The sequence below is a fragment of the Cyanistes caeruleus genome, chromosome 3 (genome assembly GCF_971803275.1).
Source record: "Cyanistes caeruleus chromosome 3, bCyaCae1.hap1.1, whole genome shotgun sequence".
Lineage (NCBI taxonomy): Eukaryota > Metazoa > Chordata > Aves > Passeriformes > Paridae > Cyanistes > Cyanistes caeruleus.
Genome location: NC_141703.1, coordinates 96,997,659 through 97,141,837, shown reverse-complemented (window position 1 = coordinate 97,141,837; position 144,179 = coordinate 96,997,659). Strand labels below are relative to the sequence as shown.

At 39.1% G+C, this 144,179-nt stretch overlaps 2 long non-coding RNA genes across 2 annotated transcripts; one reads left to right on the top strand and one right to left on the bottom strand.

Annotated features, from left to right (window-relative positions):
• Window positions 1-41,023: 41,023 nt before the first annotated feature.
• On the top strand, window positions 41,024-56,869 carry LOC147654380 (uncharacterized). Its single transcript, XR_015285075.1, has 3 exons — window positions 41,024-41,208; window positions 44,689-53,391; window positions 56,182-56,869. It is a non-coding gene; the product is annotated as an uncharacterized LOC147654380 (long non-coding RNA).
• LOC147654379 (uncharacterized) lies at window positions 52,672-122,054 on the bottom strand. Its single transcript, XR_015285076.1, has 5 exons — window positions 121,997-122,054; window positions 119,274-119,338; window positions 87,938-88,032; window positions 57,153-57,216; window positions 52,672-52,707 (listed from the first exon to the last, which is right to left on the bottom strand). It is a non-coding gene; the product is annotated as an uncharacterized LOC147654379 (long non-coding RNA).
• Between the last annotated feature and the right edge of the window lie 22,125 nt (window positions 122,055-144,179).

The window sequence follows — 144,179 nt, the reverse complement described above, 5'->3', positions numbered from 1 at the left end:
AAATACGTCTACTGAAATGTCACGGCCGCTGCCCAGTGATCTGATGGACAGCTCTGGCTGGGGGATGCCCTTAAACAGCACAGACAAATTGCTGGGATGCTGTGGTCTCCACTGATGTCCCCTTGGTTCACAGGTGATGGAAAACTACCGAAGGCAAGGAGGGAGAGTGACTCTTATATAAATGATTAGTCTTGGTCTCTAATTGCTCTAATTGTCTCTAATATGGAGTGGTTTCACATAAACTTTCCCCACAACTCCTAATTTTTGGTACATTCTACTGTCTACACTTGTTTTTTTTTGCCCTGATTAAGCAATGCACATGGGTTCCTTTCAGCAAATGGCTGACAAATAACACTCTTGTCCTTGTCTCATTGTTTTAACTTGGATTTTATTTATTTAGTGAAGATACAGAAACCTGCTTGCTGACACTCAAAAAATCTCTTACTCTTTGAAGATGATAATAGGATTTCTTCCTTAACTTGAATTACACCTTGCATTGCTGCTCTGCCATGGGGAAGGCTGACATTAACTGGCCCAAGATTTCTAATAAGAATGTCCTACCAAATACCAGAAAGTACACAAAGCTCAATATTAATTTTGGGAAAAGTAGGTCATGAATCTCTCCTCTGGACATGCTGCAGATTTATCTTAAAAGTTAAAAACGGGAGGGAAAAAAAATGGACAGAAAAAGAACCCTTAGCTCTTACCCTGGCAAGAAATGTTCCAGGAAATTAAAATCTTATAACTGCTGCTGCTTGTCAAAGACCTCATGAAAAAGAAATGGAAGACAGTCACCAAAAGAAACTTGAGATGAATTGTGGAACCCCCTTCTCATTTTATTTTTCCTTTCCTCTTCAAGGGAATTGCTTTCACCAAGCAGTGGAAAATATTAGGGCACATGCAGACAACATTCTCCTGGAATTTGTGACAAACTGCTGCTAAGCAGTGTTAGATTCCAGTATTATGTGCAAGAACTGGTTTTGGAGATAGTTTCTAATATTGCAGGCCAATATTGTAAAAAAAGAATGAGCCATTTCAGCTGTCAGTCTCATTAATTATTACACTTTCTAGTATTACTGTTATTTGTTGAGGCTATCTCATTTTTTTTCCTAAGCTTTTATTTTTAAAAAATGTAACCTTTTGCCCAGACCCACAAACCTCGGGATGAAACATGTGCAGATTTTTCTTCCCTCAAAAGCAGTATGCTATTTAAGTTTTGATCTCCTGTAGTTCTGGGTGAAATATTCCATCTTTCATTTAAGAAAACCCAAAGGTGGAAGTGGAGTTCATCCCTACTTCCACTGTATGGCAGTGATTCTTAGGGTCTTCCCAGCCAAAATAAATGACCTTTTGTGACAGACATCATCAAACATATAACGAGACACTGCGTCTACCACAAAGTAATGTTAACTATATTTCATAAATAAGGAAATGAGACAGAAATATTAAAGCCTAAAACTCCTCAGATGCATTGGAATCACTGGGAGCATTGTGGATTATTGCTTGAATAAAGCAACATAACCTCTGTCACACAGGAAATCTTTGGCAAAGAACTGAACAGAGATATTGCAGAACGTGTGTTAGAGGTCAAGAGTCTAGCTTTCTTTCTGAGGAAGAAAAGATAAAGGAAGTAAAAATTTAAAAGTAAAAAGATAAGGGAAGTAAAAATTTCAGTCTGATACAGACCAGTAAGCAATTAGAAGCATGAAAGTATACAGTTATTCTAGAAAGTTACTTAGCAAAGTCTTTTTCTGCCAAGCTTTTGTGAGGCATCTGTCCAAGTAGGCAGGAAATTAATTTCTTATTTGTCTGGGAGTTTTTTAACCTGTCCTGGACCTTATAAGAGTCAGTGGTGCCATGGAAGAGCAGACTTGAAGAGTGCTGGTAGGTGTGCTTCCAAGCCCTTTCACAGGAGGGCTGAAGTTGGGAGGGACCTCCAGAACTCACCTGGTCCAACCAAGCTGCTGAAGCAAGGGTGACCTAACTCCAGGTTCCCTGAACCATGTCCAGAGGACTTTTGAATATCTCCAAGGAGAGAGATTCCACAGACTCTCTGGACAACCTGTTCCAGTGCTTGGTCACCCTAACAGGCAGAAAGTGTTTCCTGATGTTCAGAGAGAGCCTCCTGTGTTTCATTTTGTGCCAATCACCTCTGGTCCTGTCACTGGGCACCACTAAAAATAGCCTGGTTCTTCCTCTTTGCACTGTCCCTTCTGGTATTTATATACTTGAGGACCAATAGATTAAATGTTTGAAAATATTCAATATGTGTATCTTTACACAAATATACAGCTGTTTGGAAAAGCCCAGGCTTTCCTTTTTTTTTTTTTTTCTTTCTTTCATTTGTTTGTTTTGGGTTTATTAAATTATTTTGCAGTGTTATCATTTATTTCAGTGGGAAAGAGGCTTTCTGGGCCAGTCTCCCAAAGCACTTCACTACAATTTTAGGTAAACAAATAGATTAATCTTTAAATGCTACATTTTGTTAAAAATCTGGCTACAGTCCTGTTGTATGAAGCACTCATACAAATATATTCCAGACTGAGAGCAGATTAGAGCATGTAGTATGCAATGACATGCAAGTTATAGTGGAACATTTAAAACAGAAAATGCCAGTTTCTCAAACTTGAAGGAAAACAGACCCTTAAAAAATTATTCCATGAGATTATCCTGTGATCTGCCTCTCCTCTTTCAGTTTAATGTTCTCCTTTTAAATAGCTTTAGTAAATTTACATTTGATGAGTATCAGCTGTTCTGTTATTACCTTTAGCAGGATTTGATTATCTCCCACAACACTTTTCCAGTCCAGATGTTTCTTCTATTCCACTGTTAAAATGTCTTGGATGTCTGGAATAAAAACGGTATAAGAAACAGAAAACATACAAATAAAACACATCATCTCTGAAACTTTGAACTAGGGTTTATTTCACAGAGTTGATATTTTATTTTTTTTTAGTTTTTTTTTGTTAGGTGATAAAGGGGAAATGAAATCTGAAATACCGAGGAAATCCTGCATGGAAGAAATGAAAAAAGACATTTTCTTGAACAATATATAATTACAACTAGATCCAGTAAAACTAAATACAGTGTGTGTGAGTACAGTGACAAATCCAAGACGGAACATACCTTGCTGTATCAGTATCACTCTGGTTGATGCCCACTGCTGCCTTTTCACACAATTATAACCACTGACCATGAAGCAGGGTCTAAATGAAGTCTGACTCCTCCTCTGAGCACTACATTTATCTCCTGTAAGAGGCAATGAGTAAACCACAGGTTTACTGCATGTGAGGCTCTGTTTTGATCTTTAGATCTTTAAAGCAAGAATACAGAACTAGCAAATTAACTTAAGGGCTTGTTTATTACAAGCAGGTTGAATACCTTAACTCTTCCCAAAGGGTTGCCTAACTACAGATCCTAAAAAACAGAGATACACACTCAGACACAGACTCTTGAATAGACTACAACTTATAGCATAGTATAAAGAAAGGAATGGCCATAAAGCACAGCATGAATAAACCCTGTTTCATAATGACTGTGCCATTGACACATGGCTTATAGGTAAGCATAAATGGCCTTTACCTCTTTACCTCTTTTTTTTTCCCCTTTGGCTTTTATTACCTTTTCTGCTGATGTTATAGGAACATAACTTTGAACCACTGGTCTGTAACATAAATTACTCTTCCCTTAGTTACTCCAGACACAAGGGGCAGACTGAAGATAGACTGAAAACCATCTGTTTTGGGAAGGGTGCAGAAGATGATCTAGAGAATATGAGAACAGTAATAGAAATAGGAACTACAGATGTGTTAAGTGAGTGGAAATGAAATGGATATGTCCAAGGAACCATAAGGAATAAAGATAAATCCTTTTTTTTTTTTTTATAATGGGCCAAAATCTAGATCACAGCCAGTGCTAGTGCCACAGGCTGTGGAAGGGAAAAGGAAACTCAGCACCTCCAACATCCAACTTTCCTATCTAATCTTGATTTGTTCAGTGTTCATAGACCTAAGCTGCAAAATGTTTACAAAGATCGAAACAATTCTTCTTCATAAAATTATTGCACTGTAAATTCATAAAGGTTTTCTTATAGCTCACAGATGGAAATTTCAGCAGCAAGACAATATCCACATCATCCATACTCATCTACTAAGTGATATGTTGATTTGCAATCTTCTTACTCACTTTAGGTTATTTGGGTCATAGGTTCAGAGCATGTTATATAACAGAGAGCTTTTTTTTTATACACCTTTCTGCTCACCTTTAATTCCCAATAGGAAACGACTATCATCCCTGTGGCAAACTCAGTGAATTTTATATAGAAAAATAATATGAGAAAAGTTCTTTACACTTAGCTTCCTGCAAACCACTCCAGCAGCTGAATAAAAGAAGCCAACATCCCACAACCAGAGAGTTTTGCACAGATCACCTACAGGTGCTGACATAGGCTTCAGATTGGAAAAGAGAAAAGGCTTGCAAAGTTGCAAAATGTTGAGATCATTCAGGGAGAATCTACATATGTGATTTTGTGAGTCCCTGCAGGGTATCAACATTTAGGTAAAAGAGAATGTATTTAGGAGAATTAATTCTTTCTCATGAGGTGAAAGAAAGAATTTTAGATACCTCATAGGAAAGAGTGACTGGTACATGAGAGAAGGTGAGGAAGTTTGCAACAAGGCAGCTCAAGATAAGAGGACGAGGAACTAGGGAGCTCTAACCCACAATTTTTTGTGCTTCTAACATTGTATTGTTCCTTCCAAAACCCAAATTATGGTGGAGGAAGGAGCTCACTGTTGTGGCTTAAGTCTGAAAGCACAAGAGCATTTGGACATTGAAGAAAATACTGATGTTTTGGCTGCCCTTTGACTTCCTCTGAAAAAGAACAAGAACCATTCTTTCACTCAAAAGACAAGTCCTTGAGGTTTTTTCTGTGACATCAGAGATCAGAAATCACTATTGGATTCCTGTGCTTTCAGCACCTGTTTCTGTGTTTCAGCAAAGCTCAGCTAACCAATTCCTTTATCCATTTCTTTCTTTTTATTTGTAGCTGATGTTTCCTGTTGCCTGAAGTAGAGCTCTTACCCATCAATTCATCCCTTTGTTATTATTTGTGAACATAAGAAAGAATAATTGATAGCATTGGTGTATAATTCTACATGTAACAATTTCCTGAGGGTTAAAGGCTTTTCTCTCTGGTGTTCTAGAGATCAAAGAAAAAGAAAAATTCTGTAAGTTCAGGTCATAATTGAAAACACACTACTTTCAATATAGGTTTTAGCACAGAGAGGAATGAATGTCTTTAATTTAGGTAAACCCAGCCCTGCAGTCCCTTTTTTCACTGTTACTGTCCGTTAGCCACCAATTTGAAAACAGCAGAGAAATTATTTGATTTCATAACCAAATAGCTGAGCAGAAACCATTTCCTCCAGCACAGCTTTTACATTTATATTTAAATGAACTGCCTGTGGCTGGGAAATTTTGCCTCATTTAGAGACAGGAGTTAAAAAGACCTACTGTGAGACATGGGGCAAAGCAGAATTAAGAGATCTGGATGAATTTTGCACGTCTTAGAACTAAAAAAAAAACATACCACTTGTTCATGTGTGCTGAGGCTGAGTTCAGAGAAAGGGTGGACCAAGGTTAGTCTGGTGCTGTGCATGGAGCTTGGCCACCACAGAACTGCCTGCAGCTGGCCCAGGACTGAGGCTTTTATGAAACCTGGTGTGACCCTAAGAAATACCAGGTTGCACTCCCTGCAGCTCACACTGCAAACATGGTCTGTGGGAAATGATGGGAAGTAGCTGAGAGATCATCCAGCAAGTAAAAGATAAATGAAATAACTTTGGGATCAAAGTGATGGGCTGGAGACCTGTCCCTTCTACTTCCTCTTCAAAAATACAGTTAGAAAAGAGCTGATAGCTTAAACACCAAAGCATATTGTGCTTGGCTTTCTGAAGACATTTTCTTCTTTACAAGCTGCTTTACAAACATGGGCTAATTATTCTTTTTAACACACTTCTCAGTGGAGAGAACAACAATCTTTTCTCTCCTTACAGTAAAGGAAACTCAGGTATTGCAGTTATTTGCCCAGTACCTGTCAGAATACTAACTTGAGAGAAAGAAGATGAGCTAGCAGTGATCATGGCCCTACCAAGCTGTGAATGAAAGTGACCTCCTGCCAGGCAGGACCTGCTGTATAGCTCCAGACCTGCTCTTTTCCCACAGGGATGCTGGTGCTCTCAGTACATGACAAGGCACTGTCATTTCACAGGAGGCAGAATGACAGTATATAACTAAAGAGTAATGCAGGTGGGAAAAGTCAGGATGGGGCAGAACTCCTCTGGAGAATAACCCACTCTTCCTTTGTGTGTGCTCTGTCTCCAGGTTTTAAAACAAGGAGGTTTCTGCTCATACCTTGTATTCACTCCTTGCATCAGGTCTCTGGTTCCCCAGCCAATTTTCCCAGTCAAGTGTTAGGAAAAGTACCGAGTGCTGAGCACTCCTGCTGCAGACTAAATGCAGTTATTCTGCAGCAGCAGGCGGCTGCTCACGCTGAGCCCTGCAGGGGAAGGGGCTGCATGGGCACCGAGAGGTGCGGAGAAAGAAAATGCCAAGGGAAATTTAATTGAGTGGGGAAAACATTGCCTTCCCAGCTGCTTCTGAAAGTCTTCCTGCTCTATTTTATTGAAGAGAAAAAGTGAACTGTATGAGTGTGAAAGTTTTCAGGGAACTGTAACAAAAGGTAGGCAAAAACTGAGTGGCCACCAAGCTTTCTGCTATGAGTTGAAAGAGGAGTGAGGCAAAGGGATAGATTCCTCCAAGATAAAAATCTCTCTTTCTGCTAATTTTATGTGTTAAATGGACAGAAAACTTATGGCTCTGTGCAATTGGCTCCCTTAGAGAAGTAAAGCCTACTGCCAATCTAAGTGGGAGAGAAGGCGGGAGCAATGACAGAGTGTGTTGAGGGGGTTGCACACCTGCCACTGTATTTGTCAGCCCTCCAGGAAATCTTCACACCAGTGTTTCATACTTTTAAAAATTCTGAGATAGTGGTTATGGAAAGAGGAAGCTGGAGATACTATTTTCTTTACTGTTTTTCCCTTTTTCTGTTCAAAATCTTCATTAAAAATGAAAACCATATATATATGTGCTTTATTTATATGAATGTATTTCTAAACATACAAGATTTTAATTATATATATACATAGGAAGAAAAAAGATAAGGAAAAAGATAAAAAGCAGTTTAACAGAAAATGCATTGTGTTCTGTAAGATGTAATTCAGAATTTATAAATTGTTTATAGTTATCTTCTCCTCAGCTGCTCTCCTCACCTCTTCCTGAATTTCTATTAATTTCTGCCCATCACCAGTGACTAGCTATTATTGGCACTGCTATTTGCATTACCTACCTCCAGATAGCTCAGGGCAACATACATCTCTTTTTACTCATGCTGATGTAATACAACTTCAAAAGAATGCAATTACAACAGTTACCAATGGCTGAACTGCAGAAGATCAGAGACAAGTTTTCATTTTCTTCCATTAAAATGTCATTAAAGTTTGTTATTTTCTATGTAACACTCACCCTAGGCAAGGTCTAAGCAGAGAGCCTAAACTCTTATTTAAGAATTTTCCCCTTAGCCAGTAGAGTAGCTTTTACAGGATATATTTTTCCTGATGCTGGTGAAAATTTATTTTGGTGGAAGTTAACAACAGTGCCAATTGATAAACAAAATAGATAAGCAGCAAGGCCTTGCCCTTTGAAAATATATTTCAAACTTCAAACAAATCACTTGCCAATCTATTTGGAGCAAATTCCTTTCATGTCCTAGTGAGTCTGTCCCTTTAATTTTAGTCTGCAATCCCCTGGGGACAAACTTGAGCATGCATGTCATTACAACTATTCTTCTGCAGAATAGGTTGACTCCATTTAAAACCCCTCATCACTCTAATGGTGCTCCAGGAGAAGTGATGTGCAATGAAAGGCTTGTGAGAGTGTCCAGCAACTGAAAAGGCAAAAGGAAGTATATTCTGAAGACAGCGTATTTTGTCCTCAGCTTCATTCTTTCCCTGACTTTTGAACCCGAAAGGGAGATTAGTCCAAACAGTGCTGAGGATGTCCAAGGTGCCCATACTGAAAAGAGTGCCCCATTCATTTGTACAGTCTGTACAGAAGACTAATGCCATCACCATTCATTAGCCATCAGAAATTCAGCTGTGGGAGAAAAGGGACACTGCTACTGCCAAATCCAAGGAGTTGCTAGTCAGGGCTGAGGACACACTGTCTTTTACAGTCAGCATCAGTGTCATTTCTGTGGAAAGTTGATTAAATCTGGGATGCTAAAGCTAGCAATGTGTTTTTCAGATGGCATCTGGTGGCACAGTGTAATAGACTCTATTATTTGCTACATCATTGCTCATGAAATATTGTTAGCAGGGTGCAGATCATTCGTCCATTAACACCCTGTGAAGTCACCTTGAATCCCATGTTTCCAGAACAGTGGAAAAGACTTCTATTTCACAGCTGAAAAATAAGCCATTTGGATGCTTCTAAAGTGCCTAGTACAGAATTTAGCTATTTCAACAATGCTCTCTTACCTATCACATTTTTTCAGCTTTAGGATCTCATCTGGAAGAGATGCAAATATCACTCCAGTTGGTCTGAACAAGTGGGATGTCAGAAGTTAATATGACCCTTTGTCTCTTTGGTGATAGTTCTCTAAGCAGACATTTTAAAATTTATGCACCATACATGGATTATTATATATATTATATCAATCTATTCTCTATTTAATCATGCTGGGATGTGGAAGAAAATGTTTAATTCTTATTATTTGTTGCAGCTCCAAGACACCAATCACATGCTATCATATACTATCTATAGCAGAGAAACAAATCCTTGAAATTACTCAGTTGCTAAAGTAATCCATTCAGAGAATTCTCCTACCCATCCAGTATGGAAACTAGTGGCCAGGTAGACTGACAGCTTTGAACTCTGATGTCTGCTGTGAGAGTTCATGGACTAAATAATGATGATTTATTAGTCCAGATTTGTCTGGAATTTCAATACTGTTTCCTCCTGCTGTCCCTCTCTCCTACCCAGAGAACATTTACGCAGTCTTGCATTGAATTTTGACTTCCTCTTGCCAGAGGTGGGCAGAGTTAAACGAGGGTAGTTCTCATTTCTCTGAGCTACTCTGCATGTCTGCTGTAGATGCAGCAAGATGGTGCTGCTCTGGTTTAGAGAGGTTTCCTTTGCAATTAAAAACTCAATTTTTAGATTCTGAAAAATTAATGTTATCAGAAACTGATGGCCCTCTAGAGGTGAGCGCACTAGAAGTGAGTTGACAGTGACGTCTAATTTCCAGGAGAGAGAGAAGTAACCCTGCAATAATTTTACTTCTCTGCATTGCTCTATGTTTCACTAAGAACTAGAGACACTAGGTCAAATAAAGAGTCAAATATTGAACAGAGGAATGAAAAAGGAAGGGGTTTCTTTGAGCAGAACTACAGGAAACCTTGGAAGCTTTCCCTTCATACTGAAAAAAAGTTCACACCTTTTGAAGTTCAAATGATGTCAAGAATCAAATCTGAACTTTGATATTAACTGTGGGACATGAGTAAAAGAATGTCTATTACTCCTGATTTTTCTGTAGTTTCCACTCAGTTTTCATCAGCTGATCTTTTTTTGATCTTTTTTTGATCTTTTTTTGATCTCTTTCCTTGATGGTAATTACGAGGTGAAACCCTTGGGACAGCCAGCATAAGCCACACAACAAATTCCTGGCTGTTCTGATGCCACTCATTCACCTGATGGAGGCACTGAGGGCTAGGACCAGCCTCGTATCCTTTGCAAAGCATTCACTATGGAGTAAAAGGTGAGACTGAGAAGAGTCAGGGCTTCTGCAGTCAGATTGGCCACATGAAAGCACAGAGTGTTGTCAGCAGTCTAGAATACATGGTCTAGCAGCAGGGAAAAAAAAAAGCCAAAAAACCCTTAAAGAAAGAAAGTGGCCCAATTTAATTTATTACAACAGTGGGAAGATCTCACAGTGAGCCTTCATATATGTAAAAAGCTACTGCCAATGGGTCTATGACAAGATATAATGGGTTTAAACTACAGCAAGGGAGGTTAGTAAAGAAAATGAGAGCATTGGAATGTAAACAGCAGAGACACACTTGAATGACTTTCTTGGGAAAGCTGAGGACTCTTTCTGTGTAAAAGCTGTTTATAAAGGACAAGTTATGCCAACATCTGTTAGAAATTTGATCCAGGTGAGTCTGTGAGAAGGGCCAGATGACTGCTTTTAGATCTTGTTTATTGCCCTTTATTATGTCTTTATTGCCCTTGCACATTATATTCCTCACTAGATTATCCACTAAAGATTCCTTGAAGGCTTGGCTATGTAAGCTTAGCTTACTTTCCCCCCCTCTCTAGATGTTCTAGCTGAAGCAACATATGTGGAACCTGCCATTACCTTTAGTTCACACCTTTTTTTTGCTGAGGAGAGCTGATTGTATCCCCAGCCTCTTTAGTGCTACCAGGAAATGGGAAGCATAGAAAGATATTTGAGGGGAGGCTCAGGTGGCTAAATGAGAGTGTTTAGTCCCATTTTACACTGGGGATCTGTTTCTAGAGCAGCCTGCCTGGCCACAAGCTGCCACTCCAGTAGGGCACAGGTCATATCAGTGTCTCCTGCATCAGCACCAGATACTTAAGGGCACCCTGTGCCTCAGCATGGGAATTCCACACTTAGCTGCTTGGTAGCTGCAAGTTATATATACAGAAAAAATCTGTTTCTCTAGAGCAATGACTACTGTTCTACTCATGTACTGACATTGTGAATGGTGAGACAGCCCTGATTCAGCACACTGCACAATAATGTGCAGAGCAGGCAAAAAATAACACCTGACCAGGTCAAAAAAGGAACAGGGTGGATGTTTCTCTCTGTAGGTGCATAATAAAACCCCATAGGAAACCAGATCTAACATTTTTGCTATTCATATTCCCTCCTCTGGGCAGCACATTCCTTTGTTTGCACATATTAGCTACTGATCTGATAAATAATCCTGCTGAAATCAGTAAGATTATTACAATTAATTCATTTGGAGTCCTAATTACCGTGACTGAGTTAGACACACTCACTTTAGTAAGTGCAGGACAGAATTTCTCTCTGCCTTTGCACAGGTGCTCTGTCAGGAGGATTTTGCAGAAGCAGGGCTGATGCTTGCAGATTTTCTCATCAGAGTGAAATGTAGTGCTTCCATCTTCTGTGTCTTCATGATGTTATTCTCAGTAACATCCTAAATTAGCTATTAATTTGCTTTATCTATTTTTGATTTGAGGCTCTATTTGTCTAAATATTCCAAATAGAATGTGTCATGAGTACCTGAGTTTAATGCTTTCCATTGTATGAGCTGCAGATCTATGTCATTATTTAGTTATACAAGTAAAATAAATATTCTGCACTGTGTGTAGTGATGCAAAGCCGTCAAAGCGTTTTTGGTATTGCCTTCAATGGGAGCATGATTAAAATTCTTATAAGTGTTCATTAAAACCTCAAAATACCTGTTGAAGTCTGTGATAATTAGTTCAATTAAAATCGTATTCTGAAAACCAACTGCAGTAATGACAGCCTGGCATTTGGTGATTTTGTGTAGCAGTAGCTCCAAACTTTACTCAATTTGCATGCTGAAAGCAGAGGCTGTAGTCCTCTCCTCCTTAGGGATAATTGTGACTATAAGCTAATGAGCAATCCCCAACACTAGCAGGCTTCACAGCTCCAGTAAATATACTGAGCTAGATTTGTGAGATGGATTTATGAGCAGGTAGAGCTGGGGGAGCTGTGCCAGACACCTCCTTTTCTCACCCATCAGTCTCCCAGGCTCCAAAGGGAATCACTGAACTGCCAGGGAAGCAGCTCCTGGACAGCCAGGCTTTGGAGGGAGTGATGCTGCCAAACCCCAGCCCTGGCTGCAGTGTGTTGACACCCAGTTTAGCTCCTGCTGCTTAGAAAAAGAACAGAACCAACTCACCCAGCTCATGAGGAGGGACTTGCTTAAGGCAGAAAGCATTATTCCACCAGATTTCCCTGGCATTTCTGGCTCAGACAACACTGAGGTGGTGTTGCTGCTGTAGGAATCTCTGAAGGTGTCTGATTACTGCGAGCTGGGGATGCAGCAGAATAGAAATATATCATCTTTGCCACTGCTCTCAAAAAGGAGTGGGCTGAACAGAGCCAGAGCAGATTTTCAGCTGCCAAAGGCCAGGATTAACAGCAGCTAGGCTTTGCCTTTACAGGATGACTCTGTGCAATCCAGCCCTCCCCACTCCCCCAAAAAAGGATTTTTACCAGTAATAAAGTAACTGTCAATAGAAGCCATTGTTCCCTCATTTGTTCCAATGGATGTGGTATATTTTTCTTATTTTACTGTGCTTTTACTGTACTTTCTCCTGATAATCAACTTTAATGGATTGGTGACTAGCTTCAGAAAAATCCAGCCCAGTTTCAGTGAAGCTTTTTCCCTAAAAAGAACTTTCAAGTCTCACATGAAATCTGTGCAAAACTGAAACATCTTGTGTTAGAATCAGGGAAACTCAATCTGCCAAGTTTTGCTGTGCAAAATTGGATTATTCCATACCTAATGTGCAGTCAAAATTCACAGTAGGAACACACAGAAGCATAGCCAAAGCATGCAATAAAGAGAGCTGTGGTGGGTCTCCTATATGCTAAAATGAAACAATATTTTGGATACTCTAGACTAATATTGGAGCATTTAGTAATCATTGCACATAGTGGTCTGTGATACCTCATGTGGTTCATTTTCAAGGCACATAATTTAGGGCTTTTTTTCTTTTTTTTTTTTTTTTTAGCTTAGGAGCTTACATGACTTATAAATATTTTGTGTTTCTAGTTCATATTTCATTTTTCTTCTGGCTTCTATAAAACCTTACTTCTCAAAAATCTCTAAAATACAGAGTTTTCATTAGCTGATGCTCTTAGTGTTTGAAAGGGTTAATAAGTCATTTCCTGCTCAGTTAAGCTGTCTCATTTTCAGCTTGTTGCCAAAGCAAAAAGGAAGTTCAATTTTAGAGATGTTCAATCTAGGAAAGAATGAGTCTTAAAAATTAATTGAAAACATACACTTTTTGTCACTTCCAACTTAAAAAACTTCAAAAAGGAGTATAATTTAGCATGCTGGCACCAGAAAGATCAATCTCTTCCTAATGTGACCAAAAAAATATCTGAGAATAAACAAAAACAGAGGGACAAGAGTAAAGATTTTTGGGATGGCAGAGAAGTTGGATGCAGTCAGCTACAAGGACTTCTCTGACAATGTGTGATCATTGTAATGCTGAGAGGAGAGAAGAAAGTAAGCTCAGGAAAGATAAAGGTAGAATAAAGACTAGAAGGCTGAATGTGAAGAACATGCATCAGATTGTAAGTACAGACAAACCATCATAAATCCAAAGGTGGGCAGCTTTAAGGGAAACTGTTCTATCATTATTTTTTGATTTTCTTTCTGCAAAGTCCCGTTTGCTGAAAGTTCTTCAGCGGGACAAGCAGTAATATTGGTCCATTAATAACTCCTATGGCACTGAAATATGTCTTTGTTGCAGTGTCTGTAGATGATGGAGAAAACAGTTCAGTACTCCATGTGCATAAGTGTTTCTCTAACACCAAACCCTTGAGTTCAGGGAATGAAATGAACTTCCTTATCATGGATGACACTCGTTTTTCATTCAGTTTCTGTATTTTTTTTTCCTTCTCATCTTTTAAAAATTATGATATATTCTGGGTTCTGCAAGACCAAAATACAGATCTCTCTTTTTTAAATGATCTGCATTTTTCAACACCCTCACCTCAGCACTTTCAAATTTCAAAATAAAAATCACAGCTGATACTTCTCACAGTGCCTTATTAGGAGAATTATTGTCCATGTTTCTGGTCTCTGGTAACCTGCTGCTGATTGTTAATCACAACTAGTTTCTTTTGGTCTTCCAGAGGAACCTGCAGGTGTTATCTCCCTTCAGGTTCACTACTCACTTCCCCTTTGCTGGCTTCTTTCTGATCATCCACATTAAAATTCAAAGCATGCACAGGGCAAAGTCATGGAGCTTTAATCTTGGTCAGAAGTTAGTCCTGGATCCATCACAACTGACATTTGAGGTAATTTGACATTGAAAAAAGAGTTATCCTAGGCCCCAATTCTCATAGCACCGCTGAAGCTGAGCAGTAAATAATGAACTGCACCATCTAATTGAATTAGGCATTAGTGCTCCAGGAGCACTTCTTGAGAATAAGCATATGAAACCATCAGTGAACAGTGACGAACAACCCAGAATTGAGTTTCAAGCTGGACAGCATTGATGCTTTAGTTGGGCTCCCCAGGAAACACTTGGCCTTCTTGTAGATTTTGCTTGACCTAGACAGTGCTCAAACTTCTCTTAATTACTTCAGCTTACAGCCACTTAATATGTTTAATTACTAATCAGCTAGACACCTCCTGGATGCTGCTCCCTGTGACTTAAAAAAAATGAAATAAAGGAAGCATAATTCAATAACTGCTAAATAATCTCTTAAAATGTTACTACAACAGTTTCTTTGTAAGTTACTAATCACAATTATGCAAATGTTAATTAAGGTTATTACTGATCAATTTCCATTGACTGGGGAAAAACTAATTCCTAGGCAGAACCAGCTGTATCATGTTGCCTTAGAAAAAAATTAAGTCTCTACGCTCATGGAAATAAGAAACCAAGACCCTTATGGTGCATTTTAGTCATTGTACAGAGGACATACATTGTTCTGGAGAACTGTTCTTCCATACCATTTCCCTTCCCTGTTTATATCCTCTCATTTCACTTCCTAACAAGGAGTAGGATCTTTCCAAATAACAGTAATGCAGTAATGGGGTAGGGAGAATGAAGAGTGGGGGAGATGAGAGTTTCCATTTCCTAGACAGGGTAAGTTCAACCCTGCTTTAACAGCTTCCCTGCTTCAGGAGCCAGACAGGCTATAACAAGCTGAATAGCACATGCCCCTTTCATATTTCTGGGGGTGCCTCTCAAATCATTCTCTTACACTCAGTTGTTCCTCATTTTTGCTATGTTTGATACCCCTTTTAATGCTGAAAAAAGTGTAAAAGGGTTGTGCATAGTAGGGAGCTATGAATCCAAATAAGATCACCAAAAATATTGAGGGACTAATACATCACACAGTGTGCAGTATCCAGAGGTCAGAAAAAAAAGAGCAAAAAATGATGATGCTTTGCAAACAGTGGCATAGAAATATTTGTAGGAATAGTAAAGAAAAAAGGGTGGAGCAATGCAAGTGAAAGGGAAAAGGTACAAAAATGTCATTTAATTCCTTGCCTCAGTGGCACACAGTCATCTCATTGGAGACCTATGACTGCTCAAGTTGCCCAGCAGGTGGATAGAAAAATGTCTTAAAATTTCAGCAGCAGGTTGAGGAGGGTAAGATGAACTGTTAAGGTCCTGGAAAGTGCATGGCCATGCTCACTTACAAGCGTGAGCCATTTGTCAACATTACTGGAAGGTAAGCAGAAGCATCAAGCAAAGCCTACAATTAAGGGCAGAGAGAAATGCTGCAGCACGTGGCCCTCTTGAGAGAGACTGATTTCAGAGCCAGCAAGGGCAGGCACATCTTTGTGCTTCCTGGCATCACCCAGCTCCTCTCCGTGCTGCTGCAGAGGTTTCTCCTAGGAACCCCTCCTGCCCATCAGGGCACGTGTCAGTGTCAGCACAGGCACTGGAATCACCTCCTGTGCACAGAGCAGATGATGCCCAGGGTGAGCTGAACATGGGCAGCTTGAACTTAGGCTTTCTAATTTGAGCCTTTGGATGTGCTGCTGGGACAGTCATGCCAAAAAATAGGCAGCCACTGATGGAGGTTCAGCAGAACAACAGCTTGCTGTCAGGGATGATGGCAGCGGCCTTGAGGACTATGCGGAGTCAGACTGAGCTACAGGGCAGGTTCAGACAGGCAAAAAATGTGTGGGATGGGGTTTTCTCCTCTTTAAATCTGCGTTTGCCAGCTGAGTAAATACTCATCACTCGAGAGAGATCTTGTTTTCCATCACAGGCAGAGCTCATTGCAATGCCCATGTGTCACAGCAAAGGCCCCCCTTGTCTGGCATTGGGAAATGTGAGGCAGACATAGGACAAGTAACCTGTACCTCTCCCAGTCATGTGCTTCTGGACACATCTGACAATAACTCCCTCCCTCCCTCCCTCCCTCCCTGCCAGAGTTTTCACAACGATGTCAGAACATTACTGCGCTAACACAGAAAATAACCAAGCCTTACCCCATCTACTGAAAAATACCAAAGAGATCCCTGGCCTCAGTCTCTCAGTAGTGATTCAGTCCCTTAGTCAAGGGGTGTGCCCAGAGCTGCCAACTGCCCTAATTTAAATCAGGTCTGTTGCTACCGCTGTCCTTTAGATGAGACTGCCCTGCCCAGGAAAAAACGTGTCTTTTTCTCTGAGCTCCAGACATTCTTCCTTCTTGGCTTAGCTTGGATGTTATGTACATGGGCTCACATCTTTAATAAATATGTTTAATTTAACCTCAACTCAGTCAAGCCCATAAGTTTTGTGGTGTCTGCAGATTCTCTGTTAGCTACTGACTGTACTTTAAAAGCAAGCGGAAAGTATCAAAATCTCTCGATCCTTTAGAACATTCAATTTGCCTCAACTGTCAAAACAAAATGCACATATAAACACACCTCTTGAGGTGAAGAATATCTAGGAGAGTTGCAACCAGGCAAGCTCCAGTTTCTACAGAGTAAATGTTGTAATTTCTTTTGAAGAACCTGTTGATATGAAATAATGAACCACTAAGCTTTGCAGTAAATTGACCATCCATTTTTGTCTTGCTGGTTAATGTTGCATTCTGTGATTATCTAGTTTCATCCTCTCATTTTGGCCAAAGCAGAAAAATTTTAGCACAAACCACAGCATCTGTATTCATCAGATAGGCCAAGAGAGTTTAATTGTGGCTGGTCAGTGGCAAGCACTTAATTCTGAGAAGGGGAAGACCGGCTCCATGTGTGCTGCATCAAGGTTCTCCTCCAACATGTTAGCTGCAGTTCTAATTTCCCACTCAATCCATTCATAGAAAGATCTCTTAATCGTGTCTCCTGACCTTTTTAGTCACTCTTCTCCCCTTAGCCCTCAGTTTACACTAACTAGCAAGTGAGAAAGTGCCTTAGTCAGAGCCAATAAAGCCGCTGAAAGCAACTCTGTCCATCTCTCCAAAGTGAATGAAACAGCACTCAGTGGCGTTAGAGTGACAGCTCTGGCACAAGGCTGAGAGGGAGCACAGCACTCTTCTGCAAACCCACACCAATGTAACTCAGCTCTGAGTTGCAGTGACCATGACAGAAGTACAAGGACAGATTCTTTGGCTTGCTCGACACTCAGAAGATCAAAAAGCTCATATTTTATCACTTTGTGACTGTAGTTCCTTCAGCCCGACTGTGTGAGCTGCCTGCCTTGTAAAAAGAATGACAAGGTTTCTTTTCAAAATGTTAAGACTGGCACTGTGAAACTCTTTTTTTCTTGTGCAAGCAAGAGAATCTGGTACCATCCCAAGACAATGATTTTCAGGGACGGATTTAAGTTAACAACCTGGGTAGAGAACCCTTATTATCACATTTTAGATTAATGACATGACATGGGCTACCTAGCAACTTTCAAGTCTTGGCCTGAATAATAACTGTTAAATTTCCAGAGCATGTTTAATATAAATAATCAATTAATGGATAACATAAAAGTTCTCTTCTATATTTTGAGCGTAACCTTTTTTAATCTATCATTTACTAATAATTAACAGTTCATTGTGATGGGATCCAAAGTGCTGTAACCTGATCAGTCCACTTGATTGTTTAGTATTTTAATGTAAAGACATTAGTATTTCCCTGAAAAGAGCAGTCCAGAAAAATGAGGTGTATAAAGAAGAACATGGAAAAGATAGAATAACAAAGAAAAAGAACAACAACCCAAATACACAGATACTTCTACAGCAGTAGGAATGAACAACAAGAAATCTTCAAGTAACAGTTCTCATATGAAACTGCCTTTATAGAAGCTGAATCTCAAAATTCCTTCCAAGAGACGCACTAATGCTGCCCCATGCTTCTTCAGGAATCATAAAGTGACACCTCTATTAATCCACAGAGTAAAAAGCCAGTAGACTTGGCAGCCACCACTATGGTTACAATACACTGTCCAGAACTTCATGACTCGACTCAGGGTGTAAGATTCAGCTCCTGAAGCCGGAGCTCAGGCCTCTGTTTTCAGCTGGGAGCTGCCAGCACAGTTGTGATGACACAGAGCTGAACTGTATTTTCCAAACTGGTGAGTTAAAAAGATAAGAGCACTGTTTGTGTGCAAATTCAATACAGCAGGAAAGGAAAAACTAGATCTTTATACCCAGTTCCCCACTGCTCATATTACAAAACCAGTGAAAAGCCATTTTCCAAATGTAACTGCAGACCCGAGCGTTTTGTCTTTTATCAAGCCCCAGCACACACTGGCTGTAAGCCTGACCTTGGGCTGGGTCCTACGGTGGGTGAAGTTTAAAGCAGGGCTGAAGTCTAAAGCTGACAGGTGAGCTGTGTCAGGTCTGTCCCCTGCTTTCACCACTGCTTTTCTCTCCATCTCTTGCAGGCAGGGGCACATGCTCCCCTGGCAGTGCCCCCAGAGCACGCTTGTGAGCAGAGGACTGCCCTCTGTCATGTCATCACTTTTACCTATAGGAAAAAAAACCTCTTACATTCTCCTCTGCAAAGAGAAACCCTGTAGGGAGAAAGAGAACTTTTTCACTTCCACAGTAAAGGGAAGAGAAGCCTGAGATGAAGTTTGCCATGTGGACTGAATGCTGGATTAGGCAAACATGCAGCTGGAGAGCAATTGTGAGTGAGCTGGCTCCTTGGGACAGCTCTGACAGGGTCACAGGAGATAGGGTGACTGATCAGACAGGTGAGGTTTGGGTTAAGGTCGTTCAGGAGGTCAGTGACTCTGCCAGAAACAGGATTTAAAGCTACTTCTCTCCTGTCTAACTGCTGAGTTTTCATCTAAATCCCTCTGCCCATTCTGCAAATAAACCCTGTCTTTCCTCTGCCTTGTAAGCATTCCCTCCTGCTCCTACTTAAAAATCAAACCAGATGATTCAGAGGACCATGAATAAGAGAAGGTAAATTAATGGCCCTCAAAGAATAAGAAGTGTGTGCACAGAGCATTCATATGAGCAAGAGGAGTAAAGCAAGACAGAATCTATAAAAGAGATATATCTATCTTGAATATTTGTGAGTAATGTCTCTAAGAGCATGATGTTGGGATCTATTATTGTCTCTTTCTATTTTTATTTTGTTCCTCCCTTTTCACCTCCAGTCATATCAACCTTTGACTTTTGACAGTCGTCATCATCAACCTTTGACTTTTGACCGCTCAAAATTGTTTTGCGTAATTTCTTTGATTGAAGTCTTGGGGAAAATGAATAAAACACTTAAACACTTTTGTGTGAACAAGTCTCATGTCCTTCCTATTTGATTTATGAACAAACCTCCACAATTTCATACTCATCCTTGTACTTTTTACCTCACCTCTGAAGTTTCCCCCTTGCCCACCTTGTTTCCATCACACGTATGCACCGTGAGCTGTGCAATGATGTATGTGTCAGTGCTCCTGGAGCAGAGCTGCAATGCCTACAATAACTGCAGCACTTCCACAGAACACAGCTCTTCTTTACCTAAGATTCCCAGGGGGGCTGTCAGCTGCCAAGGATCTTCCTGAAAGAAAGAGGAGCTGAGAGAAACCTGATTGACTTTTAATCGGATAGCATATGGTGCCGAGGAGAACAAAGAGGCCATATTGACATTTACCAAATTAAATGGTTAAGTAGGCTGGAACAGGCCTGATGCTGATGGCAGACCTACAGCAACAGCCCACTGGGCACTGCTGTTTGCAAAACATGTGCTGAAGTTTGGACACTCCTTGCATCAGTGGTGCGAGGGAAAATGAAAGGATAGCAGATGGCAGATTGGCAGTTTGTAGGGAGATACAGCTTGGCTTGTCTTACTATTTTGCCATAACTAAATCAATATTTTATTCCCTTGTTCCCAGGCTGAAAGTGCCCTGGCTTGTTTGGTGTGTCATAAAAAGAGTTGCTGTACAGATTTCAGCTGTCGGCCTGCTAAGTGGGCTCTGGTCAGCTACAGGCACTGCCTTCGTTAGACTTCATTACTTATGAAAGGAATTGTCAACAGCTGAACCCAACCGCAAATCTTCTGTATCAGCACTTTGGAAAACATTTGCAATTTCAACAGAGACACCAGCAGTATTTTCATCAGTTTGGCTTTTGGAAGACAGGCGAACATGCCAGCAACAGGGATGGCTTTACTGCTTGATACGACAGGCCAGAAACAGACAGCTGGCAGGAGTTTCCTCAAGCTCTTCTATCCCACACTCTCTTCCTTTATTCTGAGTCTTTTAACACCAATATTTGACTTTATTTTAAGGAAGCAAGGTCTTCAATCCCACCATGCTCTGTTTCAACTTGCAGGCTGCAATTAGCTCAGAGTGCCCTTCTCGGGGCCCCTGTTTGACCGTGCCTCCGTGTCACACACGGCTCATATTTTTCTTGATCTTCTTCTACAGATTCACTGTGCTCATCTTTCAAAGACCACAAACCTCTTGGAGGGCCAGCATGTCAGTGCTGGGAGACCATTTATTGAAATTTTCCTTAGGGTTCATTAAGGCTTTGCAGTTTGAAGCACAGCTGAAGGCTCTCTGCCAAAATTCAGACAACATTTGCCTTTCATCCCTCTGCCTGGGCTCAAGGCATTCAAATTTGTGGGTGAAACCCCCCTGAAAATCTGAAGCCAGTCAGAAGGAAAGGGTGGATTCCATCACAAGACAAGCCTAAGCTATGAAAATACCAATTTTCTTTGCATAGGAAAATTTCAGAATCAAGAGGTACAAGATGTTTTCAGGCATAACAACAGTTATTAGAATAACAGCCTGCATACTGTACAGATAAAACATATTACTATAATAAAAGTCAAGAAAAACATATCCATGTGAATGATGGTTTTTCTGGGTTTGCTGCTAACCTGAAGAATTTCACATTAATTTTTATTTGGGTTGTCCTAAATCAGAAATTATGACTACTTTCTTCAACAACCACAATCACCAACCTGGAAATATACTCTTGGGCTGAATAAAACATTTTTTAAAAAATTTATAGCATTGTTTCTTTAGAGATTGTACTCTGGTTTACTGTTGATGACATTTTCTCTCTTATTTTGGTTTTGAACAACTAGATCCTTTACAGAACAAGAGCTTTTTTTGTAAAAGAAATCTTTGAACTGTTTAATTCTCCATCTATGTTTCCATACAAAACTTTTTCTAACAGATTCAAATGAGTTTTGGCATGTACAAAATTGAATTTCCTGAACAATTTTGGATCACACCCCAGTTAACTTTCTCCAAGATCTGATCAAAATCTCTAGCTAGTGCTTACTCTTGGTAAAACAACAGTGAGACAGCAAAGACCTAGGGGTGACAGCAAAGAAAGATTTTTGGATTTTGTATGATGCACCCTTAAATCAGGGTCATTGCATGTTTGTGTTTTTCCATTCACTCATTCTCTTTCTGTGTTTGAGATTAATATTACCTTTGTTCATTTTGAGAGCATGGGGGTGGATTTGTGACTCAGGATTCAAGCCTTTGGAGCATTAACTGTAAATTAAAACAGATGCTTTCCTGAAGATAACACAATCAAATCAATATGGAGCCAAAGGAGCCCCTCACATGATGAAAGCTGGTTTTAAAGTACTGTAAAGCTTTTTTGCTGTTCAGTCCATCAATTTCCTTTTCCTGCTCTGCCCTGATACAGGACAAGTTGAGGCCACTGACCCTTTTGCAGACTCCAGCATGGAAAGCTCCCCATGAGACCAAAAATACGGCCAAAGGAGACAGATCAGTGGGGGGTTTATGTGCTGTGTGGGACAAGGTTAAATTTGTTTTATTGTTAAATGTGTTTTATTGTTCTGTGCTGCAAAATCCAGTCAGATTCTCGTGTGCAGAGCTCAGAACCCACACAAACACCTGGGGGGCCCAGGGTGGCTCACAGGTACCAGCAGTGTCAGAGGGGTCTGCTCCACACTTCCTGGAGCACCTGGAAAAGCCACCTGCTGCCCCATTGCAAAGCCATTTGTTTTGGCCGTATCCTGCTCCAAAGAAATCAGCCTTTGTGCTGTGGCCACTCTGCAGAGCAGTACTTCTGGGCAGGTTGGGGCCTCACCTTGGGCTGCAGGATTGCAGGGACAGCTGCCCTTGAAAGTGCAGGGTCACAAATCCCAGCAGGGAGAAAATTCCACTCAGAAATACCATTAATGCTTTGTCATGAGATTATGGGATAACTTCTAATGCATTTTCTACTCTTAAGATAAATTTCTGACCTCGTGTTTTCAGGGAAGCTCTGCAAGATATCACTCCTGAAAGCTCAGGAATAAGGTAACAACATAAAAAGAATGAAATCTTTATATTTTTAAAAAGTTCAACTTGCAACTTTTAAGGCAATCTCATAACCACAGGGATCAAGATAGTATTGAAATTATCAGAGTGAAAATAGTTTCCTCTGTTTTAGCTTTCCTATCTATTTTTATCTCTTCCTGGTTTGACTTAAATATTTTTATTTTCCTCCTTCCTCTAACTAGTTAAGCACTGAATTCTTATCCCCTGGGCTTAGCTCTTAGTATTTACAGGCTATCTGTCTCACTGCTAGACTTTGTAAGTTGTTTATTCTTGAGTTGGAAAGGACGTTTTTCAATACCTTTTTGAGTAGGCAAGTAGTAAAATTAAAAAAACCAAAACAACAAAGTATGCTGCTGCTGAATGAAACCTCTTATTTGTGCATATTCTGTAAAATCCTGCTTTTTAGAATAATTAAAGCCTTGGTGGTTGTAAAGAGAGATTCTTAGTGCTGCTAGAATTCATTGCAATTTTAATTCATTGTTATGATTGCAGAGCTAGGATCTATTTTTAAAAAATGACAAAATTTAAAAGTGTGTATCCTAATTTAAATTTTAAAAAATATTTATTTTTTTTTTAGTTTGAAAAAAGTCTATGAAGCCACTGAGGGTTTTCTAAATTTTCTTTCTTTCTTTTTTTTTTTTTTTTTTTTTTTAATCTTAATTTGCCAAGCAACATTTTCAGGACAAAAAAAACCCAAAACAAATGTACTTTCTGCTTCTCATTTTAGTTTTTACTCTCTTTCCCTTCATGCTTGATTTAGTCATAATTGCATCTAGGTTTAAACAGTATGGAACTTTCTTTATTGCTGCAGAAGTTAGTTAACTCACTTAGCTACCTTTGAGTGTGGTCTATTCCAAAGGCACAGATCAAACATTTTATCCATAGCAACCCATACTGGCAGCTGCCCTCCCACATCAGCTCTCCAGCTTGGCACCCAGTTCCATATCAATATATTTGCAACCTGAGTCATGGGAGAAAAATATTTATGGAAGTCTTATTCTGCAATGTAAACGTAAGGTGCTGTGCCCAGAGCTGCCACCTGCACAGAGCACACACATCATGGTGTATTCTCTTTAGCTCTTCTTCTCTTTACAGAGAGCCTTTTGTATAGAAAGAGAATAGGATTAAAATACCCCATAAAATAAGGATTCATATTAGGAAGAAACATTTCCAAATGTGCATGAGATTGATGTGCGAGCTATCTGGACACAGGCATGTGGGACAATCCTGTACTTTAATAGGCTGGGATTTAACAAAAGAAAGACCACACAACCTACAAAGACTTTACTTGCAATCTTGGCTGTTCTTTACCTGGCAAATCCTAGATTTTTGCATTTTAACTAAGAGTAACTGGAAAGTTTTGATGTTTCAAACACTAGTGTCTCTTTGTTCCTAGGATACTGGAAAAAACAACAGAACTGAAAAGCAATTTTACAAAGCTCTGAAAGCCAAGGAGCAGATCACACATTTTGCCTGAAGCTACAGAATCTACTTCCACAGCAAAGAGAAAGCAGAAAAGAGGAGGTATTCTTAAGATCTTACCAAATGAAGATGGATGCTAACCTGAAGGATGCACAATGAATGTGGAAGGAAATGCAACAAAAGAGGTTGTGTTCAAGTTGGGAATGGGTGGATCTTCTTTGAAGTGTCAGATAATGCAATAATCTTTATTTTTAGTATTATTAAAATTATTTACAAGCTATACTAATTACCCCTTTGTAGAATTACAATCTTCTAGGGCTTATTCCTCAGAAAGCTATTATGCAGGTCTGAAAATACCCCAGGAGAAGTGTGTCTTTGGGAAGAATCAGAGAGAGGGAAATAATAAATCATCTTCTAGATTTGTTCTGGAAAGATGTTTCCATTTATATGCTGTATTGTGGAGACAGTGACAAAATGCTAGATGAAGATTATCACATGCCTTCCAGGAGAATGAAAAGGGTTACACCTATACTGTTCTTTGACAGCAAACATATCATACTTCAGTCTGAGGTCGCAGGAAATGGAACCTGTGGTGAGGTCTCTGCTTATGATTTGTACTCCTCTCCTTCCTTGTTTTAGCATGGGGCACACACATACTGCCCTTCAGATGAGGAAGACAAGATCTGGCTTGACCCCCAGTACAAAGAGTTATGTAGCCCTCACAGCAGTTTGACTCATGAAAATAAACTCCCTTGGATCCCCATCTGCCATACATTATCCAGCAGCAACTTGTCCTTGAAATGAACTAAGGAGAGGTTTCCATCTGGCCAGCGACCAATTAGTCAGTTTGCATGGTGACCTTTTGCCTTGTGACTGCTTTTAAATGAAGTCCCTGAAATCTGTATTGTTCTGGGTAGGAAACATCTGAAATCACTTTCCAAAGAGAGCTTGGTACATCCCCTCTATTATACCATTGTGCAATTTAAAATACATCATCTCACTTATTGTTCCATCTTTTTGACCTGCAGCCCTGCTTTATCCATGCAGCCACTCCTCTGGAAAAAAAGAGATCTCTCATTCCTTTTGGGACTGAACTAAAACTGCTGTCCTTGGGAGTACTTCTTCTGGATCCAAATATCCAGCAATCTACAATGTACAGAGACAGCCTGTTTCTAAGAGACAGGAAGGAAGAACTGTAAAAGTGAATTTTTTTTCTTAATTTTGGATGTATGATGGTAGATTGGAGTGTATCAGTAAGGTTGAAGCTGTAACCCAGTCCCAGAGATCATAGGAATAGCTTTATTTTTGCATGAAGACCCAAGACAAAATAAGTGGTATCGACTCCTTTTACTGTTAATATATAGTAAAGCATGCACAGTTTATTTCAAATGAGAACAGTCCTTAAAAGTGTTAATTTGTTTTCAACCTTACCCCTGATAAAACAACTAATAGGGTGAATAATGTCTATCAATGCCTGCATTTGAAGACATCCAAATGGCTAAAAACTGTCATTAAAAAGAGTTTGCAGTGTAGTATTTGGTAAGATGCCATAAACTTTAACATAACTGTAATGTGTGAAGGAGTTATTTTAGTTTTAGATAAGTTTTTTATATTATGATTCTGCCTTACAAATTAACCTTTTGTTTAAAATACCCATCTTAGTTTCTCATAAAATGGTTTAATAATGCATCATCCTAAACTAGCACCCACTCTCTATCAGAAAAAACAAACATACATCCTTTAAAACACCAGATAAGGAGGCAATATTATAATTTCTAACCTCTTACAGACTAGAAATTTAAAAAAACCCAGCCCACATGATTGATTACTTACTTCTCTCTCTTTATGGTCACAGGATTGATTAGACTGCCTTTTGCTCCCTTGTAAACTTTCTCTGATGGTGCAGAAGTACAACCTGGTGATCTTCTCAGAGTATTTCTGGCATAGGTCAGTTGGAGAGCACATCATATTTCAGCATATCTAGCTGGCCATTGTGTGTTGCATCAAGTTACTCTCCTAATTTGCCTTTAGAACATGTTTTGCTGTGTAGGAGTTAAATCTAATAAATCTGGAAGGCTCACATCATTGAATGTATCTTTTCTAAGGTGCAGTTTACAAGCAGTCATATACTGTAAAAGAAGTATTATGATGAAAAATTTCAGGAATCACAACTTAGACATGTCATGCAATGGCAGAAAACAGCTCACTCTCTTCAAGCAAAGTCTGGGGGAAACACCTCAGGAGATACTTTCACCAACATATGGTACGTTGGCTGATCAGACAGTGATGTCTTTATCTTTTGGCTTGGGTTCAGCTCTTCTGCTTTACCACAGCTTGTACTGCCAGCCTAAGTTGTCAGTGAGTCACATTTAATACTTACAGAATGCTTTGTCTGATGCTCACCTTCATGAAGTACAAACAGTTTATGGATTGCCCTGACTGGTTCTTGAAATCTCTGCTCTGTGCTAGAGAGGGCAGGGAGTGATTAGCACCTCTTCTGCTATTCTGTGTCATAGAGGAACGACTTCAACATGGCAAATTCTGTCATCTCTACATCTTTTGTGTGATACAACCGTGGTAGAGCTGTCTGTCCACCTTTACCACCAAACAGTATTCACTGAGAGTGTGGCCAAAGCTGGAGCTACCTGGAGCCCTGTGTTCAAAGCCTAGTGAAGACCTGGCAATGATTATGCACCTGGTCTGGCACTCAGGATCATTCTCACTTCTCCAGCTCTCCCTCTGGCAGCTCTTACCTTCTCCCTGTATAATTCTTATCTGACTGGGCTTCCAGCAAGTGCCTGCATTCGTACTGAAGCTCAAAACAGGCACCAAAGGGCTCTGTGGCCTTCCATCAGTCCTAAAGGGGTTGAGACAGCAGCAGTGTCATGAACAGTGTCACTACCCCACTCTAACAGGGAAAAAAAAAAAAATAATGAGGAATTGAGAGGAAAAGACAGGAACCACACAAGAAAATACAGCAACTATAGCAATGGGAATATCAGAGGTAGAGGAAATGTGGTGAGATGCTATGGCGAGGAAAAACAGAAATGAGAATTTTGGTGGGAAGTAAATGAGAAAACCTAGAGAAAAGCAGAAACAGTAAAGGACTTAATGAAGGAACAGAATGGATGGCAGAACCCAACAGAAAGGCCAAGAGTATTGAAGCTAAGGATAATCTGCAGAAAACTAACAGGAGGTTTCCCCTCTGCTAAGAAACTGTATCCATCTCTGACTCCCCTGCTTAGCTCAGACTGCTTTGTTTTCCCAAAAGTGCTTCCCCATTCTTCCTATGTGCCTTGCTGAAATTTCTGCCTCTCCACATCTGCTGTTTCTGCCCCAGGGAATTCTGGCAAGCATTTCAAGTCTCCATCTGATACTGTTCACTTCTGCCAAAACACTGTTTAGGAAAACCAATGTTTATGGCTGTGCACACAATATAGGTAAACATGCAAGAAGCTGCAGAAAATGTGTTATAAGCTGCTGCACAAAGCTCATCTGACATGCCATGGGGAAGAAGCAGTCTGCATCTTTCCCAGGGCTCACAGAGTCCACCCTGTACCCAAGAAGATCTGGAATGCAGAGCTGTTGCTCTATGTAAAGCTCCCCTCCACCTCTTGCACTACAAGATAAGTAAACCCAAGACATTTTTCCTTAGCTGAAAGCTGACATACAGCAAAACCAGACATCCATTGGGGATGTCTTCAGGGGTTGCAAGTGACCAAGAGTCACTGCATTAACACATTTTAATTAGGCGTTTTCTGAAGGAAGTTCTAAGTTGTCAGGAATTCAGGATTCAAAGTCTCAGCATCAAAGCAAAAGAACTTGCATTACCGGAATGACAAATAAATATCACTGAAGCATTCCCTAACAATAATGAAAGGGCTGATAGCTAAGAAATATTGAGCTAAATTCACTTAGTACAGAAATTGGTGCAATTTGTTAGCTCATAGCTACATGAGTGGAAAACTAAATCTAATACTTGATAGCGAGAGTTACTTCTACACAGAAGACAGTGGAAATCAAAAAAGAGTTCCTGGAGCCAGAAGATATAAACAAAGATTGGAGTTTAGCTATATCAAAGAGTATAGTCTGAAAGGAGAAAAAGTAAAATAAGGATGTACAAAATGTCCTGATATACCAAACGGTTTCTATTGAATTCCAAAAGAAATAGAAGTTGGCATAGTCCATTATCTAGAAAAACCCCACATTTTTAGTTCAAATGCAGCTATTTTTCACAAGGTCAAAAAGACTCAACTCTACTAGGAACGAAATATGAACAAAAAATAGACTAGCTGAAATTGCATTCTGAATTTATTCATCATTCATTTGATCACAGATGGCATATAGTTCAGCAAGGATCTGATTATGTGATAAATGGTTGGTTGCTGCTGTAGCAGCAGAAGATACACAGCACAAAGAAAGTGCACTTTTACCGTATTGTTCCTGAAAGCTGATTTTATCCATGTGTGCAAAGGGTAACTGGGGAAGGGCTAGTGTTAGAATCAGTAACTTCCAAGAAAATCTTAAAAAATTGCAGGTCCTAGCAGAATTAAGATATCAACAACTATTAGTGAGTACTGAACTAACTTAATTATACCTTATTATACAAAAAGGATGGGACTGATGTCACTCTTTAGATGAGCTGTAAAACTGATCTCATCTTGTCCTTAAACTATCCCATCAATCTTTTTGCTTGAATGGGGATTCAGCCCCAAAATCTTGACCCAGGTGCCCCCTGGAACACCTCAGACAACCCAGTATTAATTTCATCTTTATTCCTGTTGCATTATGCCCCCTGGCAAGCAGCACTTTGCAGTCCCAGAGGAGCTGTGTTTCAGCAGAGCATGAAGTCATTCTTAGGGAGGCAGGTCAAGTTCCACAAGGCACTCAGGAACAAGATCTTTGAGGATGAAAGATGTCATATGATTCTGTTGGTAGAGAGGAAGAGACTCAGAGAGTTCAGTCCAAATAGTGATCCTCTGACCTGACCATTCTCTGCTCTGCTGCTTCTTCTCTCAATGTATTTTCTGCTCATTGACCCCCATAACTGAGAGGGAGTGAAAACAAAAATTGGGTAAGAACAAATCAATATGTTGAACTTCTCCCTGTAACAGGACTTATTATTTATCCAAGAGGAATGAAGAGAGAGAGGAATGGGGGAATCAATTGCTTTTAACCCATGAGTATGATGAGCTGACCTCAGCTATATTTCTAACCTAGCTGGTTTTTATAGGTGTGCTGTCAAGTGGGGACACAGCTTCCATGTGCCTGGAGGGGAAACAGGGTTAGCAGGACAGCAGGCCTCTGATGTAGTGCCTCCTAGACTCTCCAAAAATCTGTCAGACATATGCAGCTGGTACTGCAGCAGCTTCTGGTAGTGAGTTGTTCCATGGCTTTGTCTAATCCTGCAACAGAGCTGTTCTTGCTGATTCCCTGGGCAACTGTAGCAGCACAGAGCTCAGGACCCATTTGAAAAATGGGCCAGGTTTTTGGGATTCACATCAGCCCCCATGTTCACTGCCTAATGGACTTGAAAGGTGAATGAGTCACATTACAACCAGCACTACACAGCAGATCCAGCCTGTGAAAGCAAAAGTATGAGCACTGGAATTTATGGTGAGGGTAACTCCAAGGCACTCCAAGTTATACCTACCCCAAGGATGGTTTTGTATCTTTATGGTTTTTCGGAGCTGTAGAGTATGATTTCTTTGCTATAACTGTCTTCTCCAGCCCCAAATTGTTTATAGTTATTTTCACAGGTTATAATAGTCAAAATTCTCACCACTGATGACTTGTATCTTCTGGACAGTGTTCACAGATTTATAAGTTAAACAAAAAACAAACAAAACAATTGTGGTTAAACAAGTAGGTTCTATTGAGGCATAATCAGGGAACCACACCAGCTCTCTGCATCTTTCCACTTTATCTTTCTTTACGACACAAAATTCATGTTATTCCTGAGGCCCCCAGAGGAAATAGGACATGTCATTATCTAGTTGCACTTCTACCTGAAAGAAGAAATATAGAAGGCTTCCATGGCAGAAAAAAGCAGTCAAATTTTTGGTTCCTTCCAGCAACACAGTCTCTTTGAATAAAGATGACAGATGTGATCACAGAGAATACAGGATGGATAGGGATATCAGTGTATCATTTTCTGGCTGCTGCCCACTGCTTTGCTCCTGTGAGTGGGCTGGAGAGGAGAAAGATGTAGAGAGTTGCCTTTGATTTTATGCCCTCTCATCAATGCAGGAACCCCAGCTGGGAAGCTACAGGCAGCACAAAACCAAGCAAACCAGAGAAGCTGCTCCTTATGCTAATGTTTAAAACTAGCCATGTTGTCGCCATATGAAACAATACCCTGACATTTAAAAGTGAAGGAAAGTATTTTTATTGTGATCACTAAGCATAAGTAGGCTTTCAGCCTAAGAGGAAGCTTGATGTCTGATGTTCTAGATTCTCAGGCAATATGATAAAGATTTGTACTTCTCACCATAGCACATTGCAAGCAGTATTTATATCTGTGGTACTTTTTTGCAATAATGATACTTATCATAAATCTGTACAGTGAATAAACTTTAAAGACATGGTCTGAAGAGCAACCCAAAATACTTCAAAAATAGAAGAAGCCCGAGAGCTGCTTTTGCTGTAGAGGAGCATTTCTAGTAAATCACATCTCACTACTGATTAAAGTTCCGCCATCTGGAGTTCACCAAAGTGGCATCTGGCATTCCAACAGTTTTAGGAAATATGTTGGAGCTATAATAATAAAACTGAATATCCTGGTTTTAAATAGGCAGTTTCTCCAGCTGATCATTTTAAGAGCTAGGCTTCAGTTCCAGTGGAAAGCCTGGCACAGAAGTGCTGATACTTGGTGAAATTCTGTGGCTGAGGTTGCACTGGAGGTCCACTGGCTGAACAAAATTCTTCCTTCTGGCTTTAAAACTGTGGCTTAAGAGTCTTACCTAAGTTAAGTACTTTAAGTATATAAATATAGAGGAACCCCCTATTGCCCAAGGCCATGGGCACCTCCAGAGCACAACTGAGCCTCATTAAGGCGTGTTATCTTTGAGGGTGCCTACTTTCCATTCTTTACTGAACACAGAGTCTACATTCCTAAATTAGTTACAATTAGGCAGAATGCATTTGGATCTATGGCTATGCATACCATATAAAAGCTGTGATCTTAGTTAAGTATTGCTCAGTCTGTTGAACCAGGATCCTTTCCATATCTCTGAAATTTATAATTAGGCTAATTAGGCCCTTGATCAAAAAATTTATTGGTGCTAAACCTTCAAATGTGTGTACACACCTGACATTCTCAGGTACATACAATCCTGTCTGACAGCAATCTGGGCTCTCCAAAGGTCTTCCACACATCCAAGAGTTCCTCAGTCTTGTCAGAGCTAAGTTACCTGGAAGCTGGTTCTGTCCATGTTCTTGTCTAGCACAAGATCCACAAAGCAGATTTTTACTCACCTGGTGAGGTTAGGGGTGCTCTGATGCGTAGTCATGAAAAGCAAAACAAAAACACACACATCACATTTTATAGCACAGTGATAAAAGGGGAGAAATATGAGTTGATCTGCCCCTTCTTTCTTCTCAACAATAGATTAGTGGCTAAAGTCACCATAGAGAAAGCATGTGACTACTCTGGGAGGCTGATTCTACTTTCTGGAACCAAATAAGACAGGTAGGCTAGACTTAATAGGATTAAGTGCAAACAGTCTATTTATATTGAGAGGCTTTTGTTATTTGGATTTCTTTACACTACAAAAGGAGATGCCTGGTTCTGGTATTGCAATAATTGCAAATAATCATACATTAAAACGGCATTTTACCAAGTTATGCTTTTTTAACAGTCCTGTTCTTCATCAGTCCTCCCTCCAAAAAAGTGTGCCATGCAATACATTTAAATTTAACTTACATTACACTTAAATACACTTACATTTAAACAACTTTTCTTCAGAATTTATTACTTCTGTGTTCCTTATGTTTCTTTTGGAATCATACATCAGCTTGTCAGTGATGCACGAATTAAACTGGCAGTTCTGCTGACCACAGTGTAGATTTCATTGATGATGACAGTTGTGAAAATACAATTAGCTATTTATAATCAAACTCCTACTGTTTCATAAATAAGTGCATTTTCTCCACAATAAGGTGAATAAACATTTTCACAAGCTTGGTATATTTACAGATTCTTTGAGAGAAGTCTCAGTGGTAGCTGGACTGAACCTCAGTGAGGTATTGTGTATTCAAATGTCACCTTTTTTCAGAATACATACTGGAATTTTACATCAGCCATCAAGCATTACTTGTATTTGAGTAATAGCAAGCAAGGTTCTGCATCTGTATTTTAAATGCAATGCGTAGTAGTATATTAAAAACTTTAAAATAAAATAGGAAAACTAAATTTTATATGAGCCTTCAGTAAATTTTTTTGTAATAGCAATATCACAGACTATTTGCAGTAGCTTGTGACATTGAATGTGTGCAATGAATTTTTCCCTTGTCATTTTTCTTTCAGTCTGTCCTGTAGCTTTAACCTTTCCTGCTTTTCTTTACCTGCCCTAACACATGCACTCTTGTCAAAAGTACTTGTGAGTACTATTAGTGATTAGCCCACTGCAACACAGTCAGCCTGATTTTATCACTGTTGGGGTAAAAATTACAGTGCCATTTAGCAATACACAAGTTTGTGGGTTGTTTTTTAAGTTGAGGTCAACAGCTTGTGTGCAGGATTCTTTCTGTACAGTGGAAGTTATCAGTAGCTGAGCTACGCAGATGGAATTGCACAATGCAGATGGAACTATCCAAACTGGAAATGTTGTCAGGATGTGAGGATCAACATGTTTACAAAATCTGCCATGAAGGTGTTCCCAAAAGGTATTTGGAAGCTCATTTTAAAAAATATCACAAATAAATACGACAAAATCCCAGAACTACTGAAAATCATGGAACCTCCTTGGGGATTTTTCAGCACCAACCATGCCCTGGTCTCTCTTGTGACTGGATCTTTCCCTCACAGCTGGGAGTGCAGAGGAAAACCCTGCACTACAACCCTGGCTTCCTTCTGTGAGCAATTCCCTTGTATGAGGAGGAAACAGTCTCCATTCTTTATATTTTTTTAATAAAATGTTTTCCTTTACCTCCTATTCCACCGCAAACTTACGGCAATAAAAAGCACATTTAAACTTCTTCAGTTACATTTTTCTGTTTTGTGTTTCTTCTGATCTTTTTGCTTTCATCTGCTGACTTTATTATACCAATTTAGCTGCCACAGATGGCTTTACCTCCTTTTCTTTTAATGGATATGGCATTGAAAAGAACTACTTCTGGCCTTCTGCCCACAGCCAGTACTTTTTGGTGTCCTTTCCCCGCCACCATCTCTTTAAGTGACATGCAACAAATCTTGCAATACTATGCAATGCTGACAGCTTTTTGTCAGCAAAGTTCCCACTCAGCATTGCAAGTGGCATCCCAGGCCATCTCATCAGCCAAGGCAAATTGTCACATCTTCATTGATTTTCCTGAAATCAGTGGAGCTTAACAATTTAACTCAGCTGGGATAAATGGACTTCTGAATTCCCAAAGTACACCCAGACACTAAGACTGGGGGGCTTTTTATAACTTCAGCAACAGCAGTAAAACCACAAGCTCATCTTAAGCTTCCTTCTCACCACCCTTTTGAAATTTCCCATGAAGTTTTTTCCATATTGGATTCAGGTTGGCACCAGTTAGAGTCACCTTTTTTACTTTCAGGCTTGCCTAGCAGCCCTGTGTGACAAGGGTTTGGAAGAGATGCTTCTGGAAACACATGCAGCATCCTGCAGCCCCAGGCAGACATCAGCTGTGCAGCATGGCTGGCAAAGGACCAAAGAAGGGATAATTCAGGGCCCTGGTGCAGACAGGTCCTGTATCTTAATTTCCCACATCTTAACTGAGTGGTAGTGGACCCCTTTAATAGGGGGGCATTTGACAGCAGCAGCTGCTCAGTCCCTGTGCCGTTCAGAAAGTACAACAGGAGAGGACATGGGAAGAACTCTGTGATACCACTCCTGCTCAGCACTACAAGGCTCTGACAGAGAAGCGTTAAGTATCAGTATTTCAAAATATCTTCCCTGTTCCTATAAAAGCTGAAAGTTGTTGAAGATTGTCAAAACTAAGGGTGAAAGTAGAGAGAAGTCTGGCAAATCTTTCAATCATAAAATATTGGATAATATCTTTAATGTAATTTGACAACTAATTCCCAGGAGAGCAGACAGTACTCTGTGCACCCTGCATAAATTTAACAGCAGGCCAAAATCACAGCCATATGTCATCTACGTTACTTGTAAATTCAAAGGATTTCTCTTTCCTTTATGTTCCCCCCAGATCTAAATTGCAGTTGCATGTTCAAATTTAAAGCTTCCTGACCCTCAGTTTCTGAGAGACTAAAATCTGAGCTGTTGGTTTTAGTTTAATCTTTAATCTCTGAAGGAGCTACACCAATGTGTGAAGAATCACATATTGCCCATAGATCAAGCCCTTCTGAACAGCATCATCTAGATGTGATATGTAACACCCTCCCCCTGTAAATTTCTAGGTGTTTCTCAGATCTTACAGGTAGAAATGCCAGAACTTCAGAAGGAAAGCGCTTTGCCTGAGATCATGTCAGTGATTACAGAGTTGTTTCCTCACTCCTACTCTGATTGTTACATGAAATAAAAAAAACAAAACCAACAAAAAACCTCAAAAACAAAACCCAAAAAACATTGCTAAAAGTTAAGCTGAAGCTTGACTTTTTCTTCAACTACTACATTTTCCCTTTAATGATACATTTTGGTCTAGTTTCTTTTCTACATATAAGCCCCAAAGCCTTCCAATGTAGTGGGCTTCTTGGGCAGTTTGGAGAGGTTATTGTCGAGTTTAACAACCACATTACTGCACATTTGGCTGACCACAAGCTACATTAGATGTAGTTTTATACAATTTTCATTAGATGCTTTCAGATCTCCTAAGTTTTATTGCCACGTGGAAACACAAAATAGATATGAGGGTTGTGTTCTGTTTCTTGGTTTGTGAGACTGGAACCAGAGTTCACTTATAAACTTATATTAATAACTTAAGTTCATTTATAATGGTGTTCACCTGTAGTCTGCTCTACTGCCCAACCTTGCTATTGGCTTCAGTGCTTTCAACTACCTCTTGATGCATCCAAAAAATTCTTGGGAGCAATAATGTGAAAAGGGAAATTATACAGTATATTTGTGGTAATGTTGTGCAAAAATATGTTTGCTTCTAAATAAATCCTATCAAAATCCTCCTATTTAAAAAATAGTTACTCTGTTTCTACCTGTTTCACTTGAGGCACAAAGTCACAAGGAAAAAGGAAGATGAATTGTTCCTTGTACCCAAAACTGATGGGAAACAGAAAGAGAAAGAAGTTCAAAAGAAAAAAGAAAAAAAAAAGGAAAAATTTTAAAAAAAAAATTAAAAAAAAGGAAAAATTGCTAAGCTTGTAAATTTTGGGAAAATGGTTGGACAGAATGACATCACATGTCTGGGTATGAAGCCATCAGTCAGAACACTCATCCAGGAACAACACCTAATAGCAAACTCCAGACAGCTCCTTGGACATCACAGCTCAGTCAGGGAATTCTCATTTCCTCAGCAGCAGCATGTTGCTGGAGCTGCCACCAGCTGCTGTGATGAACCAGCTCCAAGCCCTGTCCTTCACATGGAGCAGCCATAGCTCCTTTCTCATAGTGCACTCAACAGGCAGTCTTGCCACAAGTGGTCAGACAGAAGCATCAGGGTATTTACTGCCCTTTCCTGAAAGGCATGATCTGGAATCAGAAAAACATATTATGAACCAGACTATTGAAATTGGGGTATATTGCTTTATCTGTTCTTTCATAAAGAAATACACTGAATTTTTTTTCTTTCACCTAAGTAAAGGAAGTTATTAGTGGACTGCTATTTCCATTTCATTCCCTGACTGTTTCTCGCTAATCAGGTTTACAACAGCACCTTAATTCACCTTTTTATAAATATCTTTCTCTTGCTTTAGCTTCTTCATTAAAACCAACTATTTTTGTTTGTTCTAAAGGTCTCAGCACAGACTGTGGCACTAATTATTTTTTGTCCCAATCAAGTAATGGCTGTAACCTAAATTTACACTTAGCCCCTCCTCATCAAAGCTGATAAATTTTCCTTGGTACTTAGTATTGTTGAAGGCTGAAAAGACTTCCATTATGTTTTCAATCTACAGCAATAATTTATGTAATAAAACAGAAATCTCACAGTAAACCAAGGATTTCCTAGCCATAGGTCTTAAATATTCTAAGATGAACACAGATGGCAACTGTAGAGTTCCCAGGAGCTCAGGAGGGAAACCAGTGTGATATGGGATAATTAAATTATTTTTAAGTTTCTCAAGTGCTTTGGGAATCCCTATTTGTCACCAAATGCCTCCCACAGACTAGTTTCTACTTTCTTTAAACGACTTAAATTTGCAGAACTTAAAAAGCTATCACATCACCCAATTTGGAATGGTCTATACATCTGTCCTTGCTAAAAAGCAATGCAGAAATTAGTTTAAAACAGTGTTGTTGATACCTAACTAATATTGCCCAATTTTGCAAAACGTTACAAAGATCTGGCTGGAGAATTTGTGTGTGATTAACGCCTCAGCTGTGCACCACTGGCCTTCTGTTGACAGTAGCTAGGGAACATTTTCCATTTATTTCAGGTGGCAACAGATTCTACTTTTAGGGAACAGTATACTTTCTATTTAGTTCCATATAATTGTATCTGGGAACACCAAGAACACAGTCACACAATGTAACCTCATAAATTTCTTTAATGCAAATGTTTCCTTATTCTATCCCTACAGATAACATAGACATATTTTCCCTTCTGTCTGTGAGTGCACCTAATTCTAATCTAAATTCTATATTCAAAGACACATTACTGCTATTCCACAGCTAATACAAACTACATTTCTATTAGTGTTTTGGTGCTTCACTTCATTTAATTCTTAAACAAATTAGTGATTTCTAAACCAATTGCTCTCCAACCATTAGTAATAGATGGTATGGGCTTCATGAGGCTCTGCTTTATTTGAGCTTTCTAGGAGCAATTACAGCAAAGCAAAATAAAACAGTGAAAGGTATGGCATAAGGAACAGTTTTATATGAATAGAAACAGGTAGGAATAGTCAAACTCATTGCTTTATTCCTTTGCAGCAGCCAACCTTTGGCTTTATTTCTAAACAACTCATGCACCTTCAGTATCACCTGGTATTTCTGGGTTTGAATAAATCTCAGGTTTCAAAATAACCTCTTAACCAAAGTCACCATATTCTGTGTAGTGGCAGTGTCCTGGAAACCCTTGCAATTTTTTTTACAAGTGCTCCCCTTTCAAGAAACTCTACATTTATTGAAAATTCAGCACAGTTAACTCAAAGTTCATCCTGCCTGGTCAAGTCTTGAACTGCATTTTCCAAAATATTTCTAAGCCTGGTTTCCAGTGACACTTCCATTCCAATGAGTATCAGTTTGATTTGTTTTTCTCAGCTCTAATGACTGAACATGCTTACAGAATGTAACCATTTGTTAAACCTCTAGTATCATCAAACCACCATTTTTAAATGCTTCTTTCAAAAGAACCATAACTTTATTCCACAGAATTACTCCAGTGTGCCCTTGTATCAGTAGAGTTCTGATGAATGGCACATGGAAAGGCAGGATTTAAACCAATGTCCTTCAGTTCCTAAGGATGATGACAAGTTCATGGTGGCACTGGCAGCTTTTCCTAATACCTACAGTTCATGGACTTTTAAAAAATCTAGGGTCCAAGAAAGAAAAGATAGGAAAAAAGAAAAAATCTGGTGGAACCATTCTGTCATTGAAGTGAAGCCTGTTTTTTTTTCCTTCTCAGGAAGTTTTATGATACCAGGTCACAAGTACATAGGATTTGGAGGGGCTGGTTTTTTTCCTTTTATCCTCATAAATGAGAAATGTAAGTGATGATACTGAAACCACTACTTCTAGTGGCTTTAGGAGAAAAGCCAACAATTTTTCAGAGAGCCTTTGTCTTCTTCCTTTTTCCTATCTGTAGAAACAAGAATGTTTCTGCAGAAACAAGAAAAAAAAAAACCTTTCAAATGGGGTTTATATCATTCCTATTAGGGCAGTCAAATGACTAGGAAAAAAAAAATTAATTTTTTTTTTTTTACTTTCTAAGGAAAGCTCTACCACTTCTATGGCAGATTCAACTCTGCCTTTACTTCACATTGCATTTTCCAGTGGTAACTGATGGGTTTATTCTTAATGTTTCTATTTTTACCATTTTTTAACCAGCAAGCTATGATCCCCTTTTAGAAACAGGAAAATATAATTCCATTAAAGTGAAAGAATAATGCAGTCTGAGAACCACTAAAAAACATTCATCTAGCTGAGCAGCAATAAAAATAAGACATTTACATATTAATATTTTGACATCAGAAAAAGAAGTGAGAATGAGATAAGACTTAAAAAAAGAAGTCCTTAAAAACAGAAGTTATCTAATTGCTTATTTTACCTGGAGGTAGAACAATCTCTTTCTAGCTATCACATAGTAATGAGAAGTCATTATCTTGAACTCGTCTTTAATTAACATCAATCCTGATTAGTCAAAATAGATTAGGCTTTTTGTCTGTTACCATAGTATTTGAATCCCCAGAATAGGAGGTATTCAATCAGACATTATCATTTGCAAACCACTTCTGTGTAATTATTACTTTACCATATTTTTTAGATTCTGTGTCCATTTCTGAGAGGCAAAATCTATTGTTGATCAACCCTTTCTTAGCTGGAGCAGATCCTGGCATGCCAGGTTTTTGCATGTTGAGGGTGAGTGTAATGACAAAAGTCCAATGTTCAGAGTAGCTGGGGTTGTGCTATTTTGAACTTTGAGGCTGGCCAAGCTGATAACATTGAAATTTCAGATTAGAGAAAGTACATCAAAATAAAGCTGTTTAAATAATGTAAGCTACACTGACTGTGTAGAGGAATGAACAAATGAAGTTTGCTTCCACATCACCTTTTAACAGCACAGTAAATTCAGAGACACCTGTGCCTAAGGAAGAGTGCAGGCCAAGGACTACATGATTTGGCTGTAGGAGTAATGTGCAAGAGAAGACATAAGAACAATTCCTCATTTTGCTTTATTTTTTTTCCTGCTGGCATATCTATCCATATCCTTTTGCTTGTTGATTCTTACCTTTGTTGTTAATAATAAGTGTAATTAGTCCTTGTAGAAAATAGCAACTTCAGAATAATTTCCTCAATCTGATAAAATTTAACAGGGAATGACATTTTAGCAAGACAGGCAGGTCAACAGTCACTATGAATAAGAATTTTTTTCTATTAAGTTCCACAGGGGTTTGGTGTAATATCTATCGAACCATAATATATTTCTCTTCAATTCCTTTGGATTCCATCCAGACTGAACAAAAAGGAGCCCCAGACTTGGTGCTGTTGAGGTGGTGGATCACTAGCCCATGTGGTGCTGGGTGAGAGCAGAGCAATTTTGAGCAGGCCAGTGGGGAATTAAGGTGGCCCACTAGAGACATATGATGTCAGAAAGCCAGGCCATCCCAAGCAGCCACTTAGGCTGGGAATTGGAGGTCTTGGATGCCTTCCAGCTGGAACAGGCTTACATGGAGCACAGCCCACCTAGTGGCATTGTGGCATTTTTGTTCAAGCTGAAATTAGTTGCTTTTTGACCTGCTCGTGCTTGGGACACAATAAAGGGACAGAATTGATCTCAGGATCACAAATAGTCTTGTACTCTCCCTAATGGCCATGCAGAAGGGCTTCTTACCTCTGCTGTGAACAGAAGAATGTTGAGATGCTCTAGTCAGTTAGTATGGGGTGACAATAACTCTGAAAGGGTTGCCATGTTTAGCTTGGTTACAATTTCTTCTTAAGGGTGTTATTGCCATGAGTTCATGGAGGTACAACATGTTCATGTTGGCTTTCTGCCACTCAGGGATTCCCCTTCCCCTAATCATAAGGCAAATGCTCACTCATGCAGACCCTCTGCAGCTACACAGTCTATGGGCTGGTTTTATCACTAAATGAGCAGATGTGGAAGAGAGTTCCACTTTGGTTGGAAGTAACTACCCCCTGCAAAAAGATTTCAATGCTTTACTTCAAGTTACAGATGCAGATTAACAGCACTTCAAAAACATGTTCTTGGCTACATGCACACTAGTTTTGCAGGGAAAAAACCCCCACAAGAATATTCCCAGTTATTATGGGACTGACATTTCAGCTTTACTGCATTTCCAAGCAGGGAATAAGGGATTCAGTCAAAGAGGAATTACAAAACTAAAATCTTTTGCAGTGCTTTTAAAATTGAGACAGACACAAGCCTCTAGTGAGCCTAATGAAGTATCAGAGTAAAAAAAATGATTTAGCTTCCTAAAAACAGTGCTTTTGTTTTCTGTTTAAAGTAGGAAATCAAAGGCATGTCTTTAGTATTTTATTCTGTGAGGCAGCCAAAAAAGGGTTTGCTTTCAAGCCTGAATAGTGACTACAGAGATAAAGTAACATTTTTGAGAACCTTTTATATGACTGTCTCCTTGGTAGAAACACTTGAAATGTGGAAGTAGAGTGCTGCCACACTCTTTCAGGAGGGAAAGGATATAAAATTACTTCAGTGTTTTGTGATGTGATTTGGGAACATAGCACCAGACAAATTTTTCAGTTTAATTGGAGGATTAAGGAATGGGACATGATCATAATGAATATTTTGCTTGCTGCATTTTCTATATATGTAAATATGTGAATGGTCCTGCTTCAGCAATTACATACTACCCATCTGGTTTTTTGAACTTGGAGTGATAGCTCCTAGTAAATCTATTACAAATGTTCCAACCCAAAGAACTATAAAACAGCCTGAAGTAGGAAAAACTAGAATTGAATTTGTCCTTATTCTGTATTAGAGAGCCCAGCATTCAGGTGGTTCTGGTTTCAGATAAATCCAAGCCCCCTCTCTGAGTCTGCTGTTTACCTTCTCCCTGCTCTCAATTAACACCTCATTAAAATGCACACATGCTGAGCCCTTACCTGTTGACCACCCCTTTTAGTACATTAGTGTACTTGCATTATTTCCTGCAGTTTTATTTGAGCTGCAAACACAACCATGGAAAATCCTGCATGAGGAACCATCAGAAAGCAGCGATGCTGACAAGTGAGTTTGCCATTTGCCTCCTCATTATGTGTGTTTGAATTTCCAGTGATGTGGATATTAAATCAGATGTAGAGCACAACAGCAAAGAGTATCCTAGTCTGTCAGCCCACATGGCTCTTCAGGACTAACTCTTTTATTGGCACCCACATTAGCTGAGATAGATTTTTTTTTCCTCTGAGGACAACTAACAAGAATAACAAAAAATATATCAATGACCAAAAAAAATTAATCAAAACCCCAAAACAAGGACCAAGTGATGAAGAAACCTTCAGACTCAGAGCACACTGAAACAAAATGTTCTGAATTCTCCATTGAGTGCTGGTTCTCATCAGTATAGCTGAAAATGTATTCTGCTCTGTCAATGAATGGTTGGTAGAACCTTCAGAGAGCAGTGACAGAAGTGACTGCTTTGAACAAATCTAATGATTTCATTTGCAGGAGTCAGTCCTTCTCACCTGACAGCTGTCCTTGCAGAGCACCATGTACAGAATCACTGCTTCCACACTGACCTGCAGCTAGTGAACACTGGCTTTTCTAATACCACAAGCACCTGAATTCCTCATCTGCTCCGCATAAGAGCCCAACCCATCCTTTCTTAGACAGCCTTGGTCATTCTGCATGCTTAACCTCTTAAAAAGGAAACAAACAGGAGAGGTTGTCAGAGCTGGTAAATGCCTGTTCCCCAGAAAACCCTTGCTGTCTATTCACTGTGACTTTTGTGATTTCTTTCTCAAAGACTTCTCCGTAAATTCCTTAAATTTTCTCAGTTCAAAACCATCTGTACCTCTGTGTGTGCTCTGCAGCCTGGTGTCTTCCCCACCAAACAGCCATTCCTCTTTTGAATAGACATATTCACCAGAATACAGAAAGCATAGGAGGTATTTGCTTGAAGTCGGATGAATTACTGTGGTACAAAATCAGGGTAGTGCTAATCTTATGCTATATGTGGTAATTTAATCACTTAGTTCTTAACTAGACCTCTTTATTTAAACCTGAGTCTTCCTCTGTCTGGGATAAGCCTAGCTTCTCTTGAGTCAATAAAGTTCTACTGCTTTGACTCCATGCTGAGAACTTAGCAAAAATGTGCAATTATTCTACAGCTACTCTGCCATAGGTGGCAGACTTGAAATGTGAGGAATTGGTAGGCTGCATTTGGGTGTTTTGGATCTGCATTTGGATACAACAAAACACTGTTGACTTTGTCACCAACTGGCCCCACCACGTCTGCTGAGGGACATAACACCATGATGGATCCAGACCCACAGAGTAGGAATAATTAGGATTCCATTGTTTCAATTTTAATTATCTTTTTAATAGCTACTTCCTTTAGCTAATATACAAATTATTTTACTAAATTGTGGTTTGTTGCACCCTGACGTTTGGGCCTGTTTTTCGAAATGAGCTGGCTTGTAACTTGGTAGGAATGAGTTTTTTGTGCTTTTAAGATTTGTTCACTGTTTCTCTATTCACAAGCCCCCTGGGCTTTGGGCTATATGTTGTAAATAATTTCATATATTTTTCACTTAGCTGGTTTTTCTTGTTTCTCTGTGTGTTAGTCATTTAAATGTTACAGAAAATCATGAGGCTTCTGTTAAATTTTGCAGAGGTGAAAACCCATTTGTTCAACCAAAAGTCATCCTTGTGCCTAGATATTTCCTTTGTTCCTTTTGCATTTATTCAACTTTACCCATTAAACTGCAGAAAAATGGTCAGAGTTTCTTGCAGTGGAGGAAACAAACAAGGCTGCTGCAAAGAAAACAAGGTGCTCCCCTTTCATGGACTGATCTTTAGAAAGCTTTGGCTACCCCTGTAAGCACAATATGAGCTGAACCCTGGTGACTGGGCAAGCTTTGAACATCACTTGTCACAATTTCTTGTCACAGACTTGTTCAGGTGTTAAAACAGTATCTTACTTCATGAGCAGGCACATTAAAATCAATCACTCCTAAGGGAGCTAGTCCTTTCTCAGCATGAACTGTGACTCCACTATTCTGAAGAATTTTGACTTTGATGACTGATTTATTTTTCTCAATTAGGAAAAAAAAAAATCTGTCAGCATCTGTGCTTACTGACAGACAAAGCAGTTCAAAGAGTTTTAAAAAGAAGCATCCTTGGCAATTACACCTACTAAAAATAAGTAGTGCTTTACAATGCCATTAATTACTGTAATTACAGTGCCTTGAGTGAAGCTTGCAATGGGCGGGAAGCATTTGAGCTTTTTGCTTTGTGCAAAGCACAGCCACGAGAAATTCAGTTTTCACAATGGATATTTCCTCCCAGATATCTGAGCATAAATTTCCTCAACATTAATATGAGTTCCAAACCCCATATCCAAGTGCAAAGGATCTCATGATGCTTTTATACTTTCAGGATCTAAACTATAATTTCAACCATTAACAGGCACCATTTAGCATTAGATTTGCTAATGTTATATTATGGTTCTGGCAATTCTATTCAAGATGCATTTCAAGCTCAGTGAAGACTAAATTGTGGCACTGAATAAACACTTTAAATAATGAAGCAGAAATAAACACTTAAAATTAATTTAAGCATTTTACTTTAAATTTTCTTTTAGATAACAAAACCAAGCAAGATTGGAAAAACTCAAATCATACCATAGCAGTAAAAATAAAATGTATTGCTTAGAGATACCCATAGGGACAAAATCTATCTGCACAATGTACTTCTCATCCTCTAAATTTTGCTGGGATCAGGTTTTGACCTGTGGCAGCTCCTATCTGTGGTATTACATGGGTTATTTTGACAATAAAAACCAAGTCAAGTACTAGATCAACAGTGACGAAATATTTCAAAAAACCCCGTACTTATGAAAAAGCCCTGAGAAACAGCAAGGAAACACACCTGGTAAGTCTTTGTGTACATAAACTAGGGGACTTTTATTAGCTTTTTTTTTCCAGTTAATCCTTACTGAGATAAAATTACTCTGTTACTATGAGACATTTCCACTATTACCTGTGCTCGCACAGGCCGCTTTAACTTTGGGCTCCCCAAGAGCAACCAGCCCCAGCCACGGTGTGTCCTGTACAGCCTGATGGAAAAATTCCCCATGTGACAGCATTTGTTCCTCCAGTCATATATATTCCATCAAAATAGTTGTTTCAACACTTACCAAATTATAGATATATTAGCTTTGCAAGCCAAATTTATACTTCGCCATGAAAACAGGTGCAACTGCAAATGAAATATTTTTCATTAGAAATGTAATTAATATGCATAAACTTGTTTCCCAAGCAATTTGCAAATGAATCAAGAATTAAATTAAATGCAGACACCTCTTGCCTCCCTCCCCTCCCTTTCTCTGACTGGATAAAAAGAATTTAGAAAAGTTTTCTGGGTAAATTTTGGGAATAATTTTTTTTTTTACTTAAGCTTGACACTGCTTCAGACTTTTCTTCATTATTAGATAGCAAAGATGAGGTAGTAGAAGGATTTATTTGTAAAACTCCTTTTTGCCTGCAGTTAAAATCTCCTGATAATATGATGGATATACTGTCATGAAGTATGAAATCTACAGTGGCAGATATGAAATAGAGATTAAACAAGGACTGCTATTCACGAAGCTCCCTACCATTCCAAAGAGGTTATCCCTATGGAGAAATCTCCAAGTGGCTATGCTTATTGCAGACAAGAGTCATTATAAATTATATTTGCAGAGTCACAGAACCACAGAATAAGCTGAGTTGGAAGGGATCCTCAAGGATCTTTGACTCCTTTGAAGCCCTGCACAAGACCAGCCCCAAGAGTCACAGCATGTTCCCAAGAGCATTGTCCAAATGCTTCTTGAACTCTGTCAGGCTAATGAAATCCTGACTGTGAAAGAGGTTCTCTATTCACAAAGATTTGCTAAATTATTCTGCTCAGGTCAGTGTGCCTTTGTTCACTGTGGTGAGTTTGGCCATCTAAATTACATGGTACAGCTCCTGGTCCATGGCTGGAGGGCTGAACTCCTTTACAAGCGCAGTGAGAGAGAGCAGCAAGTGAATAACCAGGACTGGCTCAAGCTTTTGTGATCTGCTTGGCAAGATGGGACCAGTACCACGCTTCTCTGTTCACAGCAAGGGCACCAATGGGAGAAGGGATAAAGCTGGGAAAGAAGGAGGGAAGGAAGGACACTGAAGACTTCCTTACTGGGATGGCTAAGGAAACAGCTGGATGGAATTGGATCACCAATTACTACTTCTAGAAAAGACCTTTCCTTGAGAGTAGCTGCCGTGTCACAAACCCAATCCTTTGCAGGGCTATGTGGTAGGTAAAGCAGGTGGTGTGGCTCTGAGCCACATTCTGCCCCAAGCAAAAGCTTGACTTACCCATATCTAGTGCCACTTGCTGAAACCATTCTTCCAAGAATAGTGTTTGGATAAATAATTTGTGCTAATGTCCTCCATGCCTTTGCACTTCAGACACTCAGCAAGCAGTTGCCATCAGTCGTGAGTAATGGGAGCCCACACATTAATTAATACCAAATGTGGTTGTGGGTTTGGGTTCTTTAAAGAAGACTTATAAGTGGTTCCTTCCCACTGTTTTTATACTATTGGAACAATTAATCTCTTTCCATGATCTGTTCCAACTTTGGCTGTAATGGACAGACATTTGAATAGGGTGAAAAACCGTTCCGAGTAGAATTACCTTGGACTGAGAACAAGACTGCACCACGAAGCAGCCCTCACATGGTTTCAGCTTGGTTAACCAGCACAGACATGCTGTAACTCTGGGAGACAAAAAGTTGCACATTTTTGTGCTGGTCTCCTAAGTCCTTCAGGTTTTTCCTGAATGCGTATAAATATGTCCGCCACAAGAAACACGGCTTGATAATCTCTCATTATTCCTCCTATTACATCATGAATTAGAAAATAAATTTTTTGAAAGGGAAGAGTAGAGATCACTCTTTTGCTGCCATATCACAGCACCAACTGTTTTTTTCCCCAGCTTAGTTTACTTTGATCATGTGTCTCAAACCTTCATTCTATATTGGCAGCGTCTGTTGATCCTCAGTAGAAAATGATGGTTAGGTGGTCAATGAAAGTGAAGATGAAAAAGCTCGAGCTAAACCATTATTATTAACCAAAAAATGATATGTTTACACAAAACATCGTGATTCTGTATCCAAATGGATTTTTGTAGGGCATGAAATAGCATAAAAATTTCAAAATTCTATGAAACTATTTCTTCAGTTGAAATGTAAAATCCATAGATTTCAATGATTTGGAAATATTGTGTGGATCTTAATTTCTCCATTTCTGTGAAAATAATTTTATTGTTCTTCTGGCCATCCCATTCAATGGAACTAATTTTAAATGAAGGATTGAGGCATGAATTCAAATGAAAAAAATGCATCATGTAGGAAAACTACAAACTGATTTTTTTTTCCCTCTGTCCTCATCAGTGACAGTCAAATTGGCCAGCACTTTAAGTTAATGCCCACCTCTGAACTACTCAGGTAGTGAACAAATCATATTATCTGTCTATATCAGTTCACCAATAGATGGAAAAATTCATTATTTGATACTCTGTCTTCTCCATTAATTAGTTAATGTTTGTAAAGTAATTTGGAATGAAAGTAGCTATCTAAGCAACACTATTATCATTACACACTTCAGGGCAGATAAAGAATAAGCTAATGAAAGTCTGCAGTAAGAAGAAAATGGACAAAATTTAAATGAGGTGTATTCTGCAGGGACTGGGAAGGTGACCAGGTGGCAAAGGGAAGCTCAGATAGGACTAAATCATTACATTGTGATGCTGAGATTTGTTGAATGCCCAGCATAGAAATAAATTGGTGATCTTAATCCATATCCTAGAGGACAAGGCTCTCCTTCGTATCAAGTCATCATCTTTTAATAGACTTTCTCTACAACTGAGAAAAAAGCACCTCTGTGAAGTGTGCAGCAGACAGGATACTGAAGTACCTTCTTCCTGTTCCTGATTCAGTACTTCAATACAGGTTTTCTATTTCCAGGGCTATGTGATTAGTTCTTTCTAATACCACTGACAACTTAATAGCAAAAAAAAAAGCAAAAAAAGCAAACAAAAACCAAACAACCCCCCCCCCCCCCTTTTCCCCCTTACAAAACAGGCAGCAAATATGTTTCTTAAATTCTATAAATGATGGACATTATGAGCCTCTGGGGTACTCTACAGTGACAGAAAAAATAATGAGGCCATAATAAAACAAGAAAAGAGGCAGAATTATGGTGTGTCCTCTACCTTGTGCATCTCCTATTATTGTGCTTATCAACTTCTGTTTGTTAAATCTTTAAAACCAGCTACAATATCTTATGTTATATTGAGAACATTTCCTGATAAGATCAGAATCACAAAATACTAGAGCAAGGTGGGCAGAAGAAAACAGGACCTTACCAAAAAGGGGGTGAGGTCAGAAGCTGAGCAGAAATAGAAACAGGCAATCAAATGTGAGTGAGAGAGCTTGTATATGGAATGGGCTTTGGCAGAAAAAAGTTGAGTAAGTGTAAGCATTGTGCACATTTATTTTCTATCCCTACCATATTTATTATCCTAATACATGAGAGGTTTCTTTCTGTTCAACACCTGCTAGTGTTTGTACGTAAAAATGACATTCAATTTTAAGCACCAGTGCATAGATTTCTTCTTTTTTCTTTTGTTTAATGTAATGTTCTGTGATTCTAGATCTAAGGGAAGCTGCAGTGGGTAGTAGAGTCATGCTTGATGATAATTCGGGCCTTTAAAAAAAAGACAATGTGGAATACCTATTAAAATGGTTTAAGACATGATACTGCACCTTAAATATTTAATTCTGCCCCTTTATGCAGGCACAAAGAAATGCATGCACAGCCTGGTTCCTGCTTAGAGTGCTCTGAACTAGTAGATCTGGTTTGTTTTACCTAGGCACTTACCAGAAGTATTTCATTCATGGTCCCACACACCCTACATTTCCTCCTGTCAATGGATAGGGGTGTGTAATTCCTAAGACTGTCCCTCTTTCCCCCAAACCTCTCCTGGCAATAAAGTTTTCAATATAGGAACTTCAGTTATGAAATGGAGGGAAGGTAGGATGACTCCAGGACGTGAGACAAGTGTGGAACATCATTGTCTCATGGAAGAGCCATGGCTTTACCTGTCCCCTGTGTCTCTGGTGGGGGATAGACTCAACTGCATTGCTGTGAGACATTCCCACAGCCACAGGCATTCCCACAGGTTCCCCTGACTGAGGAATCAAACTAGGAACCTGCCATGGCCATTCTCAGCCCAAAACAATGAGCAAGATGAGTGAGAAAACACCACAAGCTTCACACCATCAAAGCACAGTCCTTAGCGACTCTGGCACACTCCTTTGGGCTTAGCTCTTCTGGCAGGGTTACTTCCCTCTCTCCTTGGTTGTCAGTCATTGTCATAAGCTACTCATTAAATTGGGTTCTTAACAGAGGATGACCCAAAAATTGTCAAGACTGCTCAAGAGAAGTTTAAGCTTAAGCATATAAGATAACGATGAAATTAAAATGAATCCAGTTTTTAGATTGCTATTTTCCTTTTAAAATGAAAAGCATTTTCCAGATTTGCTGGTTTCAGAAGCTGAAAGAGAGTTTTCAATATTTTTTATAGCTCTTTGTGAGTTTCTTCTGTGACTTTTAAAAGACTTAAAGACAGGGTGTTAATAAGGTATTTTAGGAAGCTGACATGCTGCCAGTAGTTTGTTTGTAGTTAGTGGTTTGTGGCTGAATTCAGCTTTACTACTTTCCTTCCAGCCCTCATGAGGCTTAGTTCATCACTTGGTAATTTACTTTTTAACAGCCTTTAATTGTCATTTAATATCTAAAACTCTGTTTACACACAACTGCTGAGCTGCTACTAACCACCACCTCTTTTGATTAACACAGTTCAGTCTGTAAGATTGGTAATTATGTGTTTAGCAAGGAGGACGGAACAAAGAAATGCTCTAATCCAGAACTACACCCCTTTCATTTTATTACCTCTTTTTTGGTTCTGATTTTATGTCATTTTGCCTCTAGACTTTTGTTCCCTTCTGTGATTACTTTAGTGCCTTACTGCTACAGCTTGTTTAGACAGCATATCTGGAACTCCAGTTTCACAATTTCCTTCCATAAAATACACTACTGCTCCCTTCCTGAAAACAAAATCTTAAGAGAGGAATAAACATTAATGATGAAATCCCAAGGGCTATTCTGCCATTGCTGATCCTAGTAGATCTAGTGTTGACTTTACAGTCTGATCATACAAACTCTGGGAAGAGGTTTGATGACCTCTTTCTTCCTGAGCATTTTTGCAAAAATATTTAGAGAAAATCCACTGGTTCTGCTACTCTCAATACACACATGTGCTCTGTTCAAAGCTCATTGCTCGTTATTAATGTCTTTTGGAGACCTGAGTTTAAAATCAGTGCTTGAAAATATCTTTCTTGCAGTTCATCTTTCCAAGGATTTATATCCTTCTGATTCTTTGCTCTGTATTCTGTGTTTCTCAATATATTAGTTGGCAAAGAGAAGCAAGGGATTATGAGCAATATTTTTTGCCAAAGTTTCTCATGGAGTGTATGAAATATGTCTCTTTCAAAAAATTGTATCTCAGTCTTATATGTAGGAAAAAAATCATCAGATTAGGGTGTCAATGGCAGAGAACTTGAATGATCTGAGGGGTTTTCATTCTACATTCGTACACTCCTAAATGTTCAACAACAGTTCTGCCTCATTTTTATCTGAAGAAGGAATAATAAATATTTTCTAATAATTCAAACCAAACTTAGGAAGAGCCTGATCAGCCAAACTATGAACATATTTCATCAATGTGACTATTAAACTATTATATTTATATATATAATTTGTGAATACTATCTGCACAGTATTTTAAAAAAATTCTTGCAATACCGGTAGTCAAGAGATGTAGAGATGAGACTCTGACCTATCTGCCTTGATAAAAGATATACACTTTCCATCCTGTACCTGGAGAAAGAATGTTCTTCTGAAGTCAGAGCCAAGACACAATCTTAGACTAAGCAAAACTTCCACAGCCAGTGGAGATTTGGTAATTTAATCTGATATTTTGTCTGACTTCCAGGAGGTTGATTTGGAATGGTTTTCCAGTATTCTTGGCTATTCTTCCACTATTCTATTCTTTATATTCTATAAATATATTCTATACAGAAAAATTCATGTTTAGATTCTATACCATTTGATTTGTCAAGGGAAGATGGCTGAAGAAACACTCCAGTCTTAAAAAGAAACACAATTGTTAGCAAAATCATGGAAGAGATAGTCATGAGTGATAAATGAAGAGAAAACCACTTTCCAGAGATAACCTAATACTTTAAAAAGCAGCTGAAGTCAATTTATTTTGCTCTTTTCCCAATGATCTAATATACAGATGTCAGCCAAAACAGGGATAAGAAACAGCAGGAACAGTTGCACAGGCCCCACACTGTAAGGAAAGAAACATAATTTAATGCACAGATAGATATATTAAGATATAGATTTATGTTTATTAGAAGGAAATCAGGAGAGCTGCAGAAATAAACCAAGGTTCCCTTTAAAAGCACTGGATGGTTTCATTGCTCTGTGATCTGTGTACTGTACATTCAAATCAAATCTATGCTTTTGCAGGAACTCACTGTGAAATTACATAGTATCTCCAACATGAAGTACTAGACAACAACATTAGGGTTGAAAGTCAAACGCTCAAGCAGCTGTAAAATCCAAAAAAAAGGGTTTCAAGGGCAGCCTCAGTTGGATTCCTTTCTATGTATTTGCTCATTGTGAAAAGGAACTCCCATAAAACTTTAAAACAGCACTGAAAATATTTCCTCCTCTTCTTGGAACTGCCTGAACTGCTGTTGCTGGAAATTTACTCAGTCACTCCAGCTGACCTATGTGCTTAACCATGACAGTGTTAAGTGTCAACCCACAGGATTAGATTTAAGCAAAGTTATAGGCAATTAGGGAAATCAAAGCTATTATTATAATAAAAGGAAGTGCCAAGAAGTCTCAGCTGCAATCCTACCTACCAGTCCTACATGTGATGCAGTGCATTTCTTTAATGTGTACTTCTCAGTGCTGTTGCAAGGATTAAGAGCACTTTATGCGAACCAAAGTGTAACTAGCTGTCACCAGGTTGTGTTTTCTTCATTCCCTGCTTCCAGCAACAACTGACTTCAATTTTTAAGGAAAAAATCAGAGAGGTTGTAAGAAAACTCAGGTGTAATTATTTTCATAATCTGCTTTTGTTTCTGTTTTTAAGACGCAGTATTTGACTACTGTTAAATTATAGATTGCATAAAAATATGCTCAACATATCTAGAGGCTGCTGACACAGGAACAGGTATAAAACAAAGATAAAAGAGAGAGAACAGAGGTGGCTGCCCTGCTTCATCATCCTACATCCCTGTTCCTCCTTCCACCTCACTGATTTGCTCTGAGTGCCATCTGGATGGTGAGAGTCGTGCTCAGTCTCCACTCTGCTTAAGTGTTGACTTCCTCAAGCCAAAATACCTTTGCTTAACAAAAAACACTTAACTATTAACAAGAAATCTGATACTAACTTCACTTGTCCCTGCTGTTAAACAAATGTTGCATAGACAAGTAGGAGAGCAGAAAATTATATTTTATTTTATTTTTTTCAGATGACATTTCTATTCTTGCTACATAAGTGCATTTTATTTATCCCCCTTTTTGCCTTTTCTTGAGACTTTCTAGATGAAGGCCAGCCTTAGTTGTTGTCAGTGTTTGCCCTGTACATTATTTATAATGCTTTCTCCATGTCATACTTTTACATGCCTTTGTCTAAGTAAGTTTAAAGGTATTTTAAAACTGAAGGTAACAAAGAAATACTGCTCTGGTGTTGTATTTTACATTTTGAGGATCCATATTCTAGCCCATCACCTTTGTTTTCCTTTTCTTTCTACTTTTCTGTTTATAATTTCTTCCTCCTACTCCTGTCTGAATAAACTCTTGTGCCTGGAACACTCCAAAGAGTTTTCTCGCACTTTGGCACACTGGAAGCCTGTGGAGTGGAGGGTCAGGCTGTCCTCCCCAAGGCACATCCCTTCCTTGAAGGCACATCCCTTCCAGCCACCCTGTCCTCCCCAAGGCACATCCCTTCCAGCCACCCTGAACCCCAGCTCTGGTCCTCTTCCTGCAGTACATCACGAGAAACATGAGAACACCACGCTCCTCTTCACAGGTCAGCACTCAGTCTACCCTAAAAACGGCATCAAAATCCACCACAAACCCCTACAAAAGGACCAAGGACTCACCCAACAAGTCTCCTCTGAAAAGAAAGGTTCCAGACACTCAGTGCGTCCATTCCCACCCATGAAGCTCTAGGTCTTCAGATTTATGACTTTTCAACATTTGTCACACCTTACCAGTTAATGGGGACTCCAGACAGGTGTCACTACACAGAGATTAGTAAGTCTTCTTGCTGATGATGCACAAGAAGAACCAAGAGCTCAGCTCGCTCCTTCTCACCTTTTTCCTCCTCTTTGGAGCACTCCTCCAGTAGTAAAAATTTATTTTAATTATACATGTGGAAAGAACTGCCAATTTCACCTAACGCTTCATTTCAGGATTTTCTGACTTTTGCACAATTTAGCTATAATTTCAGTATAACTGCAGAGTGTGTTAGTGAAGGAGAAAATGTTGCATTAAAATTACAGGTTAGATAGCTGAGGAGTAGTGTGCAATTCAGAGGGTGGCCTTAGTATCCATTATCTGATTATTTCCTTGCCAACACACATACACACAAGAACAATTGGTAGTTTAATGAAATAATCATATCCATGCAATCTATTTAAAATACAATAACTTAATAATACCAGCCACAAAAAAATTTACACTCTAAGTGCATTATTTCTGGAAGATTCTGCAGAAGATATTAAATTGTAATCAAGTAATTATCTAATGATGTGTTACACAATACATTTTCATCAGTAGTAAAGTGAGAAACTGAACTATAACAGATAAAATAAACTTTCTGCGAAGTGAGAGAAAGTTTCAACTCTGAGTTATCAGAATAATAGCAATGTCTAATTATTCTTTTAGACTCAAACATTTTATGCAAGGTTTCTGATGTCTTTGTTCCATAATTTGTTCAGGTACCAGAGCTTCTCTGAAAATGATAAGAACATTATGAGAGCCACAAAACATGTCTGAAAATACCATTAATACTTTAGGGCAGGTAAGTGTAAACTGAGGCACAAAGAAGTTGCCCAAAATCTTCAATTTCTGAAGAGCATCTATTACTTTCAGTAATACATAGCAATAATCAATATTTTGACTTTACACCCACACCTCACATATTTGCATCCTCATGTCCCTACACAGTTCTGTGTATTTGTTCCTTAGACCGATTTTTTTAAGCACACGTATGAGTACCTAAAAATGCAAGAACATAATTTCCCAGTGTGCAGGTGACTGTGTTGTCAGGACTGGAGTCTCTGTGAGAGCACTGGATTTGAGGCAGGGGCTGTAAATTGTATCAGAAACCTGTCCCTGTGCCCTGCTCCCTCGTGCACGGCTCTGAACAGCACCCATGGACTACCCCACTGTGCTGGGGCAGGGTTACCTCTGCTGCCAGCAGCTGCTGCAGGGCTGTGTTTTGTGTTTGTGCTGAGCACAGGGCTGATAACACAGAGATGTTTTGTTATTGCTGAGCAGGGCTCGCACACAGCCAAGGCCTTTTCTGCTCTTGCGCTGCCAGGCTGTGAGAGGGCTGGAGGGGAACGGGAATTTGGGAGGAGATACAGCCAGGACAGGTGACCCCAAGTGAGCACAGGGATATTCCAGACCTTGTGACATCATGTTCCATATGAAAAGTGTGTGAAGAAGGAGAAAAGTGTGTGAAATTTGCAGAGATGGAGTTTGTCTTCCCAAGTAACCATTAGATGTGATGGGGCCCTGCTGTCCTGGAGACAGCTGAGCACCTGCCTCCCATGGGAAACAGGGAGTTATGATGATTAGGATTATGGTTATTATTTCCTTGTTTTACTTTGTGTGGGGTTTTTGCATTGTTAAATAGCCTTTAATTTAACACACAAGTTTTCTAGTCTTTTATTATTCCACTTCTCACCTCAATCCCACTGGTGGGGAGGACAGGAAGGGCTGTGTGGGGCTTGGTTGCTGCCTGGTGTTAAACCATTCTTATTACATATAAATAAATTTTACTGGTGCTATTCATAAGTCCTTGATGGACATCTGTCTGCTTCACTTAGCTTTATTCTAGCGAAATTACCGTTCTGAAATAGTTCATTCAAAATCTTTTCCGAAATTTTTTACATCTGTCACACAGAGCAGACAGGTCAGCTCAGTGGGACCTGGCTCAAGGTGCTGACAGCCACTTGCTGACACCCACTATTAGCAAGAGTCTCTTCCTCAGAGGGCCTGGAGATCAGCTCTCAATTTGTGTCTCCTTGTAACCACTGTGCTCAGTAACACCAGTGTCCTCAGCTAACTGCCATACAAAACACCTTGGGATTTCATGTTCAATGTGAGCAAGAAAAAAATATGGAATAAAGCTGTAAAGCCAGTACAATCTGGAACAGCGAAGCTGGTTACATTTTGTCAGTGATCTGGACTGATCTAATTTCTGTAAAGAAATCTAACCCTTGAAAAACACTTCTCATCAGACCTTTAAGAGAAGGATGAGTAGAGGATAAATCCCCAGCCCATACAGAATATTTCACCCATGAAGGGTGAGTATTATGTTTCTCTCATGAGTTTAAAAGGTCCATAAGTCATGACTGCGAAGGCATGAATGAATTATGAAGGTCTTTTGCCTTAGTAAAAGAAGCAGGATCAGCATTTGTACACAGAACATTCTATTATTCTACCTATTTCTTGATCTGTTCATTTAAAATTGTTTAAAACTGTCAGTTCTACCAGTAAAGAAATGATCATAGAGAAAAATAGATCAAATTCATTAGAAACACACAAAATGGATTTCTACAGGTGATCATAAATAATGTTGATTTCTGCAAATGGTTCTCAATTCCATATTTCAAAGAATGGCAGGCATTCACAAGACTATCTCGTTTCATTCACTGCTGCTCCTTTGCACCAAATGAGACTGGACCTCAGAAAATAAATAATTGTGAGACCATGCCATCAGGATTAGAGATTGCAGAAAAACAGAGCTTTTGTCTTCAGAAGGTCTATTTCATCTTTAGTTCTTACAGTGAATCAGATAGAAAGAGAAAATAATAATGCCTTTCTGAGAATAAAGTGTTATGAACTGTGTAAACTGAAAGAAAAATACCGTAAAGGTACATTTAGGGTTAGGTCCTCAACACTTTCCATGATACTACAAAGTGTCCTGTGGCCTCATGGCAGGTATAATTAGAAGTTCCTCACACCCTTCCCTTCCACACTCTCTTTTCAGAGTCCCCTTACAGTCTGACAAGGATTGGGGGTGCCCCAACACACCTTGATTTTCCCTGTGTTTCACTGATCTGCTGTTTGGAGTGATGGGATTCTGTTGACCTACTTCTTTCCATTCATCTCACTGAAAATCTTGAAGTTCATCTTTTCCCTCAGAAAACTTTCTAGCAGGCATATTTTTCATCTCTAAAGTTTGTACCAGTGTCTGCCCAAATGTAAGAGGGAAAATACATCAATGCTATGAGGCAAACAAGGAAAGAGGAGCAGGGGAAGTGAAGACCGTGCTGTTATAAGGCTAATAAAGAAGTCCCTGAAAAGTTTCAAAAATGGTTTTGCTGCATCTATGCTTCAATGTTTTATAAGACATTACCAAATAAATTTCAATGAGACACTAAAGCAAAGACTTTTGACTACAACATTTAAAAAATTTTCATACCAACTCTGGTTGACATACCCCTTTCAGAATAATTTTAAAGTTGGGTTTAAATGTTATGTTGAAATGCAGTCATTGCAAGCCCTTCTCCTCTAACTCTCCAGATGACATGAACTTAGGCTAACTCAATGCTTTTAATGTGTTTATCCTTTTTTACAGATGTTTCCAGCCATTCATCTAACCCTTCTGTCCTAGTGAAAAAATGAAAGTATATGTTTAACAGGAAGATGAAGTGTCACCACAGTCCCTGTAGGGAATGGCAGTCACTGTCCACTTCCAGCTAAGCATATGCCATGTGAGAAGGAAGTATTGTTCTGCCTATCCATCTATAGAGTCTAGTCCCTGCAGTGAGATGACAATAAAAAAATCTTTTGCAGAGAATTTCCACAGCTGATGCTCTAAAAACTTTGTGCTGCCAAGGTGGTACCAGAAATATGGACACGAATTACCTTATTATTTGATTTTCTTCATCCTCAGTGTCTTCCCATCCAACTTGAAACTGCTCAAGTCTAATCCAAAACTGGATCAGACTGGCTTATTAGCTTTCAATAAGTGTGAATCCCTCTTTATATCAGACAAGACTAAATTGGAACCTCACTCAAAGCACTGTAATAGACAGCCTGACACTGTTCTTTTTTTTTTTTTTCCTTTTCTTTTCAATCAACCAAACAACTGGTAATTTTATAGTCTGGTTTCTCTCTATTCACATTACATCAAAGTGTGTGAACACACACAGCTGCAAAATTCTTTATGCTCCAGTATATAATGAACAAATAACCACCTAAACCCCAAATCAAGTCCCCCTACCAAAAAAAAAAAACCCAAACAAAAAAAAACCCAAAAAACATTAAAAAAACCCCCAAAAAACAAAAAAATCCAACACCCCACCCCACCCCCAAAGCTCCAGGGAGAAGTCCAATATAATTACAAGTGAAGGCAACATGCACTTGTGTGTGAACATAAGCTTTTCAGATGCCTGTTGATTTTGGGATCAATTAAGTTGTTTGAGGAGAGTCTATTTGAAGAAATGCATTTGATTCTTATTCCTCTTTATACCCCTAGTGTAAAATTGACTCTATTCCTTCACCCCACCCTACAGAGACAGAGCACTGAACACAATGATCACATACCAAGTTGTGTGGCTTTGTCTCCTTCCTCTTTCTCAGAAGCTGTTCCAGATCATAGTGTTTGCCACTAAAAAGAAATAGTTTTATTTTATTAGTTATCATTTAAGAATAATATTATTCTTATATATTTTATAATATATATAATATTATATTTTAATTATTTTTAAATTACTTTCTGGGTTATTGACCTCCCAGAACTTCAAGGAAACAAAGAAAGGACCAGTGAAAATATTTTCTAAAAGTTCAGAATATGTTATGGTTCTATGAGTGTCATCAGTAATTGCAATTTGCCTTCTGAACCGAATCCCACAGCCTGACAACCAGTTTTAAAGCACATAAATACACTAGTTCTTGAAAAAAAAAAAAAATAACAGTCAATCCAGATTTCAGATGGAGAATGAGGTGCATTCTGCTAGCAGTGTAAGAATGAACCAAATCTTTTAAGCTGCCTTTTAAACTCAATCAAAGGCAACCAAAGCCCAGGAAAATATCTAGTCCACCCACAAGCCATTTAGCACAAATCCTGACAGAGAGGAAAACATCACTGGCAGATTACAGGCAAATAATATGGTTAAATTTAGTCTGAAAATAAGGGAAGTCTTCAGGTAGCCAGAGGAAGGATTAGGTGCAGGTGAGGTGCAAACTTATGCATGTGAGGCATAAGTTAGAAACTGAAACCAGATAATTAAAAGGTGGTCCAGAAACAAAAGGTACATAGTTCAGATTATAAAATAAAGAAATATTTATATTTCTTTATATGAGCTCATCTAGAGGAATGGCTGTTGACAGACATGGGCAAATATTACCACAAAAATTCTAGGTTGGGAGTCCATTACTATGGAAAATCCCTATGACATTCCTGCCATGTGCCATTTACAGCAGAAAGAATTGCTCTAAACAAAGCTAAATCTGTCCTGAGTTTTTTGGTGTATGCTGAAGCCCAAAGATACTCTGATCTAAGCAGTGCTATGTGGGCTCTGGGCAGCTGTGAATCACTATAGCAGAGCAGATTTGGCTGATGCCTCTGCTTTTCCGTGGGTAGCCCCATTTGAGGGAATGAGAAGAAGGTGAGTCTGGCAGTGCAGTGACACTTGGCTGTGCCTCTTGTGGGTTCTTGTGGCCAGCAGGCTTCAGCAAATGGCAAATTCACTCCTTGTCACATGGCATTTTCTGATAACTCTAAACTCTGTTTGAAGGATACAAGCCATATAAAGAAATATTTTAAAGGTAAGAAGGCCAGAAGCTCTGAGGTATTTTTGATCCGCTGTAATAAAGTGATCTCCAGTCCCTGTTTCACACTTTGTTTGTCTTATACACCACAGCACTTATGGATAAAAAGACATCTAAGTACATTTTCTCTGCTCAGTTTATCTTTTGATCATCTGCCTAGTTACTCCTAAATTCTGAAATGGGCTGTAGGGACACAGTCCTGTTGCTATGCCATAGCACCTCTGAGAGCTGCAAAACCACATCCTAGCAAAATATTCAGAGGCTCTGCTTGTTTTGCTTTCCCTCAGTGCTATGACTTGCAAGCCTCTTCCTGGAGAAGAAGGGAGCTTAACACCTTTCAGGATCCTGACACATACAGCTACAACAGGAATGCTAAATGTTTGCAAACCTTACTCTTGAGCTCATTGTTAAACAGGCACCATACCAAGCGTTACAAATCTGTTGCAGACTCAGAAATCCCTGGTGACTTTAAAATATTTTTCTAAGGTTTCTCCATGGTTCTCCTCCTTGCTGGCTCAGGTTGAAAAGCCAGATGCCTGGCAGGAATGGCCACAGTGGCAGGGAGAGCTCCTGCACTCTGATCCAGTTTGCTGCAGTTGACTAATAAGGGTCTTGGATTTGTTTGCTGTTTTTTGAGAGTTCCCACTATGATCTTTCCAAGATGCTACCAGACTGAAAAAAATTATACTGAACACAGATGTGCATGCTGTATTTTTAGCAGAAAATTAATTAATTAATATGGTTTATGTACATTTAGAAACTGTTTAGAAGGCTTCATTCTCAGTGCAGTATTCAATATTTGCCTAATATCTTGTCAGACAGTAATTAAATTCCCAGATAGGAATTTATACTCAACTGTAGCAAAATGGTTCTTACCATTAATTCTGCCAGAAACAGGGAAAGATTAACTGTGCTATGCCTGGAATGGATTATTTAACATTGCACAGGCTATTAGTATGAAAATGCTTTCATCCTCTGAAAAATGCATGGAATAAAAAGGATTATAATTGCATTAACTATAACAAGATGAAACTAGTTTAAGAAAGAAAAAAATATGAAGGAAATAAGGCCTTTAACTAATGACTAATAAATTTAAAAACATAAACAGAATTTTGTTTAATTTTTAGAGACAAACTAAACATTTTTAAAAAGTCATCTTGACCATCATTCTGATGCTGTAGAATACTTTTGATCTGGTCTATAACTATTCCAGTGACATTTGTCAATACCTGTAACTGGCCTTTATCATAAGAACCTGTACCAAATCAGTTGCATATTCCATGTCAAGAGTATGATGTCTGGTTATACAGGTTCAAAATCTCTGAATATTTTATTTCCAAGCTTGTGCTATTGCAAATGTACTGGAGTCAAAGTTCACTGTAGTTCTACAATCAATTCGTCATTCCTATGGTATTCTTTATTGTGCAAACACCAAAATTCTGGCTGATGTGCACTTCTTACTCAGTTAATATGAACTTAATCAGAAATAGAAATGAGAAAACAGGTACTAAAATCCCAAATTGTTTATCTAGTCTTCTACAGGTACAAACCAAATAAATCAAATAATTTAAGGGTCTTTCAAGAAGACAGTCTGCCAGCTTAAAACATTAATTTTCTTCTTTCTTTCTTTCTTTCTTGCTTGCTTGCTTGCTTGCTTGCTTTCTTGCTTGCTCTTTCTTGCTTTCTTGCTTTCTTGCTTTCTTGCTTTCTTTCTTGCTTTCTCTCTCTCTCTTTCTTTCTCTCTCTTTTTCTCTCTTTTAAAAGCCCATAAAAACAATTACATTTGAGCTGATAGGCTTTGTACAGCTGCACAGCTCACATGAAATGATATACTTAACCCAGCTTCTCTTCCCAACTCACTGCATGAGAGTTAATTCCATCATAACTTCTCCCATAAATCATAAAAACAGTGCAGCTGATCTCTGAACTGGCACACCAATTAATGCTTACAACTGCCAAAAAGTGAACTTTTGGTTTAATTCACAGAGTAAAATGGAATACACACAGACCAGGGAACTGTGATATCCCAGTATACTTCTGACACTCCTGTTACAATTTTTCTGCAAGTCCACTTAATACTTTTTATTTGTTTATGCCTGTAATAAGGAAAAAACCCAACTGTTGAGGTTGTCTTATTTCAGTGCTCTGTGCTCCCTAGTGCCACTGCTCTACATCACCAGGAAAAGCATCTTGTCTATGTAATCTATCATTTTGTTTTGATTCATTTGTCTCTGCTTTTTCTTTGAAAGACAATATCCTTTTAATCACATTTTGATGCAACAAGTTTTCCTGTAACAAATTCTTAAAGCTTCAAAAAGCTAGTTAAATACTGCCTCCCCAAAAGTATCTCTCAGCTTCAGTGGTCTGATTTTGGTTTCCACAAACTCTGTGGCAAAACTTGTTTTCTGTGGATGAAAGACCTTTTTGCACCTTTAGGGTGTATCCAGTGACATGATGGATTAGATGCCCACATCTGCAGCTGTCTCCAGAAGAGCCAATAAATCTATGAAGCACGATGTGGCACAGGGCTAAAATGAAAGCCAGAAGTGCTACAGCCAACTTTTTCTAGCACCAGTGCCTCGCAGATGAAGGAGTTATTTCAGGTGCAGCATCAAATGGAGGCACAAACCCATCAGGTGAGGTCTGGTCCCAGTTTTGGAGCCAGATTTTTGGGTACTAACTCAGGGGTCTCTGCAGTGTGTCCCATTTTTTTTCCCCTGTATATACCTTAATGCACAGAAATCAAACTGGTTTCCAACCTTGGAGACTTTTACACTTATTCTGATGCTTGTGAGAAATGAAGAAGACTTGGTGAAGGATTCATTTCACCACCTTATTTTTCAAAGTACACATACTTTCACCCGCAAAAATTAGCATCAGCATTAAAATACAAAATTTTTGGAAAAAGTTACATAAAAATTATTGTTACACTGTAAAACTATCCTCCTTGAATATCACCTTGATCAGATAGTTGTGCAGAACTGGGAAGCTAAGAATGAATGAATCATCTTGTTCTTAGCTCTGCATTAGTAATTTGATGCCTCCATATAGCACCTCACCTGCATATTAAAGACATAAAGGGGCTTGCAGTTTCTGCAGCTTGCCTCAGGAGAGAGAAGTGGTACAGAAGCAGCAATTGAAAAGAGGAATTTACATGAAGAAAAGAAGGGGGTTTCTATCTCTAATTAGGGCTTGGAAAGGGTAAAACCTAATGTTTCAATTTGATGATGAGCTACAATGAAATGGAGAAGAAGTATTGTCAGTCCCCTGCTTCAATTCATAATAATTCTTAATAGACTAATTTCCTTTCAGCTTTTCTTTCACCACTACTCTCCTTTATATCTTTGGAAGAGAGTCTCTCTTGCAAAATCACTCAGAGCCTCTCATTTCTGTGTTTCCCATAGGAAGACACCTCACACAAATATTCCCTCTAATTTTGATCCAAAACAATATCCCACACACAGCAACGCCAGTTCCTTTGCTAGTCATTAGCAAGGCACATCCCTAACAATGATTAGGTTTGTAGGGCACATGGAAAAGCACCAGTGTAAAACCTATTCCTACTTCAAGCAATTTCACTTGCAAAACAAATGAATGAAATGTTGCTCTGATTGCAAATCCAGAAGAGTTTTGCTGAATTCAGAAAACATAAAGCATGTGAATAAGAGACTAAATTGGCTCTGGGAGGGATGGCAGGTAGGGCAGGTGCACGGAAATCACTGTGTTTGAAGTCAGAATGCAATCTGCTTACAAAGGGGACCCTGTGCATGAGGGGCTCCATAACAGCTCTCCGGTGCCTGGGATGATGTAAAAATGAAAATACTATCTGGAAATGCAGAACTGACAGATCCATGAGAAATGTGATTAACAGCTCCAAAAAATGACAGCAATGCCCATAAATGTTCCAGTTCTTTCCTGCCACAGTGCCTTCGTGGTGAGGTGCTCATAATTTCTGAACATACTCAACAACTTTATATATAGAGAAATTAAAACATGTGTAACAGTTCAATTGCAAAGTTAAATTTGAATTTTTGTTTTAAAACACTTATTAAAACCAGAAGTAACATTTTCTGCTTCCATCTTAATGAACTAATGACAATTTTTCCACACGATTTAGGTTATAACCCTTCTTTTTTATAAGCAGTTATTCTAGCTGAAAGGGAGCAAGGAGGACTCCTGTTCATCCATATATTTCTGGTGGACATGCTTCTTTGTGCTTTAGACCTGTGCAGAAGCCCTAAAGAGAAACTTTCCCAAAAGTAAATTGAGTGTGTAATTCCTTCTTCATCTACATGTGTGATATGCACATAAAAAGTCTCAACACCTGATGATATTTTGCAGTATGAGTGCACAGCAGACTTGAGGTTCCTTGTTTAAGGACAGGTGAGTCTGCAAAATAATTCTTGTTTCTATGCAGCAAGTCAGAAGCACCACTTTTGCCACCCCCAACAACAACCAACAGTGCATGAGACTGATGTGACTCTGAGCAGGGTCTTCCTCCTTTCAGAGTTTAATTTTTCTGTTAGTTCCAGAAGAAAAATGAGCCAATGTTCTCTTGGGATTAAATCATGGTTTACTAAATTAGAAAAGATGGAATTGTCCTAGACAAGAATAGATCTAAGCTGCACAATATTTTAATACACTGCTGAACACTTGCATGAGTAGCTTCATTGAATTCAGTGGGATTACTCATTCCAGTAAGGACTCAGCTAGCACAGTAGGAAATTACAAATTTAGTTCATCATTTTTAAGGCTGTAGAGGAGAATGACACAGGTAATATAATTTAGCCCAAAGTTCTGGTGATTAAGAACACACATATTTAAGCAGAAATAATTAAAAGAGGTACTCCTTATTAGAATTTTTATGACTATCAATAAATTGTTTTGAGATCCTTTGTCAATGAGAAGTGTTACATAAATGTAAATTTCTTTAACGGTATTAATATTATTTATCTATTTAATTGAAAAAAAACCCCAAAATTTTTTATTGTATTTTGATTAGTAAAATACTAAATATGAAGGGCCAAATACTTCCTTGTTGAAAGCTTTTGAAACTCATAGCACAAATGAATCTGGCCCTAATACCTAAAGGACACTAGATTTGCTCAGTACAGAAAGAGGAGACTGTGACCTTTCTGCTCACAATGTCCTCATGTGGTCAAGCAGAGAGGGAAGTGTCCATCTCTTCTCTGATGTCCAGTAATAGGACATGAGGGAAGAGGTTAGAGTTGCTTCAGGGGAAGTTCAAATGGCATATTAGGAAAAAGTTCTTCACTGAGAAGGGTGGTCAAGCATTGGAACAAACTCCCCAGGCAAGTGATTAAGACTCCAAGTCTGTCAGTGTTCAAAATGTGTCTGAACAATGCTCACAGATACAAGGTTTAACTTTTTGGTTATTCTGTATAGAAACAACATTTGTGGTTTCTTGATCCTCATGGGTCTCTTCCAAGTCAGCCTATTCTGTGATTCCATGGCCCCAAATATCTATTATGTGTTACTGAAAACAAAAAGTAATGCCTATTAACTTAAGAAATATGATTTTCTTGTATAATCCAAAATCTCTGCCTTCCTCAGACTTTCATATCTCATATCCCTTTGTACTCCTGGTTTATTTTCAAGTACCATTTTTGTAATTTAAATTTTAAAAGTTTTTTTTAAAAACTTTGTCTTTTTCTCTCATATTAGTTGACTCAACTCCATGAAAACATTGTCATCAATGTTTTATTTTCTATAGGAAAATGCTTTCTTGCAAGACCGTTTTAGGATGGAATAGACTTAAATATTTCTCTGGAAAGGCAGGAAATAGCTAAGATAAATATATTAAGCAAAAAAACAAAACCAAACCCACAAAAAGCAAAAAGGCCCCCTTCAAACCACCATCCCAATGAACAGTAGGAGTGAAATTTTAGACCTTTTTTTCTTATTTCGAAAAGCAGTAACTTGGATAAAAATGTCTGATGAGGAGGGAGAGGTGAGTGTTTTGAGACAGTATCAGGACATAGAGGCATAGCCATAAAAACCTGCTCTGGTTTGTAACAATACTCAACAGAAAGATCAAAGAACTGCTCACTACCAATACTTTTCTGCATTTACTTGATGAAGTTAGTAACTTGTGTTATGAGTCTCCCACCTTAACTATCAGTTGTTTCAGACTTATGAGGCAAGACAGATGAGCAGTGCAGAAGGAGAAGTGAATGTTCCATGGAGGCCTGAGCAGGTGAAAAGGACTAAGGCACCCTGCCCCCTCACTTTCTTTGACTACCAGATCCTGCAGAGCCTCATACCCAAGAGAAGGGGTTCACACACTGACATGTGAAACATCCAAGCAGTGTTTGCAGTGAGTGAAGCATCTGTGACAGGATGGGTGACAGGATGGAAGGCAAAAATCTGTCAGCTCATATGGCAAGGAGGAGGGTGGCACAGTGGGATAAATTGGGATCACTAAATGGACACTAGAGATCACTAGGGAGGTTACAGAGCTGGAGGCATTTGATGCTGGCTGTACCCTTAGTGCGGATTGCCACAGCAAGCTCCTTGTTCTGGCTGAACATGAGGAAATTTAAAAGCCCCATTTTCTGGTACTGGTAATTGCCTTGGTGCTTTCAGAAGAAAAGGTAAAGGTATCTTTATCTACAAAGGTAAAAGTAGAAATGACAGTCCAGATGTGGGCCAAGGTGTAAAGCTTACTGCAAGACATGCTGTGTCTGTGACACTGTTACTCCACAAGCTGGAACTCTACACAAAATTCAGAATGTTCTACCCACCACACACTTTCCCTACTTAGGGATTGTTAAGAGTTCTTCAAAATCAAGCACCTTGAGAAGAGATTTGAATAAGGAGAGGGCAGTACACTGCTTCAGAGGATGGAGGGATTGGTTTCAATTCAAGAACACATTAAATAAAGTGTGAAGGGGAGCTGAATGGAAGAGAGGAGCTATTTTGGAACACATCCTGTGCATTTGCTAGCATTGTGCACTGCAAATCTCTTTCACATCAGATACCACCCTCCCTGATGTCTTCTTTATTATTCTATGGTGTTATGTAGGTGTTCTAAACCAGAGCACCAGAGTTGACACCAATCTCTTAAAAAAATAGACACACAGTCAGTTATAGAAGCACTGGTTAGACCAACTAAAATCAGAACCAGAGCTCTCCATGCAGGAGGCAGCAACACACACATATGTATATTTAACATCAATATCCACACACCAGTTGTAGTGGTTTAGCCAATCTGAACTTCCTGGCCAAAACACCAAATAATGTGGTGGGTTTAGCACTGGCTAAAATCGCCAGTGTACCCACGAGAATTACCTACTCATTTCCTGCTGTGAGATATGAATTAGGAGGAGGGCAAATCAGGCTCAAAACTTAAGAGGTATAAAGAAAACTTTGTTAACAGAACTAAAAGAATAATAAGAATCAGAATAAAACCTTCAGAACTTCTCCTCCCCTCTCCACAGCCTCTTTTCTTTCCCACTGACAACAGAGAGACAAAACCTGGGATTTTCAATCAGTTACCACCTCTACAATGGTCTTTTGTCAGTTCTTGTAAGGAGAGGAGTTTCTCTTGCCACGCCATGGAGACTTCTCCACAAGAAACAGTTCTCTTGTGGCTTTTTAATTTCCATGGATAGCAGCTGCCCAGAAAATCTGCAATCTTGAAGTTCCTCCCATTTTCACAGCCTTCCCACAGCTGTTTTCATGTGTCATGTCAGCTTACGGGGCACTATGTTAAGGATGAGCTGCTCAAAAGTAAAGGTTCTCTTCATCTATCTCTGAGATCGTCTTCATCTCTGGGAACAGAGGTTTTCTTTTGCTTTCCCTGGGGACAAAGGGTCTTCATCATTCTCATCTCTCTCTCTGTTCAAGCTTCTCATGGGATCACAGCTCCTTCAACATCTGCTTGGCTTCATTATGGATGCTCAGACCTACAGTTTGAACACTCCATCCCCCCATGCTTTTTTTTCATGAATTAAAGGGGATATTCTAATGTATCATAGTACATGGACTTACAAAAGGTATTCCAGCCCAAGACTAAGACAGCTCCTAGTTCTCCTCCGACCTGAGACTTGACTCTTCTCTCCTCACCAAATTTCAATGAATGCAAAACCATCACACTTGTCTTGAAACCCAAACCTAAAACTGTATATACCTTGAATATGTATCATAAATGAAAATATGTTGCTATTTAAAAATTAAAAACTATGGCAGCAAAGTAAAGGTAGTGTGGAGCTTTTATTATTACACCCATGGTAGTATGGTAGTAATAAATGTTCTTTGGATTATGTTTATTACTGTTTACAATAATAACAAACTGCCATTAAAATGCTAATAATTGCAGTGAAGAACAGAATGTCCCAAGGGACATTCAGAGATTAAATTAGATCTGGACTGACATTGTCTCTTTAAAAACAATCACCAAAACATTTAAGGATGAATTTGCTGAATTCAATAAACAATTTACAGGTGATTTCATTAGATAATGAGAATTGATTATATACTAAGTTATCTGATGGTCCTAAAAAAGGTGAAATAGTGACAAATACTAACAATACGATACACTGGCAGCATTAATTTTCAATCCTAAAACCAGAGTCAGGATCCTTACTGTTTAGGAAACACTGTATTGCATTACATCATGGAGTCTGATCTTCATTTTACAGGCTAGATATATTAGAAAAATATTTTTGTGATTTCAAGTGCTTTGGATTAGTTTCTTTACTGCACCATTCATAATTCACTGATCATTTATAACTGCTCTAAAATCCCCAACAATGCTTTGAATTATTGTCTTCTACCTGCTTTACTAAATCACCTGGCTTAAAGCTGCATCTGAGATGGCTCCTTCCCAAGGTCCAATTCAAGGCACTGACTCTGCATCAGGGAAGCCACAAATTCAGGCATCTACTAACACTTTTAGCATTGGTTTTATTCAAGAACATAAACCCACTGCAAACCGGTCAGACTAAGGGTGGCTGAACATGTTGTGAGAAGGACTTTCCCTCTTCACCTTAGCCTGGCTCTGTTTGCTCTCCCTTGAGTAAGCAGTCATTCTCTCCTGCTCCTTTCCCAGACACCTACAAAATTATAAACTTTTGCCACAGCTCCTCTCAGCTATTTTGGGTTTTAGGGAGACTCCTTTCTTTCCCATGCACGAGCTGTTCCATACTCTACCACTATCCCTCCTTTCATAGAAAACATACCTTGAATCAGCAAAGTTTTCACCAAACCCACTAATTCTTGAATATATACAATTAGGTTAATAATAGAAATTCACAGTGTTCTGCATGGCAACAGCTTTATACTGCACTATGCTACACTTCAGTAACTTTTTGGTTGATTTTATTTCCCCACCTACTTCTGCAATTAACAGTACTGGCTGGTTATAAAATCTTCCTAGATACATAATAATTAATTTTTTTCCTGTGTTAAGACAGACACACATCTCTGTCTTTCACCAACTGCTATAATATTAATAAGGGGAAATGTAAAAACTCCACTGGTCTAATACTATACTAAAATGTAGACCTGCTTTTGCCCACAGAAGATGCTTTAGGAGAAAGGAAAATCCTGGGAAACCTCTCTTCCTATGGAATATTCTGACCTACATGAAGAAATTATCTGCAAAATCTTAGTCTTCAGTAGAGAAAATGTAAACTCTTTGTTGAATAAATGACTGTGAGAAGTTTCTGTGATACTGGCGCTGAACAGTAGATGAAACACAGAAAATGAGATAGTAAAACAAAAAATAGTAATAAAGCTTAAAGAAATTAGAAAAAATTATCTGAGTAGAAAATAAGAAAGGAACTGGAAAACTAGAAAGCTCCTAGTTGTCAAATTTTTGAGTTTTCTAAGCAGTTTTTTTCTCTAAAACTCAGACAATTAAAAGTTTTTAAAAGCTCTTTGGAAAATAGGTAGTATTGAGCATCTATGCTGAGCAAGGCAAGAGAATTCCTAAGCATAAATCTAGAAATAAGGATATATGGGCAGCAACATCTGCCCATTATCTGGAATAGGATAAAACTCAAAACAAAAAGAGCAAAAACAGCAGGAGATGTTAGCAATAAAAGCGATACAATCCTGATTTTTTCCTGACTAAGGGAAAGACATCATTTAACTTCATTGGGTCTAGGATCTGACACTAAGTCCTATTATACAGGCCAGATGTAAGGAATTTATTCCCCTTAGGAGAAAGCAGGAGAAGCAGATGGCTTTTTCTAGCAAACACATTGCAAGCCATAGGAAGAGCCTGTCTGTATTTCCTGTGAGAACTAAAATTTCACTAGAAATAAGAACATCCTTAAAACCAATGCATTCCTTTAATGGCTCAGAAAACAATAACCTACTTATTATCCCATCATGCCTAAAGGTATTAAACATTGTATGCTGGATTTGTTCCTTTGCTTCTCAATTCTTTCTGTACTTCAGATGGTGGATGGTCTCAACTTTTGTACTGCTGTACCCTAATTTATTTTTAATACCTCAGTGTTATAGTGTTCATTCTGCAGAGCACATTTAGCTTTAAGTGGGTAAGTCCCATTTAATTCAATGGCCAATTGTGTGCTCAGATATCTTGCTGAATCTAAGCCATTTGCATCCACCAATAAAAAGTAACAAGAAGTTGCCCTTCTCTCATTTGGGGCCTGAATGCTCATGTGTAACTCAGCAAAAAAGGATGACATTTGGAAACATGGCACTTGTGCTGCATTACCCTTTTCAATTTTGCTAAACAGAGTGGGAAATCCATATCTAATAAAATAATGTGCCTTGAATCTTCTTTTTTGTTTTCCTCCTCATCACACTATCAGTTTGCAAATATTGTTTGCATAAGGGCAGCACCTTAGAGTGTTCATCAATACCAAAACATTATTAGAGAAAAGTGTACCAGTCCATTCTGTATTTGGTGTATAAACCCACTTGGATTCCAATCCACAGGATGTGTGCTGACAGCAGAGTGTGGCTGAGGACAACCCCTCATCATGCAGGGTCTCCTGGGGTAACCCACAAGTCTGTGCATTCAAGCACAACCTGTAACCAGACTGCAAGAAGGATCTTAGAACTTTCAGGGAGCATATATTTTATCCAGGGGTGTACTGCTTCTAAAAATAATAACAAAGGGGATACTGGGAATTGCCAGCCCTGGAAATCGTGACTTATTATAAAAAAGTCCAAGGAATGTATCGCTTTTTGAAATTGTGCTGCTATAAAATATCCTCTTGAAGATTGCTAAAGTGAGATCTAATTTAAGGCATGTCACTGCATCCTTGCTTTACATTGTTCTCTGTAGGTGTTACAGCAAGAGTTACAAAAGATAACAATTTGCCATCATATTTTTCTTATGACTAACAATATGGCTTAAAGAAAAAGGAAGGAAGCCTTAACTCTGATATTCTTTTTCTCAAGGGCTTATAAAAAACAACCAACCCTGAAAATGTTATTTTCATTGCCTTGAGTTTTATATCCTTCATACCTAAACCAAAAAGAAAGTGTTATATTGTGCAAATAGGATTTCAGTGGCAGCATTAGGAAATTTTCCCGTTTCAAATTATGCCAGGGGAGGCTTAGATTGGATATTAAGAAAAATTTCTTCACTGAAGGGGTTGTCAAGCATTGGAACAGGCTGCTCAGGGAAATGGTTGAGTCATTGTCCCTGGAGGTATCTAAAAGAAGTGTAGATGTGGTGCTTAGGGATGTGGTTTAGTGGTGGACTTGGCAGTGCTGGGTTAGCAGCTGGACTCAATGATCTTAAGGATCTTTTCCAATCTAAACAATTCTATGATTCTATGTACGGATCTACAGCAGAAAAGAGAGCTCAAGATCCATCTGCTGTGTCTGGGATTATTTAGACACAGCTCTATGTGTCCCTCCTTTCCTGCAGGATTTGATGCAAAGGACAAAATGGATTTGCTAACTCTCAGGCAGCGTTTCTAAAGATGCCAGACCAGAATTAGTTAATCCTTAGGTGGCTAAGGATGATTCATTGTCTTATCATGATTAGGTTGCAGTGTAAAATCAGTCTGTAAAACCAACTATGTTATGGTGAAGTCCATTTATTTAGCCTAATTTCAGAATCTAAATTTTCCCACAGTGCTATTAAATTTTCTCAACTGGTTGTCATCTTGAGAAAGGCTTTGCTCCAGCCATGGGACCAAATGATATTACTTTCTCACTTATTCAATAGCACACACTAATGGACTCAGCAAGAAGTTTGCATGTGACAGTAAGAAAGATTTGCACAGTCTGGCTCCTCCTCAGCATAAGAAAACTCATGAAATCACCTCATCAAAGAGCCATTGGCTGCTGCCAGTGAAGTGAATGGGAGGCTTGGTGCTGACATTAAATGAGAATGTAGATTATGCTTCTGAGAAGTCAAGGACAGTGCACAGCACAAGGCCAAAGGTTACCACTTGTTCCATTCTTCATAAACAAAGCTACAGCTCAGAGAGGACTCAGGAAGACACTAATTTGCTGTGTTCTGAGATAAGGTAATATCAAGGCTTCTTTCTATATTTCATTTTCTTTTAGCTTTCTGAAAAACAACACATTTTCAGATTAATTCCCCATACTTGGTCTCAGCACTAGAATGATTGTTTTTTTTCACTGAAATAGACTAAAATCTCATCATCTATTTTGATTTATAGGAGAGTAAAATAGTTCCCAATTGCTTAAATAGTGATTTTTGGGGTCTTTTTTCTGTAAAAGATTACTTTGATACAACTGAAATTGCAAAGTAATCCCTTCTATATGACTGCTGTGAACTGAGAAATCTCCTAGGCACTGAAGGGTGGTGCAGGACAAGGAAAGGATAAAATTATATGAGTCTGTAGTTGTAACATTGAGTTTGTGATCAATAGAAAATGTCAATTATTTTACACCTAGATTTTTAGGATTGCAGACTATTGTAGCCATGTAAGAATGGTGTAGCATTGGCATTGGGTTTCTGTTATGGACTGGCTTAAACCTCATTGAAACTGGTGTATTTTTTTAAGATAAGAAAGAAGTTAAGTACATTTTTCTTTTCAAAGTTGAATGTAAGTCTGCTGGGAAAAAGGAAGACTGACATTAAGGAGAGAATTTCAGAGTATTATTTCATGTGAAGAGAAGTGTGAGAAGTGCTAAAAATTGAGCAACAGACTAATGATACCAGTTTAAAGCAGAAAATGTAAGCCAGGTTGCTGACTAAGAGAGTTGACTCTGGTCTGGAGAAATGTCTTTGGGATTTTTGGATTAATCCTGTTTTAAAGACATGCATTTATGGACTTAAGAAAGAAACAGAAAGAGAGACAGTCTACCCCAAAGAACAGAAAATCAGTTATGAAGAAACTAGCTGATCCCCAGTTTCTTCCTCAGCTGGAATAATTCAGCAGAAGGCCAGGAACTGTAGTGTTCAAGTTAGACACATCTTTTATCATGCAGCCCTAGGACAGTGAAGTCTTTGTCTAGAAAGACAAGATCTAAACAGAATTTAATTTCTATTGCTGTGTTGTGATGACAATTTAAAAGGTTACAAATGCAGGAAATTAAAATGTAGATGTTCCACAGTAGTCATGACTCCACCAATCTAAACAGAAATGTTATGATTCATATTGATAAATGTCCATGTTACAAATGCTGACCTCTGACAACTCTGTTGTGAGGGAAGCAATTAAATTGGAACTTATCTTTAGTAACTGAACATCCTATTATCTCTAGAATAGTTAAAATTTAACATTTCTTTCATTTCTGTATAATATTTAGCTAGCAATGGATTTCAATACATTTCACAGAAAGCAACTTGTTTTTATTACCTTATAGCTCTAAAGAGAAAGAAACATGACTACAACCTTGATTAGGAGTATTGCAAATAGCCAATTATTTTTTATTACTTTCACTCACTGTAGTCAAGCTAAATTAATGTTCTGAGATAAGAGACTTGACTAGACAAGGAGGGAGGGAGAGAATGGTGTGAACGACCTTCAAAGTGAGGCAGATTGTACAGTGAGGAGCAGGATAAGGTAGAGCAGTGAGTGAAATGGGAGGGGGAAGGGGAAAAAGAAGTTAAAAAGAAAATGCTCAGAGAATCAGAGCAACAGGCAAAAGAGAAGAACTCAGCAGCTGCATTTTGAATGGATAAGAGGTCAAAGTTCACTTACTGTGGTAAGAAAATGTAATCTACTAGGAAGAGAGGATGATTGGAGCCAGTATTTTGTCCTGTAATTGCTGAGTATCAGGGACAGAAGCATAGATTACCACTGAAGAAAGTCATCCACAGAATAGCTTCCCAAAATACTCAAGCAGACAAAACCCTCCTTTTATATTCCGAAAATGTACAGGAATGGGAATAAAAACAAAAATGGTACAGGTGTTTCCCTGCTACCAGCTGTGATAGAAATCACAGAAATAAGTACATCCAATGTTTTGTGGATACTGATGGAGGAATTTTGATGCAAGGAAGAAACAAATACATTTGGATTTTTTCCAAAGCAAGAATTTTCTTTCATTCTGGTAGAATCCAAGAAGCTCTACAAAAACAATTCAAGAACTGAGCTCTACTGTGCAATGTCTCCTAGACTTCAGAGGGTCATGTACATAGGATGCCCTTCACCATCCTTAACCAGTATCTTCTGGCACTTTTACCTCCCCTTGGTCCAGGAGATGGAGAATCTCTTCCTTATGACACCCCGGCATTAACTTCTCACATCCAGGAAATATACACTTACTTCCTCTTCTCACAGCAAAATTCTTCTTCAATATAAGACACCTTATTGCTCTTCTATATATATCTAAATTTCACATCATGCTCATCTACATGTAGATAGATAATATGTACATATATATGTCTGCAAACATCATCCAAGTAGCAAATTATCTTGCTAGATGATTCGTATTATCTGCATTATCTCCCATTTTTCTAGTTATGCAGCTTTACTGAATTATTATCAGCAATTATTAGAGTCTACAAGATTTAAGACACGGGCTTTGCTCAGAAGGGTACAAGCCTTCACAATTTTGTGACAGCTCTTGGCATTTTTACTAGATTGAGATTGGGTCTTAAAGTTAAAATCACATAAGAACATTGCTTTGATTTCATTTTAAAGCAAGATTTTGCCCTCAAAAATTGATGAGAAAAGCTTAAATCTATGAAATCAGTAGGGTTTAAAAGTTCTAAAATGAGAAGACCAAGTAAATCCTCGCTATGTCCCCACTGCTTATTGCTCCTAAAAAGTGGTCAGCATAAGGAAGAGTGCTGTATGTATATATATATATATGTATATATGCATAGATGTATAGATGTATAGATGTATATGCATACATGTGAGCATATTTTAACTTAGCACCCTTTTTGAGCTTGGTTTGTGTTCGCAAATCCTGGAGATTGACAATACTAACACTGAACCCTGCAACAAAAGTTGAATAGTTCAAATTTTATGTAGAAATTTGGAAAGGACATGTCAAAGAATAAAGTGGTATCTATTATATCATGGGGGGTTTTGCTTGTTCTTGACAGTTTAGCTAAAGAACATGAAAGTGGAAAATTTTTGTCTTATGATCACTGCAAAACATTTTGTGCAATTTTTCTTTTGTTGGCTTTATAAGGAGACTGAAAGCGCATCCACTGAATATAATGCCTCAGATATACATCTGCTGCTCTCTTGTCATATCTTAGTGATTTTGAACAAGCTCTTCTTTCAGATGTAGATCAGAGAAACAAGTAGGAGGTTGAAGAGGGAAAAAATGAAAAGCAAGACATCCTTTTAAGTTTTTGTGGTGAGGACTCAGCACTGATGAAAGATTTCTACTGTTTAGATCATGCAACTTCCTGGTGTTTGAACTGTTTGAGTACTGAGGATCCTGTACTTGCTGTGGCAGGGAGCATCTTCCTCCCACTGACCCTCCCATGCTGAGATTCAAACGTGGATTACATCTTTCTTATTAAGACAAGAATGTACATTGCCTCTCTGAAAACCTGATTTACTGTATGATTTTCATAGAGAGAGAAATTTTTCTCAGAAAAATATTGAACTAAATGGACAAGCCAAATTTGAACAACAAATTTGGTATTTAAAAAAAAACAACAAATGTTTATTTAATTTAGATATAATTGAAAAATAATTGATAATTAATTCATTAAATTTATGGTGTTTTTTAAAATTTGGCTTAGTTACCTTTTATATTATTATGCTTTGATGTCACTATACTTCTAATTTCTCCAAAGGAAAACCCCAAATTTTCCTACAGGTCTCTTAAAATATTTCTTTCTAGGTCTCCTAGAACATTTCCTTCTAAAAGGAAATCAGTTCCATCTGAAGAACTTCTCATTTTATCCTTGTAAGACTACCAGACTAATTTTTAAAGCTCCCTTTAGCATCCAAAAAAATCTGTAAATTGATTTCAGTCTTAGAAGCCTTTGAAGTTAATCTACTGCTAGTAAATTTCTATTCTATTCTATTCTATTCTATTCTATTCTATTCTATTCTATTCTATTCTATTCTATTCTATTCTATTCCATTCTATTCTTTCAGAAGCAATAGGAGAGAAAGCCTCAATGAAGAATTAAACCAAATACAATCAAATGAAATCAAATAGAAAACTAGATACAATACTGTTTGCCAGTTCTGAAATATAGCATGAGGTAAATTAGCTCTTGTTTTTGCCTTCTTGGTCAGCTGCAATCTTTCCTCAGCTATCTGGCTGCAGTTTCACTATTCAGTCATTTAAGATTATTCAATCACAGCTTGATTCAGTGCACCAGGGTATCCCCACTGATCTCTTGCTACTACTACAGAAGGATATGGGTAACTAATGGGTTGGGTTTAGGGTTTTTGTTGGGTTTTCTCCCTCTTAATCAAACATGCTGGTCCTATCCAGGCATCTTTTTGATACCTTACAGTGCCTGAGCATGAGATGCCTGTGCTCAGGTAACTGAACTGGGGCCTAAGTATCAGACAATAATAATTTTTCTTCCAAGCCAAACATCCTAAGAATGCTGCTCCAACAGCACATGGGGTTGTTCCCATGGGGTTGACACATTATAACAGGCTCATCTGATTTGATGATCATCAAACTCTAAAAAATCAGCAGAAATTAAAGCTTTAATTTTGCCTGGAAAGTAGTAACTGTTCCTGGAAATCTCTGTCAATTCACCCTTACAGCTGCACCAACATGTTAAAGCAAACAGAGGGAGAAGTTGCTTTCCCTCCATTAACTGTCCTTTACAACCTCATTGCTCAGCTTTAATAAGAGTGGATCCCATGCAGAGAATGAATCCAGAAGGATTAGATGAAGGAGAACCACTTTTATGAGCTGTAACTCCATCAAATGCTTATCTGTAGTGAATTACTCTACCCCTCTTAAAAATAAAAGTAAATATCCAAATGCTATAGCTTGTCCTTTTTATGCTCTCCTTTCTAAATTATTTTCATCTGTTTTAATTCTGTGTAACATTATTGACTTAGTGGAGTTCACCCCATTACATATCAGTATGACTAAGGATGGAAAAAGGATCAGGCTATTTTCTTAAACAGGCTTTTCAGCAAAAATGTCTTATGATACCTAAAACACTTGCCCATAAAGCCAGCTGTTCTGGGCTGCATCCAAAGCAGTGAGGCTGGCAGACTGAGGGAGGTGATTCTGCCCTTCTACTCTGCTCCTGTGAAACCCCACCTGGGGAATTGCATCCAGCTCTGGGGCCCCAGAACAGGAACAACATAGACCTGCTGGAATTAACCCAGAGGAGCATCATGAAGATTGTTAGAGGGATGGATCACATCTACTCTGAGGAAAGACTGAAAAAATTAGGATTGTTCAGCCTGGAGAAGAGAAAATTACTGGGAGATCTTATCACAGCCATTCAGTACTTGAAAGGAGCCTGTAAGAACCATGGGAGCAAACTTTTGAGCAAACTTGTGATGAAACAAGGGGTGATGGTTTAAGATTAAAGAGGGTTAAATTAGACTGCATACAAGAAAGAAGGTTTGCTTTTTTATTTTTTAAATGAGGGTGGTAAAACACTGAAACAGGTTGTCCAGACTACCCTTTCTTGGTAGCACTCAATGTCAGGTTGGAAGGGGCTCAGAGCAACCTGGTCTAGTGGAAGATGTCCCTGCTCTTGGCAGGGATTTTGAACTAGATGACTTTTAAAAGTCATTCCTTCCAACTCAAACTATTCTATGACACTATACACAAGAGATGACAAACAGTTCTTCATATTTCAGCAACTAAAGAGTCAACCTTAGTAGCTGGGTGAAAAAAATCTCAAATGTTTAAAAAGCACAGCAAAGACAGATAAGGGTCTTCATGACAACAAGACAAAGTTACAGAAGAAAGGAATCAAGGGACACAGTATCCCAAATATTTTAATATTGTCCATTAGAAAGAGTCAAGAAATTAGTCTTCACTGAGAACATCTGTCCACATTAAAAAAATTTCAAATTGAATACTACTGTCTTTCCATCTGAAACCTGAAATAATGCTATTTATTATTTTAAATTATGTCTTATTTTGAAGGAGAAAGATTATTTCTGTTTGTGGTTCTAAAAGGAGAAGAATTTGGGCTCAGAAGATTTCATTGTGCTTTAGTACTCGGCCATGGATAAACCAGCTGCCTCTTATATTGGCAAATCAGCTAATCACTGTGAAACAGCAATTGTTTTGAATGGATAATTGACTACAGGTGCAATGAATTATACATCCATTTTGGGATCCAAAGACACAAAAAGAAGTTGGGTCTTCTCTTGTTCCTTTTTTTTTTGTGTGTTTGGATAGAGGTGGATTTTTTTTTGTGTGTGAGGGGGAAGTTTGTGTGCAGTTTTATTTGGCTGGTTTTTTGTTTTTATTTAAAACTGTTTTCTTTTTTAGGTAGTAATCCTTTGGAAGCTGCAATTGCTGGAGCAACCTTAAGGATTGCCTTAAGATGCATATTCTCTGCAATACTATAGGGAACAATAAAATCAAAGCATCTGTTTCTTTTATATTATTCTGAAGAAAAAAAAGGGAGACAATTCTGAGGGAGAAAGAGGAAGATGCAGATATGCCCTCTAAGATCTACACTCAACGTGGGGTACTTTTATTCACCACTAAAACAAAACAAGTGGTTCTCCACCCTATGCTGCACTGTATTTCTAAATTATGTAACCTGTAGCCCTTTCTCAAGGATTCATGCATTGTGCTGTGAAGTGTTAAAGAAGCTAACTAAATCAAATAAGTTAAGTGAGAACAACAAACACTGCATAGAAAAAGTCCAAATATGAGCTAGAGTACTCTCTGCTAGATATACACCAATCAAGAGCTCTGAAGAGCTGAATCATTTGTCACAAGAGGTTTTAAAATTGCTCTGCAAATTACACATTTAAGAATAAACATCTCCTGCTTTGCAACATATGGTATATTTAGGATGCTACACAACATCTGTTCAGCTTCACAAAGAAACCTCACACCACAGTTCTGCAATGGGAGGTAAAACAGAAGCAGCTCCATTTCTAGAAACAATTGAGTCAGGAAACATTTCACCTCCACAGTTGAAACTAGTAGGGAAGTCATCTCCTGCCTTTGTCAAAGAGATATCATGAAAACTCTACCACTGATCACTTCATCAAAACCTTGAGAAAAAGTTATCTTTGATTAATGAAGTCCATGAAACTGATATATTCCAGCTGTGCCAGCTGCTTAGGGAATTGCCAACAACATACTGGATAAGACATATTATTTGAGATCTGAAGAAGACTTGCCATCAGAGGAAAACCACTACTTTCCACCAATCTCCTAATCTTTGATTTTCCTTGGGCATTCCTTACTCAGAAGCAGTTTTCAGGGCTGAGTCCCTGATAAATAACAAAAGCACATATTCACATTAACAGCTTAATTTCACAGTGGTTTTTACTGTGTCAGCTCCTATTCATGTGCCCCTCCTCATCTAGAAAGCGTATCAGAGAATGTGTTTTTCTCTCCCCTCCTTGCCTAGGAGGTCAGCCTGGTGCTATTTTTTCCTTTAAACTTCAGAATAAGCAGGGAATGTTACTGAGAGCTGTGTATGGTCTGTCGTACTGAGCCCGTCCGTAGGATGTGCCTGACCCGGGCACTGGGTGAAGCAATAGGCTGGCAGCCTGTCCCCTTCCTTATCAGCCCTGAAGGTTTTGATCTGCTAAACTTCTGATGTGGAGGGCCAGCATATGATGATATAAAGGCATGGATTAATACTGGAATGTCCAACATCATATGAAACAAGCAGATTGCTTCAGATCAATATCCTGTCTCCAACATTGACCCTACATAAAGAGGCACAGGAGAGAAAGGTCAATGATGTGTAATACTTCTCCTGAGTATTCTTCCTGCCATCAGCTATACTCAGGTCAGAGATTTCCTCAACATCTTATGATTTGTCTAATGACAAATTGGTCTAATGACCCTCAAATTTTTTCTCTCTCAAGTTCTTGTCCACCCTCCTCTTGAAACACTGTGTCACACATCTTGTAATATAAGCTTCCTTTGGAAAGAAATTGCACCGCTCTATTACTTGTTGCATTAAGGACCAAGCTGAACAGAGCATTTCCTTGTTTTTCCTATGGCTTGAAAATGTATAACACTATTGGAGTGAAAAGAACAATGCTGTTTCTCACGTCGATGGAGATTCTTAAGATGTCTGTCTAGTGATGAAAAAGTGGGAGGGGAAGAATATGGAAGAGAAGAATAAGTGATAATAGGAAGAAGAAAATAAGAGATGGGAAGAGAGTTTTCTGAGCTTAACAATTTTTGTCAGAAAGATAAAGAATAGGACAACTATCAGGACTGTCTTTTGGGTTTAATACGGTGGAGTAAGAGTGAACAAGAATTTTCATTAAAGTCTTCAAAGAAAGGTTATTCCCTATTGTGTAAAAAGCATTGATATGCTCGCCTCCCATTAACTCTAATGAGAACCAGACATGCAAATCTTCTCAGAGAGCTCCCACCGAGTTTCGTGCATAAATCCTGCAAGAAACAGTAGGTTAATAGCCCCATGGGTATAAAACAATTGAATGCTTATTAACCTCTGGAGATTTTCATGAAAATAACTCTAATGAGTACGGTGTTTTTTTGGTAGAATCATGGTGACATAGCTATGTTGAATTCCCCCATGCTGTTATGTAGGAGGTGGTGCTTACAACTGGAAAACCACACAGCAGAGGATTTAGTCACAACTGGTCATTGACTAAATTATGTCTTACATTGGCTGCTGAACGTCACTCAGATTGTTCAGTAATCTGATGCACTTGGTGCTTTTTCCTCAGAATCAAGTACATATAGATCTATTCATATATATTTATCAAAAAAAAATATTACTCATGCATAAGTCTTATTTGATACTTGTGAATAATCACTGAGACTGGCTATGTGTCACTGCAGTGTCCTTCTTCAAATGATGCATCTTAATATTTGGAAAGTAATGTCCACATCCTCCATGGTGTGAAGTCAAAGATTACCAGGAGTCTGTGCCATTTCTTTAGCCACTACCTATTAACACCAGAAACTCTTTGATGGGCTCCTCATTGAGACTCCACTCTCTCTGTAGGCCACGGAGTGCATTCCTTAAGCTGTTGATGATTACACCTTAAATAGCAAGAGTGCTTCACTCTTCTATGCCACCTTCAGCTTCAAAAGATGAATTGAGGTACTAGCTGGTAATTTTGTAGTCTCCATCACTTTTTGGAAGTAGGAAACTGCTTTTATACTCAATTTAGGGAAAATAAATTCTCAGGGGTTAATAATTTTGTACAGTACTGTTCAGGATGCTTAGTCATGGAGCCTTGTAGGCACTGGGTGAGTTGATCTACCCATCTCTCTGCCTGTGTTCATGGTTTTATTTTGATCTGTTTGGTATTTAACTATGCAGGGGTTTTGCCTGTCACAAGGGACCAGCTCACCAGTGAGTCTTGCATTTTCCTGGTCAGACTTGGTGCAGCTTGGGCTGCTTAGGAAGTCACTGTTTCACATGAAGTAAGAAGGCCCTAAAATGAAGTGATTACAGCTGAATCCGCAAAGATAAAGCAAAAAATAAAAGCTAATAAGCTGGATTCTGCCTTGGTTTATATTCCTGTGTCTGTGTATTTTGTGACTAAGAGTATCATGTGTATTATCAAGATAGCTAAATGATGACCCCCCTCACTGTAATTTTCACAAAACTAGAATTAGAAGAGAAAACAGCAAAGAGAATTCAGGACATTTAGGCTAAATACCACTTCCATTTTCTAACAGTGAGCAGTGTTGGATCTTTTGCAGAGAAGATTTCTCTCGTATTTAGGAAAATTCTGCAGAAAGGAAAACAGGAAAGTAAAAGAGCAAAGGTGTGAGGTCTCTTTTGCTGGATGGGAACAGTGCTGGCTCTTCACTGCAGCATCTAGTAGCTTCCTAATCTATACTGCTTCTGCAGCTACTAGATTGCTGCTGAGCTCGATAATGGAACATCACAACTGAGAGTAAACATAAATCTGTTGACTTTTTTTTCTGTAAGAGCTTAAGTCAGCCAAGATCTCCACACCACAGCCACTGTCATGGAACAGAAGGTGACAAACTACACAATATCCCCAGGAAATCAGGCTGCAATCTGCTAGGTGCGTGGTGTCACGGTGCACGGGTCTTTCTGGCTTTGGGACACCCTCTCCTTGCTGTCCCTGAGACTGCACACTCTGATCAAAGCTTAGCAGGAGTCAAGCGCCAGGCTGAAAACACTGCTGCCTTTATTTGCAATCAGCTTTAATGCAAAAAAAAACATCGTTTTGACTCATTATCCCCAAAGTTGTTGAGGCTTCTATGCTTTCTAGTGTGCTTGCTGTTAACAGCACCACAATTTACAGCTTTTCTTTGAGTACCTCCACACTCCCATCCACTGTCGGAACATGCTTAATGAAAGTCATTTCTGCAGAAGATAAGAACCACTTTTTCTTTACAGGGGCTTTAAATTGTAATGGTATATTAAACCACAACTATGGATTGGAAGGGAAAAAAAAAACCACAACGACATGATTAGCCATTGAAACACTCAGTAAAACTGTTACATATAATGAGTAAGAAGATGAAGATGTACAAATAAAAGCACAGCATGTTTTCTTTGAGAGTCCTTATTAATGAGAGGGACTGTGGGGCTTCAGTATTAAACAGCCAATGAACAGCAGCCATTTACATCCGAACAAATTGATCCTAGCAAGATTAGCAGAGCTGGGGGACAGATTTCAAGCCTCTCATTACTTTATATGGAGACAGATCTTAGATAGGACTGCCTCCTTCAACAGTGTTGAATATCCCTGAATAGTGTCTGAGAGGAGATTTCTGTGCACATTGGGTTTTCATGGAGGTCATGGGTGCTGAGGGGAAATTGGCACTTTGATCCTGCTGATCTGCAAGAATGGAGCTGAAACATCCATCTTCCATCAATTTTTAAAATAAGCCCAGGAAAAAAAAATTATTTTCTTGGGAGGATCAAGTATGAATGCAATTGTTGGTTGTCACATCACTGGGAAATGTACTGAGATTCTATAAATTGTTGGAAATACTTGAATAGCACATTTAAATTATATTTGGAGATTTTCTTTTCACAACATTGTTATGCATCAGAATCAGGAATTTTGCAACAGCAGAAGCAGGAATAGGTTTTCATGGAAAGCTGCCAATCTCCTGATATGTCTCTAGAAAAAGATGAGTGAAGCAAAAAAAATTAAAAGATGTTTCAGTGGTGCTGGGGTGTTTCTGGGTTTTTTTTAAAAGGTGTATATATATATATAGAATTAAAACTTTAGAAAAGACAGACCAAAATGAGACAATGGCAGTTAAGTTTTCAACTGCAAAACCTTGAAATTTTTATAGCCACCCCACATGCCCCCTTTTTAACTAAGAGCCATAATATTAATATTAGGAGATTCACATAGATGGTTTGTGGGAAGATGAATAGGCCCCTTCTGCAAAAATATATTTATGTTTTCTGGTCTGTGTAGGAGGACCCAGTAATTCTTTCCTATTTAATCAGCATATTTACTTAAAACATTCTGACTGGGTTTGGATTCATAACTAATAGACACTATACCAGTTTCATCAAATCCAAAATGAAATGTACAATTTAGAAAGCCAAATAGAGCAATGAAATAGGTGATTATTTAATAGCAAATGGTGATTTAAGAGCCTCAATTCTGTTCATCTGTTACTGAATTTTATTTGTAACATACAAATCCAAAGTCATTGTTTTCTAAACACGCTTTACATGTAGAAAGTCATTTATTGTGTCATTAATGTGGCTTTGCTGATAGTGTTTCTGTAACTTAAGTGTACAATAATATATGCAGGGCCAGAAAACAGGAAATCTGAAACACCAGATACACTTTGGAAATATTGCACTGCCCCATAGGAGACTGCAGGAGTGCCTTAACTGGCCAGAATAACAGAGAATAAACAAGAAAACCTCATAGTCAAGTTCCTTATGATCTCTATAGAGATATTTTCTTAAACTATGGTTTACAACTGTAATTGCAATACACAATAGAAGTGAAAAATGGACACCCTGGTCTTAGTACCGAATATTCAAGAGGATTTGCATTTTAAAATCAGCTTTGACCCAAAAATTTCAAGGTTCTGTTTTCTACTTTCCCCTTTTACATCCTTGATTTGAGCTATTTGTACTGACTATATCCTATCTCTCTGGTCAGGTTAATAAATTTGACAAACTGAGATAATATTTCAGGGGGATCTTCCTACGGCTCCTTTTTTTTTGTTTTTTTCCCTCGGAAGTCCTCTACACTTTCTGGCTGTAGAAGACACAGGACTACTTTTCTGTCACTTGCCTTTCATTATGAGCCAATATCATAGACATGTGCTAGGGTGTTGTGATCTGAGGCTACTTCGGTCAAAAGAATTTTAACTGTGAGCCAAAGCTATCTGGCCACCTATGTTCTTAATAGCCATACAAGGGGGAAAAGTAGAAAAAAATGAAAGATGAAGAGATGAGACAAAGTCAATATAAGCAAATTTAAAGAATTTAAAGCAGTGGAGCAAAAGAAATAGGGATTTAGGAAACAAACCAAACCCTAAAGTCATTCCAAGATAAAAAAGCTGAGGAAATGTCAGCTCTGCAAGATCATGGGTCATCCCACTGCAAGGAGCTCTGCAGACTGACACTTCCCCACGTGACAAGTGTCTGACCAGCCAAGAGTCTGTCCATGATTGCTTGAGTGATAAATATATTAATGCTCAACATAAGAGCATATTCCTATCAGATCATTACTGGGAGCATTAGCAAAAGCTAGTTATCTGCCATGTGATCATGGTGGACTCTCAAGCATATCATCCTGCTTCCAAATCTCCAAGCCTTGCCCAAAGTGCCCACATAAAAGTCTCCCACAGACATGAGGGTTACCGTGTGACAGAAGGAAGTTATCCCCTCTCCTTAAATGTTTAGTCAACGGTGTTCCATACTCGTGTTTCTCTTTGCAGTCTACCATGAAAACAGAGGCACTGGGAAGACTTAGAAACAATTTAATGGTAAGGTATCTCATTTGAGAGATTTGTTAGCCTATTTATTTTCCCAGAGAGATATTTGGGAATCTCCTTATAAAGAGATAGAGAAATTGGCTCATTAAGAAAGGGAATTTCCAGCATGGGTTCACTACAGTCTGTCAGAAGAATATGAGTACTGTCATAAAAATATGAGAGTGAATTGATGAGGACATCAGGATAGAAGCCAGATTGAAGTAATATAATCTATAATTCAGAAAGTCTTTTGAAAGCATTTCTTATGCAAAGTTAAGCAGAAGAGGTCTAGTTTACGGACTAAAAGTTAGAATAATAATCTGTAGATAAAGCTGTCTGCTGAAGTGAAAGGCATTTGTAAATAGTGGTAAATCTCATTTTTAATGGGCAGATGTGATCTCTACCAAAAGGGACTAGTAGGCCTGGTTGTACTCAACAGTTTTAGTATATTAACTGTCTGAATAGAGGAACAGGTTTATATGCTGCTTCCATGCAAAAGAAACATCATCAATCTTATTCAATTATATAAATACTAACACTTTCCTGTAATTGTCCCATAAAACACAAAATTACCTGCTAAAGGTTAAAAGCGTTAGACAGATTGGCAAGATTCTTCTCCTTGCTTTTCAGACTATACACTATAAGTTTTATCCTTTCAAAGACAGAGACCTGATTGCAGCTGTGGCTGCCTAGCACCTTCAGGATTTGTGCTTCTGAGCTCCCCAAACTTGTCACAGGTTAAGGAACATATGAGGAATAGGGGCTAAGTTTAAATCTTTTAAAATTAAAGCAAACTGTTGAAAGTTTTTTTGGTTTCCAAATTCTTATATGCATAAATGTTTTATCTCTGATAAAACATTAGGTTTTATCAAAGTTAAAGCAACATTAAAGCAACTTTAGGTTGCAACTAAATCTTCCAGGTTCTAAAGGAGATTATTAAAGAGATCCAGAGAATGCGCTGTGTTACAGCACTGATGTCTCAAGAAATGCCGTAGCACAGAGATGTCTCTGTGAGCCTGCTGTTTGCTCACAGTGGTTCTTCTGAGTGGAACTTTAAGAAATTTGTTATGTTTGGGGACCTCTTCTCTATCCATGCAAAATCCATATGCTCTGTGCCACTGGAGTTGGACCACCAGGAGCTCAGGATGCTGCAGTGAGCATGCCTGACAATTTCCATTCTGCTTTGTGTCTCTCTAGAGAGGGAAGATCCGTGGAGGTCACACAACTGGGAATACTTTTGAAGAAGGGAACAATGATATATACAGCTTCACTTTCCTCTTCTCTCACTTCTGCAGCCACTCTTACATTGGTTCAGCTTTGAAGGAAGTTGCAGGGAGGAGAAGAGGTGAGAGAGGAACCATCTGTGTAGGCAACAGGGCCATGGCAACAAGAAAAGATAACCGAAAATTGTAACACTCAGGAAATTCCAGGACAAGTAAAGGTTGTTGGCAAGTCCAAATGGGTGCAGAGAAATTAGTAAAAATACTTGGTTAAATTTATTACTTATTCTGAATCCGCTTGATCAAAAATGTAGAAGTTAATCAGAATTTTTTTTCAGAAGGGTGACAATCCTGGGTAGCATTAGAGCAACAAACAGGATACCAACAAACAGAATAAAAATAATTCTATAAATGGATATAGTGGACATTTTATTGTACTATTTTTGCAGCTTTAGACACTATACAACTGACAGCTTAGATGACCTCTACTCTCAAAAGTTGACAGAAATTGTGTGCAAGGGAAGAGTAGCCAAAATTGAGATGGTTCACTTTGATGTAAACTCGGTGGTCTCAGTAAAGTTTTAAGTGAAGGGTTGCCCATGGCCCAGAAAATCCCAGTCTGTGGGAAAATATTGGACATCACATGAGGGCACCCAAGGCCTTTTTGGAGTTGAAGACTCCAATTATCTCTGATGACAGATGTAAATATTCAAGTTTTTAATAGGAATAGGATGCTCTGTGAGAATGAAAAATGCAATTGGTGAGGAAGGATGGAACAATGAAGGGCACTTGTCCAGGTAATCAAGGACATAGTTCTGCCAGCTGAGCCACTGGAAGTAAAGTGACAACACAATCTTCAACTAATTTAAAGTCTGATTCCATTGTGGAACAATTAATTTCTCAGTTCACAAACAAAAGGTTGACACTCAGATCCCAGAAGAGAAGGGAGCATGATTTAATCTTGCCTTGCAAAATTCTTCTCACTAGTTCAACCAAGGGAGTTTGTTTCTTGGCAGACATGCATCTATCATTAGTTTTTAATTATCAGTATAAATGGCAAACAAGCATAGTGCTTGGGATAGACCATTTCCCTGTGGGATGTGCATGGCAGCTTTAATCTCAACAATTATTACATATTGGTGCACAGCTCTGAGTTTGTGGAGTGGATTTCCAAAGCATGAATCCTGAGGATGTAGGATGCAAAGATACTTGGGTGATATTGAGCACTGGCCTAACTGAACATGGACCAGCACCCTGCAAGAGGGGAGTGATGGGAAGACAGCATAGAACAGAAAACCATCATCCTTATAAATGGGCATGGTGAGAGGACAGGGCAAACCAGGGAGAGCAATAAGGTGGCCTGTTGAGCCATCTATTCCCAGGTGTTAGGAATGTGGTTAATAAAACAGGAAGAATTTGAAATCACAGTACGTGGATGAAACTGCCACTACTAGAGGAACATGACAGCCCAGTCTGTAGGATGGGCAGGTTAGTACTGAGCATGACCAGAAATGACAGGCAAGGAAAACAGGGAGAAAGGGCTTCAAAACATATGTGGAGATGGTAACTCTAAGGTCACAAGGGAGACAGGAGTCAGAGTGGTGAGAAGTTATGAAGGAGGAAAGAAAGGGAGGAGTATTTCCCAGCAGCAGCCTATTGCAGATTTCTAGCTGGAAGCAGAGAATTGATTCAGCCATTTTTGGGAACAGAATAAAACACAAAAACCAGTGCATTGATAAGAACAAGTAACCATTAGTTAGCACATCATATTTTTCTAGGATGGTGCTGTAAAGCAAGAACAATCCATAGCTTTGCTGGGATTCATGGTTATATACGCATACTTGTATCCCCAAGTAGTCAATTCTCTGCCAAACAGAGGATCATTTAGTGTCACCCACCTCTGCAAAAGCCATCTGCAGTTCATCAAACAGATTCTGCACTTGAGGATGCCCTAGTTCCCAAATCACCTAACAGGGGAGTGCACAGCTGTGCTTCACACAGTGGGGCAGCAGCAACCCTGGTGCTTCTGCCCTGCACTAAGTGAAGGGTAGAAGCTTTTGGGAACACATCTCCCTGCTGCAGGACTGAGCATACACACAATTGCCAAAAAGAACGTGTATACCAAATTAGCTTAACCATAAGGTCAAAATGGCTTTTGGGATCCACTGAAGCTCAAAGTTAAATGGAAACAAATCATTGTGGGGAAATATAGTACTAGGAGAAATAGCTATTTATTTCTCCCTGCACTCATACTGTGGAGGACTAGCTGAAAAGTCTGAGTATTTGTTAAGTATTGCAAAAGGCAACTGTTAAGTAAAGGATGGTATGAAATGAGGAAATAAGGATCAATGGACTTAGACAAAAATAAATTCAAAAACTGTTGGGAAGATTTTTGTTAGGAATATAATCCAAAGGATAAAGGTGTATTGTTGAGAGCTGGCAGTACTTAGAGACACTTTATTAAAGACACAGTGATGAAGTATCCCAATACAGATGAAAGATAAGGAGCACTGTAAGAGAATATTACAGCTGTATCAGAGGATCATTACACGTTGGAATATCAAAAAGGCACTACAAAAAAAGCAGAGACAAGATATGTAGCTGCATTTGACTATAAAGGAACACCCCAAGCATGAAAATATACAATTAAAAATAAAAACAAAAGAGTACTGCACAAGAGAAAACTAGCAAAAGACAGAATGAAATAAGCACAGCATGTGAGAAGCATGAGGAGGCAAAGGAGAATACAAACCCCATGCCTAATGGGAAAGGAAGCAACCAACAGCTGCTGTGAAGAAGACTGGGCTGATATTGTCTTTTATTCCATCTTCAGGTAAAAGGTGAAGAATATTTAGATGAATTAGATATACTTACATGAGTGATGTATGATGAAATCCATCGATATTTAAAGAACAGTCTTAAAGCAGTCAGCATCAAAAAGTCATGAAGGATGGAGAGATCCTGAGGGACTGAATAAGGAAAATGAAACTTAGGAGAACCTAAGAAAACTATAAAATAATCAGAATACCTTTTTTTAGAAGAATTCTGAAACAAATGGCTGAATACTTGTTTCAAAATCTGAATTTTGTAAAGCAAAGAGAAACACTACAGTGGAGTGGTCCAAAACAAATTTTGTGAAACCTTTACTTTTCCTGTTTTTTAGTTTGTTTTATTTTACTTTAGCAGAATGTCTGTCCAAACAGCTTAGGAAAAAACTGTGACATATGAATCCCGTTGTCAGTAGGATTTCTGACACTGTGCTGTATGCCACTACAATGAACATGTGAAGAATGCATGATCCTAGTGTGGATGGGTGATACTGAGAAAAAACCCAACCACAACAGAACCCAACCCTCACAAGAACTGTTCTCTAAACATTGTAAACGTGGGGCAGACTAGGTGTGACCTTTTTTAGGGTGATCCTTGCAAATAATACCCAAAATTTGGCCCTATGCATTATTCTCATAGAATAAAGAACAATATTTATGGAAAGCATCAGACTAAAGGGACGGCAGAATTGGAATGCAAAGTGGTCTTTGTGCAGTGGATAAATATCTGAAATCATCAAGACACCTTAGAGACAAGAGGAGAGCACTTCATTTAGGAAAGAAGAACTTAATGTTTGAATAAAAGCTGTGAATAACTGACTATGCTGCTAATAAGGAGCTTCAGTGTTATGGACCACAAAGCAAATATGTGATGCTGTTGCAAAAAATCAATCAATCAATCAATCAATCAGTCAATTTATACATTTCATATTGACACATTTGAGATATATAAAACACAGAGGGATATTTGTGATGCTGATGAGCATTTCAGTGCATAAATGACTCTCTATATTAAAAGATTGGAACAATGTGGTTTAGCTTCCACTGGAGAAGAGCTGAGGGACACCTAAGGGGAACACCTGGAAGGTGAGTGACCGGTTATCAGAAGAGGATGCAAAATGGTCTTTACTGAATGTTTCTGATAAATCAACAAGACAAACCTCTTGTGAGAGAAGGTCATGGCATAACAGGGTCCTGACTCTCTGTGGAAGTATGGAGAAGACTATTTTCAGGGGCCTTCAAGTCTTCTGCATCTGTGATTCTAGACTCACATGAGAACAGGGCACTCACCAGAATTTCTTTAAAAGAGAAGATGACCAAATTTAGGCTCCTTTAAAAAAAAAATATTTTAAAAGTACTTTTTGTAGGCCTTGGATAAAGAGTCATCTGAGCAATAGTTTGGGAATTTTATCTTTCAGCAGGTCAGGATTTCAACCAAAGGCATCTTTGCTGCTTTTGTCTGTTTGAACTCAGGAGTTAGTAACCCAGAATTGTGTGCAGAATGAAGGAAGGAATGGGCCCACAAAATTCTGTGTTTGACTGTTTCTGGAGAAGTAATAATATCTTCTGTGAGAAGGGGATGGTCCAGATGAGCAGAAGCAGAGCAATATAGATGCCCTTGTGAAAAGGACATTGTAACATTCAACAAGTCTCAGGAAGAGCTTGCTCAGAAATGCAGTGTTTCTTCTCACTGGCACACACCTATAGGCTTAGTTTTCTGCCACACATCTTTATTAATCTAGCCAATAAAAATTGATTCTCATTATCTTTTCCTCAGCTTAAAACTGGGTCTGTTTGGAGGTGATGGTCTTTAACATCTTTCATTTTTGGACCTCTGTGGTTCCAGCTCTTGGTAGAAATGCCAAAGTATGATGGGAAGATACATTATCATTAGTATTTCATCTTGCTGAAGGATGTTTTCCATTGTTGTTATTATCATATAAATTAGAACTTCAATGCCATGCAAGATTAATAATGCCATAAAAAAATAATTATAGTACTCTTTAAAAATATTGATTTAAAAGAACAATAAAATCTGATTTTTGTCTGCTGCTTCAAAGTATCATTTGTTTTTTTCTAAATATCAAGCAGCAGACAGCTAAAAACCCTCATATAATGAATGAAGCAAAAGACACAAAGACACTGTCACAAAACTTTGCATCATAGAGAGCAGTATCAGAGAAGAATATTGATTTATTGGTCAGTAGACTTTGGTGGGGTTTTTGTTTGTTGGTTTTTTATTTTAAACACTTGGAAAAGCACCTAATTTCAACAAGTTTCTAGAATGACAGCGTAAACAAGGGTTTTTGTGAAAGGTTTATGCTTATATAAGACCATGACCTAGGCAGTACATGCAGCTTTAGGACATCCTGTACCACATCAGAAATGTTTTTTGGCTACAACCCTGATCTGTCAAGAAATGAGGTTGCCTACTCACTTTTCTCTAAAAAAATTGCTCTAGTAGGTTGATTTTCCACCAACAAGCTCTATGACAGCAGATCAAGTGTCACCTGTTGTCCTCACCTGCTTAACTTTATTCAAATTAGGCATCGTCTGTCCTTCCACAGGCAGCATAAAGCTGGCATAAAGCTTAAAGCCCACATAAGCTCTTGCTAATTTGGCAGCAATGTGACAGAAATTCAACACTGAATCTGGATCAAAAATTGTACTGCTGAGCGATCCATTCATTCACACACCTAGCATTAACAGTCAAAGACACATGGCTTAAGAAGAAGGCCAGCAGTGTGTGAACTAGATAAAGTCAAAGGGCAAAGAGATGTACTCAGTTTCACCACATCCAAAAGGTGGTGGTACTGGAAAACAGGATGGGATGTTATGGGATCATGTTATGGGATCATGTTATGGGATCATGCAGAAGCTGATGGTACATGTTGTCAGTCAGCAACATCATATAAGGATGTCTCCTTGTGTAGAGCACTACAGAAACCAGCACTGGTTTGGACAGAGAAAGTGGTGTTGCCCAAGAAACCACCTGAGAATTTCCACAGAGGGTTGAATACAGTTTGGCAAACAATTCCCACAAACTCTTAGCTCCACGCAGGCACCACTGGAGATCCAAGGTAAAGACCTTTCCTTTCAAATAAAAACAGGCTTCTCTTGGGCAAAACAACTGGAAAAGTGATGGATTATGCAGCAATTTGTCTCCTGAATTCAGGGGTGCTGAGACAAGTGATAAAAAGAATCTTGCTGTGGTCATTTTGCAAATCCTGAGAGCTTCGCTCACCTGCACATATCACACAGAGTTGCTCTTAGCTACAAATGGCCTTCCAAAGTCCTGATGAGTACATTAAGACAGATTTAGATGTATTCCTCTTTACCATAGGACCTGAGCACTGGTATCTAACATTTCACATATCACAGAACTCCTGTGGACATAGCTAGCACCTGAGGCAGAGATGGGTAGAAGTTGCATGTTCAGACTTCAGAAACTACATAGCTCTTCAGGCTGGTATTTTTTGAAGTCCTAGACCTATAATTTCAATGCCACAGTCAGCCAAAAAAATTTTATTTATTCAACTAGAGGTTCAGGTTAGAAGACACAGTGTCAAATCTTCCCTCCAGCTACTTCTCTGAGACTCGTGCTACTTTAAAAGTTGTCCAAGTTTTTACAAGTTGACACATTCAAAACTAAGATACTGAAGACACAACATAGCTAATTATGAGCTGGTTGAGCTGTTTGAAGCTCTAGATCAGAACCTGGAAAACATCAAGGAAGATTACATCTCAGAGATTTCTAAAGGTAGGTGTGTTCCTTTTTTGCAGACTGGGACTTCAGAGATGCATAAAATGGAGGCTGAAGGGATTAATGCCGAAATGTTTTACATTTCAGCTTCAAACTAGTGTGTTGTTGATTCCAACACTATGCATTCTGTGATTCTGTGATCACTGAACTAAGAATCATAGAATGATTTGTGTTGGAAATGACTTTTAAAGATTACCTAGTTAAAGAAGTCAGATTGAACCTAATATTTCCAAGTATTTACTTGAAGACTCTTGAAGAGACGAAGTAAAAGGCAGTAACATGCTGATGTAGGAACTCTCAGACTGACCAGTTAAAAGTGTGTGCTAAATCAAGTAGAGCTGAATTCTGAAGATGTCTCACATGAACTTTAGTTAAGCACTGAGCTTTAGGAAACCAGCCTTTGTTGGGCCTTGTGTTGCCATGAACAAATAGCTTTCTTTCTTAAAGACAGTGCCACACTTTTCTGATGAACCTCATTAGAGGTAACAGCCTTAGCATCAGCTGCATTGGCCTGCCCATGAGATCAGTGTGATGCTGTTCAGAAATGTTACTTCAAGGCTCTCCAAAGCTGGAGAACCTCACTTGAGACAATCTTGCATGCAGGATACCAAGCTCTGCCTCACTGCAGGGTAATGCCCATTTGATCTGAGAGCACTAACAGTTTTCTCCTTGTGTTCAGCAGTATGCACACACTCTTTGCAGTATAAATATGCCACCATGGGCTGGATAAATTACACAGTGCCAGAAAAGAATATTAAGCTTCCTTAGTTCCAAGGTTTGCCACTCTCTCTGCTGCACTGCAGTCCACGCAGGGGGAATGGATAGGATTCAAACACAAACCTTCATACATCTCCTTGGAGCCATGTGGGAGAACTTGGAGACGAACATTGGAGCATGGCACGATCACAAGGGCAAGAGAAGTCACAGCAAGGTAAGGTCCTTTCAGCACCCCCATTCCTCCCTTGTTGCAGTACCCAGACCCCAGCAGCAACTAAAGTCTGAACACGGCAGTGCAAATGGAACAGGTTTCTACAGAGGAAATAGGAAAGTAAAGCAACACCCTGACAATTCATAAACACGGTGCTCATGTATTTTACTGAACTGAAATCATTTTTATAGGCAGAGATGGTTATTCCTTGACACTAGTTCATATGTAAAGCTCTCAGCTTTTGTTCCTTCTGATTTACTGTGCATGCATGACCTTCTCTCTAAACTTGACAGTTAATATTCTGTTTGTTTATTTTCTTGAATAAAAGGGAAGGACCAAGCCCAAGGCTGAAAAGTCAGTATAAGAGAGTCAAATTTATTCAGAGACCATGCACAAGGATGTAGCAGATAAAAACAATGCTTTAGGGTAAGGGCATATAAAACACAGCAGAGAGGAAAGGTTTTTAGTTGCTTTTTTATACTCAGTCAGTTTTCCTGCTAGAACCCAGCTAGTCACTGTCCCAGTCTTGCTCAGATGTCGTTCACATATATGCAATCACTGGCAAACCCAACCCTAAGAGTTTCCATGAAAATATAGACAGATGCTTCAGCATTTACCAACTTGCTAACCCACTGGCAAAATAAGCCCAGAACCGTGTAATATACCTTATGGATTTTCAGGCGCCTTTACCTTAATTTCTTAAGATTTTGGCAAACAGGATGACACAGGAGCAACGCTGTCCTGCCCTGTTTGGGGTGGAAAAACGAGGTGAGGTTGTGCTGCTGTGAAAGGCAGCAGAGTTTCCTTGGAACCGCTGCAGCTCTCCCGTCAGAGCAGCACTAGGTGGCACTGGTGGTATTCACACACGTTTTCATCCCCCTTTCCATCTCCAAAAGGAACCCATTGGTACCTTTGGAATTTCAGCATGCAAGAATGCAGTGGAAAAATACTCAAGTATTTCTCTCAGTGGTTTGTGAGCCAAAGATTTTTAAAAAACACACCTTTTTCATATTAATTGAGGCTGAAGAAGGACTGAAAGACACTCTCAGCACCGGGTCTTCAGCTTTCTTAATCTCACTTACATGGTGTTTAAAGACTACAAGCTAACTGATAGAAATACTGTGTTGCACATAATGGTGAGTTTATAATAATTGATTCTGCTGCTGTATTACATGTGCAATATGTGTAAGAAGTGCCAAAGAGCTGGATTCTGTGATGGCAAGCTATCAGTGCTGATTGGTGGCATCAATACCTTAAAGTGTAGTTAGACTTATTCAAAAGTGCTAACACTACATTGGGGTTAGCAGCATCACAAATTATCCTTCTCTAAACTGACCTTAGAAATTCCCTAAAGGTTGTTTGTCAGTATGTTTATTGGTTTACAAATTTAAGGAAACAAACACAGACTGAAGTAGCAATAAGGGGAAAAGGAAATGTATTTTATTTCTTGGAGATCATGCTTTAAAGCAAATAGAAACACAGCTTAAAAACTGTACAAGAGAAATCCTTTAAGTGTGACCAAGGAAATCAAAACACCAGCAAGGAACTGCCATGAAGTTAGCAAGATTTTTAATGGAGGTCAGAACTCAACCACTTTGGTTTTATATTAATTTCTTGCTCTGAGTTCTGGGGGAAAAACCCAAAGGGCAAACAAGGGTAATTTGAAAAAAGAAGAGTTTACTTATCTAAATAACATAAAGTAATTGAACCTTTTTCCTTACAAATGTAGTAAAAGTTCTTTCCAGTCAAAGCACTTGCACAGCAGTACTGGTTTCATCCTGTGAAACCTTTCCTGGCAATGGCAATTTGAGCACAGGGTTTATCTCTGCATGACTTACAACTACCTATCCCTGTGGTGTTTTGCTTCTACCTTGTAGAAACCACAGAGCTGCAGCACAGTCCCTGCTCCTGCTGCTGAGAGCCTGGTTATTGCAATTCCTGAGCTCATTTTTGAAGGATGTGCAGGTAGAAGAGGTGCAGGGATGGAAAACAACTTGAAGCACCTTTTGTAAATCCCTACTGGAATACTCAATTTCCTCTAACATGAAAGCTGAATGAAAGGGACAATTTAATGACACACCTAAAGGCCCACCTGTGCCCTCTCCTGATGTGATCAGGCTGGAAGGTTCCCTGGAAGGTTCCCTGGCTCTCTAAGCATGCAGGTGTGCAGTTGAACTTCTTATCCAACCTTTAAGTCGTATTTTATGCTTTTGCACATTTCTGAAAAATCCCAAACCACCCAGTACTTAGTGAGTTCAGACACTCTCTTCTTCATTTAGAGAAAATAACAAAAAAAAAAACCTGAGTCAGAGACTCTAATCTTCCAAAATCTATTCTGAGTCAAAAAAACCCAAAAAAACCCAAACCAGAAAATTAACACAAAACATGGATTTATACTTACTTCCCTACTATATCTGCAAACCAGGATTCTTCATGTGAAAGATCATCTTAATATCATGTTTTTCCAAGTTCCCTGTCTGCCAGCACTCGGTAACTCTGAAAGTATAGCTAGCCAGTTTGAAAATTTTACTCTGTACTTTCTAGGTTCACTATCACCGCTTTTCAAGTCTTTTCCCTTGCCTGTCTTTAAGTTTCTGTCTTCTGCTTTACAGGAGAGTGTACAGAAAATGGAACCAGACTTTTATTGGAGGCATGTAGTGAAAAGAACATGCTGGGACATGTGAAGCTCTAGTTTTTCACAATCAGGGAGTTCAAAGACTTGAACAGGTGTCTAGAGAAGTTTGAGAAGCTCAAAATTTGGTGATACTTAAGGTTCAGTTGCTCAAGGTATTGAACAAAGATCCTGTTCTAGCTGAGCCCAGTTTGAGTTGGCTGCTGGATTAAATGACCTCCAGAGGTTTTTAAGAGTCAAAAATTTTCCATGATTCTAAATTTGTGTCACACTTATATAAACTATTAAACTGTTAATATAAACTATTTCATATGCTGTAGAAATATTTTAAATTTATGATTCTTTTGTATCTGTGCATAGACACATTTTTCTGCCTCATTTTGTTGTACTTAACTAAGGATTATTTAGGAGATCAGTAAAAATTGGCTGACTTGATCTATTCTCTTCCTACTTTTTTCAGTAATAGCTAAAAAAATTATATCCATTTTATATAAGGGTATGCTCAGTTATAGAACCAGAACTGATCAATACTTGAAGAGAAACCTGCTGGGAAACTGCCTCAGGGCTAGATGCAGCATTTATGCCTTTCCTTCATCAAGAAACCTGCAGGGCCAGAGACCAGTTCTTGATACTGGAGGAGAGGCACCAAGAATAGTGCCTATGTTGATCTTATTACCAGAGAACACCTCAAAGCTTCTTGAGTGCAAATGATTTAATATTGGTGCCCTGGCCAAAATTAAACACAGTTGTTATTGCCAGTACTTCCCATCCTACCCTTTCCTTCTGTTGGGTTTCAGCTAGCCAGAGCCTTCTTCCCCACCGTGGAAAGACCTTAGATTTTCTCTTTAGACCTTGTGTCTGGGGGGGAAATAAATCCAACCCTATCCAAACAATAAAACCAACCAGGAAATCCCTCTCCATGGTTCTTTTACAGGTGGCAGCCCTGTGCATGTTCTGATAGAGGCAAGGGATCTGAAGGAGTGTGAACTCCTCTGCACCTCAGCTGTTACCCATTCCCGCCTCACCTTCTCCTGTCCCTTGCTTCTTTGGCTCTTGGGCAAGCACTGCAGCACACATCCTGAGCAATGCCCTGAAGCAACTCAGGGGAGTTGTGCTGGCCCTAAATCTACTTATGGCAACCTAGAAGGCCTGAAAAGGCCTGAGAACAACAGTGCTTCAGCCTTTTAATAAAAAGCAGGTAAAGCATTATAAAGATGCACTACAATGCAGCTGAGAAGCTTTGTTCTTCAGAAAAGTTATGCAAAAATCCATCTCCCTTTAGCCCTGCTTTTCCAAACACTTCTTTGTCCAGCACTGTGATTTCTTTTGCTTCATCTTACATAACATGACAGAAGTGGAGATGACAGCCCAGCCCTAGAACCCAAAATTAGTTTCCTGAAGAACATTTCTCCACTGACTTATTATGATTATAGATCATGGAAATTCACTGATTACTGCAAATGAGGAAAATACAGTAAGCTCCCACCGAAGGGATACAGTAGCTATAAACAGACCAGCACAAGCAAATAAATGCACCCTGAAATAAGCGTTTTGGAAGCAACAGAGCAAGGAAGATATGAGAGGGACTAATCATTCACAGACAACAAACTATTTTATTTGGTCCATAATGAGGCATTTGAGGGTGTTTTAAAGTTTCAGATTGTCACCGAGTGAACTATTCTCCTATTAATCTGTTAGAGAATTGGTAAACAGCCACAAAAGGAGCAGCACATGCCTACGGCATTAGAGGGAAAATTGCCTACAGATTAAAGTAAAACTATTTTCCAAAGGCTGGAAGAACACCCGAGAATACTACCTGTGCAGATAACACTATCTCTGCAAAGGAGAAAATGCTCAACAATTATCTACAACACCAAGAATGGCCACATTTTTCTGAGTGCCTCTATAAAAGCAGCCAGGGACCAGGTTTATGAGGTACAAAGCAGCCAGGTAGAGAATTATCAATAGAAGAAAAAACCCCAAAATGTTAATTTTGCCTGAGGAATGTCTGGGAAAAGGAAAGAAGTGAAAGCTTTCTGCATTTTATGCAGGAATTTTTTTTTTCTTTTTAATTTTGAACCTCAGCCCTTGTACCTACCCTTCTCCATATCCAGGCACTTTTAGGGGTGTGCCTCTTCAGAGAGGAGGTAGATTGTCTGCTGTTATGTGGGTCAGTATGTCACACTACATCAGACAGGCTGGATTATCCTCAAGGCATTTTAATGAGTCTGTATTTTGTTCTCTTATCCTTGCACCACGTTGCAGAAGGTCTCTGCCATCAAAAAAGCTGGGGGGTGGGGAGGTGCAGGAAAGGGTTCTCCTGAAAAACACAAACACTTTAAAAATATTGTCTCTGTCACAGCAAGACTCACACAAGTGTTACAGACACACTGCATAGGGACTGCTCAAGGCCCAAGTAATGAAACTGGATTGTTGAAAGGAAACCCTTTCTGGGTTACATTACACTTGGGAGAGGGGAAATAGCAGGTCATTTTTCCACAAAAAATAATTGATGTCTGTGGACTTTGAGCAACCATCACTAAGGCACTGTTTACCCAAAGTATATTTTGGTTCATACCTTGTGCCTGAAGTATTTCAAAACAAGAGAGAATAAATTTTTGATGTTAGAGTTAGAGTTTTTGATGTTAGAGTTAATACAGATTATATTTTAACATTGGAACAAACAGCAGACAGAGAGATGGCAATGACCTGATGTGCAGTTTAAAAGTCTCTGGATAGAAACACAGATTTAAATAAATAACCCAGTTTTCCTTTAAGTGATTGAAGAAAGAATGCAGGTAGATCCCCATGACTTACAGGTCAGTATATCTCCATCTGCACAGGAAGGAAGTATACAAAGATGTATGGGAACTGTAAATAGGGTGGGTGGAAAAGTCTATATCCATACTGGCTGCTGAAACTGCTAATGCAGAAAAAAAATAATGGCAATGTGAAGGAGTAGAAAAATACCAAACAGTGGATACAGGCATACTCAAAAGAGCCAGAGAGAATGCTGAAGAAATGCCTTTAAGTGAGTTGTCAGGCCCTACTTTTACTTTAAGATATATTAGTCATGGCAGGCAAGTCAAATGCATTCAGGACCTTATCTATAAGTGATAAGAATGAGTAGAAAAAGAGTTTCCATCTGCATCTGTTGGCATGAAAAGTCTTAAATGCTTTGATATATAAGAGAATTATAGATAACACAGATCACAAAGTTTTAGTGACATTTTTTTAAAAAAAGAATAAGTAGACACATGTTTTTAATAAATGTAAACTACTTTTTTCAGGTGCTGTTCAATGGTTTAGACTAGAAACCACGCTTGGAAAACATGTGATGATACCCAGTATTTTGTCTTCAGCTTTCACATAGAGTCAAGATTCAGCAAAGAAAGTAGTCTGATAATGTGTCAGGAAATATCTGAAGAGACATCCAAAGTTAGAATATATTTCTTTGCTGAATACTTTCAGCATACTTTTGTACTCTTTCTGGTACAAAGAAAGGCAACTGAAACAATGGAGGAGTCAGAGAATCTGCTTTATGAGGGAAGACAGAAAAGACAGAAACTTCTCAATCTGAATTAAAAATTAAAAATGACAATGGGGGAATAAGATTAAAGCTGATTAAATAATTCAGGAGGTGGATCCTGCAATACTAGGAATAGGGAACACTCAGGCAATAGAAACTACCACAGGTGAAAATGCTATCTTGTGTGGCAGGGAATGCTTGCTGAGGGAGCAGGTTCAGAGAAGGCTTAGACAAATAATAGACCAGAGATCCAGAAACAGATGGATAAAAGGGCCTGGGCAGGGATGCATCCTCTAACACACAGAACAGTCCTGAAGGCTGGAGCAGTACCAAGACCAGGGACTGACTGCACACAGTGCCCATTCTCCTGACCTTCCCCAAAATTACCACAGTATTGCCTCTGTTGGAGGTAGAGTCCAGGGTGTTAAACTGGTTCTTCTAATGATAGATAAATACAATTAGGGAAACAACCAACACCCTTTATGTTTCCATCTCTTTTTCTTTTATTCTTTCCTCTGTTGTTTGTATCAGTTCTTATATTAAAGAGTCATCACTATAAGACTCCTGATGACTTCTAATCATGATTATTAAATAATATTCTTTGGAGTTATGAATACATATCAGATTCACCTCTTCTTGTTCCCATTCTCCCCTGTGTGTATCCCATTCTTCAAAACCACATCCTCTTACATGGCAAGAGAAGTGGCATGAAGGGATGCTAAACCTGAATAACTTCTCATTATTTTTTTTTTCTTCTTTACCCAGAGACTTCCACTTCCAGAGAGACATTAGAGAGCAACTTTTCTCAGTCCTGAAGTGCAGCCAGCTCAAAGGCAGGCTGCTGCAAGTGTTTAATAGTTCCCAACAGCACTAATCAGTAGATAAGGACAGGAGGTTAAGAAGGATACTATGTCAGAATAAAATGAAGAAACCCATTTCAAAGATCTTGTATTTCTTCCAAGTAGTCATGGAGAAGACAAAAAAGACAGACATGTATAAAATGCAAGGACTGGAGAAGGCAATCAGAAAGGGTACTGAATGTGTGTGATAGGCTTACAGAGGGGAAAGATGAATGAACAGTTTGCCAGCCAACTTCTGCTGAAAACAGGGAAACTTGGGGCTCTGGAGCCCTTTAACCTGTGCTACATGTGGAAACAGTTTGGTTTAAGGAAGATTTTCTTCATAATTTAACAATTAATCCTTGATGAGACCCTGGCAAAGCAGATGGAGCTGTGGTATAGAAAAAGTTGTTCTGCAGTAAGAGCAACAATCCATGAAACTATTACACATTTCCCAACCCACCCTATGTTACTTTTTAGCAAGACTGCTTTTCTGTGAAATTCTCTTTCTTATCTTGTGATTCTTTCTCTCTTTATTCTTTCTTTTTTTTTCTTTTCTCCAGGAAACTAATTTTTTCAGTAAGACAAAATGTGAATAAGAGTTTCAAACACCTTCAGTTCTCAAGGCAAAGAATTACAGAGCGTGTGTTCCTGGGAAAATCAGAAAAAAAAAAAAAAAAGACAGATTGTGGATTCTGTGGAAAAGAAATCAGTACAAACTGGTGTTTAAAAGGCACAAATGCTTATTTCCTTAATGCAGACATATGCTATAAATAGAAGTCACTAAGATATCAATCTCTCTTCTGGCTGAAGCCAGATGTATCTATAATGTGAAAAAGGAGGTTCCCTGCTCCTTATCTTTCTTCTTTAGCTGTTATGGCCATCTGCACATCTTACTTGCCAATGGGAACTGAAGCCAGTAGAACTTCACATCTTGCTGCTTTGAAGATGTCAGCAAAGCAATTCAGGGGGATTTCAATTAAAAAATAATTGAAAAAAAATCATATTTGGATACTACAAGTCATAAATGCAAAGGTTTTTATTTTGTTGGAAGGACTGCTATTTGATAGTGCCATAGTGTCTATTGTTAGCTTTCTGTGAGAAATTCCAGAGGACTACACTTACATCAAAGAACGTGTCAGGACAGTTAGACATTGTGCTCAGCATCACTGTCATGAAATCCAACAGCTGTTAGTTGTATTTACTTTCTTTGATCAGGATGTAAAAAGAATTGTTAATGCCTAATAGATGGAAAAATTATTCATGGAGCAAGTTCATGTTACATGAGCCATGGTAGAGTTTAGGATTCCTGAAACATTTTCTATGTGTACTTTGCTGGTTTGCTGACAGAATGCTCAAATAAAATAGAAACATTTAATGGATTTCAGAAGAAATAAAAACATACTGTCGTCTAATCATTAATCAAAGAGAGTTCCTAATGAGTCCAGTGTATAAGGCAAGCTGTCCCAAAATTTATACTAAGCAAATTAACTCCTGAAACTGCACAACACAGCAAGCTCTGAGGATGGGTCTAATCTTCTTGGCATGTTGCCGTGCTAACCCAGCTGTGATGCTCCTGCATCCAACCAGCAATCCCTGCCCTGCTTCACTCTGCGTACAGATACCAGCTTGCTCGGGCTCAGCTCAAGATCCCTTCATCATGCTCCATTACACAGCTGGAAAGATGCCTCCCATCTCTCCCATATAATATGAAGTTATGCTGTGCCACTGGCTTTGTCAGAAGCTGAGAAGAGAGCCAGCTTCTCCATCATTTCCAGGCCTTTTAGAGTCCTGATAACCAGTCCAGTGGGAGTTTCAACAACCTTGGCAGCTTGTAGACCAGTGTGGATGAGTTGCTACTGAACAGGTATCTCCTGTTTAAATCTCTGAAGGGCCAGGGAGCAGCATACAAGATTTGTACCTGGTGTCTCTTTAGTAAGAGAGACATACACACCTCTGTATCTGCCTGTAACCTCTCCAGGGGTTACAAGGAAGTCAGACGAATATAGATGGATACATGCGAGCTCAAGTGTCACTTAGGTCTGATCTGTTCTCCTTGTCAGAGAGACACAAGTTAGATAATAAGCTGCACAGACTGCACTGGCAGCTGGTCACCTCCCAGGTTTTCCCATCAATCCACAGACACATCAGAGCACTCAAACACGTGAAGAGCAATTTCCTCCATTAAGAAATGTGCAATGAATTGATTTGTTTTCATGCTGGTACAATCCCTAGCACCCAGCTTAAGGTTAGTATGCATAGCTTCCTTAAAGATCTTTATTCATACCTTCTCCCTCTTCTCTGTCCTTTACACATTCCTGTTTCTGTCTGGCCCAATGCAAGGCATGAACACAGGCACTGTGCAAGGTGAAGCAAGGGGCAGAGTAGGGCAGGGACAATCAGAGCTGAACCTCCTGCCACAGCAAGCTATGAGTCCTGCAGATGGAACCTGTCAGACTCTGAAACTCAGTCACAACAGAAATACTTTCTTTAAAGAAAAGGCATGAAAAATATTTTACACTTTCAGTTAATACCAGGTCACATTAAATTCATGGGAGGTTGCTGCTTCGAATCTGTATTTCTCTTGACTTCTACTTTCTGATCCCCCAGCTTGATTTAATCAGCCTTCAGATTCACCATTCAGATGACAGAAATGCTCAGTCAGGTCTGCACCAGAGGCAGAAGATTCCAGGGGGTTATGTAATACGAATTATATTATGCAATAATATCATTGTATAATGTCATTGTTATTCAATGCATTTAGAGAAGTTTGGAAGACTGACAGCCTTTAGACTTCTACTTGCTATTGAACAGAAAACAGTATCAAAAATGTAATTTTAATTGCAACTTTCCTTCTCTTGCAATTCTAAGCAAAGACAAAACTTCAGAAATGCAAGGTTTATTACTACGTTTCCTCATTAAGATTAGAAAACATGATTCCTATCAGTTAACTGATATAATCCATAAATATTAATGGGAATTCACTTTTAGTATTATTCAGCTACTCTATCTGTTTAGCCCTTGCTAAAATAATTTCTGTTCTTGGTCATCCAGAAAGTTTTCACCACTGGCATACAGGCATTTGCATAGCTTTTGGGATTTAGGGTTTGTGTTTGTCCTGAGGCTTTGGACATTTTCTCTGGTTTCTATTAGTGACTGCTGAAATTATGTAGAAATTATGAGTAATTTCTTTGTGAAGTAACGATTTTATACTCCCTTTAAAAATCTCCTTGCTTGTGATGCTTATACTTGTTTGGGCTGACAGACTATTAAAGAAGAAGAGATACTGATCTTAGAAGAAATTTTTTCCTGTTAACTGTGCACTTCATTTTACCTTTTCCTCTCCAGCAGCAACTGCGCCCCAAAACAGTAGTTTGTCACTTTAATGTGGTTCATATGTGAATTGTTCTTTGGGGAGAAAGCAAAGCAAGGGGAAAGATAGAGAAGAATTAATCCCAGATAAATCACACTCATTTTGAAGGAGTTTGACATATGAGCCACAAAGATTTCTGTCTGAGGGCTCAGTTCCTCGTGTCAGAGCGAGCTGCAAGCTTGCTGTGCGGGCTGCACCATGAGGCTCCCAGAGCAAGCACGGGAGGGCTGAAGGTGTTTGCCATAAATACCTTTCCTGCTCCAGTGGGAGTCACACAAAACTTCTGCAGACAGCTTATGCTGCACCCAGGGAAACCAAGAACAGACATCAAAGGAAACAACACCAAATTCCTCTTACGCTATTTCTTTCCTCTCTAGGAATGATATTTATGAAGGGATTATTACTTTCCTCCTGTATCTCCTCTGCATACTCTATGGTCTGCATGACACTCTCCAGTCAAGGACTTGCTTTGTTTCTTGAGCAGGCTTTTGCTTAGTGACTTCTGCAATTCTTTTCAGTTTAGTTGAGATAGTACCTGCTATTCTAAAAGATCAATTAAAACACAATTTTGAAAAAAAATTCTCAGCATCCTAGAATGAGGTTTGTTAGACTGTGGAATAGTCTCCTGGGGATATTGTGGAAATGACTTTGCTTACAGCTTATAGAACCACTGAAACAAAACACTTGAATTTATAAAGTGTTTATATTTTCATAATTTGAAAAAGAGAAATTGAAGGCTTTTTTCCATGCACTAAATTGGGATTTAGCAGACATGGTAGGTCAGTGCAGGCATTTTTGGTTCTTTTTTTTTCTCCTCTCACAACTATAACTACGTGTAAAAAAGCAAGGAAAAAATTTATTTATTAAAAAATAAAAAGGTTAATCAAAAATCAAACAACAAAACTCCACAGAAAATCTCTTATTTTGGGGAAAAAATTTTTCCATGGTTTAACTGAAACTACCGTTCACTACATTTCTGCAACATGTTCACAGTCCCCATATACTACTTTAGTTATGGATTAAGCCTTGTTTGCTTTAAGGAAGCATCTTCTTTGTAGTGGATATTCTCCAGACTTTAAGTAACAAAACTTGCTTCACATTTCTGCAATTTCCCAAAATTCTGTTAAAGCATACATTCTTTTTCTGAGCAGGTAAGCATTAACCCCTTGTCTGACTTAGTTATTACCTGTCACTGTTTCCCCATCCACACTACATTGGATTTAAGTTTGCACTACCAAAATCCATCCTGCAAATTAATGCAACCCCCATGGAACATGCCATAACACCTGTCCATCCAAATCTACTCAGAGAATGCTATGTCTTTCTATTCTTATTGTGAATCACAATGAAACAAGAATTATGGAATATACCTGTAAACTCAAATAGTCCTGCAAATGTGAAGGAAGTGACTTTAATGATACTACTGTGTAATTAATGTTAGATGTCCATGGTACTTCAGAAAAAAGTCAGGCTTTAAGAGTGTCTTTCATTTGCCTAAGTAAAATGTGATAAATCATACATTCATAATTTGAAGGTAAAGCCAGAGTAAAATTCTATTTAAATGCAAGTGGACATTTATGGAAGTTATTGCATTCTTCTACCTCTCATCTATACTGTTATATAAGAGAGAAAAATCAAAGCCAGTCTTGGGAGGGCCAAGTTCTTCCCTGACATTTTTTTCCATTGTAAATACACTGCAGTCCACTGAACACAATGTGGGATTGCCACAGCTGCAGTGTCTGGCACTTTTCTGTGAAAAAATGGAAGTGTTAGATGAAGAAGAACATTGATCCAAGCATATACAGGACTTGTGTCTGTAACACAGTGAACTAACCCAAGATTATTCAAATACAGATGACAATGGCTAGCTGCATAAAGATATTTATATCTGATTTTACAGCTGATTTCAGATTGTTCTTGTCTTTCTTCTTGGGTGGAAGGGTGTCAGGGCCTCTGGTAAATAAAATAAATAAATATGAGAGAGAGCAGATATTTAAGTGCATAGCTCTGGGCCTGTAAATATGATGGGAATGGAACAGCTGGGATAGCCAGATTTGTTCTTTTAAGAGTTGGCTGAAAAGGAGATCTCTGTGCTCTTCCCATTGATTCAATGTCAAGAACACATCATTGCATTTATTTATTTCTGGGATAATCAGGGACTGTCATGAATATCTGTATATTCTTGAGATGAATTTAAGGAGGCCTGGATCAGTCCCAACAACTCCAAAGTCATCTTTTAATTACTGATCCCCTGTACATGTGGAACTGACAAACCTGCAAAGGAGGTAGGTCAAATTCCCTATTCCCCATCTAAGGATAATTTTAAGGGTTTTAATCACTTTTTTTAAGCCTGAGCTTCACATTCGGTTTGCTTTCAAGCTCCCTGCTGTATCTGATCTTCCTGTGAGCTTTTGATTTTTATTTTCATTTGGTTTCAACAGATGTTATTTACTGCTATTTCACTCTGCTTTAGAGAGGATTTATCATTGAGATGTATTTTCATTTTAGTGCACAAATACATTAAATCCAGGCATGAAGCCTGACCAAAACAGCTGGAAAATGACACTGAAATTAAGGCTATAGTGCTGCTTCTCTAATCTGCTGAGCAGTTTATATAAATGCAGTTTAAATAAAATGAGTCTGCAAACAGAAAAGCTTAAAGGATATTAAATCCTGGCTTTATAAATGATGGTCAAGCTAGCAGGAACCACCCCATAGTGTGTAATCTTTCTCTTTCATGTAACAAGGTTACCTCACAAGCTTTTTTGGAGTAAACTTAATTAAAGCCAATGGAGAGAAAATGCAAAAGGAGAATGGTAATATATTTTACTTCAGAAATCAAGTATATTTATATATCTATTTATCTGTGGGCTAGAGGTATGTCTCCCTAATCTTAGTGGGAGAAAGTTTAATTTCTTTTTTTTTTTCCCTAGGATATTTACACACACACACACACAATCATAGTGATCAGAGAGAAGAAGGTGGGGATGAGTGGCCTTTTCTCCTGGGAGAGAAAAGCTCACTGTATAATAAAGGTTTTTGAAAGGACAGAATATGCTACACATGTTGGCAATGAGTTTGTCAGTGTTCCTAACATTTCTATACAGCTGTAATCCATGCATTTAATAAAATATTGATATCTATTTTCACAGTTCTGTTGTACAGAAAAAATCTTAATGGGATCTAAATTAAACACTTCTGAAATGGGTTGGAGACTGCATGTCATTTCTTGCCCTGGTGGAAAAGCTTTGTGCCATTCCATCTGATGTTCCAAACACCAGACTTCAGAAATATCACTAAATGGGAGGGCTGTTGTAGAGAAGTACTTGCTATTTTATTTGAGATTCTGTTTAGCCTGTTAAAACATCCCCTTATCTGTTTGTATCACTGAGCTGTTGCTGAGCTACAGGCCCAAGTCTAATCTCAGATTGATGAAATGCATCCAACATGACATTTGACTCAAACTGCTCATAAATAATAATAACACTACTTTACATTTATATAACCCTTTTCAGCAAGAGCTCTCCCAAAAGGCCTTTTTGACCTCCAATTTATCTATTGTGACTCTCAGTGAATTAGAGACAAGCGTAATGCTCTCTACTCCACTACCACATACAATGTGGCAATAGCTGTGAGACAAATTACATTTGTGATGAGAATCCAGTCATCTTAGCTATGTGATGCTCAATAATCCATCCCAGCAGATCACCTGTAACATTATCAGCGGCTCAGTGGTTCAGACAACTGTATAAAAAGTTCCCTGCCCAATAAGTATTGCCCCCTTTCTTCCAAATGTGGCATCTCTAACCCTCAAATATCTACACAGACCTTAGCTTCACAATATTTACTCTAGAAAAAAAAAGAAAAGATACCTTTAAGTGCAGGAATTTACAATTCATTGTTTAAGAAAACCAGAAATTTCATGAATTCTGAAAATGTTCCTGGACCTGTTCTGAATTTAAGGTGTTTGTACCTCGATTCTAGCCAAAAAAAATGTGGAAACATTCAAATATACCACCATGACACTGTCACATTAAAAAGGTTGTGTAGGTCATATCAAAACAGAGCTTTGATCTGCTTGTACTCAGGACTTTTTTCCACTTCACCTTACGAGAATATATTTTCAAAGGCATCTAGGCATCAAACAATGCAGATAGGGATTTTCAGATTCATGTGCTGTGTCTATTGCAGCTTGAAGCTTAAATCCCATGAATAAAATTGCCTTGGATAAATTGTGAAGGCTGGCTTTAGCAATCTGCCAAAGCACAGCAGCCATCTACATATCTAAAAAACTCACTGTGAGATATTTTCTCCTTGCTCCTGCTCTGCTCCTGCTGAGAGCAGAGGTACGGATTCTATTGCCTCCCAAAGGAACAGAATTTAACCAATGTGGCACTTCAACTTGTGTTTAAAACTTTTTTTAATTATTAATAGAGAGTAGAATGGTTTTTTAAGTAATTTTCAATTACTTAGGTTACTTTAAAATATCTTTATGGCTCAAAGACTATGCCAAAGACAGCTGATGACAAAGGTTACAATAACACGTGGAATATATGGTAATGAAAGAGAACACACTAACTTGGAACTTGAAACTCTTAGCTGCTATACAAGAGATCCAAGCATAAATTCCTGTTCTCACCTTGCAGTGGAAGCTCAGGGATTTTAGCTATTTTGGTGTGATTTTTTTTTATAATTTGGTTTTATTTTAAAATTTTCAAGATGCTTCTTGTTAATCCGTTTTAGCTCTATTCCCAAGATAATTCCCATAAATCCATTATATACCACCATGTTCTTGCAAAAACACTAATTTGATCAGCAGTTATCAAAAGTAAACAGGATGCTGATTTTATCATACATTACACATTGAATCAATGTGTAATGAGAATGTCAGGGCAAGAAAAAGTCTAACGAACCAGTGACTTTCTCTATATATTGTTCTGTCCTTTTTTGCTTTTCTCACCTGCTGATAGCCTTGTCCCCAAACCCAAAACATTTCCCATTTCTGCTTTGTGTCTGCATGTCACCACTGGAAAACTCAGATATATATTTGCTAGACAAGGACAGCAGTTTTCAAATCGGTATTTAGAGAGAATTAAAAATTTTACAGTGTCCCAGCTCAAACTGCAGAAGCAAACCAAAAAGAGAGCTAGAGTGGGACTTTTTGCATGGGCATGGAATGGCAGGATAAGACAGAGTGGCTTTAAAGTGAAAGAGAATAAGTTTAGATTAGATATTAGAAGGGAATAACCTTTCTAATATCTAATCTATCTAATATCACACTGTCAGAGTGGAGAGACATGGTAACAAGCTACCCAGAGAAGCTGTGGATGCCCCATCCCTGGAAGTGTCTGAGTCCAGGTTGGATGGGGCTTGGTCTAGTGGAAGGTGCCCCTGCCCATGGCAGGTGAATTGGAAACTAGATGATCTTTAAGGTCCTTTCCATCATAAACCATTCTATAATTCTATGAAAAATAAAGCACTTTCTAAAAAAAATATGTTCAGACCTCTGTTCAAGCCAGAAGGAATTTTGATAGTTCTGATTTTATGGACTGTAGACTAAGGTAGCAGAATTATGTTGATTTTCTTACAGGGGATAGAAATAAAGAGAAATGAAAGCAGATGGATCTGCCCTAGCAGTGAACCATTGGATACAATACTTTGCTTCAGTGAGTATCCAAATGATTTTCAGGTAGTTTGGCACTTAGGTAATTTATGTGCTTCCTTCTCTGCCTGCTATTTAGAAGCTGTTTCTCAAGAAGGGATTGTTCTCTGAACTGTTCACCTTTGCATGCACTATTTCATTCTTAGCTCTTCTAATATTCTTCTTAAGGTTAACTTAGTGAAATGAATGCAATATACTTTTTTTTTGTTGCACTCAGAGACTCTGTGTGTGGCTAGGGTCAAACCCAAAACTGCAAAGGAGCTCCTAGGTGACTGCTTGCTTGATGACTGCATGTATCACACCACAGAGGTTGTCCCAGCCATGAGATATTTGCCATCACTAAGCAGAAGCAACAGTGTCCCTGCAAAGGGCAATGCTGCCAAGTACCTTGTATTTTGACCAAATATAAAGATTTTTCTTTAGGCACTTCAAATACAAAAACTGGCTCTTAGATAGAGCACATTACATTTAATATTTTGGAGTATAAAACAAGTCTGAAGCACAAATTACCATCTCAGAAAAGCTGTATCTGAAGACTGTGTTAAAACACGCAACTTGAGTACCCCATTTTCCTGATCCCACAAACAGAAAAACAGCCCTGGTTTCTAGAAAGATTCTTGCTTTTGTAGTCCTCACTGAAACATTTAAAAACCTGACAATACATTTAACAGTTCTCCTCTTCCCTTGGCAAGGATGTCTAGGATAGAGAAGCAGTACTATTCTTATTGACAGATGCAAGATCTTTAGAGAGGCAGCCGGAAAAACAAAGATTCTATATCCACAAGTGGATATTAGTACCCAGAAATCATAATGCTGAACTAAATATCCAAGATCTCTATATATAAATGTCTCAAACAATTCAGAAAAGTGTACAATATATGTGCTTCAGTGCCTACAACAATCTACGGTACAAAAACCAAGCAAACAAAATAAACCCCTCCCTCAAATAGTTAAACAATCCAAATGTGTATAAAAATGGAATTATTATAAGGATTTTCCAGGTATCACCAGCATATCTATCTGTGTTAAGCTACAAATATGCACAAACTTGTATCTTTGGAGATTTCCAAATCTGTTACAGCCATCTGAATGGCTACACAAGAGCTGACACAAGTAGATTTACAGAAGAGGATAAATCTTGGCAAAACGCTGCATAGTAGTTCAATTATCCTGCTTCAGGGAAATCTAATTTAATTGCTGGAATGCAATCACTTCCGATAAGATTTGATATGAGAATCATTTATTGTCGGTAAATGTATCTTCACCAGATGTTCTTTCTACAGCAGCTAAATAAAATCGATACTCACCCACATCAAATAACAAACTGTTTGTTGCTACTATAATTTGTAAACCATCTAGCCAGAGGTCAGTAACTTATTTTATCAAGAAAAATAAAGATAATAGCTTCTTCTAAAAAAACCCCATCCCCTGGTGTTTGTTATTGCAGAGTTGATGTTCTGTATGCACTGTTTCTCCTTGCTCAGTACTTCAGTAGTGTGTGGCCCACTTCCTACAGATTACTCTGCTGTGCCATTTCCTGGAGAATGAAGTCCAGCATCTCATCTAATGGATGTTTGAATGAACTTTCCAAAATTTGACATTTAAGGATATTGGGAAATTGCTGTATTGGGTTGACCCCAGCTGAATGCCAGGTACCCACCAAAGCCTCTCTGTCACTCCCCTCTGCAACTGGATAGGAGAGAGAAAAATGTAACAAAGGGTTCATGGGTTGAGTAAGGACCAGAAGAGTTCACTCACCAAATACTGCCATGGGAAAAACAGACTTAAATTAGAGATATTAATTGTATTTATTACTAACAAAATCAGAGCAAGATAATGAGGAAAAAAACCAGACCTTAAAACCACTTTCCCTCCACACCTCCCTCCTTCCCAGCTCCAGCTCCTCCCCACCAGCAGCACAGGGAGATGGAAATGGGGTTAAGGCCAGTTCATCACATTTCTGCTGCTCAGGGAGAGGAGTCCTTCTCCTGCTCCACTGTGGGGTCCTTCCTGGGGGAGACATTTCTCCATGAACTTCTCCAGTGTGATTACATCCCATGGGCAACAGTCCTGCCCAAACTGCTGCAAGGTGGGTCACTCTTCCACGGGGTGCAATCCTTCAGGCACAGGCTGCTCCAGCTTGGGTCCCCCCCAGGGTCACAAGTCCCACCAGGAAACCTGCTCGGGGGTGGGTTCCTCTGCTCACAGGCCTGCAGGTCCTGCCAGGACCCTGTTCCAGCCTGGGTCTCCCACGGGGTCACAGCCCTCTCTCAGGCACCCACCTGCTGTGGCCTGGCTCTCCTCCAGGCTGCAGGTGGGTCTGTGCACCCCGGTGAGCCCCAGGGGCTGCAGGGGCACGGCTGCTTCCCCACAGCTGCACCAGGGGCTGCAGGGGAACCCCAGCTCCAGTGCCTGGGGCACCTCCTGCCCTCCTTCACACTCACCTTGGGCTCACTCACGTATTCTCACTCAGCTCTTCCCCAGTCACAATTACTTCTGTGCAATAACTTTTTCCCTTCCTCTCCAATCTGTTACCACAGCGGTGTTAACACCATTTCTAATTGTCCCAGCCTGGGCCAGTGGCACGTCTGTCCCAGAGCCACCAGGGATCGGCTCTGCCAGACATGGAGGAAACTTCTGGAAGCTTCTCACAGAAACCACCCCTGTAGCCCCACTACTACCAAAACCCAGGCCATGCAAACTCAATACACTCTAACATTTGAACAGGTCTATAAATGCAGCTGAACACAGATTTTCATTGTTCTAATTGTGCAAAGAAACCTTGAAGACAAACGATATACAGGTCCTGAAGTCTCCTAACTCTACAGGTTTGAGAGAGGAGGTATAACTAGAACTCATGCAGATACCTCACGGCTGATGCCAAATGAGGCAGGTGGGACAACCATTCTTATGCACTTGCATGTTTTAATATTCTCTGTTACTTAAGCAACAGCTACTCTCTCAGTTACCTCTGTTACTTAGAGGTTCTGACTTGCAGCATGGTGACATTTGGAATGTACAAGGGCAAGAAATGCAGTACAGTCCCAATACTGGAGTTATTTCTACTCTATAATTCACTGACAAATTGTATCACAAGTAATTTGTATTTATGAAATTACATAATACACCCAAGTGGTATTTTTAGGTGTTTAGATGTTTTAGATGTTAAGCCTATCTAATGTAATCACACTGTAGTGAATGTATCTATTGTTAGCATTAGCACTGAGAATTTAAAACTGGAATAAATTTTTGTTACCTAGGGAAATTTACATATGCAAATTTAAGGAGCAAAAATCCCCAGCCTATCAGTATTGAAGTTTTCTTGTTTTCTATGGTAAAAACCTCCTTAAAATAATTAATCTTTTGTAGGGACACAGTTTAGCAGATGTGCTATTTTGGAAATAGACCTTGAAGGTTTATAAGCCTGTAAAATTTGCAAATAGATGAGAACAAACCCGTAGTAAATGAGATAAGGTAATAAAGTATGTACTCTTTAACTAATTGTAGCCACAATGCCTCAAGATCTTGTGAAATAATTTCTGTTATTCCAGGTATTAGTATAAATTAGCTCAGCTGTGAGCATGGTCTCTTTTAAAAGGTGAACAGATTTGCCATGACATTGCTTTAAAACCTTTGGAGATACTCTGAGATACTGATGAATATTGAATGAATTTGCATAACATTAAGCTACACAGAACATTTGACTCCTAGTTGTATTCCCTGTTTTGTCCCCTCCGAATTCCATACATAAGTCATATATCTTCAGCTGAAATATCAGAGCACACACCATAACCCTCCTTTTCCTAAAGAGTCACTGGTTCATTTGAAGAGAGGACTGGACTCTGCAAGTGAAATTTTCCAAAATTTTAATTTCCAAAATTTTCAGATTTCCAAAATTTAAACCCAGGTGAATATGTGTGAATATGACACCTGTTCTTTGTCCAAGGATTCATAAAAGCCTATTACCTCAAAACAAGGACGTGCTGCTGGGAGCAGAAGCAAGGAAATCTAGAACTGGTGGATTTCAATTTCTGATGCACAGAGATGACTAGTAGAAAACTGACACCTTTCAATACTTTCTACAAAGCTATTCTATGCACAGTTTAAGAAAAAGCCTGGGCTATCTTACATAGCATTGTGTAGAAGCACCTGACACTCTTGACTACAATACAGTCTTCTTGTACACACAAGAAAATTTCATTTGTCTCCCAGAGGGTTTTTTGATCACAGCCATCAACATAATTTGATCTGACATCATACAAAACCTCTCCTCAGAACAAAATACTTTACCTACAGACAGCTCTACCTGAGCCACGGATACATGAGCTCACTTATGGTCTCCAGAGAATGGAGAGTTGCATGCAGAGACCCATGGTAAGCATGATAGTGCTACACAAGTACAGGAGGATAAAGGGCAATTCCAACCCTGTGCTTCTGTGTCTCACAATAATCTTACTCTAGTTCCTATTTCCATTTACAGAAGGGACCTACAGAGCAACCAGAAACCAAGGAGGTATGGGAAAGCAGGGCACATACAGGGTGCAAGGCTGTGAATCCCACCTATGAGAAATTCCACAAAGCAAGACTGGAACAGGAAATAATAAATCTACATCTCAAAAAGGGCACTGGCTGCTGTTGCCTGTAATTCTCCAAGCTGATGGAGAGATTCATGAGCTCCAGTGAGACCCACAACCTGCACAAGCTAACTTATCTCTGGCTGCAATTTAACCCAATTTTAACAGCTCCCAGGCCCTCAATAACAGTATGACCTGGAGCTTCTCAAGCCCCTTATTCTATCCCACTTTATAAAAGCTTTCTCCTTAAGAATATTTTCAGCACAAATCCTGCTTTTCCTTATCACATCTGAACCTCTAAAGGCAGAAATAACAAATATGGATCAGAGAAGCTCTGGAAAAGCATATCTCAAGATGATTGGGGTTTGTCATCAGCAGAATGAAATTAAGACAGGTTGCTGGCAACAATTTCTTTTTCAGGAAACCTATTACCTTATCCTGTGTTAACAGGAATATTTAGATTAGCAGGGACCATTAATCAATCCCTACTAGTACTACATATGCTACTTTTTGAAAGGCAAGACATACCTTTTGGATAAGGTTCTGCAAACACATCTAACATAGAGTACAGTGAAAGAGGCAAAAAGGTGTAAGGATTTTGTCTGACCGCAAAATGAGCCTTACCTCAGCTACTTTGACTGGATATCGGTTAACAAGAACATCCTTTCCCTCTAGATTTTCACCCAAGAATGTATGGTTTTGTGGCTTTTATAATGGACTTGAGATAATTGCCTACTCTGTAGTTTTTATACCTTTTAAATCTAATTATTGTTTGCAGTGTCAATAGACAAAATACCCAGAGTTCAATACAAGATGCCACAAGAGCTCATGGAGGGGCCATAGTGAACAATGACTTGGCAAACTTCTCATCTATCAATCTTCTCAAGATAGGTCATTGGGATTTTACCTGACTGCCTAAGTCACTTGAAAGACTCTTTAGATCAGTCATTTTCCACAAGGCATCCAAAATAAATGACATAAATTTTCTGCTTGGTGCTCAATCTAACCTGAAAGCAAAATTTCTTTCCAATTTCTGATTGCTGAAAATAGATACAATTAAAAGATAAACAATCAGAGGAGTAAGAATAGGGTTAGTTTTGGTTGATTGATTTTTTGGGTTTTTTTTAAACAGAAGAAAAAAACTCCTAATAATTTTCACAAATAATCCAGTAAAACTGAGAATGTCTGTGCATGTAGTGGCACTTGAAAATAGTTTTTCTTAGTGCATCTTTTTAGGAGTAATTCAGCATATCAACTCATTTGAGACTATGTTTTCTTTTTTAATGGCTAATACCCAAGTCTTTATAAATGATGGTTTCTTTAACGTTTGTAGATACAAACCTATTAAGAATGATCTTTAAGCTAATATGTTAACCACATTGTCCTTTTGCCTTCTGATGTTCAATTATGCTCTCAACATATCAGGAAAACCTCTTACAGCACAGAACTTGTTCCAGCAAGTACTGGAAACCATCTTTGACAAAATGACCATTTTTCCTGTCAATGCTAAACGAACAAACACAATCTGGGGTCAACAGGCTGACCTGCAAACCAGAGGATCTTGGCTTGTCATGTACAAGCTACCCACTATCTGCAAGACAGCAGAAAGTCTTTAAAAGGGCTGAAGAGAAGGGGGAGAGCACTTTAGAAGAAGAAATTCCTACTCATTAAATGAAGGAAAGAATTTAAAATAAGAGAAAATACAAGTACTGGATGACTATTTGAAATATTAGTCTAATTTTTATCTGATTGAATGTAAGTGTGCCAAGCTATGTACACCACAATCTACAGAAAGAACAGTTAATTATTCAATCTTGCATGACTGCAAGTGCAACTTTGACCTTCCGAGGTTTTTCTGGAGGACTTATCTATTCAGGCAGCATAATCTTTATTATTGCTGAAGGGTTTAATATTTTCACGTTGCTTTGATAACCAGTGAAGCATAAAAACAGGTACTCCATGAAGCTCTTTGTAGAACCACTTTTCAAAACAGAATTACTCTGAGTTATCTTGGAAACTTTTGCTTTGTATTTTAAGAGATCACAAAATTCTAAATATGCATTGCCTCCTCCCTCCCCCCCCTCCAAAATCAAAAAAAATCCAGCTAAGACTGGCATTTGCTTTTGGCCTGGTTTGATCAAATAAGTTGTGAGTATGTGTGTATTTTATCTGCCTCTCTCACCCAACTAAGTAACTCTTAAGCCAATTTCAGCAACATTGAAAAGAGAGTAAAGGTCTTTGAAGTAGGTCTCAATATTCTGGATGTCAAATTTTCTACAAAATTACTGGAAACAGGTAGCTAGGTAGAGATGAAAGGCCATCCCTTACCTGAACTGAGTTACAGTGTGACCTCAATTCATACTAAGCCTCAGGGTATTTACAGAGGCTGGAGAATTGCTGAGTGTCTGAACATGAGAAAAGTTTCTGTCTGCAGTCGTATTTTTATTAACTGTGACACAAGAATGCTACCACATGATTCCAAACCAGACCTCAGTACGGCCACTGTCCAAGAAAACACTTTTCCAGTTCCCTTCAGAAGTGTTAGACACTTGCATGAGTGATAAAATCTCCCCAGAGAAGAGCCCTTTCTCTGCCATAGGAAACCATTGTCTTATCACAGTACAAGCACTGTTTTGTCCCTGAATCCAAAGTTTGAGAACTTAAGTAGAATGTCACATCTCATGCAAGAAGGCTGAAAGCCATGTAGACACTGGTATTCATGTTCATGCATTGCGCTTTCAGCGTCTTGGCTCTTATTACAACTCTGTGGAAAAGAGCTAAGATGAACCTAACAGATTTTCTTATTTTTGTTTTTCTCCCTAGTTTTTTTATTGTAGACAGCTAAGGAAGACTTTAAACCCAGCACAGATTACTGTTGCTCAAGCTCATACCCAACTACCAGTAGCACTAGCTGCAATACAGACATATAACTCTCCTTCTCCTAGGAATGCCCTCCACACCAAGAGATAGAGGAAAACATTAATTTGACTATTTGACTTTTAGAATATTGGCTTTAAAAAACCTAGATAATTCAAAGTCTTTAGGCTATTTCTTCTTACAGAAACAGAAGACAAAAGTGTCTTGATTTTTTAACAGGTACAGGTTTTGAATTTTTTTTTCTGTACTTCCTGGCTCTTTTAGTAAAATGCAGCACAAATAGAGCTTGTAAAAAGACAGCAGACATATGATGTTCTCAGAGAAGGGAGTTAACTGCAGAGCTGCTTGCAGAGGATATTGGATGCTTGAAAAGAGCAAAGGATTTTGGTAGAGTATTTTATTAACTATTGTTTTTACTTTATCTCTGATTATACTTACACTTTTTTTAGAAGCTGCTCTAATTTCTCCTACACTACAGCTCAGATGATGACATGAGTAGGGAAACTGCAGAGCTAAATGACTCATTTGTTGTCTAACATTCCTTGGGATGTAAAGGTTCCCTTCCTTTTGTAAGAATAAAAGAACTATTACTTGAATGAACTATCCCAACAATGTTTCCAATTTTTTTTATCAGTCATTTTCAAGTCTCCTGGAATATACAGTTTCATCTTAAAGTCTCCTGGAATGTATTGTTTTGTTTAATACCTTTTCAATGACCTGGATGAGGAGATTTGGTATACCTTCAGTCATTTTGCAGCTAATACCAAGTAGAGCAGGATTTTTGATCTGCCTGAGGGAAGGAAGTCTCCCCAAAGGCATTTGCACAGGCTGCATCAATGAGCTGAGGTATGATATTCACAATGTCTAAGTGCCAGGCCCTCCACTTGGGCCCCTTCACCTCCACGTAATTCTACAAGCTTTGGAAAGAATGGGAAGTAGCCCAATGGAAAAGCAGCTGGGAGTGCTAGTTGAAAGCTTCTGAACATGAGCCAGCCATGAAGCCATGAGCCAACATTCATGGCCAAGAAGGCCAATGGCATCCTGGCCTGTATCAGAAATAATGTGGCCAGCAGGAGCAGGGAAAAGTGGTGAGGCCACATCTTGAATCCTGTGTCCAGTAGTGGGCCTCTCTCTACAAGAAGGACATTGAGGTGCTGGAGCGTATCCTGAGAAGGGCAATGGAGCTGGGGAAGGTTCTGGAGCACAAGTCCTGTGAGGAGTGCTTGAGGGAGCTGGGGTGTTTAGCTTGGAAAAGAGGAGGCTGAGGGAGACCTTGTCACTCCCTACAGCTACCTGAAAGGAGGCTGTAGCCAGGTTGGGGGTTGGTCTCTTTGTTCAGGTGATAGGACAAAGGGAAAGACATGCTCAAGTTGTGCCACAAGATTTAGAATGGATATTGGACAAAGTCAAGCATTCAAACAGGCTGCCCAAGGAAGTGGTTGAACATCCCCAGAGTTGTTCAAAAGATGGGTAGTCATGGTGCTTTGGGGCATGGTTTAGTCGTGAACTTGGCAGTGCTGGCTTAACTGTTGGACTTTATGGTCTTAAGGGTCTTTTCCAACCAAAATGTGTTGGCCAGCCCCAAATGACATCTTTACACAGGCCTACAACATAAGAGCACCTTGAGTTTTTCTCAAAGTGCAAAATTGATCCTGCACCCTACTATGATGCACTTACACTCCATCCCCAGTTTCCCCCTACAGTCTTAGCATAAGAATCTACAAGGGAACGACAGGTCTGACTCCAGCTGTGCCCTGTGTAAAAGAAGTAGTAATCCTACTATGAAACTGTAATTACTGGTAGCAGTGAGTGTCATTTGTCTCTTTCATGACACTAAAGGAGGTAAAAAAACCTGAAGAAAGAATACCTCCATATATAATAGGTCCATATATAATATAGGTCTGCCCTATTGGTCTCACTTTGCCTTCCATCCCTGGGATCATTATGTATAAGCAGCCATGTATTTTAACTACCACTGAACAAGGATGTTAGCATTAGCCTCTGAACATCTTACCTGTGCTGGCTGCTGGCAAACCTTCTGCTGCTTGTACTTTCTCATCACTCTTATGCTGCCAGTGTTTAATAATGTTCAGTGAGATCCAGAGATACCAGTCAGCAGTACTCAACAGTGCTGAGCACAACAAGAGATTAACTCAGGGCACAGATCTTTTGGAAATGGAAGCTCTGTAAAAACTTAGGTAATTTGTTTATGGAAAGATGTTGACTTGGCAGTATGTGATTACAGCACTTGCTAGCACTCAACAACGAAGAACCTCTGCCCACAAGTAACATCAGAGAAGTAATTAAAAGAAAGAAAACAAGTGATTCTATTTGGTCAAAATGGAGCTTTTGGGACATTACTGCAATAAAAATCATGAAGCCAGACAATCAATAGCTCTAGTAAAATATTTTTGAAAACTTTTGTATTTCTGAGTAAGACAGTTGCAATCCCTTCTCACTGGGAATCACTCTTGGGAAATTTAATTAGCTCTGGACAGCTGCCTAATGTTTACATGAACCATGAATTCAACCAGAATTTCTATCAGTACTCCTTATTTGGCCTGTTTTTTAATGTAGACTCTCAGCTTACAGCCTTCTCCTTACTGCAATTCTTTTTCCTCACTGAAAAAATTTCCTCCATGGCTAATTCCCTTTGAGCATCTAGTTCTCCCTTTAGCTCTGTGGGAGCAACAAGGGTAACAGGCACAGATTCAGTTCACTATAGAAGGAGTAATATTATTCCTGTCCCACCTCAAATTCCTCCTGCTTCTCTTGATATATGTTGGTTATATAGACAGGATGAGGAAAAAGTAAGGATGAAGGGTAACATTTAAAAGAAGGCAATTAACAAGAAATTTACCATGCACTATAAAGTAATCTGTTATAAAGCTACCCACTGCTTTTAAAAACTTGTCTACAAACTGAAAGAACAATAATAAAAAGTGGGATTAGTGCTAAATGCTTATATTCTGCACACTGGGAGAGAAGGATTGCATCACACTAGAATTAAAACAAGAGACAGACAATTAAGCAGTTAGATTTGTTAATTCTGAAAGGTACTATCACAAAGTGGGGAAGGAAACAATCTCATTGAGGGTTGATGTTTTGCCCTCTATTTAACAAATGGCCAAGATACCTCACATCAGCTTTCAAACCTATTTGGAACAAAGTGAAGGACATACTCCAGTTTCACCATGGAACTCACCATGACTTGGGAGGAGGCCAGCAGAAGGTTCTCTGGGAAAGTGTGAGTCTTGTGTGTCATCCATCCTAAAATAAGTCAGGAAAACAATAACATTATCATTTTTTTCACATCTTTAATACACTTCCTAATTAAAGACTCTCTAAGAACCTAAAGGGCTAAATTAGAACATTGCAAATCTGTTTTATTTTAAAAATGTTTTAATTTAAATATTTACATAGGAAAAACAGAAGTCTCAATTCAAGGATAAGGTTGGTTGTGACGTGATCTACCCTATCCTTTGCCAAGTTTTACCCCTATTTTTGCCAAGTTTTACCCTAGAGGCAGAAAAGCCATCATCTCATTCCACATCCCTTGTTGGACATTACTAGAGCAGGTTTAGTCTGGAACAGAAGTGTAAGAACAGGTTACCTGGCTGCAGAGGTACACAGAGAAAGGAAGGATCAACAGAGCTTCTGGCCTTTCAGATAAAAGGACCATAACCAGAGAGGCAAGCTTATGAAGGCTTATCTGCATTTCTGATTTGAAATTGATGGCTTTAATTTGGCTGTTGAGGATGGGGAACTGTGAAGTCAGGACAGAAAATTCCCTACATCTGTGCCCTGCTTCTGGTTTGGGAAACTGATTAGTGGGCTTGAAAGACAGCTAAGGCTATCACAGCTGAAAAATAAAAATAAAGTAAGCTAGTTAGGAGTTTTTATCTTCCAAAAAGGCAGGACAAATAATAGAGCTTCACCACACAACAGAAGGCCTTTCACAGTGAAATATTGTCAGCTCACTTCTGTGGCAGCATGAACACAAACTGCAGGGTGTGGAACGAGTTGCAGTAAGCTGGTGAAAAAGGCAATTAGTGGGAGCAGAAAACTCCAGGCTATTTCCCTTCTTCCCACACATTATTTTAAGAAAGCACCACTACATGACACATAACTCCCCTTGCTACCTACTTTAATCTATACTCAAGGAACATTAAGCAGGTAAGGCAGGGTAATGCTGCTCACCCAGCAGAAACTAAGTAAAGATGAACAGGGAAGATCCATTCATTCTCTCTTCCAAAGAAAAAACCAGAGGATGTCAAAGAAAACTAGCAGGTGTCAAGTTCAAAACATGTATTGTTTGTCATGCAATGCCCAGGGAATCTTCCTGGCACAGAATGTTACTGCTGAAAAAAAAAAAAAAGATAAAAAATTGTCTGTGTTCAGAAAGTAATTTGGAAAAAAAAAAGGGAAAATAAGAGGATTCCTCATCTTTATCACATTAATGACACTTGGAAAACTCAGTTTTTTAGAGCTGAACTAAAAATTTCTAAATTACTATCTTAGCCAGAAAACACAGAAAAAACGTTGCAGAAATAATGTTGGCAAACCTGAAGAAAAAATATTAGATGCCTGTAAAATGAGGAGATGTTGGTTTTATTCACTAATATATTAAATGCAGTATTGCATACTGGCTTGTGTTTTGTGTCATTTAGGCTTTGTGATTAATCTGTTGAGAATTTACACAGTCATATATTTAGCAAATGAAGTAAATTGGGTGAAGAAGTTAGCACATAGACAGCAAAAGGAATCAATCATATATCCAAGGATAAATTGTCAATTATATATATAACAATATGCAGTGAGATCTTTTTATCTGGCTGAACTTCAGTAACTACTCTGCTAATCCCATCAAATTACATTTTATGTACTTCACTGCCAAACTCGTGGCCTCAGACACAGTATGAAAGTCTGTTGGAGAAATGGTGTCTCTCAAAGGCCATTTTTACCTGCCACGTGGGCTTTTTTTCTCTATATATGCCAAATATATATATATGCCATAGCCACTTGGATGAGCTGGCTACAGAAACCTAGCAAGGATCTGCTTGTGTTCTATTTTCACTTTGTTGTTGATATGCTTCTGTTCAGTCAAGCCAGAGTGAAGGAGTCAGCCTGATTTCCTACAGAGGCAGCCACAGTGTTACACCCTGGCAGAGTGTGTGCCTTGGCATGTTACACCAAAATGATGGAATAAGGAAGAAGGCTTAAAGATGATCAGTTCCTACGTGTTTCTTACAAGACAGAGCAGAGAAAAAGGAAGACTGGGATAAGAATTTTTGGAAGTTCACTCCTCCTTTTTTATCTTTTCAGGCAATTCTACAGCCAAACATGTCAACCCAGAGTCTCTCAATACTTTGCAGAGGAGAGCTAATAGGGAAAAACAGAGGAAAAATATTCTTGGTGTTTACAGAGTATCTTTCAGTTAAAACCCCCGCATTTAATCAAAATACATAATTTATGAGGTTTCTTCATCCTGTTGCTTAGACAATTTCTTGGGGTTTTTTCCCCCCAGAAAGTGAATGGTGTGCTCTGTTTCTTATGTTCCTTGTTCTCTTTTTTCTCTGCAATAATAATTTTAGCCAGCTCCTTTCTTTGCTTTTCCATTGGACAGTGAACAGTTTGGCTTTCAGATGTATTTTGTATTCTGCTGAATGCTTTCCTCTCCACTGGGAAAGCATCCTAAACTTCTTCTTAACAGTTTGTCACCTTTTCTTCTGAGGTGAGACACCACCACATAAGATGAAGAACTTGATATATTTTAAAATCAGTGAAGGATGCTTTTGTCGTTGGTATTATTGTATTATACAAACTGTATTTTTGCAGTATGGAATTTCTGTATACACTTACTTCACTCACTCCCTTCATGGCAATAAGATCACAACTACAAACTTGAATTTCATCCACTTGTCTTACCTGGGCTTTTCTGTCCTTGTGACTATCACCATCTCTGACGAAACACTGGCTTGTACACCTAAAACTAATAAAAGTTACATTTACTTTCTGAGTAAGAACGCATTTATCTTCTACTGAGATCTTGCCCATTGCTCTTGTGAAGTTTTGCTTTTCATAAATAGTGCTGGTGATGTCCTCTTAACCAAGTTGCTCATGGTTAGCCAGTCTTTGCAAATTTGTGGAAGTCAGGGTAACACAGCAGAATGTTTGGATGCTTCCCAGAGTGTGTGGCTTTTTGTTCCTTGTCTCAGTCCAGACAGCTCTGCATGATATTTTTGTGAAGTCAAGACTTTAAGCTTTACTTCCCTTTTCCCTCACATATCCTTTCTGGGCTTTTGCAATTGCCCCAACATCAGAACATTGTTCTCCTCTCAGTTCTGCACTTGTGATTGCTTTTCCCTGTCAAAACCCCACACTTACTTAAAGGTTAATTCTGGTTTCCTGAAGTCTCTCTTTCAGCATTTTCCTTAAAGCCCATCACAGGAACTGATCAGGATGTCATGCAGTCCCTTGTAAATTGACAAATCATCCCTTTAGCCTCAGAAGAGAAACACACTTTTCTGGAGAAACCTTTTATTTGTCTGCTCTGTTTAAATCTATTTCTCTTATGGGTCACTTTTACCTTGAGTGCAGAACTCACTCCACAGACTTCTGTGATGTGGAATATCGATTAGTCATCTCTGTCTCAGTTAACAGTAAGATATTATAAATACGAGTTATCTGTTGTCATAAAAATGAGGCTTTATTCAGTTTGTTTTCCTTGTCACTGGCTCCCACAACTCTTAGTAGTACTTGAGCACATTCCCATCACCATCCACATTTCCAGGTGTTTCAGAGAGGCAAATTGCTAACAGCGGTTCCTCAGTTCAGTACTATCAGTGCTCAGCAATCACTGAAAGCCAAGTAATTTATCAGAGAGCCATTTATTTCAGGGTGCAAGCTCTGACCTCTTAATTACACACATCTTTACTCCATGCAACTGCCTCTTTACCACCAAAACATCTTATAGGTATGATGATTACAGACATGGGAAAAACAAGGCAGTCCATGGAAGATTTGTGAGGAGAAAGAGGATTCATAAGGGACTACTTGGAAGAGAAAACATGAAAACAAAGTTAGGTCCAAAAGGGAGCAATAACCTGACAAAGGAGAGGAAAAAGTGTAAACAAGAGGCTCACTTAGTTTTGCTTCACAGCCCCCAATGTACCATGGACCATTCAAGAAAAATGTCATGAAAAAGTCTAAGTAGTATTGCTCTGAAACATGCACCAGTCTAAAGAGAAAAGAGAATTTTTTTTTTCCCTTTAAAACCCAAGAAGCAGTATGAAGAGGCTCTTCACATCCCCTGGTTAACAGCATGAATTCCAGCTGATAAACTTAATTTGACCTAATGATGTGAAATAAAAGTAATACTTTCTGTTACAGCCCTTATAACTGCCAAAAATTAAGTCACTTGACTTATGTTCCCCACTCTAGGTAAAACCAGTATATTATTGAAAGAAAATTACTGAGACCAGCAAAAATACAAGGATTTTAATCCTCCTAAGAAAAGGATCCACAGGATAATATGGACAGAGATTGCATTGAACTTTTGGTCTGGCTTTTGGATGTTATTTCTTCCTTTACCTCCTGTGTGTCTGATGGATCATTGCCAGCTCTTCCAGATATGTACAGCCAAGCAATTTGAACCCCTGGGGTATGAACTATTCAGCTTCCTGACAATGTTGAGATTTTTTCTTTTACTTGGTAGCCCCCATTTGATGATTAATTTTATGTTCCCTGCTATTTCTCCAATGAACACAGCAATTAATTACATATATTTTAGTATTATGACCAAGCATACTCTCTCTCCTCTCAGAACCATTCTACATTCACTAGTCTGTGTAATTTCCCTACTCAGTTTGGCACCTGTATTTAACAAACAATAAGCACAGGATGAGATGACCTTAAAACATGATTGAACTCAGCATGCAGCCCATAAGAAATATGGGTGCATGTGTGTACTGAGGGATTTCAAAAGCCTTGAAGTAGTTCTTTTAGATGCTGGCAGCATAAAGTCCTTGTTTTGAAAATACTTTTTTTCATTACTATTATCAATTCCAAGGAGCTATTTGGCTTTCCACTTTTCAGTTGGAATCCTAGTCATATTCACATTAATTTGATTTAAAGTTGACATAAAATGAAGGAAAAAGCTTGAACAGAATTCATATTCCCTTTAACTATGCACCAAAAATAAGAAGGATGAAGTTGAAAAAAATATTTCATTTTGGACCAAAATAATTTCTATTTTTTTCTTCTTTCCAGTTGCTCTTCTCAACTCCAGGGGTTTTGAGCAGCACAGCACCAAATCACTGCCTCTCTTATTTTTCCAGCATTACCTGACTGTGTCCCTACCTGGGTGCTTCCCAGTTTCCTTTGTCAGCCTGCCAGGGTGGACAGGTGGGTCTGGTCCTGGGGAGCCCATTCTCCTTTCCCAGGACAGCTGCAGAGTTCCTCTTGGGCCAGATTTGGTGTAGTGAGGGGGAACAGGAGGGGAGAGAGAAAGAACAGGACCAATTTTTCTCCCAGCAGAACAGAAGAAGGGCTGCTGGTAGTTGCTCACTTGAGGCTCCATTTATCTGCCCTTGTAAGTGCCTCGGATTCTGAGAGAACAGAGGTGAACCTTCTCCTCGCTTCTTGCAAGAGTCCTTCATCAGGCTTGTCCTCTCCAGGGCACAGAGAGCGAGGGGAGGTTGTGTGGGGTGATACAAACACTCCCATGGCTGAGCCCTCTGGCTAGGGAGCAGTCAGCTCACAACCCAAAACTTTCAGTCCTGCACTTAGAGAAAACAAAACAAGGATTTTTACTTGCCAGTAGTGCTTCGCTTGTCCAACTGCTCTGTGGACCAGCACAATCAGTCACCTAGCAGAGATACCCAAAAAGGTCAAGCAAAATTTCAGTGCAAGACTTGGGGATACATTAAAGTGGTTGCTGATGGCAGAGTTTACTGAAGAGTGAACTGTCATGGGTATAGAATTCACCAACTTTTGTTAATGCACCTTTCATCCAGAAAGGGAGTTCCTACAACCTGAGTTTAGAGATGACCTACACCCAACGAGTTATGCTTCAAAACTGCTCAAACTCTTCTGCACCAAGAACATACTCATTTTCCAAACCGATTCATTGAGAAAACAGCCAATTCCTTTGGATTATCTGATTCAAGTTTTCACTAACTGGAGCTACTTAGATGTGCTCTCAATTTTTTAAAACTAGCATGTGGAAAAGCATATTAAAAGCTAACTACTCCCAAGGTCAGCATTATCGTCCAAAATAGATTTTGCTTAGGAAATTTAATCAGGCTTTGTTCACAACACATGGGAACAAATTTTCTTTTTCTGCAGTGCTGAGAGCTCCTTTCTGCATAAAGTACAGAGAAGGAAGAATTGCACATCAAATTGCAACTAGATAAGGCATTTCTTGTGATGAGAAAACGTGACAGAATTTGGTGGATCATTGGATTTTAACATCACTACTTTTATGGAAAATGGCACGTGGGGCTTTCATAACCATGAAGACTCAATGCTCATTTGAGCAATCACACCTCTCACAGCAGGCTTGTTCCCTGACATTTATGCTGGTAGCCGTCTCTCAGCATCCCCCTCATTACAAATCTCTAATGTCACTTCTTGTGTCATTTAATTTTCCTGTGAAGGTCTTCTACTCACTGCCTTGCCACACTATTTTGCTCACAGTTTCTGATGAAACTGCAGCCAGGATGATATCAAACACAGCACAAAATGGAGAGGGGGAAGGCATTTAGTCCTTCAGAATTCACTGAAATTTGCTGATCCACAGAGAAGAACATTTTGATACAGTACATCCCCCCAAAAAATCAAAGTTTTCCTCAAGTGAGCTGAGGTGTCATACTTAGACAAAAAAAAATAAATAATTAACATTGTATCTTGAAATACAAAATACTGTAACTCCCATTTCAGGATTCAGTTGTTGAAAATATTCTGTACAAGAATACCAATCCCTGTTAATACTTGACCCTTGGAGAGGTCATTAACTGGCAGTCTCTGAATGAAACCAGGAGACTGTAAGCAGTTTTTGGCACAGTTGAAAGAAAGGACAACTTTCAGATGTTGGCTACTTTTTTCTCCCTTTTCCCAACTGATATTGTAATTGCAAGGAATTTTTTTTTTTTTTGGAGAATGTGGGACTAATCAAAAGAGGGAAGCTATGAGGAGAATGAAAATGAGAAGAACAATTTAGCAGCAGAAAATAGAAGTCTCAAAGGGAATGCAAACAGATGGACTTCAGGGAAAAAAATTAAATTATATTTTAGGAGTATTACTGATGCCTGATGAGGAAAAGGGTTAATTAACAGATAAGGGAAGAATTTTGCAAAACTGCTTTGGCTGAAGAATAGAAAACTTCAACAGAAGCAATTGAGAGATAAACAGACCACATCCCCCTCGAAAGGTGAAACAGCAAAGCCTCCGGAGATGTCAGGCACTGAGAGGCTCTTACTGTAGAGCTGATACCAGCAAACTGTCAGCCCGGGCAGCACGGCTTCTCTGCATGAACAAGCAGCTTCTGTAAGAGCTGGCTGAGGGATACAGAGAACAGAGCTGCTGCTGTAACAAACTCAGCATGTTGTTTGCATTTTCTGGTAAAAGCCAATAGCAAACTTTTTAAGTCAGAGCAAAGACCCCTCCATCCTCCCTAACTGTGTATGCCTGGTCTATCAGTAGGTCAGTTTTGCTGGGAAGTGCCAGACAAATCTGTCCACTGACTAAAGGTGTTCCCATCCCTAAACACCTTGGTGACAATTCATGGCTCGTGTGGGTATTTGTGCTGGGGGCAACGAGGACACAGGACCAACAAGTGAGAGGGATGCCACAGAACAATTCTTGCGAGCCATTGAGTCCCTTTAGCCACAAATAACTTTCTGTGAGAAAGCCCTACAACATTTACCTAGCTGCCCTGTAGGAGGGGAGAATCTAGAAGGAAAAAAGCCCGTACTGGAAACCAACAAAACCCGCCGAGCTCTCTCTTCCCGTCCGGATCCTGCTGCTGGTGGGCACAGAAATTCCCGAGGCAGGGCACACAGGTTGCTGCCAGGGTCCAGCAGAGCAGTCATTACGGGTCTGGGCAGCAGCACCTCCGGAGGTTCGGGAGGATCCCGGCTCCCTGTTCCCTGTTCCCTGTTCCCGGCTCCTGGTTCCCTGTTCCCAGCTCCCGGTTCCCTGTTCCCAGCTCCCGGTTCCCGGCTCCCTGTTCCCAGCTCCCGGTTCCCTGTTCCCGGCTCTCGGTTCCCTGTTCCCGGCTCTCGGTTCCCGGCTCTCGGTTCCCTGTTCCCGGTTCCCGGTTCCCTGTTCCCTGTTCCCGGCTCCCGGTTCCCTGTTCCCGGCTCTCGGTTCCCTGTTCCCGGCTCTCGGTTCCCGGCTCTCGGTTCCCTGTTCCCGGTTCCCGGTTCCCTGTTCCCGGCTCTCGGTTCCCGGTTCCCTGTTCCCAGCTCCCGGTTCCCTGTTCCCGGTTCCCGGCTCCCGGCTCCCGGTTCCCTGTTCCCGGCTCTCGGTTCCCGGTTCCCGGCTCCCGGCTCCCAGTTCCCTGTTCCCGGCTCCCGGTTCCCTGTTCCCTGCCCCCGGCTCCCAGTTCCCTGTTCCCGGCTCCCAGTTCCCTGTTCCCGGCTCCCGGTTCCCTGTTCCCTGCCCCCGGCTCCCGGTTCCCTGTTCCCGGTTCCCGGCTCCCGGCTCCCGGTTCCCTGCCCCCGGCTCCCGGTTCCCTGTTCCCGGCTCCCGGTTCCCTGTTCCCGGTTCCCTGTTCCCGGCTCCCGGTTCCCTGTTCCCGGCTCCCGGCTCCCGGCTCCCGCCCCCGGTTCCCGGTTCCCCTCCCCGGGCTCTGGCGGCAGCGGCCGGCGGGCGGCGCTCCGAGCCCGCCGCCCTGGGCAGCGCCGAGCGGCTGCACGGAGGGAACCTGGGCGGGGGAAGGTCAGCAGCATCCATCCCCTCCTCCGCCAGCCTCTGCTGCTCCTCCCGTGGAATAATAAGCTCCCCGATGAAACTGGCCGGCAGGACCTAAACCTAGGAAATAATGCAGGAAGGAAAACTAGAAAATCTGGCATCTAAATATTGGAGGGCATTTTTTGTTTTGTTTTTAATAGAAAAGCAATAGCACAATATAATTTCATTAGCAACTGGAGATCAGAGGCGTCCCGGCTTGTTTCCAAGTGTTTCTTGGCTGCAGAAATGAAACATTTACCGAATTTATTAGCCTACTCTTAAGTCTTCAATTCTGCAACAAACCCTTATTCTCTCCACCGTCTATCCAAAACCCGCCAAGAAATCCTTGTGTACACATCCAATGAGGCCCCAGAAACAAGTCCTTCTATTCTCTGTGAGCTTAATTTTTTTTTGTGCAGTGTGAGAGGTTGAACATACTGCTTGCCAGGTGTTGTAGACAATTTCCTGTTGTGTCTCTATAAACACCACACCGATTCTGCTAAAGAGACTGCATCGCTTACGGTTTAACACCGTTCTCCCTTCTTTGTTAAACAGTATTTCCTGTCACACAGTCATTTGGGTTCTCTCACAGATCTCATCACTCAATGCTTAATCACTCAATACTGCATGAGCACACCATCTTTTCTCCTTCATCTCCTCCTTTGAAGGGTCTTACCTTCCATGCCTCCTGTACTTCCACTCACAACTCACAAAGCTGACTCTACCTCGGGCTCCTTCCACACAACAAAACCTGCATTTGCATCGCTGCCCCTCTTCCTGCTGCTGGCCCCTCTCCTGCTGCCTGACCATTCCAGGCAGGCACAGTTGGTCATCCTGATTTATTATTCCCTCTCTAGCTGTGCTCACTTGGGGTCCCATTACAGAGGGGAGGCCAAACTTAAGCTGGAAAGATGACATTTAGCAGAGGCCACGAGCTCAAAGCATGGCACATCCTTCTGTTAGCACCTGATGTTACATCCCTGTCTGGGATCCTGGTTTGGTGATGCTTTCCTTCATGCAACCAGGCACAGCATTCTCATTTCTCTTACACCATTAGACACTTCCCTGTTTAAACTAATAGAGTAACTAGTTTGTGGATGACTAAGGGGCTACAAACTCTTCTTAATTACTTCAGGAACCCTTTTTTGCTTCTTCAGGCATGAACTTTGAATGGTTCCATTGAAAAGAAGGAGGCACTAAAAGGCTACTGAACGTCTGTTTGAATGCCTCATTGAACTGGAGATGTGAGCCTGTTCCTGTTGAGCAGGTGTACCACATCATAGCCCTGCTAATGGGAAGTTTTGGTAGTGATGCCTTGAGCCATGGAAAAATGCTGAGGCTGATCTGGCCTTAGGGCTCCAGCTGCAGCATTTTCACATGGAAAATGAAGACACTCATTTAAAAAGAAGCATCCATTTAGGGATGTTAGTTTTTTGACTAATTCTAAGACAATCTCCTCATTGTCTGTTCAGTATATTTTCCCACCTGAAAAGAGTCCTCTGGAGAACAGAAAACCACACTCCAAACAAACAGAAAAGGTTCAAAAGACAAGACCTGCAAAGAAATATTTGATGAATTAGGTGGTTTTGATGTAGAGAAGAGAAAACGAAAAGAAAACTTCCAACTGTGTACCTTCCTTGACAGGTTTAATCTTTCTAAAAAAAATTCACAAGCAGCAACTCAGACCACCTCTCAGACAGGATTCAGACATGATGTTGATCATGCAGAGGACACCCTGATCCTCTACCTTATTCCCAAGCTCCTTTCATCTTATGTACACATTAATACACAGAAACTTTAGATATCCTACAGATGGTTCACTATTTTTTCCTTGTAGAAACTGTTACCATACTATTCTATCTGCCCTCTCAGTTTTAAGCCTGTGTTCAGCTTGCTTCAAAAAGGAGGAAAATAACCTATTCTTCAAGTCCCTGGGCAATCAAAGAAGAACCAAGTAAATTTCAGTAATGCAGATGCAGGATAGGCAGTCTGAAAGTCTTACTAATACTAATGGGTAGGAGAACAGGAGAATATTTCACCCAAGCAAATTATGGAGTCTCCTTCCTCTGACATGTTTCAATGCAGGCTACAAAATTTGGTCAGAACTGAGAGCTCATTGCCTTAGGCTTGGGATGACTCCTAGGAAAATGACAAGTACCCTGTGTGCTGTGTCTGCTGAAAGGCAAGGCAAGGAAGAAAAAATCTTTGGCAAAAAGAAAGAGAAGTACTGTGTAAATGGTGCTATGGTCACACTAAAGAGAAGAATTCAATTTACAGCACTGTCATTCTACTTATCAGGAACACAGAATTTGCGTAAATGTACAATATCTAGCATAGTAATTCTCTAAATAAATTAACCAGTTGAAATTCTATTGCTTTCATATCTGTGTCTGAAACTGATTTCCACCATGACAGATATAACTGGTAACTTTTCTTTTACTTTTGTTTGATATTTTTTATAATGTATTTTTAAAGAAAAGGAATATTATATGCAGTAATGAATTAAAGTAAAAGGAGAAAAAAAGCTATTGTAAATCAGGACATCATGTCTCTTTTTAACTGTAAGAGATGAAAAGAAGTTAAGTGAGAGTGTAACAAACATCAAAAAATTAAAACATGCAATAAAAATTAAAAAAAGATCAATGAGACCTAAAATATATTTTTAAAAATCTGTACAGCACTGGTAATAATTTCAGTACTGATGTGACCTTTTGTTGCCTTCTAATAAGCACAAAATTCTGGATTAAGGTGTGATAGAATAATATCAAGGATATAAAGGAGAAGCAGCAGTGCCTTTTACACCCAATGATGGTGTGTCTCTACTGAGAAGCAGAGAATTATTGACCCTCTGTTTTGCTGCACCATGTGAAATTCAATCCAACCAGCTGATCCCATCTGAACCTGGAACTAGTTTCTTCTAGATGACTATCTGTGCAAGTATCCAAATACGCCTCCAAAGTGCCTGAAGATAAAATACAAGTAAAGGGAGGTGACTTTAAATTGCTTGGACTGTGAGTGAGCCAACTCTTCTTCAAGACTTATTTCCTGGAGAGACTCCAGACTTATTTTCAATTAAAACAAGAACGAAACAACTTTTGCTCTACTTGCTCTTCTGAGACTCCTCTTCTTCCTCAAACTGCAGCTCTCGGGCACGTGACTTCATTTAAAAAAATGAAACACTTTTAGGCCATCTGCGTTTTTCTGCATAGCAAGCAGCCTTATGTAATCCTGTTCTGCTGACCTCTCTCCTGCTGCAAGGCCTGTCTGCAGAGCCATTGCGTTAGGAGGAAATGGCAAGAGGCCTTTTGGAATAGTCTCTCCCCTAGCACCGTCATAAATCAGCCCAACTCCTACACTTCTGGGCACTGCATCCCTTGTTGTGTCTGACATAAGGCCACCCCCACCCCCCCCAGGCTCTAAAGCACATGTCCTGATCTTGCCTTCTCAGCAGAGGATTTGTGGGAGGGGATGAGAAATTCCAAAATACGAATTCCTTCAGAAATCAGCGTCATTCAGTGTTGGTGATGTGTCCCCTTGGCTTATCGGATGAACAGCCCATTGCACGTCATCCCAAACTTTACCACAATTAGTCATGAAGTTAATCCAGAACTGGGAGAAGGGCAGTGGCTGCATTGTTGGAAGGACAGCTAAATGAGAACATATGTGCTACTGAGAAACAGCTACAGCTACATCCTCAGTCCTAACTGCATTGTGAAACAAGGCTGACACAGCCTCAAAACTATTAATTTCCTGTCTTGGTGATAAACTTCAGTACCCTGCTTAAGAATTCTGAGGCTAGAATGAATTTCTCCATGCCTTCTCAACCCTCTTACCAGTTTTCTAAAGAAATCTTTTCTGGTTTGTTTTAGGTAAAATTGAGAATATATATGTATATATATAAAAGTGCTATTACATTATGCTGTAACACAGTGCATATCCACCCTTGCTGCAGCATTTCCTTGGATATTCTTCAACAAAGACTGATCTAAGCATGTGGCAATTTAAGTTGCAGAAACAAAGTCAGAAAAAAATAGCAGGACAAGTGTTTCTGTTCCTTAGCTTACCTATCTTTGAGAGAGGCACATTAAAGGTCTTTCATATGAAATTCATTCTGACAATTGAAGACTGACCAGTGTTTGGTTCCATTTGGGAAGGATATTAGTTCTTCACAGAGGTGGAGACCCCACACTTGTATGAGTGTTTGAGCTACAGTAATCTTTTTGCCAGAAAAGGTAGATAATTCCTTGCTGCTGTTTTTGATACATTTGTTCTCTGACTTCTACCAGTGCACCACTTTTCACCATATACACTAACTCACACAAGTATTGAAAAGCGGTGTTTTATTTTGTAAATAGCAAACTGTTTGCAGACTTGACCTATGTCTATAACACTTGGATGGAAAGCAGCTCCAGCTTGAAACATCAGCAGTGATGTATTATACCATCTTGACTGTAGTCTTACTCCTATTGGTATTTTATGGATAAAAAAATACATTTAAAAAAGTAACATTTTTCTGTCAGTGTCAGCAGCTGATTTTAAGCAATAGCCTGCGGGACAGCAGGGAAAGCAGGGAAAGCCAGTGCTCTCAGTACAGACTGATGGGCAGGCTCCCCACCAGAAATGGCTTCATTTTGGCACTGCTGAAAGGATTCTTAGGACTGCTTCAGCCAGGCATGGAGGACAGCCATCAGGATGGTGGGCTGTACACTAGATACACTAGATGACTTCATGCCAGAGCACCCTCAGCTTCTGGGGACAGTGAGGTTGCTTTCTGTCACTTTCTACCCTTTAAGACAACACAATTTCTGTGCACAGCCACCCCTTCACTTCCAGTGGTCTGAAACTGCAACCAATAGGCCAGTCCTTAAACACCTGGCTGCCTGACCAGTCTTTGTCCCAGGAGCACACTTCAAAGGGCAGCAGGCAACCTTTCCTTGCTGACTGATTACACAGGAGGCAAAATGCTCTGTAGGAGAGGATTGGGAACAAATGCTCCTCACGTGGGAAAAGTTAGAAGATGAGATAGAAGATGAGAAGGAGTGCAAGAGGTCCTAGAGAAGGAACAATGGGGATAATAATTACCACAGGTAGCCCACATGGGTCATATTCTACTCTTGCTTTACCTGCAGACTAGTCAAAAAGTGGCATTTTGTGAGTTTTGCTCCACAACAAGGGGAAGATGGATACCCAAATTCCCACAGGCTAAAATTAATAGGAATTCTCAAAATGCCATCTCAGTGTTTCCATTTGCTGTCAGTAAACCCAAAAAGCATCACTGTAGCCATCCTCTCTTCTGCTCATTTTTGCCAGTAGGAATGCAAATAACAATTTTTGAAATAAAAGCTGAAGTTTAAACATAGCCATGAAACGTTAGAATCATGAGCCTGTAAAACAGGTTTTACACATCGTCTCTTAGCGTGTAACTGCACAAAAAATACAGCTGATCCAACCTGTGTACCTGGAAGACTTAAGCTTTTTCCTTGTTTCGTGGCCCATTCCAAAAGGCATTTGCTATTTTTTCACATCAAATTGCGTGGCTACATCTAAGATAGAGAGTATTTAAGTACCACAATAACTTACATAGGAGTATGGCCATTTCTCCTTGATGTGGAATCTTCAGATTGAATCTCGAGGCCTTCCTGATGATTCTCTACATCTCCAGTACAAAAACATGGGCTTTATAAAAGAAATTGTGAAAAAGAGTCAATATTTTGTAAGTCATATTAGAGAATAATAAAGATAATTTCTGAATATGAAATCTATTACTCTTCCTCAGGAGAATTATTGTGGATTGGTAGCCTTATAATATAAGGGCAGAATTTGATTTCACAACTAAAATACTACATAATTAAGCACACAAAAGGAGAAGCAACATTGAATTTTCAAGTTCACTCTTATAATTTCTATTTCTGACTTTTTTTGTGTGCCTACCACCACATCACTATTAGGCAAAGCACTAATGGTATTAACAAAATTATCTGGCAAAATAATGATTTTTTTTTTTTTGCTGGTATATATTACATGGCCTTTTTACTCAGAACAAGTTTTTGGACACATATTCTAGCATCTGTGATCTTTTAGGCAATCATAGGATGGAAGTGCTTATCTGAGAGATGAGGTTTCTTTCTTTGTACTCTTAGGCAGATGAAATGAATAATACCTTAATCCCTTGGCTACTTCATTTGTAGCTGCTTGGTAATTGTGAAAGGGTACATTCCTGCTGAAGGATTAATTTAGTTCCTGCATGAGAATTCTCAGCACATACCACATATATAGCAGCCCTTCTCAAAAGAAGGTGACTCAGTTTCATCTAACACATTAGGAATGTGCACCTTCTCTGCTTCTGATTAATTTCTGAGAACTGAGTACAAGCAAACAGCATTTCCACAGCCCTTGCTAATTCTAATAGTATGTCTCCTGAAACTGCAGGTGAAGGAATGCTATTTTCAGACTTATGCCTATAATACCAAAGATGGATAAAATTGCAGGTTTGCAAAAAATGCCAGAGATAAATAAAATTATATGTTTACCTTAAAATAGGCCATCATTGCCTTTTTCCAGCCAAACCTCCCTGTGAAATCAGGTGAAAAATAGCTGGTTTCCCGACACATATTTTCACTGCGTTTTTTTTCTGACCACTCAAAATCTCTGAAGATATATATGAAAGAGTAAAAGGCTGTACAAATTGCTGACCCCTTTCATATTAGTCTGAAGGGAAGAGATGCAAATAAACATCAGAAAAAGACGTAAGAAGTTACCATTTTTCAAGATGCCTGTGGCTAACAAATTCTGGAAAGATGCAAGGTCATGTCACCAGGCAGAGTATTGAACCAATTAGAAAATGACTCACCAAAATTTAATGGAAGCCTCATTCAAGTCTGCACTGAAATTTAAATATATAGTGGAAAAGTCACGTACTGACATTCACTGTGCAATGTTCTGTGCTTACAGAATCCTCCAGGGCTGGCATGTCTGAGCCATAAGTAACATATTACTCCAGCTCTAGACTGTACAACATCAGGAGCTAAAGATAGACAAACGTAGCAGAGAGTTCTGCTAAAAGTTGAAATAATTCTGTAAACTAAGTTTTTATCTGAGCTTCAGGTTGTGACACTAGTTTCTGTTTGTGCATCTACCAGTGCTTGACTGGCTCATTGAAACTTTGAGGTAATATATGTATTTATGAATAACATTTTGATGCATTTTTGAACTCAACACCTCTATCATGTAGCATTCAGTTACAAATGATAGTATAATTATTGACATTTTTACGATTTCACCTAGTATTGCAACTTCCATAAATACTTGATTTCCAATATCAAGCTAATACACTCATGAAATGCCTAAAACAAATTTACTTAGCTTAAACTCGCAATGGTTAGCTACTTGAATTTGCTGTTGAATCATCATATTTTATTTGCATGTGCTGCATCAAAGGTTAATAATACTTTTTCATTTGAGTAGAAGTATTGGAGATTGTGCCAATGATTCAGAGGTAACTGATGTATCTGCTTTCAAATTCACAGATTTCACATAGATCTTGTCTGTTGTAATGAGACTCATTCTTCTGCCCGTGATCATTTGTATGCAGTGACATTTGTGATTCAATTTTACAAATCAAACTTAAATCAGCAATGCAGTTTAGTTTCTTTGGCATGATAATTGGACAGTATATTATTGAACGTTAGGGTCCGTTCCCATTCCCCTTCAGCTCAGCTCTCAGCAATGCAATCTATATTTATATGATGCTAAAAAAGTTATTGATATCAACTGCCTCCATCTGTTGTACAATGAGATGCTGAAGAGGCAAACAGAATCATGGGTGATGCAGGGAGTGGAGCTCCTGAGACATGGTTTTGGATCTCAGCTTTTGCCTCTTCTGTTTAAATGACTTGTATCATCTGTGTTTCAGATAACTGCCTGTAAGACAATATTAACTCTGTCTTACGTATAAAGGTAGAGATAGGGACCACTCATCCTGCTGATTATACATACTGTCCAACACAGGAGGTCTCGATCTTATTTGGAGCCTCCAAGCATGACTGGATATCAATACAGTGAAAGGCAGTAGAGAATTCTGTATTGATTCACTCATTAAAACCTTTCAAATGTTTGTAAAAGGAGTCTGCTAACAGAAACTAGAAGGGTTATCCCAGACTGAAGTCCTTCCATATATTATTTTTTTGCTATGGTATTTGCATCCTGCTTCCTGTTTGATGACAGTCTAGTCTCAAGAATTTCCTCTCCAGAGCCCTGTTTTCAAAACACAAAACTGCCCCATATACTTGCTGTCCACTGTGTGACATGATACAGAATTCTGGGATGATCTTAGAGAGAGGAGCATTAAAATAATTTCTCCTTGAGGACAATTGTATTGGTTGTTTTTTTTTTAGTTTGGGTTTTTTGTTTTGGTTAGTTTTGTTTGTCTTTTACCTGAGATAATTTCCTTTCTTGCTCATGTTAGAGCTTGTTTAGGGTTGGAAATGTGAGGGACAAAATTAATAAAGGTGCTTTTGAGGCTAAATTTACAAGTGAAGTGGATAAAGTTATCATTGAGAATGCAAATTTATTTCAATGCCTAGAGTAATTTTTAAGCATATTAGTGTAACCTAGGGGATGAGTACAAACTTTACACATTTCTGGAGATTTCCTCACCTCTGAATTTTGAAAAGTATGTTTTGCTACATTTCCTTTGAGGAATATGGTTTCTTTTGATTTCTCTCAGTCTGCATTCCATATGGTGACACTAAATGCTGCATCCTGTCCTCAGCAGCTGCAAAGTTGATGGGTGTTGAAGGAACTTGCCACCTTCAGTCCTTGCTCCTCACTGTGCCAAAAAAGAGCCCCACACCTGCTAGTTCTCAAGACAGCAGAGGTGGCATGAGCTGGACTATCTGATAACAGGTCTGGTCAGAGACATTCTGGGTGTGAAGACTTCTGGTCAGAAGATGCTAAATAATATCTCAAGGGAAAATTTAAAATTTTTGCAGTAACACCAAAGAAATGCTGGCATCCTGAACATAACAATGTTTTTCTTCAAATAGCTAGCTCAGATATGGAGTCAAAAGTTTCATTTCCTCACTGGGAGGTTCTTTGTGTTGGGTACATATATTTTGAATCACTAAAATCCCTCAGCCTGTAATTAATTAGCTCAAGTAGCTTTGATGTTTACAGAGAGAGAAGCAGTGGAGATTGCCTGCAAGGCTCAACACTCAGTAGCTCACAGGCCTCTTCTGGCAGGCAGGGGTTTAATAGCACTGCACACTGCAAAACAGCTCAGCCAGGGTTGTATTTCCATTATTGCTTGCCTGCTGTGGAAGGTGGAACTTCTCCTAATGTGTTTGAGCATCTGATCAACCTTTTTAAGTGTGAGGATGAAGTGGGGGCAGATTTGACATGGAGAGTTTGCCTCTTGTCAGAGAGGGTTTGAGTCACAACTTCCTGTGCTCATGGGACTGCTTCCACTTTGGTGTGTGAATGTTCCAGGTATTGCAGATTACAAAGAGTAGGTGCTGAGATGAAATCTATTGGTGCAAGGGAGAGTGAGAGCAGATGCAGGGCTCCTTCCTGAATAGAAAGAATTAAGAGAAAAAAATAAGTAGGGGCAAAGAGAGAAAGAAAAAAAAAATTGACAGAGCAATATATCACAAATGTATCACAGAAAAGAGATTCTGTGTACTCCAAGGTTAGCAATGTCTGACTCTGCACTTCAAATCAGTTTTACTCAAACCATGTGTGGTGTGTGCTTTACGTGTGTTCAGTTACAGAGGTTATCTCTTCTCCTTAGGGGTTATCAATAGGGGTTATCCAATCCTTCAGGTTAATTCTTCACTTAGTCATCTACTGATATAGAGCAATTGCCAAATGCTTTAAAGGAAATGACAATAGTAGGAATCAGCCCATATCGTTCCTATTGTGCACAAGGATTGTTTTGTATAGTTGCTGCTGTGTAAATGTTTCCAAATTGGCTTGTGGCCCAGAGACAAGAGAAGCACAAAACATTTTCTCTGGTATCTTTGTCATGTTTATTTTCCTCCCTTATTTAAATGGGGATATTCTTTTTGCCCTAAGGTTACAAAGTAGCAGATGCTTTTCAAACTCTCCAAGACTACAGTAAAACTCAAGCAACTTTTTAAAATATAAAAATGCTATAAAAGCTAAATATTTCCAGGGTTTACATAAGAAATCATAGTTTATATCAGAAAACTCAAGAAGAGCAGGATAACAAAACACTTAAAGCTTAAAAAGATAGCCTTGAAATATGTGGTAAGGAGATGTGATTTATCAAGTAAATTTGAGAAAACTGATCTGTTTCTCAGTATGCCACAAAATTAAGAAAATGTTAAGTTTGTTTATTCCTTCCTATTGTACCCAATATCTATTCAACTCAAACTCTGATTCTGTAGATGTTTCTCTCAATTATATTGTTTAGTTACATCTCCAGATGCTCAGTGACTGTATGCTTTTCCCAGGGGCTACAACTACATCAGATGCCAACAACCAAGAGAATGTTTTTCCTACAATGGTCACTGCCCTGAGATCTGAACCCATATCATTAAAAATGGTGGGAATTTTGCCAATGATTCCAAGTGGTGCAGAAGGACATCTACCATTGAAATCTGCATAAATACTCCACCTTTAATCAAAATATTCAATAACTTCCCACAGCTTTAGTGCAGTTTTCTGTAAACAGTTCTCTAAATTACAGCTTCTGGGACTTTGTTGAACCAAAGTGAAAGGAAGAACATTCAACAGAAGCAAGACAGCCAGAAAAATGCACAAACCATAGCGATGTTTTTTGGCTGTGTTGCATTATGCACATAAATTTGCAGCCATACATATACCAGTTAATCAATCACCTCCAGTCAAAAATGTCAGGGTATCATAAATGATATTGTACCATCAGCCTGTGTTCAGGCAATTTCTTTTCACTCTATTATAACTTTTCATCTTGAGCCAATATTAAATTCCATTTGTCACAATAGGTGTCAGTTGCTGTACCATTTCCAGTAGCATCTTCTAGATAAAACACCCCAATGTCTCTCTGCAGCACCATTAGCAGTATTGACTACTCTATTTTCTCTCAATAGAAAGCCCCTCACAGATACCTTATTGTGGAAAAGGCATCCTCAGCAGGGCCAAACATCATTTGAGTGATGTTTGAAGGAGAAGAGATTAAATACTTAGTAAGAGTTATGAACAAGGCTCTATGCCATTTTCATTTAGGGACTTGGATCATTAAAAGGGAAGTGTTTTTCCTTGTCAGTGAGGTTTTATTGTCATTTAAGTGGGCTCCTGCCATGCAAAGGGATGGAGAGTTATTGATACTTTGGCTAAAAACCCCTCCAACCATTCCTCATTCAACTCTCAGCAACAGAACAACTGACAGAAGCAGTGAGGTGATCAGAAGATGTAGGGAGAGGACAGCTGACTTTCTGTCAGTCATTTATCTTGTCTCCTTTTCAGACAGCGTGCTGGGACACAGGGTGTCCAGTTTGTGCCCAAGGGATTATCTCAGTTCATCATTTAGAGATAATGAAGGAATGCTATTATTCTTCTGTACATGTAAGAGACATTAGCAAGTGCCAAGGCGTACAGTCTGGCTGTTAAAGCAAAAGACAAGGGGCAGCTGCTCTTTGCTTTACAGCTGCTTGTATTATTATCTCAGCTGAGTCATATTAAAGGAGGTAGGAGGGGAATGGTGAGCAGAGGTGGAGATCAGAACATCTATTTGTTCTTAATTAAGTATCCTCTTATTCTTCCTCCCAGTCTGCCAGTAACATTAAGGGAAAATAATGGCATTTGATATCTCACTGGAGAATTACCTGAACATTTTTGCTCTTGGAAGTCATTGCATACTGCTATTAGTGGGTCTTTTTGGGTAAATTACTCAGCTCTTGAGTAGAGTATATGTCAAAAAATGACTTTCTAGTACCTTCCACTGTGCTGATTTTAGTCACGGAAAGGTTCTGTTGCACTGAAAGAACATTTGCATTGCGGCAATCAGGAAAACGCACACGATATACCCTGACCTCAACGTTCAGGCAGCTCACAAGCAGAGCTGGCTTTCTGACCTCTGGGAGTAAAACTTCCATAACAGAAAAAACCCAGAACTGATCTCAAAACAGACAGTGACAGAAATTCAGCTGGCAAGGGGAAACTGAAGAGGGTTTTTTTAGCTATTGTGAAGTCACTTTTCCTGTCTTGCACTGCCAAAAAATGGAGTTTTGGGACCACATGTCTTCCAGGTTTTGATAGATTTGTGGCCAAATAACTCACTCATATTGTTATGGGTTTTCACATGCAGATAAATTCAAGAAGCATGGGCAAGTAGAATATTCAATTCAAGTGATGCTAATGGTTTTTTAACTTTCAAAACTATATAGTATTGCTTCTTTATAAAAACAGATTAATCTCTCTCTATTTAATAAATTACAAAACTACTATCCTCTCAGGTGAGGCTAATCTCTGGTTTAAGGGAATGCTTCTTCCCTTACAAACAGGTGTATCACTACAAAAAGTGGAAGTAACAAAAATGTTACATGGGAGCAGAGGGGAGCAGACACATCCATACCCATGTGACCGAGTCCTAAAAAGAAGCACAGTGGAAGAATAATCTTTGAAGGTTTTTTGTTAATGATCTCAAGCACTAAATTCTATTCATCAAACAGCTGCATGTTACAACCAGGAGCAATGCAGCAAGCATGTGACTCTTAGCAGATATCATGCTAACCTTAACTTTCTAAAGTATGTAAAATTAGATATAAACATTGAATGAGCCCCACTGGCAGCTGACAATAAAAGCAGAGTTCTGCCAGAGTTTTCTTACCCTTCCCTGCCATTATTTCCAACTTTTGAGTTATATTTCTCTAGACTTCATGGAAAATTGACTGTATTGGGTGCAAGAAAAATTACAAAAGTATTCTCTAAGAATACACAGAGATCATTTTTACTCTATCCATATGATGACCCACGTCCTTTTTGGAGACTGGAATTTAATGGCTAAGGCATGACTATTAGAGTTATCCCCAGCAGCTAGACATGACTTTTTTTGTGACACATGTTTTATAGTTGATTTATGGACATATTTTCTTTCAGTGAGACAGATCTTCAGATCAGGCTGAACTGTATCAACTCCCAGACTAACCTAAGACAGAACTCTCTTGCTGTGCTTCACAGCCACCTGTAGAATTGCAGCACTGTGCAGTTAAGGACATGTTCCTGAAGCTTGTGGAACTTTGTCTAAGCTTAGATTTGAGCACCACATTTTAAGCACTTGTCCACCATCTCTGCCAATATCAGTTTGCATGTGAAATAACCTAAGAGACATCTGCAAAGCTTGCTGTCTCAGTAGCTACTTTATAGGCCTTAGCTGAGCCTGAAAATTTCTCATTAGTCACAGCTTCACCTTCTGCCTGTCAAAAATAAATAGTAAGTAATGAAGGGCAAGAAAGACACATACCATGCGTGCTCCTCCTGTGTTTGTTCTGGGTTTCCCTCCAGGTCCCCTCCTTCCTGTCTTCTCTCATCCTCTCCTCATGTTCTCTGAAACTATATGACTGGAAAGGTCAAATGTTATCTACTTCCTCAGTTTGTTGGAGGCTGTTTAAAAGGTTCCTTTCCAAAGCTCTGTAAAAATTCAACCTCTTTCACATTCTTTTTCTTATTTCTCATGAGACCCAGATGACACTCAGGAAAGAAAGAAAATACACTGACTGAATTTAAAAGTGTGCTGCTAATATTTCTTGCTCTGTGGAAAGGCAATCTCCCTCAGCACACTGGAAAATGTCCAAACTAATAACTGTAATTAATAGTTAGAGTAATCACATCCCATGCAGCGGCAGCATGTGACCCCTCATAAGCATGAATATATTTTCCTTCTGGCACCTAGAAAAAGATAGAAATATTGTGCAGGCACAGGAAGCTCAGGGAGACCAAGCTACTGGACTTCAGGCCCTGAGGAGAGCCCCAGCAGCCCCAGGGATCTGCTGTTGCCTCGTGACACGCTGGGCTATGGCACCCCATGGCAGCCAAAGCCCTGCTCTACCCAGCGTGCAGCTCACTGGGTAGGACACCAGGTCAAGGAGAAATGGTTTTAAACTGAAGGAAGGTATGTTTAGATTAGATACAAGAAGCTTTTCTACAATGAAGGTGGTAAAACACTGGAACAGGTTGCCCATAGAGGTGGTAGATGCCTCATCCTTGGAGACATTCTGAGCACCCTGGCCTAGTTGAAGATGTCCCTGCTCATTGCAGGGGGCTTGGACTAGAGGGCCATTAAATGTCCATTGCAACTCAAACCATGGTCTCCCTCACCCCCCCTTCTTGCAAAAGCAACACACAGCACTGCAGGGTTTGTCTGCTTCCATAATTCATAGTAATTTGGACCACATTCACAGGCAGTCCTTCCTCAGGGCATCTCCTGTCCCCAGGGATACAGTATAGCCGCTGATGTTAAACCAAGGACGTGGATCAAAAGCACTCCAAGACAGTGAAGATTAAAAGAAAATTATTTTTCTCCCTAAGAAGCAGACACTTTCTTGGTTCCTCACCAAACAAAGGGCATTTTATGCACCAGTGCCGTAGTACAAGGGCAGTTGTGGAAAACAGCCTCAGGGAGGGTCCCTAAAGAGCAGGAGAAATTCAACAAGAAAGCAAACTATTCATTTTAAACAGTTACAAAGGCTATGAAATTTTGCTTTATCCTTCTTACACATTTCACTTAATAGAAAAAGTCAGCCCAGACAAAGTTCAGTCTTATAAACACAAGGACACACAGGGTTCAGTTGTGTAAACATAAGCAATCCAAGTTTGATATTGCTCCCAATTAAGTGACTAGAGGGATGAGAAACCAAAGGAACAGAGGAACCAACTCAAAATGCAGAGCAGTAGCTGGTGCCCAGTTCTGTGCTCAGTGCTCTCATCGTGAAAAGCAAAGTGCAGTTACATGGGAAATAATTAAATGAGACATCCTTTTGACCTGCTTTTGTGAACGAGGATACATCAGCTCTGTACTTGAAAAAAAGAATGGTGGTGTCATCTAGGTAGCTTGTTGACCTTTATGCATGATCTGTTTATGACATGTCTGTACTTTCCCATCCTTCCTCGACTTTCCTTCTTCTATCACTGTGAAATGTTTTTGTTCATTTATTTATTTGCTTTCATCCATTTGTGGTATATTTTTTTTTTTTTTTAGAGAATAAGTGCCCTGAAAAATAAAAGCTAACAAAAAATTGTATCTACAACCCTCTCATGCAAAAGGTAGACTTCTTCAAGGCTTTACCTCCATACAGACTTTTAGTTTTTAGAAAGGTCCCTTTCTAAAAAACCTTTTTAAAAAACCTTTCTAAACCTTTTAGAAAGGTCCCTTTCCCATTTATTCATGCCAGAAATCTATGAAGAAAAACTCATGGCCTGATTTCTATTTTTAAAACCATGCATATTCTTGTCTAATGCTAAAGATTAAATAGAGTGGAGACAGATCTAAATTGTAGATGTATAATCTGTTGATCTACATCACGACAAATCACTTTGTAGATATTGGACTATGAGCTGATACACACATGTGCATATGGAGTGTGGCAAGAATTTGCACTATTTTAATGAAGTTCATGATGGATTTACTACAAGTTTTGCATCTTTGGTTCCACAGGGCAAATTTTTTTCTTTCCAATGTTTTATGTATTTTCCTGTATGAAGTGTTTCCTATTTCTGGATGCAAGCTCAAGGTCATCAATAATCCCCAGAGGTAGCAATAGGGAAAAAAACAAACACAAAGTCCTTTCCCATTCTTACACCTACTTCTTTCTAGGTACAGGAAACAAAAGTTTAACTGTTCACACTCAACCTATTTTAAGATAAAAGGAATTATCTCTGTGCTGCTTCTGACTATATATTGTGGAAAGAATATTCAAGTACCAGGAATAGATTTCTGGGAAGCTGCAGATTCAAGTTTGCTGTATCCTGAAAGAAAAAAAACCAAAATAAAAAGAAAAAGAAAACAAAAACAAACCAAAAACCACCTTTCTGATACAGGTGCTTGAAATAACTTCTTCATTTCCAGTCTGAAATTTTCCCAGCCTTTCTGTATTGTGTCCACACAAAACTAAACTGCTGGGGCATTCCTGAGACAGGATGGTTTCCTCTAAGAAAAATG